The sequence below is a fragment of the Glycine max genome, chromosome 8, assembly GCF_000004515.6.
Source record: "Glycine max cultivar Williams 82 chromosome 8, Glycine_max_v4.0, whole genome shotgun sequence".
Classification (NCBI taxonomy): Eukaryota; Viridiplantae; Streptophyta; class Magnoliopsida; order Fabales; family Fabaceae; genus Glycine; species Glycine max.
In genome coordinates, this window is record NC_038244.2 from 18,215,204 (window position 1) to 18,354,031 (window position 138,828).

Genomic DNA, 138,828 nt, shown 5'->3' on the forward strand with positions numbered 1-138,828 from the left:
TTGGCAAAGACAAACAATCATTTCTTTAAAATAAATTGAATCATGGGACCATGCATGCATTTGGCAAATGCTTGCTAAATATACATATTCCTGCCACGAGTAACCATAATTTTTTTTTGTGCAAATACTTGACCATTTGTGTTTTTTATCATTACATTCTAAATTCTCATCATCTAATATCACATTTCGTGTTTTTTTCTGTAAATCTGAATTGGAGACTGCAAAACACCTCTGCCTTGAATGCGAATATACAAAGGCCTTTTGGGCTATAATTTTTTTTTGATGGGTTGGTTATTCTTTTGCACTGTCAGATGATTTGCTGCAGTTTTACAAGCTTTTTGGTACTGTGGTCAAAGGAAAAAAAATCAAGGAAATGGAAACATTTGCTGTGGCATTGTGCCTGCTGGAATTTATGGAAGATGAGAAACAACATTGCTTTTCAGAATCAGGCTTATGATGGGAGAAAATTACTTGAAGATTCTAAGATTATAGCATGACAGTGGTTCTTGTATAAGAAGAGAGGTCAAGACCAGATATTCATCGATCTCTTCATGGCTACAAGAACCAATCCTATGCTTGAATTCTTTTGCTTGGATATGTTATATATGTAACTAGGATCATTCATTCCATCATGTAAACAGACAACTGTACATTTTATACATGATTGTCCTTTTGATTATATATAATACAAATATTTGCCTTCCAAAAAAAATATCACATTTCTTCATAATACTTATGTATATAGGGAGGACTATTAATAATATTAAACTCACCGGCATCTGGAAGCCCATCTTTTCGTAGTACAAAAGTTCTCTTCCTTTCATGGTCTATGATAGCAATTTTTGTGGGGGTGCTTAAGTATACTTTATCCACCTTTAACATAAAAAAATGAAATAAAATAGTTATATAGTTGAACCAATAAAATATAATCAACACAAAAAAATTATTATACTTGTAATAAATATTAACTTCAGACTCAAATGTTATAGCATCCCCTTGTTCAGTAAATCGTTCTTTATTCTTCAAGTTGTCCAGATAATCTAGTGTCTCTAATCCTTCAATTCGCACTTCACTGGACATGAGAATTGTGATAATTAGCTTGCAAATAATACAACTAATAATTTCCAAAACAATGTAATTATGATATGATGTTAAACTAGACCACGGCCAAATGAAAATAACAATACATAGATATGAAAGTGTCCGAAATTTATATGCTGTTTATGAACTTTTTAAACTTAGAATCATTTTTAAGTATTGATAAAGTATCTTGTATTCGTGCTTAATCATAAATAAAGATTTGAAGTTTTCAAAACTTTATTTTCACCAATTATAAAAAATTCAATTATTAAGAAATGGATTCACCCAGACTACATTTATTTATCGTGCTACAATATTAACATGTAATAACAAAGTTTTGACTCCTCCAAATATTAATTAGAAAATCAATGACTGAGATTGTAATTAACTTTAAAATTTACTATATATTTTTTTTACTTTTATCACAATTTCAATTGTTGATTTTCTTACTTTTTTATTGAAGTTGATTTTAGTTAATGATTATAAGTGTATTTTGTTCTCTAATCTAAAGTATACATTTTGTTTTAAAGGAGTCAAAATATATACTTTAACAATGAGCAAAAATATTTAAAAAGATAATGAAACAAGAATATTATCATATTTGACTAAAAGTTGATTTAGAATATTAAGAATGGCTAGATGGAAAAATAAAGATATTGATGGATGCATATATCACTAAGTATCTGAAGACGATATAAAACCTGATGTCAGTAACATAGAAATATGTATTATAGGCAAATGTGAAGGTAAACGGTTTCCCATCCGTGTTTGTGTTTCGAATGCGAGATGTCAACATCAGATCTCCTGCAGGTCCCAAAGCTACCCTCAGGCGAAACTCGTATCTATAAGCAATCATTAAAAAATATTTTCTTAATCCAAATTATTAAATAAAAAATTAATACAAAAAAGGACTAAAAGGGTGTGAGAATATTAAGCTCATTTTTTATAATTACATTAGTAATTATATATGCTAACTTATATACCTATGAGGCCAACTTTTGTTATCATCTTCAGAGTGCTTAAGAATCAAATCAGTGAAAGCTTTGTTTGTGCTATTTGTTGGAAATGCTGGGGGATTGGGATCTAATGTCCAAAACTTGTTCCTTGCAAATCCATGATGCTCAAGAGAGCCATGATTTGAAAACTGCAAATAAATAAGAAGTACTTCAAAAAAGAAACTAACTAAATGGCATAAAAACATAGAAACCCAAAAAAAAAATACACACATACTTGAGGAAAACATATTGGAATACCTCCACGTATGGATTTTGGAGGCTTAAAACTAGCCTGCAACAATTCATATAAAAGAGGAAATATGAATATAAAATGATCAAATAGGGGAAGAGATCTATGCAAGATTTAGTGACTAGTTGTTGAGTTGGTTCATGCATAAGAAGTAGTTTTAAAGACATATTTGAAAGGAATAAAATTCAATTCACTGTTACGATTAGTGCTCGTGAACAATCTTGTTACAAACTTAATAACTTATTAGTTTTCTTCTTTCCTTTTCTCTCCCATATCTATTTATTTTTACATTTGCTTTTATGTCGATCTCTACAATAAAAAAAAAGTACAAATACTTTTAAATGGCAATGACGATGTTTTATAATCGTGTCAAACACTTTTTTTTTTTTTTACTTTTATACTAACTAATTAAAATATCATAATAAATGAACAAATTTTAACTTTTTTGTTATTATATATACAATATTTTATTCTCACTCTTAAAGCATGATTTTTTTATGATTGCTTAATATTTTTTAATGTTAATTTTATATTAGTATTATATATTGTATTATAGTTATGTTGTTTTCTATAATTTTTAAATTTTGTTGTACTTTTATGTTTATGTTTATACCATACCATACTTGTTTCCTAGGTTTCTACATATATTGTGAAAACAACAAATTTCTAGAAGAAAAAAAGTTACCAACTCATTTATCATTTTGTATTTGATATATATATATATATATATATATATATATATATATATATATATATATATATATGTATGTATGTATGTATCAAATTCATCCTGTTATATAACTTTGTTTTGTATGTAGTTGAGACTAGTTAAAATGCTATGTCCTTTAAAAAAAAAAGTGAAAATGTTATGTGAGACTTTTTCTAAACAAGGATAGTTGGCTACAATTAGTATATATGTGTTTTCGTATTAAGATATGAATGCACTATTTTTTTTCCAGAAAACTATTCATCAATTTCATCCACGCTCTACACAATAACATTTGTAAAAAGGAGGAATTATGATAATGATTTCAGAAAGTCACAAGCTCAAAAAGATTCATATATATGTATGCAAGTGAAACTTGAACCTTACTACTGAGAAAAAGCAATTCTTCCCCAAGGTCATTTTTCCATGATGTAACTTGAGCCCCGTATAAATAAACCTACACAAACATGAGGCGTACAATATAATGCAAGTGATAATTATGATCCCAAATCAGAACAATAAATAAATGATGGATCACAAGATAAAAATGAATTAAATTGTGAATTGTGGTAATGCAAGAAAAGATTGAGAATTGCAAATGTGATCGCAAATGAAAATGATGAAACCTCAGCAGAGAAACCGCGAACTTCTCTAAGAATGATTTTCTCGAGCCCATTGACACCCATACATTGTTGCACATACTTCATTTCTCGCGACATTCTTTGTTTCCTTCAGATTTACAATTCACAAACAACGTCCTCCTTCCCCAATCCTATATATACACTGCATCATCAACAATCAACACAAGATAGGAGAGAGAAAGAGAGAGTTAAGGGGTATGCGTGTTTTTTATATATAGATTCATACATGTATTAATATAGCTAATATAATATAATAAATTACATTGACTATGGATATATAACTCATTTAGTTTAAGTTCAACGCCAGCATTCTTCTTCTTTTTTTATGCTTTCTCCCCTTTTATTTATTTACTTCATTTTTCTTCTACTAAAAACATTATATTTGTTCATGCCCCTTCACAACACCATCAATTCTTTTATAGCTTAACCCGGTTTGGTGGTATATAATATTATAAAAATAAATTAACAATTTTATAAAGTCAGAAATAATAGGAGTTCCTCTTCATATAAGTTTATGAATATCTTTATATAATATAAAGATATATTCATATTAAAAATATTTAATTCAAATTACATATTACAAAATATTCTTTAATTTTTTAATTATATTTAGCATTTAAATTTATAAAGTTTATGTACATAAGAATAAAGTTTTTTTTATTAATTGAGTCATGACCATATTAAATTTAAATTTCCAAATATAATCCCACCAAAATGTCAAACTAATTTTTAGTAAAGAAAACACAGTTAATATATTAAAACATTATTTTAAGGCATATATATGTATATATATTAATTAGTTAGAGGGTTATTTTATACGAAAGTGGGAGGAACAAATTTGGATAGTACAAGCAATGTAAATTTGATAACGTAGAATGATATATAATATTATCGAATGGGCGTAATTAAGTTACCACCACACATTGAATTTGTGTAAAAAGACTTAAATTTGATTCTCATATAATATATTCATGAGAGAAAACCAATAATTCAAAGTATAACTAAATCATATCTCATAACCGATTAAAGAATCAAATTTTGTGAAAATATCTTGGATCTCATCAAGAAACTAGAGATCCTAATTATTATAGTAATATAATATTTGATATAGTAATGTGATTATTCACTCATATAACACTAAAACCTACAACGATTAATCCATTATTCTTTGTCATATTGTTTCCCATTCATTTAAATAAAACATGCCTCTAAATTCATCACAATTCTTATATTATATTTTTAAAAGAATGAAATAAATTATTTATATTTGTGACTATATATATATTCATATTATTCTATTTTCATAAACTTTTTTATCAAATCATTTTTTCTATAATTAGTTATCTAATTATAAAACATATTTATATTTTTAAATAATTTATTAATATTTAAATTTATTCAATTAACATTAATCATAATAAAATATTTATAAATCATTTTCAAAATAGTAAAATTAAAACATATCAATATATATATATATATATATATATATATATATATATATATATATATATATATATATATATTTAATTTATTGAACTGACATAGAGCTTACCACACATGATTCCTTCTTTATATTCACACTGCTTTCATTTCATTTACCGTTAAACATGTAGCATATTTTATAGATTTAAAATTTAAATAATTATTTTTTATAATCCACTCAAAAAAATTGTTTCTTAAAATAAACACGCATAAAGTTATCATCATTAGAAAAACGTTGTCTTATATATACGTTGTTAAATATTCTTATTTCTTTCATTTGTAAACAATCTTATTTTGGGATAAATGAATAAATGATCATTAAAGTATCGAATTCTGACCTATTTGAATGAAATGTATTTATATGTGAATATATTTATAATAATTAAAATTAATAATAAATTGGTCGGGTTGCCCGTGCATCGCACGGGCTGTTTTTTAATAGTTTATATTCAATAGCAATTAAATGTAAAATATAATTTTATATTCAACTCATAATCCAAACACACTAAAAAATAATTTTATTTGTATGTTTATTAATTTAAGAATTATAAAAGAAAATTGATGCAAACAAACTTTTAATGTTTTTAGTATAAACGTTTTTAACCTAAAATGAGAATGTGGCCACATAGTTTTCACTGAATTTGTATAAGAACTTTAAAGAATTCTATTAAGGACTTATTTGAATAAATTTCTTCATAAGTAGTTATACGAAATAAAATATAAAGGTAGTCCAACTAAAATTAATTTATGTATTTAGGTTTTATAAAATCACTTTCATTTCTCCAAAAATTACAAGGTATATAAGTTAATTTTAGTTTATGAGAAAATTTTAATATATTTTACCATTTTATTTATCTTTAGTGCTTAAGTTAACCCATACAAAGTCTAAAAATAATAACATCTAAAATTACTATAGATGAAAAATCTATTGTGCGTTGTAACCTAAATATTGTTCCAATTAGATTATTATTGCTTGATTGTGTGAACCTTGTTTCCCTGTAAAATTCATCAAATCTCTTATTATTAAAGTTTATCAATAAGAATTGTTTCCGGTATCAATATAGACTCATAATAGGAGATTACATGCAGCATGACATACAAAGCATTAAATTTCATAATTAAATGGGAGATTTTAAAAAAAGAAAATTGGTTTGCATGAATACTTAATTATTTACGTGATTCTATTAGAGATTATGGGAAAGTAAAATGTGATTTTTTTTAGAGAAATCATATCCTCCACAAATATATGAAATCGTATACATTTTTAAGGAATACAATAATGAGGATTAATGTAATTAATAAGAATATCATATCGATTGGTTAACAAATCGTGTCGTGCATAATTAATGCATTATTGACACAGATAGATCATGAATAAAATTTACGTAATTTACATGATAAATGGACGGGATTTGCATGCAAACAAGCGGGATAATTTCTTTGTTGAACTTATTAAGTTCAATAATACATAGTTGTTATATTCGCTCCCCTTCTTTATTTATACACTTCCCTTTTCAGAAAAATCACCCAAACACGACATTGTCACCTTGCTAGCTCTGACCTCGTCCACCTGCAGGAGATTGTTAAACCTTCGGTTCTCTGTAACATTTTTTTGTAGTCGGTATGCTTGAATTTTTATTTATTTTTATATAACTCATGTGCATTGCGGATTGATTATGTGAATTCGATTTATGTGGTAGCTGTTTTCTATGCATAGCTATGTTTCTTTAGAATAATTCGTTCCTTATTTTTCAACTGTTAATTTAATTTCTTTGATATTAACTTCTGAATTGAACAAGCTTGATGAATTATTCACATCCCCTGTCAGAGTCAATTGCTTGAGTGAAATTCCTCCTTTATTAGCGGCTAAACAGTAAACGCTAAATCAGAACTTTGGTGAAAGCATATACACAGGAACACGTTTACAAGCACCATTGGGAACATGTAACTTGTGCATCTTGGCAAAGTTTGCTGACCAAGAGAACAAATGTATATTATCCCATATTCTTGATGTTGACACATTGAACCACATGACCCTTCATCAGGGAAGCTGCTCCATGCAACTAACCTCACGGAATTGTTCTTGAAGAGGGCTACGAGGATTTCAATCCCCTGTTGGTGGACCTAAGGTCAGATTTGGCGATGCATTGTCCTAGTTGTGGATGGGTCATTTTTCTGGAACCATCAACAGGGAAGTGTATTTTTTGAAAAATAAATTGAAAAGGAGAGCATATATAACAAATCCCTATGAAATAATATTAGGCCCACTCATCAACACATATAAGCCCATTTTATTTTTTCTTCTTTTGTAATAATAAATAAAAACTACAAAATGAAACAAGGTAGCGCGGCACCCCTCACATCATCCTCAAGGTTCAGCTCTAAATAAAGAAAGGTAGTTTGTAGACTATCAACTTGCATGGCCCAAGTTAGCAATTATTTGCCTCTATAAACATGTCTTGTATTTGGTAGAGTGGATAAAAATAAAAAAACGTAAAAGTAGAAGCTAGACTTTTCAATTAAAAGAGTATAAAAAATGTGAGTCTGAAATAAATTTTTATGTATTTCTCACCTCATTCATCCTATTTTTTTCTACCAAACAAAACATAAGCAGGGATTTGAAGTGGAGGGAGCGACTGTAACTAGAGTTGACTCTGGTCATTTTAATTCATATCAATTTTTAAAAAGCTGATCATTCTACATTTCTGAACTGTGAAGAAAAGTAGAATGGTATTGGTGCCAAATGCTTGAAATCATATCTACTTCTACTATGAAAAACAGAAAAAAAAAAAAATCACGAAAACTTAACTGTGTAAGTGACACATAACACATTATTGGGGAAAGGCCGAAAAGATCCATATTTAAATTGATAATTGATATGCCTGGTAAAGAATTGTTTATTGACTGTTTATGGAAATATGCGACCGATTGCCTTTCTGAATATCAAATTGAGTTTTCAAAGAAATGTCCAATAATCGATCATTATCAACTTAGTATTTTTCTAACTGGAGCGACTATCGAAATAATATCAAAAGAATACTAAATGAACTCTAAAGACGAGGAATATAGGACACGCAGTACCATGTGCATTATAATTTACAACCAGGAAATAATGCTAAAATAATTTACAAAAACAATTATCAACACCGAAACTGCTCTAACGAGAAAACTATGAGTAAAGTTTATAGCTTCTAAATTATTAAAAAAAAAAAAAAACCTACAAGTAGCATTCTGCTTCATATCTAGTCTAGAGATTTTGTATGGCCCTTATTCTAGTTTCTTCCTGCACTTCAATTTTTTAAGTGTCCGTAAAGAACTTAAAATTGAGTAATCCAAGCATCCACTTAACCCAATCACTTCTGAAAACCAACAAGGCAATCACACCTAAGATTTACAAGTTAGAAATCCATAATCCAAAGTAAGATCTTAGAATATTGGGTGCAATATATCTTGATACAAACCTGGGCGTTTTCTGTTTTCAACTTTTGAAGCTCCTCCTGGGTACAGATAAGCCTACATGTCACAACGCAAGGATTAAGATACACAGATGTTTCACCATAAAATCCAACTATATTTTATTTTAATTTAATACAATACCTCCACTGCAAATCTGTTATCTCATGAAGTAACTCCTTTTCCCTCTCGTGAGCTGCTTCAAGCTGCATTAATGCATTTAAAGTAATACAAGGACAAGCAGATACAAAGTCTTCAAGTAATAAAAAACACGAGAAAGATAAATGTCTCTATAGGGGTAATAAACCAAACAAATTTGCTGAATTTGCAATTCAATTTATTTCCTTGTTTTTTAACCGTATTTGTTACTCCATTTTAAATCGATTATTACTTTAAAGCCAATTGACCTCTGACTTCTTCTAACATACCAAAATTTTCCAGCATCCAGGACGAGAAGTGGACCCTGAACTTTATCAAACATCTCTCTTGCAATTTTTCAGAGCTTTTGAGAAGTCCTTCATATTAAATATTTTTCACAACCTCCAAACTCTGTTGGCATTATTATTAATTTATTTATTATTTAACATTTCTTATACCAGAGTGTACATGGTTTTCCAATGGCACATTCTCAAATAAATTCAAATGAGTTACAATAAAAAAAAATAAACCCTACAAATGCATACCAAAGATTTCTCTGTTGCTGCTACCTGTGCTGGGTTGCATGTGCCATCAGCTGTACGGTTGACAAAAAACGGATTGAAAAGTATGCATATAGAAGAAAACAATGGAAAAAAAAAATTTTGAACAAAATATTTAAGTAGAAAGTGTTCTTGGTAGAACCTGAAGAGTCACCGACAGTAATTTGCTTCATTAAACTTAAAATGCCCTCCTGTTAAAAAGTCATGAACAAAAAACAGTTACTAGTGGAAATTAGCTAAGGAGATCAACCATAAATCATAAGGCTGAACATACCCTTTGAAGAATATTTGTCTGCAGTACAGAGTGTAACACAGGAAACAGAGAGTAGCCAGAAAGATTTGATGATGTGGCATCAGATGCCGGTAGTAATGGCAAAGTAGGATGTATAGAAGCAGTATTATGCTGGCTAAAAACCTACATAACCCATATCATTTCCATGAGATGTTCAGTATTATATCTAGGTATATGAATTAAAACCACTATCATTATTACTTTATAGACCCATTCTTCAAACCAAATAAACTCAACTCTAAACACATTGCTACACTTTCATTTTCTATTAAAGAAAACGGTAGTAGCACTTTCTGGAAAGATTAGTTGCAAATCAAACACCATTAATTCCCAAGCCAATGCAATAAGAATTACAATTACAAAAACAATAGCTACATCAACGATAATAATGTAATCATGGTAAATATTATTTTGTAATATATGGTCAACATATCTTTCAAGCATATGTACCAGTGGAAATTACAAATGAAGTATTAAAAGGATGGTTTAGACCGAAACATATATTTTTGGGGGTTTTCCCCTAACCAAGGGAAGAAAAGGAACAGTTATACAAACTTCAAAACCACAAACCTGCATGCTATGGCTCTTTTGCAATAGAGGAGAAGGGGCCACCTGAAAGAAAACTACATTTAGTATTTCAGTCTTCAGGAATAATCAATAATAGTTATCACTCACCTTTTCTGGGTCAACATTCTCAGATGTAACCTTAAAACGCCCTCTCTGCTGTACAACTGGCACCTTTGATTTCTCATCAGTGTCATCAGAATTAGCTGCCACAAGAATGATTTATTAGACGAAAATGCAGGAGTATTCCTTGCGGCCCTGCGGGCTTCAAGAACTCAGCAGCTGTGATATGCCTAGGGATAAAAAACAGCGGTGCTCCCTTGATGTTGACAACAAAGCATTTGAATGGACAAATGAATATGAGCAGTGACCTGATGATTTTGAGACTCTAGAAGGAAGTTCGGTAAGCACGTCCTCTCCTGTCTGTGGAACTGAAGTTGCATTGCAACTTGAAACGTTGTGGGGCAGATTTTGTGGTTTCTCACTGTCATTTGTATTGCTAAGTATTAATGCTGATGGCAGATAAATTATGGTACTCAAAGGGTCAAATGAACGAAATAACGGTATCATTGTAGAGAAAACGTTATACACAAAAGGATTGTTATAAGATTTTGATACAAACAAATTAATACTATTTAGTTATAACTTAACAGTTTAAAAATCATAAATAGTATATAGTTACTAAATAGTATAAAAATGTTATGACTTATATTAGTGTCAACATTCCTTCTCATAATCAAATAAGAGGGATCGGTGATATTAAATTATAACGTAAGTTAAAAATACTCTTATATATTCACTATTTATTATATAAATCATTTATATAAAATTTTATGTTAATCTAAAATTATTTAGTATTTCATTAATATATTAGAATTGTGAGTGGTGTACTACTTTAAAGACATTATATACTCTCCTTACCAGGGGTAACTGATTGGTCCTTTTTAACAGAAAACTTTGCACAAGACATTCCAGAGCAATTCTTGAATGCGCAGGGTCTACTTTTTCTAAACCATGCTATCACTTCTTGAAACTAATGAATGTGAGGATACATAAAAAATTGACTGAAATATAATATTCTTATTTTTATTCACTTTCACTAGATTTTACACAAACAATCAAAGTAATTGAAAGTTATGATTTAATAGTTAAAATTGATAAAAAAAAAAAATCACATTTAATATACAATTATTAAATGGGTAGAAATGTTAGGTGACGCTTGGTTTGAATTTTTTTGTTTTCATTTTTAAAAAAACAAAAAATAAGAATAAAATAACATTTGTTTAAAATTTAAGAAAATATTTTCTGAAAATATTATTAAAAACAGACCCAAAACTAAAACAATAAATTAACATTTTCAGTAATTATGAAGGAGTGAAAATAAAGTGACATTTTGGAATATTTTTTTCTCCATACATATTTTCTAAATCTTAAAACTTTAAAAATAAAAAATAAAAACAGAAAATAAACAACAAAAACAAACGTAACCTTAAGTGTTACACTAGTATATACTTTTCCCTCTGCTTATGATAAATGTACAATTACTAGCTTCCAGTTATGTTATTCGACCACTTCTATCTTTCTTTAGGAGTATTCGAACACCTCTTACCTTTATGCCTTTTCAATTCCTAATATTGATTTATGATCAAATTAAATCAATGATGTTGTCTAATGTCTATTTTATGGAGGAGAAAAGTTGTATGGTATATAAAACAAAAAAGCGGAAACCTACTTTATCCTCTATGAAAAGGAAGCAACTTGAGAACCTTAGGATATTCTTTTCAAAATTCAGACAGTTCTAAGATTCCTGAATACAAATAAAAGATTGACCGAAGATAATTAGGATTTGTACGCTTCCTGAGAACGTGAAATTTTAACTTTTGCTATACAGAGTATCCATCATGAGTCGGTAGCTGCAATTACCGACTACCTTTTTTATAATCATCATCAATAGCGTATTGATATCAGATCATTTGGTCAAGCAAGTTCTTTAAGAAAAATATTAGAAACACCATACACCCTACCTTCCATAATTAGTCAAAGCCCGGTAATTAAAAGACAGAAAGAACTGTCTTTCAACAAGCGGAAGCAGGGAAAGAAATTTTTCTACGTTTCTATGGAGGAAAAAAAAACTAAACGAAGTCAAAGAAAAAAATAGTCATATTTGATTAGTATTCATTCCATTGAATTGGATCAAGACATCTAAAACTTTAATAATACTGTATATAGCGACTGGTACGTATTTCACATCTAAAACACGCAAGTTATACCACCATTGATGATATAAACCAGCACATGCCACGGATTAATCTCATTAATTTAGCAATTTTTTATAAGCCAAACAGGGAGTGAGAGCTACAGAAAAATCGACCTGGGCAAGTGAAATTCACAAGTGATTTTCAATAAATTTAAGTTCTTATGTCCAATTTGATGTCTGTCAATAAAAATCGACCTGGGCAAGTGAAACTCACAAAATTGTGATTTTCAATAAATTTAAGTCAGCAATAGTGTGTTGCTAGTATTTTTCAACAAAACAAATGCAATTTGCAGTTTTCTAGAATAAACTCAATGAACTTTACCAGAAAAATATAAATTAAACTGACATGATGCATAATTGTAATACTCACCTTTCTGCCCGAATAGGAAGAAGAGTAGCTTCAGGTAAGATGCTGGATGAACATCCTCTTCTATGATAATAATGGGTAGCCATTCCCTCCACGGATCTTCCACCATTTTCCATATCAGATTTTTCACCCAAATGATTGTTCACATGATCATCTGGACAGGATGAAGAAGTTTGTGGTTCATGGCTTGAACTGGCGATGCTAGAGTCATCATCGGATTTTTCGAACCTAGTTCTGGAAATGGCAACACATGATAATTATTAATAATTGGATTAATTTGATCGTTCCTTTTCCAAACTGTAGAGACAAATATCATTTATAAGATCCCAAGCCAAACAGAAGCATTAGCCCATGATGTTGTAAACTTATAGTCATGAGTTTTCACAATTTGAGTATCACTAAAAGTATAATTTACTAGATCTGGCATCAGATGCATTTTAGGAGCATACTTGGCATCGTTTACTGCAGAATCAACTAGGAGAGCAGAAGCTAATTGACGTCGCATCTCATCATTCTCTTCCTGTGAAGTATAGCCATTAGAAATACAAAATAACCCAGTTAAAAAATTGTTGACAAGAAACAGAAGAAAAACGAAAGAAAGAAATATAGTGCATATAATCCTAACATGTAGAATCTGAGTTTATGAATACCATATCAGCAGATCGAGAAGGTTTGTGAATTGCACTTGGCAATTGCTTATCTAGTGAATCAAGTGTAGATAAAGAACTTGAACTTCCTGCATGGTTGATATCGGACATAGCATCGTCGAAATCGTGGATCTATAAGAAATAAAAGCTCTACTTAGAATCTATAACTGCAGGAGTCACATGTTGGTTGTAAGGGATAAAAGATTGGATATGGTGTGTACCAAGGAAGCCTGAGCCTTCATGTCGTCAAGATTGAAGTTCCAACCACTAATTCCTCGTTTGTATTCGTTCTATAGAGGATTAACAGAATGATGTGGTAAGCTTGGTATCAAAGAATAAGCGATTTTGAAAGTCAGTGGTGCTCGCCAACTGACAGCAGATACTCTAAACAATTAGACATAGCAATGGTTACCTGTGATAATTCCTCCATCTTTCCATCAGGCATTTTCTTTTGTGCGAGCATATCTTCTTCTTTTCTCTATGATATAAAAATCAGCTTATAAAAAATATCAAACATGATTACAGGGGCCGGGGCCGGGGCAGGAGGAAAATAATGGGAATAATATGGAACCTTTAGAGCTTCCATTCGGTCACCTAAAGCAGGCAACCCCTCCAAAAGTTTTTTGACTATAGTATCACTGGAGCGAGCCTGCTTAAAGAAGGAATGTTTTAACAACTTGCTTGCAGAGGGTCGTTTTGAAGGATCTTTTACCAAGCAACTAGCAATCATCTGCTTAAAAGACTGGAAAGAAGGAAGAGAGATGTAGAATTGTAGATTAGGAAAAAAAGGAGCAATCCAATGAGTGAATGGTTGAAATTTAAGTACAATATAGAGAGAGAGAGAGAGAGGGAAGGTTAAGTGAGGTGACCTTACTGAACTTCCTATCCCTTTCGTAGTCAAGGCCAGGGGGTGCATTTTGGAGAGTCATGAGCAGTACCTTCATTGGTGGAAACTTTGAGAAAGGGGCATGGCCATGTGCAAGCTCCAAGGCGGTTATACCAAACGACCAGATGTCAGCTCTGGGAATGAGATGAAGAATTGTTATTAGTATCATGAAGTTGATTAAAAATGATGAAATAAAGAGACAGCAGAGGCAGACTTGAAATTGTAGCCGTGAAGTTGCTCCATGACCTCAGGTGCCATCCAGCAAGGTGTTCCTACAAATGTATTCCTTGTGCGTTGGCGGTCACCGGAATCGAAGAGGCAGGCAGAGACACCAAAGTCGCCGAGCTTGACGGCCCCGCGTGAATCGATGAGAATGTTGCCGGCCTTGACGTCGCGGTGGATGTGGCCGTGATGGTGAAGGTACTCCAAACCCTTCAAGACCTCTTTGAGAACGGTAGCAATGACCACCTCCTCGAAACCGTCGGGGTGGGCGGCTTTGAGTATGTGGAGGCATGAACCGCCGGACATGAAGGGCATGACAACCCAGAGATTGTGATCGCTGACGAAGGAGCAGTGGGATTTGAGGACGTTGGGGTGGTCCACCAGGATCATTGTCTGGGCCTCGCGAGAAACGTTGTTCTGGCAGCATTGCGGTTTTGCAATTAAAAATTGAACTGAATAGAATTGAAGGAAAGAAGGAATGATAATACCAGATCGCAGTTGTCACGTTCGAAGTCGAGGATTTTGATGGCGACGACCTCGTTGAAGGGGAGGCAGAGAGCGCGGTGGACAGAGGCACTGACCCCCTGGCCAATCTCCTCGTAGAGAAGGTAATGCTCCTCCCCGATGGGGTACTTCTTCTTTTCCATCTCCTTCTGCTTCTGTGGATCGAATTGGAAGGAAATTGGATACTAGAAAGGGTGAGAGAGGTGATGTCACGTGAATGAATGAATTGTGGAAAGAAAGGGTAATTGGGTCCGTTTCCTTCCGCAGCTTTCTCGTGATTGTGTTGCCTTATGTATCGGATGGCCAGTGTTTTTTGTTTGTTAAGTCATTCCCCGCCACCTCTCTTCTCTTCTGCGCGCAACTAACTCCCCCGCCCCTACTGCTATTTCTAATTCTCACCACCCCCCAATATGCATATAATCAATATCTTTTTTATTCAATACGTCTCATTTACAAATTCATTTTTATATCATAACTAACAAGCTAAGTATCCCATATATATATATACTATCCAATCAAGTTAGCTATAAATTCAAGATTTAATTACTCATTTATTCTTTATAGTTTTACGATTCATATTTTTTAGTCTCCATGAAGATTTAAAAGTGATTTTTTTAATCTTTATGATTTATATTTTAATTTTCTTTTAACTCCTATAGTTTAAAAGTCATCTTTTTAGTTCTCATCATTTACACTCCTTCATATAAAAATAATTAGCTACAAATTAATTATAAATTATCAATAATTTTTTATTACAAATTATGTTATAATAAATTAGTTATGAATTACTTATTAATATTTTTGTAGTTAATTGTAATTGATAATATTACTCATATTTTGATGGTAAAGACTAAAGGGGAATTAAAATATAAAATATAAGGATTTAAAAAATCACTTTCAAATTATATGGACTAAAAGAGAATTAAAATATAAATTATAAGGACTAAAAATATCAATTTCAAACTACAAGAACTAAAAGAGAATTAAAATGTAAATTATAAGAACTAAAAAAATTATTTTAAAACTATATGAACTAAAAGGTACAAATATGAAACTATAAGAATCAAATGAGTAATTAAACCTAAATTCAATTTAATACAATTTAATGTAGTTAGACACAATTTAAATGATATTTTTGTTTGTTTATTTTTAACATGAGAATATTATGAATTAGGTTTGTTACAAGCTTTGAAAAACTATTCCGGATGTTATTGATTTTCAACTATAACTTTCAATTTTTAAATATTTTCCTATACGAGAGGAGGGATCAGAATAAGGAAAGTTATTTTCTAAAATATCAGTAACTTCCTTATTTATTAATTTATTTATTTTGTTTAATTTTTCAATTTTAAATAATATTTCCATGAATATTAAATGTATCCAAACATGTTTTTAAATTTACTTAGGAATAATATTCCTTTTTTTTTAACAAGTGTAATTAGGAATTTTGTCTCTTTAATGAGATTCCAATGTATCACACAAACTTTCCGTTCTTTTGATTGACTATGAGACTAATTTTTTGTTTGAAATTTAGTCATACTTAAATTTTTCATCATTCCCAAAGAGTGTATTTTATATGGAACAAATCCAAATTCTCTTTCACAAATTAAATGTGTATTGTCAATTAAATTATACTCATTGGATAAAAATAACATTCATATTCATAATATTGGTGGAAATGTGAGGGGTGGTAAAATAACATGAAACCTTGAAATAAACACCCCTAAGTAAAAATCTCAAAATACATAACAAGTATAATAAATAAATAAACGCTAAGAGCATCTCTAGTGGGAGTGCTTACATGAGTTGTTTAAGTTTTTTTTTATTGAAGTATATAACATAGAGTTGTTTATATAAGCATCGTTACTTAATAATATTATACCATAAATAAAATATTTTCAAATATCATAGGACCCATAAAATTAATTTAAGCACTTACTTTAACAATCTTAGTACTTATGTGAATTTTTGTTTAAAATACTTAAATCTATATAGAATTGTAACACCCACAAAATTGTGATAAGCAAATCATATAAACAACTATATATTTTAGATACTCTAAGTCATTAGTCTAAGTAAAATTATCTTTTGGTTCCCTTAATTACAAGTCTTATAATGAAAAATATAATTAGAAAAAAATATCTCACTAAAGTGGTCAACTAGGTATATTTCATTTATATATATATATATATATATATATATATCATATTAGACATGCAGATATTTAACTTGGTCATCAATGATTGCATGGTTCAATAAGTTTTAATAAAAAAATACGTGTGATTTAAATTTTAAAAAATATTTTAATATATTTATAAATATTTGTTGTTTTACTCTTTATATCTATTTGTTTGATTTATATTATTATTTTTACAAATTATAACTTATCCTTACTATTTAATTATTTTGTATTATTATTATTATTGACATTTTTTGTCTTAATCCTTTGATTTATAGGAAAAAAGGGATTTTAATTAATTCAGAGTTTGATTGGAAGGTGAGTAAAGTAAAGTATGACTAAAAATTATTTTCGTCAAGGATTGAACTCGAGTAATACCTAAATAATTTAACCTTAACTTCAATACATTAACCACTTATGTTCAATGAGTTGATTAAAATTAGTTCATTTAACAAATGATTGTTCAATGTTGTAAATATAAAATATGTCGGTTAAAAAATATAAATACCAAAGTTGAAAGTACTTATATATAGGGCGTGTATTGAATTTGGATTTTAAAAGACTTTGTAAGAATGTAATGACTTTTAAGATTTTTTTAAAAGACTTTTATGATTAGGATTTTGTAGTTCAAATTTTAATGAATTTACAAAATATAAATTCATAATATTAAAAAGGACATTATATATTTTTAAGATTTTAAAGGACTCCTTAAATTTTTAAAAAACATTCAAAATTATTGATAAAAGATTCATGAATTTTGTTCACCTAATACTTTAAATAAAATCCATCTTATATAAAGAATCCTAAATCTATCACATAACAAATTAATTTTTCCTAGCATATTTACAAGTATATAATGTTAATTGTATTAAAGCCATATATCATAATGCATGTTATTAGTATGAATACTTGTAGTCATTCCCACAATAACGATCTCACCAAACAAAAAATATGTCTAATAATTGTTTCAAACCTTATTTATATATTTATTTACTCATACATGAGTCACATTCTCACGTTTATTAAAACTATATATTTTTCATGTTCATAAAACATTTATGTTCATTTATATGTATAAGCAAGTAGTGAAGATACTCCTCAAATTCAAAGAATTGAAAAAATTTCTTATATCACATATTCCAAGGCATGTTGAAAGAGTAAAAAAAAAATATAAATGTCTACCATTTTCAACAAAGAGACAAGGGATTATGTACGATGGAAAAAGAAAAGCATATCAATTTGAAAGGAAAGAAAGAAAGAAGAAAAGTCCCATGAAATCTCAAAGGTTTTGTGTGAGATTGTTTAATGCATATTTTCTCATAAAAAATCTCATGAAATCCATTAAAATTCATCTTAAGAAGGAATCCATCCAAATTTGTATACTTTTAAATATGAAAAGACTTTTTTTTTAAGTTGTAAAAAATCTTAATTAAATACCAACAGAATTTATTGAATTTCTCAAAAACTCCTAATAGTCTTGATTGAATACTACAATACTTATTTTTATTATTTAAAATTCTTGATTGAATACTTCAAGACTTTTTTTACAAAAAAAAATCTTTTAAACTTAGAACTCCTTGAAATCCTAATTGAATACATCCTCCTTAGTGTAAAAACTTAATGGTAGAAAATTCTTTAGACCATAATTAGAGAAATTTGTAAAGAAAATCATGATTAATAATATAAATTTCTGTTAGTGTATATTAATTCTCCACATCCAATCTTTGTGTTTCACGTGAATAATCACAAAATAAATATATTATTACAAATATATATATATATATATATATATATATATATATACATATATATATACTAACAAGGTTCCACATAATTAATAGATAACCAAGTTTTTTTTAAGTATGTTGTTAAAAGTTCAAATTTATGATCATGTGTATGAAAAAATTGTTGGAAGAAAAAAAAAATTCACTTTAGTAATTTCTTTGTCTAAAAAATAATTAGTTTCCAACTATTGGTTGAAAGATATTCTTATTGAAAAAAAAAATAATACACATATAAGACATTGGAGGTCTTATTTTTCTTTTTGGTTACAATGACGACAATGAGAACCAAATCTAAGACCTCGTTCATACTACCCAAACCTCCGCACCAGATGAGTTTGACATTGGAGATCTTATGATGCATGTCACCAATAATTTAGCTATCATTGATTTGTAGACTGAAACCTATTTAAATAGGTCATTTCAATAACCATTGAATAATTAAGGTTCTTGTGCTATAAAAGAGGAAAGTGTTATGAAAGAAAATTAATGGACATTCATTAGATGGTTTAAATGTGTCAATGGACAAAGATAGTGGTTTCATATATGAGAAAATACATCATTTTGTCTTCTATCCCTCAATCGGTTTGAGTCATCTTAGCATTGAACCTCGAAAGCAAAGACAATCTCTTGGTAACTTTAGTTATTAGCCTTTGACTTAGGTCGGTTTAGGGTTGGTGTGAATTATAATCCTTTGAGTGTCGAGCCTAAAAGGAAAACAATGATTTATTAATAACTTCTACTTAGGTTGATTAAGGGATTGGTACAAATCACTACTATCCAAGTTAATATTAGGATTGACTCACATTCAATGCTTATTGGACTGAGGTGGTAGTTCCAGTAATTTATAAGTTTTGGCCTAGGACAAGTTGGTTGACTTATGTTTAGAGCTTTTAGTATTGACTTAAAGGTGACACATATGAAACTTTAGTATTAGTCTTAGGTGTCACATTGTTCTAATATTTTGTGCTCCATATAACAACTACAAACTAACACCATTTTTGGATGATTAGTTGCTGAAATTTGATCAATAAATTTGTTGATATGAATCATTTGACTGTACAACAATGACATGGAATGATATGAAAATACACCATATCAATAAAAAGTGGTAACTTATCATTTTTAAGTCTATTGAGTTTTTTAGTGAGTTCTATTTTAACACAACTTCAATGCTTATATATTAACCTTTTGAATAAAAGCTTATATCTTAATTCTATACACATATCACTTTGTGGTCTTATTTAGTGGATAACTTAAAACCTAGGTTTGTTTCATGTACAAGGATATAACCAAACTAATGTATGAAGCTATAGAAATGAATTTCCATCAATTATTACTATTTTATACAAAATAAAGTTGGAAACTAGCTTTTATAGAAAAAGATATCTATAGTATATATACTTCAAAACCATTTAATGGAAATTTGTTGGGTCAATTGTCGAGTTCTTTAAGCAAATAAAATCTTTTTGAGTTTGATAGAGAACTCCTCAAAATGTGTGATTTTGTGACCCTTAGACCTAATAACATCCAATAAATAGGTGTGTCCCCAATCATATCAGAGAGACTACAAGAGTCAATTTAGTGGTTAAATATGATAAATATCATATTATGCTATAATTTGTTGTTTGTTGTGTCAATGGATATGTTATTTATTAATATTCTTTTATGGTCAGACATGGGCTACAAGCTAAAGCAACAAAAATTAAGGTTAAAGAAAAAAGCTTGGTACATCAATATGCATGGGCATACAAATAAAATTAGGAGGATATTCTAAAACAACTAGAATACGATCTGGACCCATAGCTCCTTCAGTTATAGTATAAAATCATCTGTGACTTCCCCTCCTTGTAACGTAGTGCTAATTCCTCTTCAACATGTTGCACATCCTTGCTCAAGTCCAAATTAGGTGGTTTCAAGTTATTTAAAAAGTATAGCTTGGCCTATTTGGTGCAACCGCATTCATGAACACATATGTCATAATACCACGCACATTAACAACCCCTTATTATTTGAAGTATGGCTAAGGCAACATTTATTTCCACATGTGAAGCTCCTTAAACTTTTTCCTTACCGCAATTATACTTTGCAACATTAATGGGTTAGGAAATGGTAACACTCAATGATCCTTGAACTAAATTTTGGGTCTGGGTACATATTGACACTTTAAGAGCTAACTTTAAAGACGACGTCTAGCACAAATCATAAAAGTAAGTGATCTTTGGTGGACCACAACTTTTAACCATCAGATTAATCTAACTTTCACATCTTTGTAGTGCACCTTTCACAACATATATTTTCTTCCTCAGATCTGTATAGAGACTCCTTTCTCTAGATCACCATCGTTGTTGCTTCATCATCGTCATGCCTTTGTCACTGTCTGTGCTTCGTTGTTGTCATGCCTTTGTCGTTCTTCTTCCTCTTTCCTTTTTCCAGCATCATCGTTCGTTACAACTACAACTATGACGAACAATGCCAATTGTCATTTAAAGCTGCTAGTGACCATGACAAACGACATAAATGCCGAGATATAGTGGCAAGGAACATCTACTCCCAAAGATTGCCTTGACCACAATTGCAGTCACATTCCATTGCCCACGATGAAGATCTGTGATTCTAAACTCGAGGTTTAAATTAAGATCATCGTTCTTACAATCGTCATCAAACAAAATGCTACTATGAAATTATGTAGCAACACCACAACACCAACTCCAAAACTTACCGAAATCGATGTTTGGAGAAAGATTCATTTTCATCAATATTGCTGCTCTCTTGCTATTGTGAAATCACACTCACAAGAAGTGCTAGACACAACTTAGATTTGCTTGCTATGGTACACTGATTATGAACAATAATGACAATCATGCAAATCTGAAGGAGATGAGAAGAAAAAAAAGAAAGGAAACTAAATGTCACGGTAAAAAATTACCTCTAACGGTGGCATATAGTAGTTAGCGACAAAGGACGACAGGAAATACCTCAGATCTTATAAAGAAGAAAAATATATGATATGGAAGGTGCACTCTAAGGATGTGATGGTGAGATTAATCTAATGGTTAAAAGTTATGTTCCACCGTAGATCACTTATCTTTGTGGTCCATGTTAGATGTTGTCAATTTTAAATCATTATGTAATCTTTTTGTCTTTTTCCTCCCTTAACTTACTTCTATATTCTTTATTACAATTATTCTCAAAGAGAGTTACATAATTTAATCCGACCTCAATATCATTTAGTAAATTATAATTATTTCTTAGATAGTTTCATTTTATTTTTACCACCATCATTGTTCACGTTAACTTTGACATACTTTATTGTTTTGTCTTTTGTGTCCACTTTTTTTTTTTATAATAGTATTCCAATCACTATAGATCTTTCCTTCATTTAACACCACAAATTTCATTATTAACACCACTCACATGAGGGTTTGCATGAAAAAGCGTCCTTACGGGCTTGACCTAAGTTGTCTTCGTCTGCATAATGGGTAATCGTCTCCCTATGATATCTATTTGTAACCTCGAGCATGATCCAACTGTATGACCATACAATCCACAATGTTTACACCAAAAATGGAGGCCTTTGTATTCAACTTTAAACTAATGATTCAAAAACCAAATCCTCCCAACTATTGGCTGGTTCAAATCAATTTTGACATAATAAAAAACAAACTTTCAATAAAAGGCATCAATTGTCCTAATGTCAACCTTCACATTCACAGGCCTTGCCACTACGTTGACAAACACCAAGAAAACACTCTCGTCGTAAATATTCCATATCCAACTTTGCAAACTATATACGAATAAGGTACTATTGATTTTGACTTTCAAAGAAACAAAGTTTGGAACCCAAGGCCAAATCACAAGGTGTAGTGGTAAAATATCACCCGTGCCTAAGAATGACGCTTTATCAATTTTGAACTAGAACAAACTTGACCATATACAAAACCATGTCCCGCATCAACCACTTTAATCCTTTTATTGTTTTCCAAACTGCCTAAAGTCTATCTTGCATCACACAAAAACTGAATGTTTTCCCTAACAATTTCACCATTACAACATCCTTCCTTAACATCCATAATTCCTTAAGAATATTTTTATTAATAAAACACATTGCCTTCAAGCAATCACCAACCTCAAACTTGGTTTTAAACAAACTTTTCATCAACGAATCCATTTTTTCTCTTTGAGGAAGATCCTCTTGTTGTCCCGGTAGTTTATCCTGAAAATAAACTTTATTTTAAACTTGTCCCTTTTTTCAACTTGGAAGTTTTGGAGGGGAAAGAAAACCTTATTACACAATTTTCTCTCCAAAATCTTTACCTAAACATTATTGATATACATTTATAATTTGTTTCAAATCAAACACTGACAGAATTAGCTCATAAATATAAATAAAATAAAAAAACACGAGTATAAAATGAGATTAATATTTACACTAATCATGGTTAATACTTGAATAATTATGATTAGACATAAGAAATTATTTTAGAAAGAGGTAAAATAAGTATAATAATATTGGTATAATTTGTTTAAGCTTTTTTTTAAAATAGGTTATTTTCAATTTTGTAATGTATTTGTTTAAATTGTTTTTTCTAAAAAAAGGCAAGCTGTTATATATACACATATATATAATATTTAGTTTAAACAAACACTGTTTAGTGAGAGTTAATTTAGGGAGAAAGAAAAAACAAAGAGAATAGAAAAAGAGCAATATACATAATACATGTGTGGTTGACGTGTTCATCCTCTGCAACGGCAACAGACTAAGTTGTTTCTCTCTCTAGCCCTAGGGTTTCGTTCTCTACTACCGTTCTTTCATCAGATCGCTGCCGTTTCTGGCGTCATTCCGATAATTCGGCGGCATGAAGCTAACAGTGAAGACTTTGAAAGGGAGCCATTTCGAAATCAGGGTTCAACCCTCCGATACTGTCAGTAATCTCCTTCGCAATTCAGCGAGCTCTGTCTCTCTTTTCCCTTTTCGCTATCACTCGTTGCTTTCTCAGTTTTTAGTTTTTTTTCCTCCTTTCATATTCACCTGCTCAAATATCTGTTCGTTTGTTCGTTGATATATTTTATTTTCAATTTTTGGAAGCCAATTTTTTCTCCATTGTTTTTCGTATCATTCTTGCAATTGTTATTATTGAAACTCATCGCCATTGGTTTTGTTTGAATTTGTATCGCATACGTTCATTTTGATTTTATTTCCCACCAACATTTTATAAATTCATTTAGTATTTCGTGGATGCCAGTATTACTTTTTTTTTATTATTATTATTATTATTACTACACGGATTTTGTAGTGTTCCGGGCGTGATACTCAGTCCTCATGCTGATGCTGTTTTTGTTTTTTATTGAACATTGTTGGTACTGTACTGACTAAGTTTTAGGTATTTTGCTCCCTTGTATATGCATTGCACGTTTACACTGAACATAATCCCGATTTCATGTTGCCTATTTTACTTTAATGTGAATTCATAGTTAGAGTGGGAGGAATCTGTCACCAGGCTTTATGTGGTATTCGGATAATTTTGAAGTGCTATTTTTTGAAATCTATTGTTTATCAGCTGAAATTGTCAATTTGTTGTTTAATTAGCTGAAGTTTTCTGCTTTTTTGTCCCATCAGGTTATGGCTGTCAAGAAGAATATTGAAGATGTACAAGGAAAAGATAATTACCCATGTGGACAGCAATTGTTGATTCACAATGGCAAGGTTTTGAAAGATGAAACTACATTAGTAGAGAATAAAGTCTCTGAAGATGGCTTTCTTGTTGTTATGCTTAGTAAGGTATATTTCTTTCTTCAAGAATACTTTGTCAAACAATTGCTTAGGCAAGTCACCTTCATACTGACTGTCATTTGAGCTCTCATATTTTTATCCTGTATCAGTGATTATACATGGTCGTATCTTTCAATCTAAAGGCCTTGAATCCACAATCGTAAGCCAATCAGTGCTTTCAGTTTTTTGATTTAAAATGGAAACCAGATGTAGTGCTTTACTTGTTGATAGTGAATTTTTATTTGTATTTATTGCTGTGCTCTCTATCATTTAACAAATCAAAATGATAAGAATCTTTTGCTTGGATTCTCTCCCCCTGATATTTTATCTTGACATTATGAGATGCATTAGATCTTGTCATATAATATCTGCTATCCTGTTTTGATTAGATAAACTCAATTAAGACATTTTTCTTTCAGTATTTTCTTTTTGTTTGTATTGTAACTTGTAAGAGACACTGTTCAACTTCTTTAACCATAATCTTCCTTTTTACTTCTCTATTTACAGAGTAAAACATCAGGTTCTGCTGCAGCTTCATCTGTTCAGGTATATATTGCTTGCTCATTTTTGGAAGATTTCTTTTTTTTCCAGTTTCTTTATCCATATTAGCTATTGTGAATGTGTGTGTCAGCCTGCCAGTAATCCTCCTACGACTGTATCAACGTCAAATTCCACCCCTCCTTCTGATCCTCCAGTGCAAACTCAGTGAGTTTATCTTTTTTGAGGTTGATTTCTATATCAGCCGGGTTTTTTCCTTAATTATCTTATCTGGTTTTGCAGAGCTGCAAACAACAGTACATCTAGCACAGATGCCCCAACTACAAAGTATGGTTTTTGTCTCTACATTTCTCTTAAAGATACAGTTAATAAATTCTACTGAAGTTTTTATTCAGGATGCTACAATGTACTCCCATAAAATAGTTACTGAGCATGAAATGGTGAATTATCATTTGGATCTTTAGTGCTACAATCAAGAGAAAAATGTGTTTGTTGTAATTTAAATTTAATCTTTTCCATTATGGTTTTTCTTTAACTCATGAGTTTTGAGATACTCATAATTCTTTTAACCAAATTAATTATTATGATGTTGACATTTTAATACTAGAAGCAGTGTGGTTTTAAATCAAATATTTTTACTGAATGCTCTTTGAGGCTACATTGGTTATTACACTAGTCATTTAAATAAAATTTGATATTTGCTGATCGTAGTTATTATGCCATATAGTTTTTTTGTGGTTGCTTAACATAATCATCATGCCGTCATTCTTTTTCCTCGTAAACATGTTTGGGTTGAGTTGTTTGTCATTGACATTGTCTCCTTTCCTTTAATCAAGCTTTCTAAAATTGGCTATACATTTTTGCAGTGTGTCTGCAGATACCTATGGTCTGGCTGCTTCGAATTTAGTTGCTGGTAGTAATCTTGAGCAGACTATTCAACAAATTATGGACATGGGTGGTGGCAATTGGGACAGAGACACAGTTAGTCGTGCTCTTCGAGCAGCTTATAATAACCCAGAGCGTGCTATAGATTACTTGTATTCTGTACGTCTTAACTGCTTGTATTTTTTGACTGCTTAAAATTTTCTGTTGTACATGTTTTGATTTAACAATTTGTCATTTTTTTGTGCTTTTTTGCTTTTGGCAGGGAATCCCTGAAGCAGCAGAAGTTGCTGTGCCAGTTCCTCAAACAGCTGGGATTTCTTCTGGAGCAGTTCCTGTAGGACCTAATTCATCTCCCTTAAATATGTTTCCACAGGTAAAACTCATGATACTGAATGGATAATCAAAAGTAATTCCATCTTGCTATTTGCATCCTTTTATGTTACTTTCTGTGCTTTACTTCAAGCTGAAACTCTCTCCCAGGAGACGATTTCTAGCACTGGTGCTGGACTTGGATCGCTAGACTTCCTTAGAAATAACCCCCAGGTGAGTTTGCTGCTCCATCAATTGTTATTCTTCAGTATCCAAGTTGTAAGAGATTTTGGTTAAATTACTCTACACGTCCCTATAATTTTAACAAATTTTGAAATAGCTAGGTCCTTTTAGTTTAAAATGTTAAATGAGTGTGAAACGTGAATTTGAATGTTACCTTATTTCTGTTCAATAATATGTTAGGAAAGGACTACAGAAGGAAGGAGCATTGAAAAAAAATCAATAATTTAAAGTTATGTATTTCATATTACTTCAACCCTTTGTCTTGTAGAGCAACCAAAATCTCTTTTTCCACTATGTAGGATCGGCTACATAAATCCATAACATCATTGTATTTGTCAAAAACCAATCCTTAAGAGAGGCCATTTTGCATCTTCCATTTTTAATTATAGTGATATCCTCTATTTGATATACTCTTTTAAGTGAGGCTTTCTTTTCTCACATGCCCAAACCATCTTAGGCACGAATCTACTATCTATTCCTCAACAGGGGTTAGTTCCCTAATACAATCTTTGCTAATATATTATTTTCTTGTGTGACCACACCACTCATTCAATGTAAAGTTCTCATCCTGAGTCCTGACAGCATTCATGATATTCTTGGCCCATTATCACCTCATATTCAATGCCATTATAAAACATCATTAATATTATGATAGTGTATCAAACATAAACCCTGAAGTACTCATCCACCCAGAATGGATCTTTTGATTTACGTCTCCCTTTGTTTCACCTTTTCTTTGTATTATAGATCCAAGATACCTAAACTATGTGACATTGTATCATTGGTATGGATGGTATCTAATTTTCTCCTCCAAGCCTGTACAAGGGGGGGGGGGGGGGGTCTTGCTGAACTGAAATTTCATGTACTTTGTTACTCTGCTTAAAAGGAAGACTTGTGATTCTGAAGCTTCCTTCAAATCCTTTTATCTTATAGAAGTTCCATGAGTGAAGATTAGTTTGTGAAGCATGCTCTTGTCAGTTAATGCACTGTGATTTCAAATACTTTTTAATTGACCGCTGTGCCTAGTCAATAAACAGAAAATCATTTGTTATTCTTTCTAGTTTAATGCATAGTAGTCAATAGTGAATAGCAGGGCAGAGTGGCCGCCCCCAAAAATGCTACAATAGATAGCGTTCATCATGCTATTTTAAACCCTGAATCTGAAAAGGAACAGAGAAGAAAAAGATGGGTCTTCATAAACGCTGGAGATTGGCTGGAAAACTCACCAGGAAAAAGATGGGTCGCTGCTGGAAAATCGCGGACCAGGTTGTGGATGTCGGAGTTTGGCCAGAAAAGATCTCTGTCAGTACTGGGCTGCGGTAGGCAGTGCTGATTGGAGCTGCAACAGCGATGGGAGCTCAAAACAGAGTGCCATGAGAAGTGTGGAAGCTAAGCTAAGGCTGGGGCATCGAAGAAGATAGAGGTTCAGAATATAAAGGGATAGGATTTTCCAAGTTTACTCCCATTAAAAAGCATAAAACGATACTAATAAGGGGGTAAAAATGTTTTCTGGCCCATCACACTAGGAGCGGCTGCGAAGGGTGTGAGTCGTGCCATGATGGCTGCGACTTGAATTTGCGCCATGATGGCTTCACCTGGAGTAGGATCAGCCTGCAACACACTGTGCTAGTGACTACTCTGGTTTCAAGCCTTTACATGTAGCCAACCCCACCTATTGGGATAAGGCTTCTTGTTATTGTTGTTGTATCTAGCTTAAATCTTTGCTTTTATAGTTTTTAAGTGACCATTTCTCTGTCTGCATTTCCAGTTTCAAGCATTGCGTTCAATGGTGCAATCCAATCCACAAATTCTACAGGTATTCATTTTCTCCATTACCTTCCTGACTTTTGGTCATTTCTTGATGTTTAATGATTTTTACTTTCCCTTGCAGCCTGTGCTTCAGGAACTTGGTAAGCAGAATCCTGGTCTTTTAAGACTGATTCAAGAGCATCATGGGGAGTTTCTGCAGTTGATAAATGAACCTGTTGATGGTTCTGAAGGGTGAGTTTATTGCTTGCCATATATAGTATATCTAGTTATCCGTTTTACATTTCATAACCATTACTTAATGGATCCATTATCTTTCTTCATATACTGTATCAATTGTTGGTTGTCACTTTTTCCCCATGTATGCAGTATGAAAGGAACGTTTCTACTTGTTAGCTCGATATGCTATTCTTATAATATCATGTAATTTTGAATTAGAAGTTTACTTGCATCATTTGATATTTTATATTCACGAAAATTTGAAGTAGAAACGTATCCCTCTTTTTTCTGTCAGAGATATATTTGAGCAGCCCGAGCAAGACATGCCCCATGCCATCAATGTGACTCCAGCGGAGCAGGAGGCAATTGGAAGGGTATGTCACTCCTTCTTGTCGTCTAATATACGTGCCGTTGCCATTTTCATTTTCATTTCTGCTGATTGATTTTTACTTATTATTCGTAGCTCGAGGCTATGGGATTTGATAGAGCCTCGGTGATAGAGGCATTTTTGGCATGTGACCGTGATGAGCAATTGGCAGCCAACTATTTATTGGAGAATGCTGGAGACTTTGAGGATTAAATGACTCTCGGAAGGAAATAACTACTGATTTCCTGGCGAAGCTTGGAGTTAGGAGCTCTCTCTCTCTAAGTTATAGATCCACTCCTCCCCCTTATTTGCTTGCAGATGCCATTGGGGGTAACTCTGCTGCTGCGGCTTTAGTTCTTTTTCATTTTTATGTGCCAAAAAAAGAGTCTCTAACTTACATTACTTCCATTGATTCATAGTTTTGTTTGGCCCTTTTTTCCTTAATTTTTTTAAACTTTAATGTGACTTGTTGGATAATATATGGAGTAGAGTTTGGATTTAGCCTTGTGTCATCTAAAGAGTGTGTTATTGCGGCGTTCAATATGCACGTTCCACTTCGACGCTTCCATTTTCACGACAGTAACGTAGAAGTAACAATCTGTTAGGTTAAAAATATTTTGTAAATTAACGATGGATAGGTATTGCAATTGTCTATTCTCGGGATTAACAGACAATAAAAAGGTAAGGGTATGCATCAATCTAACATTTGTTGCAATTATGAAGTTTGTAGAAGTTAAATTTTAGAAGGAAAAACAGATGGATTTTTTTTATTTGTGATAAATGTTCTTTCATTAATTTTTTAAATTAAAGAATGAAGTGATGGATTAATACAGATTTAGTGTGATAATATTTTATTTATCTGAAAATATTATATGACTATCTTAGTTTTTTAAAATAAGTCATTTTTTTAAATTTTTCTTTACAGTTTTTTGTTTTATCAATGAATAATTTGTTCAATTTATAGATTGATTTAAAGCGGTTGATTTGAAAATCATTGGACTATTTTTACTTGCTGTTGAAACTTTTTTTAGTTCACTCGATTCATCTATTTTTTTAATTTATTGAATGAATTTTTTTAGAATTATTTTATTTTTCATCATGAATAAAATATTTTTGAAGATATTTGTAACAATACTTTCAAACATTAGAGATGACTGAGGGGTGTAATTCAGTTATTGCTAACTCTTTTAATAACCATTTTTTCTCAAAATAATAATAATTAATTAAAAAATCAATTCTTGATATTGTAGTTTGTTTTAAATTTTATTATATTTTGTATTTAATTTTATCACAATGGTTGATTTTCTAATAAACAATTATAAGCATGTTTAATTATTTAAAATACACCTTCTCATTCTAGATGATAGAGGAGGCAGATCCTTAAATAATAAACTATCATGTTATGCAAATATATTAATTTGAATTGAAAAATAATTATAGGCATTGATTGATTAAAAAAAAAAAGTATAGAAATTAAGATTTGAGAGTGGTGAATGTGGCGGAGCAGAGGGAGCATATTGAAGGTGAGTTTTGGAAATAATAAATTAATGTAGATATAAAAAGAAGGGTGTATTGAGGAGGAGGATAAACATTTGGGTCTGTCTCCGCCTTGGCCAAATCCCTAGCCTCTTGTTGTTTGATTGAGATGACGATGGCGTTGTTAGCGGGTCAGAGCTCCATTTCCGCGCTTCCCTTTGTTAACCCAACTTCCTTGAGCTTCAAACCTCTCGCCTTTACCAAATCCCTAGCTCTCCCTTCAGCACAGAGGCCAACTTCGCTGAGGCTGAAATGCAAGATGGAGAGCGACGGCGACATTCTGCGGGGGAGCACTCGCACGGTGACGACGCTGATGGGACTCGCCGTGTTGCTGATGAAGAAGGCGGCCATTCCAGTGTTGAACATCAACATCAACAGCAGCAGCAACAGCGTGTCCACGATGGGTGCTTTGTTCTTGGCATCTCTGCGGGACCGTCCGAGTGCGAGTGGGGCCCTAAACACGCCGCTGACGGTTGTGGCGGCGGGGCTTGGGAAGTGGCTTGACATATACAGCGGGGTTTTGATGGTTAGGGTTTTGCTGAGTTGGTTCCCCAACATCCCCTGGGAACGCCAGCCTCTCTCCGCCATCCGAGACCTCTGCGATCCTTATCTCAACCTCTTCCGCAACATCATCCCCCCTGTTTTTGACACCCTCGACGTCAGCCCTCTTCTCGCCTTCGCCGTCTTGGGCACTCTTGGCTCTATTCTTCAGACTGCTATGTGAATTCATCTCTTTTAGCTTCTCTTCTCGCTTTTCATTTTCGATTTCACTCTTTTGGCTTATACCAACTTAGTACTTTTTATCTTTATTCATATCATTTTCATGTTACCTTGCTTGCACCAATACCAATATTTCATTATCCCATCCCCATTTCTTCCTTCTCTTAATTTTGCACAGCACAACTAATCTGATAACACTTTCTAACTAACAACTAACCATATATGCTTCATGTATCACCATTCACGATTGATTGTTCAGTTCAGTCTAACTTGTCTATCAATAACTTTATTTGTGGACAAAAGAAAAATATATATAATCACCTCTCAAATCTTTTTCTTTTTTCTCATTTACTCATAATTTCTTTGGTCTGCAAATGCAATGAGGCAATCACCTGGTTTTGCTAATCGCTTCTACAACATTTTTGTCTTTCAAAAAATCTTAATTGAATACCATTTCGTTGCTCTCCTTAAAAAATCCTAATTTGAGTACCACAAGACTTATTTAAGCCATTTAAAAGTCTTGATTGAATACCTCAAGACTTTTTTATAAAGAAAAAAGTCTTCTAAAATCCTAATCCAATACACCCCCCTAAAACTGTCTTTAGCCATTACAACTAATCTATTTTACCAGAATTTCAAATGCAATATTTGGATTGGTCAAATTTAATGTTTAGAGTTATTAACATGTGTTTGGATCCAGAACAAGTTACAGAGAGTAACTTCTGTGTCTTTTGCTGTTTTGTTGGACATTAGGAAGAAGATATGTGCATTTCTATTTCTAACACAGATGCAAAAAACACACTAAATGTGTTATTTTATGATGTATGACACATCTTGTTCTGTATGTATTGTGTATATTTTAATTCTTGCTAAAGTTTCTCTTCTCCCCACCTGGTGTATTGTGCTTCTCTTCAAGTTTTTAGTAACTTCATCTCTTTCTTCACTTCATTATAGCACTTTTGCTTATATTGGTAACTTTATATTACTGGAAAAGAAATTTTTCTTCGTGTTCATTGTTATTAGGATTGTGAATGTGAAAACCTTACACCTTTCTCTGTGTATATCAAATATATAAGGTGCCTTACTCCCTTTTCAGATAGTATTTTTTATAAAAGGTTTAATTTGTGGCCGTTTTACCTAATGGAGTTAAGACACTTAAAATTTTTAAGTTTTGATATTTATGATGCTTTTTTTCCCCTATAATTTGGTTATATATTCGTAATTAGATGATACAATAGTGACAACAACTGAAGTCACTGAAGTCTTTTCTCATTAGGTAAGATTTGTTATATACATCAAATGAGGTCCTTGTGTTGTGTTATGTCAAAAGCCAATTAATTCTTTATAGGGGCCATTTAGATGTAACTCTGCCTTTGAATCGAACTTTGATGACTTTGAAATTACATGTGACAGCTGACAATCGACAAGCCAACAAGATTTCAAAATCTTTATTAAATGTTCAGTGCATAGTTATGTCTTTCGTGGGTTTCCTTCTAATATAAAGGCACCTTGAATATTGTTTCTTGTTAACATCAGTATTGTGGATTCATATGTGTTTGACACTTCTTAACAATCTTATTATATTATGTTTTATATGCTTTTCTACATGCTGGTATTTTTAACACCAGCAAAATCATTCTAATACTTTTCAATTGAAGTTTTTAATGCTTTTCATCAATTTGTAATCATTGAGTTATCCTCCATTGAGTTTCCTCTTTTAACTAGAGCTTTTATTGATTTTCTTGTCACATTTTGGGTGTGATTCTGCCCTCTTTTCTCTTATCGTCACTGTGCATTTCTAAGAGATATCAGTTGCATTATGTCTTTCTAATAATGAATGTTTTTTAACACTATTGATGAATGTGTTCTTCATATGATATCCCCCCCCCCCCCCCCCCCCCCCCCCCTTTTATAACAATTTTCATTGCCATCTATTACTAGTTTTTAACATCTTATTATTGATTTTGGTATTTAAGAGGATAGAATGAAGTTTTAAACATTTTATTACTGGCTTTCAATTTTTGTCTAATTTTTTTTTATTTCATCTTATAACTCGCAAAATTGATAGAAAATACTTAAAACTAACTGTAAGTTATGTCGAGGATCATTGTCAGATATTACAAAATTGAAAGAAAAAAAATCAGTTACAGGAAACCGGATTTAAATGTATTTCATACTTGTAGGCATATTTGAGGAGAGGGGAAGGTATTTTTTTTTTAAATAAATATCACCCTGTTTTCTCATTTTCTGCTAGTACATTCATTTTTTATTTTTTATATTTTTGGGCATTACCCCTTATTCGCTGAAGATTATAATATCCGCAGTATTTTTCTTATGTTCTTATGACATTTTTTAACTAAGTATTTTGTGTTCTTTTTTATTTGTCTTATTTTCTTTTTGGGTAGTGTCGCCGGTTTAATGAATGTGAAATAACATCTTCCTTTTTATTTGAAAAACACCTTTCTACCTAGAGCATTTCCAATGCAAGAAACTTATATAAGTTACTTAATATTTTTTTGGTCTTTGCATCACTTTTTGTGATTTTTGCGGTGTCGTGTCATTAAAAAAAAACTCATACAATTTTATTCCAATGCAATAAATCGTAAAAAATTCAAATGAGAGTTTTTTATATAAGAAATTATTTTTAACAATGAAAGAATTCATTTTGTCATGTCATTATGTTCCAATGCAGAAGAATTCACAAGAAACCATTTCTTAGCCTAAAAAATCATGGAAGCACAGTGTCTGAAATACTTCATTTTTTAATTAGTTAATATTTCTCCATTTTGCTTAACGATCGGGTAATATTGTAATATTATATGGAAATGAAACTCAATTACTCAATTTTTAGTGACAACTTGCACGTAAATTTAATTTTTAATTTAAACACCTAAAAGAATTTGCTCCGACAGTTAACAACAACAAACAGAAATGTTATGTCTTGAGAATCAAAGAACTAACTAATGTCTTTGGAGAAACGCAAACATGTTTGTAGGCCTTCTCCTACATCTAATGCCGACAATTTCAGCAAACCACTAGAGCTCAATTGGATTCGAAATATCTATCACTTTCCAACGCAAGATGATTATTATTAAGTAAGCTCCAAAATCACATTATTAGAAGAAATGTAAAGGGGGGAAGGGTCAAGATAATAGTGCCTTCGAAATTTGATCCTGGAACTGATAGTGACCTTGTGTTAACCCAAGTAGGCAATAATGTTGACCATTTGCGCGCATGTAATATTGGCATACAGTTCATATATACTTGCTTACAACGAACAAGTGGAAATAATATTAAATTGGTTTATTTAATTTATCCGATCAGAACTTATTCCCTTCTCACTATATTCGAAGTACAGCAAATGTTCATCAATTGGAAAATAGCTACACTTTTCATCAATAGAGAGAAGGAAAGAAAATAGCTAAGCTAGTGAAATTAAACTTTCTGTACAGCCAAAAATTGAAATTTAAGATTTAAGATGTTAAAGTGTGTGTTTGGAATTGGATATATGTTGAATAATTTAAAAATTGAGTTAAAATAACAACTAATATGATTTTAAGTAAATATTGAAGAATTGATTTAATTACTTTTTCACTTTTTTTTTCACTGCAAGTAGTTTTTTCACTTAACTTTCAGAATAAAAATATTTGGACATAAACTATTTCATTTTAAAATTAACTTTATCGAACGTTGATTCAAACATACACTAAATAAATTATGTATGCATATATGTGTGTTGGTTAGTGGAAAGCGGTTTTCTTATGGTTTAAGCAAAAAAATACATTCTTGCATGTGGTAAAATATATAAACATTTATGTGCCTCACCGTATATAATATTTTATTTGCATGTTGTACAATAGAAAAGGAGGGAAAATTTATCATTCTCAGCCTCTCAATATATTACTATGATTTAAATCTACAATTTCTATCTAAATTATGATTTAAGTTTAAGTATATTTTTAATCAAAATTTATTGTCTTGTTAAACCGTTAGGAAGTTATCCTCAAAACAACATATGCTTCACGGTAAAAAGTTGACGATGAAACAAAATCCTGCAATAGATTATTTTTAATCAAAATTACTTTCAAATTGAATTGTTTATGCCAGATAACCTTTATAGCTTAAAGCTTCCCTCCCCCTATGAAAGTAAAATTCTCGAATTTCTTTTCTTAATTTGGTACACACGTTTTACATCGTGTATAAGACAAAGAAACCAGAGTAATAAATAAACGATTTCGAGGCGCCAAAGACGCTAATAGTTGTTTTTGGGGTTAACAATTAGCACAGACTCTTCAATTTCCCCATTTAAAGGTACCTTTTTCTTTTAGACGAGATGGAGAGGATGGAATTTATTTGTCTCTATCCTTCTTAACTATTTATTATTTTACAAATTGAGTAGTTTATAAGTTTAATCAAAACAAAATAGTTTTGGAGAAATTAATTTTGATAAAGTAAGAGAAGTATTGAGTAGTTTGTAATGTATTAATGTATGAAAGGATTTGAATGACAAAAAAAGAAAAGAAGATGAGAGAGTAGAGTAGGTATGTTAATAATGATATGATATTTGGCAAATAAATTATACGTTGCTTGGTTTGGTGGCTTTTGGGGGACGAGACAACCTACCAGTTGTTGAGTTGAGGAGAGAGAGTTTTAACTTTTAATTTTAATAATAGTTAGTGTTAGTGAGTGGTTACTTGCCTTGCTTTGCTTAGGTGCGAGAGAGAGAGATGGATACTGGTATGCTATGAAGATGGGATCTCAGACTCAGCGTCATCACCACTCTCTTTGATTCTCTTCAATCTTGAGTCTCCAGGTGCATTTTCTACGGATCTTCTCCCTCCCATTACTTACCTCTCAGCTTGAGCTTCTGAATTAATATCTGATTCTCATCACATTGCTTGATCTCCCAACATGTTGTTTGTTTGCATTTTCAGGGAGATCCATCACTCCCCTATTCCTCTTTCCTCTAGATCCACTCACCCCTTTTTCACCAAACACACTCAACTCATACACACTAGTTTTATTCCGTTAAGAGGAACCAGATGCACCCACCCACTCTTCACTCACATGCTCAATTCTATCAGTCGTGTCTCTTTGTATTCGACAATACTCTTTCTCCATGGTTCTTTTGGCCGAATGCATTTCATTTTCTGTTGCCTTTATTTGAAGTTTCAGTCTGGTTTCTCAAACTGAGTATGATTATTCTCAATTATCAGCTAAGGAAAAATATGACTTTACTTCATGGTGCTTTCTTTCTAGATGAATATGGATATCTATCCATTAGAGTATTGAATTTTGCCTAAAATTCTATTTCAATTGAATTTCGGTTTTACTGTTTTGCAGTATTACTTTGAGTACCACTTCAACAAACTGGTGCTGCTTTGAAAAAGTCTGATGGGTTCAAGATTCCCATCTCATCAGCTCAGCAATGGCCTGTATGTATCAGGCCGGCCTGAACAGCCAAAAGAAAAGACTCCCACAATGAGCTCAGTTGCCATGCCCTATACTGGTGGTGACATCAAGAGGTCGGGAGAATTAGGCAAAATGTTTGATATCCCAATGGATGGCTCTAAATCTAGAAAATCCGGTCCCATAAGTAATGCTCCTTCAAGGACAGGATCATTTGCAGGTGCTGCTTCACACTCTGGACCTATCATGCAAAATGCTGCAGCTCGTTCTGCTTATATCACATCTGGTAATGTATCTACTGGAGGCATGTCTGCTTCAGCCTCAATGAAAAAGACCAACTCTGGTCCATTGAATAAGCATGGGGAACCAGTCAAGAAGTCATCTGGCCCTCAATCTGGTGGAGTTACACGCCAAAACTCTGGTCCAATTCCTCCAGTTCTTCCTACGACTGGTCTTATTACATCTGGCCCATTAAATTCATCTGGAGCTCCAAGGAAAGTGTCTGGTCAATTAGATTCTACAGGATCAATGAAATCACATAGTTCCTTTGTAGCCCACAATCCTGCTGTTACCACTCTTAGCCTTGATGATGAATATTCCTTCAGGAGGAACTTCCCGAAGCCAATATTGTGGTCTGTGATTCTGATTTTTGTAATGGGATTCATTGCTGGCGGTTTTATTCTTGGAGCTGTCCGCAATGCCATTCTCCTCATTGTTGTTGTAATTCTTTTTGGTGCGGTTGCTGCATTATTCACTTGGAATAGTTGTTTTGGAAGGAAAGCCATTGTTGGTTTCATTTCCCGTTATCCAGATGCAGAGCTTAGAACTGCCAAGAATGGACAATTTGTGAAGGTTTCTGGGGTATGTAACTTAATACTGACACACACATGTATAATACAATTAAGCAAATAACCATGGGAAAAGCACAGTACTGCAAACACACACGTGCACACCTAACCATCCATGCTTTGATCATTCATTTTTTCATCCATCCATTGCTTGGAGGATATTGCTTTTTATGCAGTAGATCAGTGAATTGAATGGTTGGCTCATGTCTCTTGTCTATGTTGTTATATTTTCCTAAATGAAGGAAATAGACCAATAATTTATTCTACCTTTTTAAGGTGGTTACCTGCGGTAATGTTCCACTAGAGTCCTCCTTTCAGAAAGTTCCTAGATGTGTATATACATCCACAAGCTTGTATGAATATCGAGGATGGGATTCAAAAGCAGCAAACCCAAAACATCGCCGTTTTACATGGGGACTTAGAGCAGCTGAGGTAATTGCATTAATCTGTTCAGTCTTTTCTTATCAGATTGCCAAATTTTCAAATTTGATCAAATATTCAGGATTTCTTGATATGCATTTGCCATGGAGGTGATTTAGATAGTGTGTTTTCTAATAGAATATGCTTTGCTTAAATGAACTGTTGAGAGAGAAACAAAAAAGAGGCATTTACTTAATAAAATCTTTTCCTTGATGTAGTGAGAGTTTAGCTCAATCACTAAAATTAGATTGGAAGGTGATACGAAAAACAGCTTAATTGTTACACACATTTGCATTTCGCAAAACCTTCCTAAATTGAAGTTCTCCCAAAAGTTGTTTCATTCAAATGAGCTAGCAAGTAGATGAAGCCATGACTTGGCAGTCTGCTTTTGCGCTTGATCTTGTGACCTCTTTTTGTTCCTTATTATTCCTGGCTATCATATTACCCCTAATGAGTACACAATTCCCCAAAAAAGGATTGTTTGTAAGTAGGAGAGCATGCCTGATTGCCATTTATGAATATCTTATTATCTATGCTCATCCATTATTGTCATACATAAGCCTTATTTAGGAGCTCCTTTAACATACTTTAGAATACAAATCACAACATCTTAATGACTTTCACATGCAGAATACAAGAGTTGACTAACCTACCTTCCCTACAAAAGGGATGTTTGTATGGGTAACCATGAAGTAGTTGTACTTAGTATTTGGGCTAGGGCATAACTCAGTCCCTCTAAACTGGTTGTAAGGCGAGAACTGTCCAAGCTTTATAAAAACTATTAAAGCTCTATCTCTAGGCAATGTGAGACAAATCATACCCCTTCAAGACCTGCAATTAAGGCAACCCAAAGAGGTTGCAACTAAGGTGGGCTAGTGGTGACTGCAATTGAGTTGTCTTTTTAACACACCTTCTCATGCCCAAGGCTATGGGCTTTGATGGAACCCTGATTTGTGGATTCAATTTTTAGCATCAACATACTGGGAACCTAATTGAGACTCTTTTCGGAAAATAAAAGGGAAAAAGCGGAATTAGAGAAAGAGATGGTAAGAACAGCCACAATCTTGGGAGATCCATAAGTGGAGGATGATTCATCACAAAGAATAGAATTCTTTGATAAGAACATAAGGTTTCACACAAGAATCAACCAAGAGAAGCACTCTCTTAACCATGTCTACTATGAAAATGTCATAAAAACTGCCAAGAAGTGTTTAGGAGTCTATTTATAACTCCTACTAATAATCCTAAACTAGGCCCAAGCCCAATAACTAATCTAATAATTAAAAGACATAAATAACAATAAATAAAAAAGGTAGCAGCCCATTACAAGTCCAAAAATAGGCCCAAAAATATAATTCTTCTCTTCCCTCCACGAGAGGATTTAATCTCTTGACAACCTCTTCTTGAAATCTCTTCCTCCTTGCTCAAGTGATTGGTTCATCCATGTTAGCCCACCCAAGCCAAACTCTTCCTCTTTGGATAGTCCTCTATCAGGCTTGGAGCGTGGCAATGCAGATGACCAATAATGGATCTAGAAAACATCTTAGAGTTTGGGCTCAGAACCTAATACAGCCCCACAAAATTGGCTTGTAATGTGAGAATTACCCAAGATTTATATGCTTTATTCAAGCCATATCTCTAGGCAATGTAAGAATAAATACACCCCTCAAGGCTGGAATTAAGGCGTGTTTCCCACACTTCTCGACCATTTTATTTTTTGGTATTTGCTACTATTAGAGATTGAGATGTAATATGAAATCAATCATAGAGTAATGCTTTCACTTACCAACTTAAGCTTTTGGTATAATTGGTTCATGTCTTGGTATCAAAGCTTCTATAATCAAATAGTTTAGAGTTCGATCCCTCTCACCTCCATTCTTTTAATAAAAAATTAAATTTTAGTACAAGGTGGGTGGGCCTGTCAATTATCCAAGCTTGAAGCCCAAAGAGTTCTTGCTTGAGCAGGTGTGTAGTAGATGTAATATAAAACCATTCATTTGTCTTCATCTAACAAATGTAGCTTTTGGAATAGCTAGTTCACAATATTATCTTCCTAGTTCTAATAGTGGATTCCCATGATCCAATGGAAGTTTGACGCTTGGATCCGTAGCAGTGTCAATGGGCTTGGCATCCAAAAATCCTATTCCCTCATGAATTTCAGTAACATACTTTGTGAAAGGACTATATCATCCTTGGATTGAACCACATCAATTCCCATAAAGTATCAAAGTTTTTCAAGGTTTTTTTCCCCCTCCAGAAAGTGATGATAGATGGTGTTTTTCTTGAAGTATGCCGCGGTGATCACTATCAGTAGTGATAATGTCTTCTACATAAAGAATCAAACAAATACAACCTTGGGTCTTATGGCAAAGAATACATAGTAGTGAAGTTTGATCTGAGGTATACCTAATTGTTGAATTACAACACTGAATCAACCAAACCAACCCCAAAAAGATTATTTAAGGTCATAGAAAGACTTGTGAAGATGATAGGGTAAGCTGATCCCCTTCAGCAGCAAACCCTAATGATTGCTCGATGTAAACCTTGTTTTTTAGATCTCCCAGGATATTCTTGTTGTTCTATTGATAAAGTGGTTTGGGGTGAGTAGCAGCCATTAGGAAAAAGAGCCAAACTGCCAAACAAATGTCTTTTCTGCCATTAGAAAGAAAATATCCCCATAGCCTAAGCAGCTAAGCCAAAGATTTGGGTGTACCCTTTTTCCACTAGACAAGCTTTAAGCCTTGAGGTGATCAATTTTATGGTTTTACCTTTAGAGCCATCCTTGGCTGGTTGATCCTTTGACACTTGACAGCTATTGTAAGTGACAGAAAAAAAAAGTTTTTCATTTGTTCCCTTCAAACACTAAATGTGCTGTTGATCGAGGAATTTGGTGGTGTGGGCTTTAGTTGATGGCATTTATATGCACTTTGACCACTAAGAATATTCTATTACTCTTGACAGGTATATCTTCATGTTGGTGTGATACTAGTATTGTGTGTTTGTGCCTATATGCATTGGATTCTAATCTAGTCAATTTAAGCTTCTAGCTATCATCTCATTTGAACTGTTTCATATGTTGGGGGAACAAGAAGTTCACATTGGGGGCCAAATACTAATTATAATATTGAGAGGACCAAACATTAAACTGATTTATTTTTCATAAACTAAAATGTTTCAAAGTATGTTCTATAAATGTTTTGATCCTTGCAACCCCATTTGTGCTCTCTATTCCTTAGTGTGGCTAGACTGTATCAGGATGCCACTCATGTATTTTGGATTTTGCAGGATAACATCCGAAACTTTAAGTTTTTATATTTATTTACCTTGCATTTTATTCAATGCAGAGACATGTGGTGGACTTCTACATATCTGATTTCCAATCTGGATTGAGAGCATTGGTTAAAACAGGCTATGGTGCAAGGGTGACTCCTTATGTTGATGATTCCGTTGTTATTGATGTTAATCCAGCCAATAAAGACATGTCCCCTGAGTTTCTTCGATGGTTGGGCGAGAGAAAACTTTCTAGCGATGACCGTATAATGCAATTAAAAGAAGGGTAAAGTACTTTATCTTGTTGACTGCAAAAATGCTTCTAGAAAATAAAGTTAAGATAACTTATGATGGGGAGGATGTTCTTATCAAACTGTCATTGATCTTTTTGCAGGTACATCAAAGAAGGTAGCACAGTTAGTGTAATGGGAGTTGTTCAAAGAAATGACAATGTGCTTATGATTGTCCCTCCACCTGAGCCTTTGACTACCGGATGCCAATGGGCCAAATGTATATTCCCTGCTAGCCTTGAGGGTATTGTTTTGAGATGTGAAGATACGTCAAAGATTGACGTCATTCCAGTGTAGTCATCCTTGATGTTGTTCCAGTGTAGTCATATCCTCTCTGGTAACCTCTTAGGTATTCTTCTTTAAAAGATATGTCTTCGCATATCCAAAATGATGGTGGTGGTGGTGGTTGTTGTTTGTATTTTGTAAGCATATACGTGTTGTTGGTAAGTGTGATGATTCTGCCATTGATATGGTGATTTCTTTTTTTCCCCCACACTCAACTCCTAGTTTGTTGTATAGCTAATGGAAATTCTTATTCGTTTATTTTTCCTGAGGATTTTATACTTTTTATTGGACGTGGTTTCATATAGTGAGAAGTTGTGTATTCAGAAGGACTTTTGTTGTTTGAATCTGTCAAGGGAATCTATCATACACGATTTGTCAATTAGGCGGTGCTGAACTACTGAAAAAAGATTGAATATAACCAATAACCAAACGGCTTTATTTGCTGGCATCATATGAACCAATCCCTTTCCTATCATGCTATATACTTGCCTATTGGTGAAACTTGACTTGACTGAGGGTGAAGTTCTATATTACATTTTTCTTTCATTATTCTCCATTCAAAGGTAAATGTTAAAACTGAAGGAGTTTCTTATCTCTCAATTTTATCGTTTCTTTCAAATGAACGTATCAGCAAAAAATACTTTAGTATATTGTACTTATGGGTTATATCTTTCGCACAATCGCACGGTATTGATAATTTTCATTACATATTTAGCCTGTCACATTTTTAGAAATTTGTATTTAATTTTGACATTCTTTTCCTTTATTTATTATATAAAAAATTATATTCGTCTGTCTTACATAATTTGTATCATTTAAATTATTAAATTATCACTGATTCATTTTTTAATCATATTTTATTATATGAAAATTTAAGAGACACTAGAGAATTTATAATAATACTCAATCAAGTTAGACTCTTTTAATAACAATATAAATTTTTGCTTAATTGTACATTTTATCGTCTAATTTTTATTATTTGATGAATTTTATTTGTCAAAATTTTGTATTTTTGTACATTTAAAAATACTAATGTGTCACCTAAAAATTACAACTTTTTTTAGAGTCGCGTCGTTTTGTTACTAACATAACGTAAAATGCATAAAAATTAAAAATTTAGGTGATAAAATTATAAAATTCAAGAAAAAAACTTAAAAGATAAAATTTGTAAAAATAAGATGATTGAGTGATAAGATGTACAATTAAATCATAAATTTAATATTATTTTATTTAATCATGAAAATAATTTTTTATAAAATCATGTGTTGCTATATATAAAACAAAAAATGTCAATATCATATATGCATTTAAGGAAATTTGCGGTAGTTAACAGTATCGTTTAAAATAAAAATATAGTTAAGAATTGAATAGATTCAAGGTCAGAAATAAATATAAAATATATACATATAAATTAAATGAATAGAAAGGTGTAGCCGAATTGGGTAAATAAGCAATTCTATTTGAATGAATAATACTAAAATATAATTTTAGTTCTTTATGTTTTTTTCATATTTTAGTTTTTTATTTTTAAAAAGTTTAATTTAATCTAAAAATTATTTTAAAATAATAATCATTTTAAATTTTGAGACATGATTTTCAACTATTTTTTTTTCTAATTTAAAAGGTAAAAACTGTTTCATTTGATTTATTTGCATGATCCAACTAAGTTTGAACTGAAAAAAAGGCATAAACAAGATAAAATTGCTTGAAATTGAATCTTATGAACAACTAAAAACTAATAAATCCAGTAGTGATTTTTTAAATTTTTTTTTATTGAATTCTCTTTTTATGATGGAATTCAATAAAAAAAAGTTTCATATCTCTCAAATCAAGTAAAAAAAATATTCAAAGTTATTTTCTAAAATCGAATACGACTTTTAGAATGATAGTTTTAATCCACTTAAAAAAAATATAAAGGATAAAATTAAACATATTAAAAGACAAGAGATTAGAATGAATATAGTCTAAATTAGAAGGGGGAAATGGGGTAAGCGAAACGTGTAGTGTATAGAAGACAGAGAAGAGGCACGTGTTGAGCAGTGGTAGCTTGTCCTGTGACGTGTACTATACATACTGATACATTAGAGAGTAAAAGGAGGCAAGGCACGTACTCAACTCAAGTTTCATGAATGATTGATATGTGGAAGAGTGTATTGGTGTTGGTGTTCTTGTGTCTTAGTCTTAGTAATGGTGATGATCAAGAGAAGAAGAAACCCTGTTTGTGGGAGTGGAAGAGACTGAGTAGCGCTTACTCTGCCTATCGGGCACTTTTTCCTTCAAGTATTGGTCTTGACATGCTTAAGAACCTTGTCACTCACACATATGCCCGTTTCTTTCCTCCAAATATAGAGTAAGTTATTTCTTCCTCAAATCAATATACTATTTACTAAACACTAATCACATGTTATGAATCAATTAATTATTTAGCTTGAAAAAGTTTTAGAAGAGAGGAGGAAGGGCAAGTCAAAGAGAATGGAGCTGGGGAAAAGGTTAGAGAAGCTTTTGCGAAAAGCCTAGGAAATAGCAAAGCTACGTTGGAGGATGCAGCAAAATCAGCAGCGGAAACCGTGAGGACCTTCTCTGAGTCTGATGAGAATAGGGAAACACAACATCAAAACGAGCTCTGAGTGATTATCCTCTTCTCATCTTTAACCAACCCACCCTCACACGACACAAATTTAAAGTTCTTCATTTCATTTCTTATTTGTTTTCTTTTGCTGCTAATAAATAGTAACGAGTCTTTTGCTTAATGCTGTGATTGTAAGTAAATAAATGAAGAAGCGCGCAGCGTTTGTTTGTGTGCAGCTGATATGGCATGGAAAGCTATAGATAGTTCTTTTTCCGGTAATAAATTCCTCGTTCTGAAATTCTTTTTAAGAAAAAGGAAAGGACAAAAACACTGTTTGATGATAAAATTTCGAAAATACTAGTTTTTAAGCTTGCTCTGTTTTATTGCTCTGAAATTATTATGGTTAGTCGGTCATTCGGGTGGGGGTGCGTACTTGCTCTGTTTTATTGTGACTCTACATCTATCGGTCGCAATAATTATGCAATACATAAATAAGATACTACATTTTAGAATTGAAAGTAAAAAAAATTCTATAAACCGTCATATTGGGTGGAGCAATTGAATAGTACTACCAAAAAGAAATCTAATTGATGAATTAAACATAGGTCATTGTAGTCTGGTCTCATCATGTTCCAATATGAACTTAACTCGCAAAAAGTTGATATCGACAATGCCTTCATTAGGTTTTGGTCTCATTTCAAAAGCCTGCATTGAAGCTAGGTCTTTTGGCCAATCCATTAGTAGCGTGTTTTGTAAGTCAATTTTAGTCAAATTCAAAATTTAATCTAATCAAATTTAATCGGTTTGGTTTGGTTTTTACAATTTTTTTTTTTTTTTAAATATGACTGAATCTATTTATTAATATTTGGTTTGCTTCAGGTTAACGGGTAACCTATTTAAATTTAATTTTTTAAAAATTATTATTTTATATCATAATTTATCTAAATGTACAATATTAACAAAGATCTGAAAGTAGTAAAATTGATTCATGTATTCTAAAATAGATTAATACAAATTAAAATAAAAATATTTTTCAATGAGATTTACTATAATAATCTGAATTACGATTATTTTTTACAAATTAATTTTTTATAATAAGATTTGTTGCAATCACGTTTACTAAAACAAATGAACAAAATAGGATTCATTAATATTATAAATATGAAAAGAAGGTGAAACAAATAACAATGTAGTTGAGAGTAATACCTTGCGAAGTTTCAGCACTAATAGTTTCAACACTTGTATTTTCAATACTCTGAGTTCCACTATTTGTAGTATTTAAAGACAAACCAAACAATTCTAAAAAAATTTATTAGTTTTGACTGGTTCGATTTGATTTTGATCGGATCTATAAATCTAAACCTGTAACCCAACCTGCATTTGAACGGTTTTGATTGGTTGGGTTCGATGTTGACCTAAATACATAAATGACCAAACCTAAGTTGTTTAGATCGGTTTGGATTAATTCAAATTCGCAAGTGATCCATGCCCATGAACACCCCTACCCATGAGAGTTATTATTGTACTGACTCAAATTTACTTGATGAAATGTAGAATTTAAATTTAAATTTTGAGTATAAAGTAAATAAGAGTTTTTTTAGCTATTTGATTGTTGAATCTAATCTATTTTGATATGACATTTTATAATTTCTTTTTGGTTTAATTAAGTTTTTCATACCTCAAATATAGGTCATTTTGAGATTATTATATAACATTCATTTTTTTCAATCAAGTACATGAAAAAAATATCAATTTCATTTTAATATTTGTCGTTAGTTGTCTTTCATTAAGTGATGATGTGATATTTCATGACGTGACAGATGGAATGTCATGTCATCACACCTAGTCACGAACATCTCATTATCACGTCATCACCTTCAATGATATGGCACTGACGTGTTCTTAACGAAAGGTGACTAACGACATGTAGTAAAATAAAATGGAATTTTTTTTCAAGGAGATATTTGACAAAAAATGAAATTTTAGGTAATAATATGAAAATGACCTATTTTTCCTGGTATGAAAAACTTATTTAAACCAATTTAAAAAATAATTTTTAGTTAACAAATAATAAGAAAGAGTTTTATCAAAATAAATAATCTAATTTAGATAAAATGATAAATGATAAATTTTATTATTTTATTAAAAATAAAAATGATAATTGTAAATTTAAGTTATGCTTAAAAGCAAATATTATATGTCAATAAGAAAAAATTATTTTTCAAACACTTTTATTTGATAAAATATTTGTAAACTTCTAAAAAAACTAAAAATTAATTAAAATAACTTGATGAACATATATGTAATTTATTTTTATATAGACTTAAGAAATTTTATCCTATTTATTTTTTAAGATAATTCTTCATTCATAATAAGAAATACATTAAATTAATAAGATAATTTTTATGGATCGGAATAAAAAAAATACTATTTAAAATTTACAATAATTCACCTATCAATTTATTATGTTTAATCAATTGAACAAATTAATAAGATAGTATTAATGATAAAATTAAAGAGTTAAGATACGTACATTTAATATTTAATATTTAATATTTAATATCTGGATAAAACTAAAAGAGAACCAACAAGATCAAATGTTGAAATATATATTTTGGGTCCAGAGATAGTGAAGGAAAAGTGAGTGTATATTGATTATAAATCGCAAAACATCAAATTATATATGGTTTAAATAAGTTTTTCATGTCATAAAATTTTTCATAACTAAAAAATATGTCATTTTTAGATTATTACCTAATTTTTTTTTTTGTCAAATACCTACCTGAAAATTTTTTAAGTTTCATTTTAATACATTTTGTTAATCGGCTTCCGTCAAGTGATGACGTGATAATGAGTTGTCATGATAAGGTATGATGAAGTAATACTTCGTCTATCATATCATTATTTAACGGAAAGTGATTAACAACATATAATAAAAAAAAATTAGGTATTTGATTAAAAAAAATATTAGAGAGAGTAAAAAAATTTAGGTATTTGATTGAAAAAAGCTTAATTAGATTTTTATTTTTTTAATATAGCCTGACATTTACAGTTGGTAACCACGTTGATACCACAATTAGTCGAACCCGAACCTGCTATGGTAATTAAAAAAATTGAACATGATTTAATTTGGGCTTAATCCACAAAAGTCTACTCTCACTCGAGATCCTCTCGTTATAGTCTTGAGAGAAGACTATATTTTTAAAACTAGAAATTAATCCAAACTATAAATTAGAACTTATTTAAGTTATTAAAAATTACTCCAAGTTATGGGTACAGGCAGATTTATTACAATGGGTACAAGTACAACCATATTTAATTTTACTATTAATTTATTATGATGATGATTCGGAAAATAATTAGATTACTGATTTTTTTTTAAAATACTCTAATAATATTATACTATTAATTGTCCTTATTTTTCGTCCTAGAATTTTTTAGATGTTAAATATTTTTATATAAATAATTTAAGAAAAAAGAGAAGATAATTGAGAAGAAAAAAAAGAGGGAAGTGGAAGTGTGGGGGAGGGGGCAGAGACTGATATATGGTATGGTCGTCTCTGAGTCTGAAGATCTGTGAGTTAATTGCATTTGCAGAGAGAGAGAGAGAGAGAGAGGGAAGACGGTTGTGGGGATTCGATGGGGGCCACCGTTCACTCGCCGCTAGTCACTTATGCTTCCGTCATATCTCTGCTTACACTCTGTCCTCCGTTTGTCATACTTCTGTAAGTAATAATCTCATTTACTCTCTCTCTGATCTGAAATCTGAATGATTGAATTGCGTTGCAGATGGTACACCATGACTCTTGCTGACGGATCTGTTTCCGAGACATTCCATTATTTAAGGCAGAATGGGTTGCAGGGTTTGCTACATATATGGCCCACCCCCACTCCCACCGCCTGCAAAATCATTGCAGTCTATGCTGCATTTGAGGCAGCACTTCAGCTTCTTCTTCCCGGGAAAACCGTTTACGGCCCTATTTCTCCAACCGGCCACCGACCTGTCTACAAGGTCACACCTCACAGACATGCCTTTCATTACTAATTACTAATTACTGATTACTGATTACTAATTACTAACCACTTCTTTCAGGCAAATGGTCTGCAAGCCTATTTTGTCACCTTGATTACTTATTTTGCTCTCTGGTGGTTTGGGATATTCAACCCTACGATTGTTTATCATCATTTGGGAGAAATTTATTCAGCTCTCATCTTCGGCAGCTTTCTCTTCTGTGTTTTCTTGTACATCAAGGTCACACTATTTTCTAACCTTTTTCTTTCCCTATCAATTACTTTTTCTTATTTTCTCTTGTTGTGTTCCATAGGGTCATTTGGCACCGTCTTCTACAGATTCTGGCTCATCTGGAAACTTAATCATTGATTTTTACTGGGTAACACTAATATTCTCTGCCTTTATTTGCTTTGTAAGCTCCCTATGTCTGTTGATGGTGTCATTCCTTTTGAGGCAATGATTCTACAATTTCCACTTTTATCAAATAAGACCGAGTTGCTTGAGAAATTTCACTCGGATCACTTGGACTGTGTTTTTATGTGAATAACATCCTGTCACATTTGGAGTTTAATTCGCTCTCTTTGTGAATAATGGCTTGTCATTCTTGCAGGGGATGGAACTTTATCCACGCATTGGAAAACATTTTGACATAAAAGTCTTCACAAACTGCAGATTTGGAATGATGTCATGGGCTGTTCTTGCACTGACCTACTGCATAAAGCAGGTGGAGCCTCAAAATATCTATTCTTTTGTATAAATATTGAAACCAATTAATACCAAATAGTTTCTGCTTATATCAGCTGCAGGTTTAGTGATTGTACTGTTCAGTTGGACCTTTTAGTTGCCTTTGTGGCACCAACTTATCACCACCATGAGTAGGATGTGATGGATCCAGTACTGGATGAATTGAGAACATAAGTTTGTTTCATCAATATATCTTGCGATGTTTCCTCCCTCGGCTAATTCTGTAATGTTTGTATTCTTGTCTTAACAGTATGAAGAAAATGGAAAAGTAGCGGACTCAATGCTTGTAAATACTGCATTAATGCTGGTATATGTTACCAAGTTTTTCTGGTGGGAAGCTGGATATTGGAGCACAATGGATATTGCACATGATCGAGGTTTACATATGCTCTATTCTTGTTTCTGTTGGACATACCTGTTCATTCCCTTTGTTCTACTATTTTGTAATTTTGAAGCCTGTTTATTAAATTAGAAATAACAGTATTTGGGGGGGGGGGGGGGGGGGGTATTGTAACTGAATCCATTTGAAGGTTTTTTCTGATTAGAAAATAATTGACTTAATTATATTTCACAGGTTATTAAGATTATATCTTTGATGGCACACATTATTGCTAAATTCACTATACATGTTGCTTTTTTAAGCTCCTTTATTGTCTCACTAAATCTTATTGCACTTAAATCTGGCAGCTGGATTTTATATTTGCTGGGGTTGCTTGGTGTGGGTTCCATCTGTTTATACGTCTCCTGGAATGTACCTTGTCAACCATCCTGTAAATCTTGGCATCAAGGTACATCCTGTTTGTGTTGCTGATCTGTTGTAGTCCAGGGGCAGTGGGGGAACGAGAAGTTAGGGCTGAGTTAACTGCTGGAGTTGCCTGCAGAGTTTTTCTTATTTATATTCTTTATCACGTTTTATTTTTTTCCTGAAAATTTTCATTCTTGTCTTCCAGCTAGCGCTCTCAATTTTAGTAGCTGGCATTCTTTGCATATACATCAACTATGATTGTGACAGGCAAAGGCAAGAATTTCGTAGGACAAATGGAAAAGGCACAGTCTGGGGAAAAGCTCCTTCAAAGGTGTAAATACCTAATATTAGCTGTGTATATTTCATTTGGACCCTATTTTCTATAGAATGTATGTCAGATTTGAATGCTCACACAAATATTTGCCAGTAGACTTACATAAGCTAGACATACTGAAAATACTGTTGCAGATAGAGGCCACATATACTACTACTTCTGGGGAAACTAAAAGAAGCCTTCTTTTAACCTCTGGATGGTAAGCTTTCACTTAAATTTCTGTTTGATTACAGACCATACCTGCCTCTTCTCCCGATTGAGGAGTTTAACTCGTCACTTGTTGGGCCTGATTCTGGACATTTGATTTAAAATAGATCATAATTCTATAAAAAGTTTATATTGATAGTTTACATTCAGATATGAATGTTATTTGGAGTAATGATACACAAACATCCTCTTCTTTTAAACACTCTATCAACACTTATCATTTTTCTCTTCTTATCACATCATAAATCTTATAATACCTATGTTATTTTTTCTCTTTTTCTTCTCTCTCTAGGTGTTCATGGCATAATGGGTGTTCATCAAATATATTTTCCAATAATTAATTCACTTTTACTGTGGTGCTTGCAGGTGGGGATTATCTCGTCACTTTCATTATGTCCCTGAAATACTGGCAGCTTTCTTCTGGACAGTCCCAGCTCTTTTCGAACATGTAAGGGTCCCTTTCTCTTTGTACAAGTTGAAGTTTGGAGAAGAATGTTAAACTCGGTTTTTTCCCTTGCAGTTTTTGCCTTACTTCTACGTGATATTTCTTACCATCCTTCTCTTTGATCGAGCAAAACGAGATGATGATCGTTGCAGATCCAAGTAAGCATTCAGTTCGATGATTCTATCTGTTGATGTTACTTCTTGTGCATTTTTCTTTTCCGCACGTCCTCTTAAGCCTCATCTATGTTTACAAACGGTTTGTTTTGTGAGTTATAACTTATTGGTTGGATACATAGGCACCATTTTTATTAGCTGTATTAAATCAACAACATACAGTATCCCAGTAGAATTAGACTGCTTCTGAAGTATGCAAATCACCATATATAAGCAAAAGAGATTTGAGCTCGTCTCAACTTCAAGTAGTAGTGCTGCTAAAAGAAACAGAAATTTATAAAAAAGGATATTGCCGCAATTATAAAGAATCAAAAGAATGGATCTTTTTATTTATCATGGATTCGAGTGAACTTTTCATTACCAAAGGTTTGGAAATTGGAATATTCTGTTTCTGGGTTGCAACATCGAAGTTGAAAATTTCTTTGCATGCAGGTATGGCAAGTACTGGAAACTATATTGCGACAAGGTACCTTACAGAATCATTCCAGGAATATACTGAAGAATGATTATCGAAAACGGCTTATCTGGAGTCCCCCAACTTAAAATTAAAAACCAAGGACGCCATCTGTAGCTTTATATTGTTTGGTGCCTCCTTAAGACACGTGGTAGATTAGACTTTCGCTGAGAGCTAATTATTGAATTATTGAACCGGATTTTTTAAGCTAATGTCGAGACTTGATTTCGGCTCCAGCTGTGTTAATCTCTTTATCTATGACTTGTGAGAAAGGTGCATGGTTTACGGGCTGGTGTTACAATTTGAAGTTTTATTCTGTTCCTGTTTTCTTCCCTCGCATATCATGATCCATAATCTAAAATCATCCGGTGCAAGCAGACACAATGCTTGCTAATGGAACTTACACGTCTTAACATTTAGACACTTGAGCAAAAATTCTAGTACAAGGCAAATTACAACATTGGTGAACCAAACTTCAGGCTGGAAGCTTGAAATTTAGTCCCATTCAATCACTACTGAAAACTGAGGTAGGTGCGCAACATCACAACGAAAATGAGTTCAAGAACTCAAACATCAAATAACAATTTAATAGAGAACACACTCGTGTAAAGGAATTTTATAAACAAAAAACGTATAAATTTCAAAATATATGTAAACTCATTGAACTTTGGTGCTTTTATTATTCATATCATAACTGCAATTGAATATTTGTTTTCCTCTTTCCTTGTGTTATTGAACAAAATAGAAATCACTATATTATAACTGCAATTCAAAAACCATTCATTCTCAAGTTGTTTTGCAGCAAAAAATATTATTTGCTATGTTCGTTAAGTATCTACGAACTAATAAGGTTTACTTCTAAATTAAATAAATAACTGATACTAAAAGTCATCTGTCTATTTACTATTAATATGATTTTTGAGATAATGATTATAAAAAGTTAATAAATTTATGATTAGAAGACACTGTAACATCTCTTTGTATTGTAGTTGTTGTTTGGGTCTTTTGCCTCTTCCAAGTATAAAAAAGAAAACAATGTAAAGGATCTTTATATTATTAATACATTATTTATTCATAAATAAATAAAAGACTAATAGAAGGAGTACATGAAATTTTTTTTTGGAAGAGTAACAGAATAAATCGTAATATTTTAAGGAAAAAAACATGATTTAACCTAAACTGGGAAAACAATATAATGGGTCATGGTCAGATCACTCAGATGTATAAAAACATTGATGCTTACCTATTTTTGCACAAATAATTCTTCTTAACAAAACAATTTCCATTATTGAAACACCATATATAAAATTGATTTTCTTTAAGTAAATCATTTTTTTAATAAAGATTAGTCATTAACAAAATTAATTAATATTGATTTTCTTTAAGTAAATTATTTTTTTAATAAAGATTAGTCATCAACAAAACAAAATTAATTAATAGATAGTTTACATGCTCATAATTCAAAATAAATTATTTAGATTTTTAATTTTAATTTATCTGATAAATAAATTTGATGCAGTATGGATTTTATACAAGATGTGGAATTCTATTTGCGAGATATGCATCCATTTAATAATAATACGGCATGTAAACCACGATAAGATAAATTGTTTCTCTTCTCTGCAAAAAGGCGTGTCCTATTGAAAACATATTTTGGGGAAAAAAAGTATAAGAAGATTGAAATCAAATTGAGCCCTAAAGATCTCTCGTCGGACGCGGAGAGTTTCACTTTCACCCTTCGGTTCTCGGTGCGTTTCTGATTCCTATCTTCTTCTCGTGCTTTCTGATTCAATGATTTGAATGCTTGTATCGCTATTCACTCTGTTTTTTTTAGGTTTTCTTCTTCAAATTTGCGAATTGGTATGTTGAATAGTTTGCTGGAACGATCTTATGTTTGTTTTTCCAATACTTTACTCAGATCGACGTTCTTAAACTGTTTTAGTTCTTTCGACGCACATTCACAAGTTAGGGTTTTGTTAGTACCATCTGCCCCCACCAGTCATTTCGTGCCTTACCAGTTATCTGGGAATAGCTGCTACGCCATTCTAGGATTAAGAATAATTTTTTTTTTTTTGTTGACATAGATGTCAGCGTTTGACAATGTTGTTGGTGGGAAATTGAAGTTGAAGGGAAAAGCACTGGATGTGGCTGGTGGAGTGAAGAAGAAGAAAAAGAAGAACAAGAGAAATCAGGAACAACTTCTGCAAGTCGCCGAAGATGAAGTTTCAGCAGGTTGGTTGGTATATTTGTTTGAGAGCAACAGATTGATTATCTTGTATGCATGTTCTATTGTTCTTTCATTAACTGAGGTCTGTTGTTAAATTACAATGTGTGCCTGGTCGTAACTCAACCTAATTAAACTTCTCACCGTGCTGAATCTTTCATCATTGTTAATCAAAACCTTTGCCTTGACTCTTCATGTATGGTCCAATCATCCTGTAAAATGGTAAGTGGTTCTATTTTATTTCACATGTAGTTCTGCTGCATATATTGTACTAAATAACGGTTCGTTGAATGTGAGGGCATAAACTTTAATGATTCTGCTACTTTAGTTATTTGATCTGTAAGATGGTTTGCCTGTAGCCAAGAAAAATCACGAAAAAAGTATGAATTTTGGAAGAACACCACTGTGGTCAAGGTGAGCAATAACAGCAAAAAAAACGAATGAATTGTTGAAGCCTCTCACGCTGACCATTGGATACCTGACCTTGATAAGTTTCAACACCTCCAAACACACCTAGTTCACTTTGCCACTGACAAGAAGAGAGATTTTTTTTGTTGTCAAAAATGACAAGGGGCAATGGTTTATGGCAAACTTCGAATATGAAAAATAGAACTTACTTATCATAACTTTTTCTTGAGTTTCACTTGTTAACTCTTGTGCAAATCTGATGAGTGATGATTGCTGAACTGCTCGGAGTCACAGTTCTGTTTTTGTTCATTTTCCTTGATGCTTTTATATATAATGCTATTTGATGTAGGTGGAAATACAGAACAGGCCAAAGATCCTAATGATGGAGATATAAATGATGTGAGTGAATTAAGCGGGAAAGGGAAGACAGCCCATTATGATGATCATCTTACACCGGCGGAGAGGCGATACATAGAGCAGAGGGAGCAACTTGATGTTCACAGATTGGCTAAGATTTCTAATAAATCTCACCGTGATAGAATTCAGGATTTCAACCAATATCTTGCAAACATGAGCGAGCATTATGATATTCCTAAAGTTGGTCCTGGATGATTCAATGAAGGCCAATCCTTATCATTTGTATTTGTTCGTTAATACTACTATTAATGCCGTGTGCCCGCACAATGGTTATTGTCACTGCTTATTGATACTCTGTTTTGGATTAAGCTATATTTCATATGATAGATATATTTGGTTTCTCCTCCTGTGGATGGATAAGTATGTTATTGCCTTCGACGAAATTTCGTCATTTATTATTATTATTATTGTGCAAGAAAGGAAAAATGCATATTCTACAAAAGCGATCAGGTTTCAATGAATTTTAACTTGAAAATCGATTACTTGTTTAACCTTGAACATATTTGAATTTAAATAGAATGATATAAAATCCTTGACCTTGTGTTTGGATGATGCAATCTAAGCGAGTAATGTAATTGTCGGCATTTCAATTTAAAACTATAAAACTAGAATTTAAATGCTTAGTTGGGATACTATAAAACTAGAATTTAAAGAATTCTCGGCATTTTAATTCTTTGTAAAATTCAGAATTTGAAATTCCACTAAAATAGGTGGAATTTGTGAAATTCCACATTCTTCATCTCTCCATCTTCACCTAAACAGAATCCTAATCCTCCATCGTTCATTAGTCACTTGCTTCTCTTTAGCGAAAATTTTCTCACCAGAGTTCTAATCCTTGACAAAGCATTTTAGTGAGTAATAATTAAAATACCTTAAAAATTACATTACCCACTTAGATTGCATCATCCAAACACAGGTGAAAGTAATTTTTGAAGCCATTAGACTTTAAATTAGTGTCTACACTGGTTCGGTTCAATTTCTAAAACCTTGATTATAACTATGTTACACTTGTATGTGTAATCATGCAAGAAAGTATAAAACCACGAATAAATGTATTAAAAACAGAATAAGAGTCACACTTATCGAACCAAAAGATGGTTAAATTATGCCCAAGATGGTTTGAACATGTGAGAAAATCAATGAGAATCTTAATAAAAAATAGTTTATAAGGTAAAAGATGACGAAATAATTTAAGGTTAAGAAAAGGCGAGAAAAGCATAATAAAATCGTTAAAATGATTCCCATAAATAACTTGACATTTGATAAAAAAAAAAGTGGAATACTAGCAATATACTATTAGTTAAAATCCATTGATAATTTCAAAAATTATAAGTGACACTCATTCAATAAAAAGTAGTACCCATGAAATTTTGTAATTTTTAGAAAATTTAAACTAATAGTGTGTTCAAATAAGTGGATTGATGAGTTTTAAATGTGATTAAATTCCAAATCGAGTGATTACCGTAGTTGTTAATAAAAAAATGAGTGGATTGAAGTGTGTTACTAACATGTCTTGATAAAAAATAATGGCTTCCAACTTTTATAGGAAATAATTTTTTTTAAAAAATGATTATATAAATATTTGGAAATTAATAAATGTTTTAGCATTATTATCTAATCACTAACTAATAAGTAAGGTATCGAATTCAAATTTTAAAGATAAAAAAATTGGCTCATTATGTGCTTAATTTCATGTTGTAAAATTGATTTTGAGTCCAAAATTGATTTTAGATAATTTTTTACACGTTTTATTACACATTGGAGAAGAGATTACAATTGATTCTCAATTTAAAATTGATTTTAAGATGAAACAACTTTATGTAGTTTTTGTATTGGATCAAAAAATTATATTTAATTTTACTTTAAAATCACTCAAACATAAATCACATGACTCTATTAAAAATGACTTACATGACTTTACTAAAAATGTCTTACATCACTGAAAGATAATTCTAATCATAATTAATTTTATTTTAGGAATTTTATTTTGTCTTTTCATATGTATAATGTAACCAATAAACGTTAAAAAGTATTTGAAAAATGAATAAGGATATATGTCCAAGGTTAATTTTGAAAAATATAATACTAATAATTAAATGAAATAATTGAGTGTAATTGTCATAATAATTTATAGGTACTAATTTGTTAAATTTAAGGGGAGGGGGGAAGACGTGGAAGGTGAAAATGGCTAATGGTAAGGAAGAAAGAGGAAGTAGAGACTAGAGAGGGACAAAGAAGTCCAATCCGTGAAGGTGAATTATTTAATGAATCAAATAATAATGTGTGAAAATGGACAGTGAGTATTGTGAGGACAAAAGCGACGTGGGAGGAAGGAAAGAGCATACGTGTTGCGTTAGTGTTTAGTGTTATATCTCCGCAGTGGATCAAATCAAACAAACACTTCCATCCATCACCCTTTCTCTCTGCTTAGGGTTTTGATCGCATCGGATCTTCACTCTCTTCTCCGATCTCAAAATGCCCGCCGTTTATGGAGCTCGCTTGACCACCTTCGAAGACTCCGAGAAGGAGAGTGAATACGGTTACGTTCGCAAGGTTTGTGTTTCTTCTCCTCTTCAATTCCCTTTCATTTCCACCATCGGATCCAAATCCATTCCCCTCCGCACTCGTGCGAGTTTCACGTCTTCGCTCTGTTACTTATTCGGATATGTGTTCAATCTCTTAAATTACTACCCGATCTAACTTTTTATTTACTCTTTCGTTCGTTTTTTGCTGTTACTGTAATTCGTTGAGGGTGTGATCTACTTAGTTCCATGTTTTAATAACTCTTCATTCTCCTCCTCACATATATTCCCAATTGAAACAGGTATCAGGACCAGTCGTCGTTGCAGATGGCATGGCTGGGGCTGCTATGTATGAACTCGTGCGTGTTGGTCATGATAATCTCATTGGTGAAATTATTCGTCTCGAAGGGAATTCTGCTACCATCCAAGGTGCATTTTCATACCGTGTGCAATATTACTACTTCAAACTAATTACTTATGAGAAACTCATTGGTTCTCTGCAATTTTAGTTTATGAGGAAACTGCTGGCTTGATGGTTAATGATCCGGTGTTACGGACTCACAAGGTTACATTCTATATACCTTTCTCTTTTGTTTAAGCTCTTATTCCGTGCTTCAGCTGATAAAGCATTATGTTTTATAACAGCCTTTATCCGTGGAGTTGGGACCTGGAATACTGGGGAATATTTTCGATGGAATTCAGGTGTGCCTTTTCCCTAAGCACAACATTCACTTCAATTCTTTTCCTTTCTTCCCCCCTTCTTTCTAACTTAAATATTTCTATATCCTGACAGAGGCCTTTGAAAACTATTGCTAAACGATCTGGTGATGTCTATATTCCTCGTGGTGTCTCTGTTCCAGCACTCGACAAAGATACACTTTGGGAATTTCAACCTAAGAAAATTGGTACCAGACAAATTATTTTTCTTTTTACTGTTAAAGTTTTATTTAGAAAATAAGTATTACGTGGACCATTTTTCCTGATATATGTGATTCACTGGTGACAGGTGAAGGCGACCTTTTAACTGGTGGAGATTTATATGCTGTATGTTCTGTAGCTTTTTAGGTTATCTTGTAAGCTGTTCCTTTTTTGTTTATCGGTTCTTTTCTAAATCTTTGTGTGAATTATTTACTATTGCAGACTGTTTTTGAGAACAGTCTAATGCAACACCATATTGCACTTCCTCCTGATAACATGGGAAAGATTACCTACATTGCACCACCTGGCCAATATTCCATAAAGGTTTGTGTTCTTGGACTTCTTTGCTATTGTATATCCAGTTCTATTTCTGTTGGAAGATCATTTTTAAGTCCATTATTTCTTTTATGATTTCAGTTTTCTTTTTTTAGAATGATATTTGTTGCTTCTCTTTCTCCTTGTTTCATATTTTTGTGATGATGGCAGGATTGCCAAGCTTACATATGTGTTCAACATCTTCTATTCTCACATTCAGTAGCTTGTCTATATTTTCTGCAATTTATGATTTTAATCTTTCTATTATTTTCAGGATACTGTATTGGAACTTGAGTTTCAAGGTGTCAAAAAGAAATTCACCATGCTTCAGGTTTCTAGCCATTTATTTCGTTCACCACTTAATTGTAGTTACTTCATTAAAGTATTGGTACTCCTTATGATTATCCTACATTACAACTTCCTTGTGTGTACTTTACCCATTTTCAGACTTGGCCCGTACGTACACCAAGGCCTGTTGCATCAAAACTTGCAGCTGATACTCCTCTTCTTACTGGTCAGGTAAACTCAGTTGTTATCAAGTGTCTCATCCATAATCTAATTGTGATAGCTTTCATGCGTAATGACTTCTGCTTTTTACAGCGTGTTCTTGATGCCCTTTTCCCCTCAGTTCTTGGCGGGACTTGTGCCATACCTGGAGCTTTTGGTTGTGGTAAAACTGTCATTAGTCAGGCTCTTTCTAAGGTGAACTTAATATACCCTATTAAAACAATAATTTTTTAATTGAAGATATTCTCCGTAATTCATCTTTTTCCTCCACCCACCCCCCTGTTTTGGCAGTATTCCAATTCTGATGCCGTTGTTTATGTCGGCTGTGGGGAACGTGGAAATGAAATGGCAGAGGTATGCTTTCCTTTCATTTGCAAATATTGTGTTTCTAATTTTAGAGTTGGTCAAACTAATTCAATGATTGTTCAGGTTCTAATGGACTTTCCCCAACTTACAATGACATTACCTGATGGTCGTGAAGAATCTGTCATGAAGCGTACAACACTAGTGGCTAACACTTCAAACATGCCAGTGGCTGCTCGTGAAGCTTCAATTTATACAGGTGACTTTGTATCTCTTGAATTCTAGGATATCTCTATTTATTGTTGAGAAATAATATTTACTAACTCTTTCCTATTGCCAATTGTAATTTAATTGGCTTGTGAAAGTCTTGTAGGATTTCAATCAGTAGTATTTCTCAGCACCTGCAATTGCTGTGCAGTAAATTTTGTTGTTGATCTGTGTTTAGTGTTACAAGTAGGGAAGACAACCCATATTCTGCATATTTGTGTGCTACTTTTCATTCCTATATTTTTCACTTGAGCTGAATGTTTGTTATATTTGCCCTTAAAATGATTAATGAATTGTTTGACCGTGTGCTGCTTGAGAGTTTTAACACTGATTTTGATAATATATTTCTTTTTTTTCAATTGCAGGAATCACATTAGCTGAGTATTTCAGAGATATGGGTTATAATGTCAGTATGATGGCAGATTCTACATCTAGATGGGCAGAAGCATTGCGTGAAATCTCTGGACGACTGGTGAGAATTTTATTTCAGTAATAGTTGTTCATCAGTCTTTTAGAAAGATTTCTTTTTTGTGCTTAAAATACAGATTTTATTTTGTAACTTTACAATATGATATTGAATTTTCTTTCTTGACTAGTGTAACTAGACAATTTATATACCATTAACCATGAGACACATGGGAATGGACATTGATCAATGTATTTTGATGATGCTGTTGTCTTCCACAGGCAGAAATGCCTGCAGATAGTGGATATCCTGCATACCTTGCTGCACGTTTAGCCTCGTTCTATGAACGTGCTGGGAAGGTAAAATGTCTTGGAGGCCCTGAACGTACAGGTAGCGTAACTATTGTTGGTGCTGTTTCGCCACCTGGAGGAGATTTCTCAGATCCTGTGACATCTGCAACCCTGAGCATAGTTCAGGTAAAACTATACTTTAAAATATGGTTAAAATGGGAAACTGCCTGCAAAGTAAGTCAGCCTTAGGTTGTCATGACCAATGCCCACAAATTGTTAAAAGCCTGTTTAGATTATCATTATGAAATACCCCTCTGGTTATTTCTTCTTTTATCTATCCTTCTATAACTTTCAATTCATTTTGTAAGTTTATTTTTGCTTAATTGGCAGGTTTTCTGGGGTTTGGACAAAAAGCTTGCTCAGAGGAAGCACTTTCCTTCTGTAAACTGGCTTATTTCTTATTCAAAATACTCAACGGTATGTCCTAAAGTTGGTTACTTTGTAACTCATCCTCCAGCTTTCTACATTTGTATGCATAGTGTTTTGGTTCCATGACTTTCCCCGAATTTTTAATATTTTCTTTTTGGTATCTTTAGGCACTTGAAACCTTTTATGAGCAATTTGATCCAGATTTTATCAACATTAGGACAAAGGCTCGTGAAGTTCTGCAAAGGGAAGATGACCTGAATGAAATTGTTCAGGTGTGTGTTCTTTTATTGGTAATGATTGTTTGCTAATGAAATGTCCCCATGCTTTCTCCTAGTACGGGATTAAGATTTGTTCAGCTTCTTCTGCAAATAGAGGTGGTATCATAAATAACCTGTGGACAGACTGTTATGTAGTCTAAACCTGGGTATTAACATATAATCAATGTGTTTGATAATGATAAGTGGAGCTCTAAATGCTACTAAATTATGGTGTTGTTTTGTAGTTTGGACAAAATTTGTTAGGATGTATATGCATTTGTTCTATTAGTAAACTTAACTGGATCATTTATTGACCTTGTTTAATCCAGCTTGTGGGCAAGGATGCTTTAGCTGAAGGAGATAAGATCACCTTAGAAACTGCAAAGCTTTTGAGAGAGGATTATCTTGCTCAAAATGCCTTTACACCGTAAGGGACCTTGTAATTGGTTAACTTCTTTAATATGTATTATATTATTGTTTTTATTTGTTCTTATGTTGGTACCTTTTTGTGTGGCTGTGATAGATATGACAAATTCTGCCCCTTCTACAAGTCTGTTTGGATGATGCGCAACATTATCCATTTCTACAATTTGGCAAATCAGGTATGGTGGTGTAAGGAATCAGGCAGTTTTTGGTGTTTTATTTATATTAGAAAAAAGAAGAAAAGTCCATGTAATCATTGGCATCTAGGTTCAAGTTACTAGTTCATTTCATCGCTTCTGCTGTCCCTCACATTCTGAGACCAGACATTGTTTCTTTCTTTTGTGTCGTGCATTCTTGATCATGGCTTGGCCAAAGTGTTATTACTTTGGCCTGAAAAGAAATTTTAGTTAAGATGGCTAAATTGCATTCGAAGTGTAGGAATTTAATGTGGGGTTGGATACATGTGCAGGCAGTAGAGAGGGGAGCTGGTTCAGATGGTCAGAAGATATCTTACACCCTTATCAAGCATCGTATGGGAGATCTGTTCTACCGATTAGTGTGAGTAATTGTAGTGCTACACTAGATACTTATTTTGACATGTAAAGTGGGTCTTATTCTGTTGATCTGTTGCCATTGCAGGTCTCAGAAATTTGAGGATCCAGCAGAAGGGGAAGCTGCTTTGGTTGCGAAATTTCAGAAGTTACATGAGGACCTGACTAATGGTTTCCGCAACCTTGAGGACGAAACCCGATGATTGATGATTGAAGATTTGGTAGTTTGCTCAAATATTGTGTTATTTCCAATTGTAAGACGCAGTCTAGCATCGCAGGGTTGCAACGTCCCGAGTGTTCTCATATTTGACTGTTCGATTCATTCATATCACATTTATTTCCTTTCTTGGTGCTGGTTTGGCTTTTGATCTAGTCTCATGTGTAGCTATAATCATGTGTTTCAGTCATCCTCAGTTTGTTTATTGAGAATAAGAAACGAGACTTGCTCTTTCAATATGTATTTAGGAGAATAAAATTATCTTAGGACATGAAGTGCCTACAGCAAGCGGATTCTGGATTCATATAGGTGGAATTTTTGGTGGAAGTGGATTATCTTGAATCCTGTATTTCATAGATGGACTTCTTGTAGCAATGAGTATTTAATTATTTATTCGAAATATGTTGCATGTCTAGTTTTATCAAATTTAATGTTGTGTTTGGTTTTGAGGATAAAAACATAATATAAATATTTGAATTTAAGTAAAGTATAAAAGTCATGAGACTTATATTTCCAGGCATTATTTTATTTCTCTCCCCCTCTCCTACTACAAACTCAACCTAAATGTGCCTCTTTTCTTTCCTCCCACTCCCTTTCCTCCTTGCCATTTGTGCAACATAACTGTGTGTTTTTATTTTGGTCATGTATGTCGTGCAAAAGTAATTCATGTGTTCGTGACATCTTGGCCTTGGGTCACCACCAGGACGGGTGGTGGGCGTACCAGTCCAGCATATTTTTTCGGGTTGCTTTGCTAAGATTTTATATTTTAATTTATTGCTTGCAATCACTTACACCCCTACCTAATTTTTTGTACTTTTTATTAATTATACACAGTAAATAAAGCGTTAACTCTGACGATTTTTTATTTAAAAATTTATGTATACCAATAAATTTAAAATTAAATAATTTTTAGGTTTTTTAATAAAAGAATTACATATTCGATTGAGTCTTATCTTATCCCCAACTTCTAGTTAAGCTATTTATTACGGATGACTTTAAACAAAATATTTGATAAAAACAATGTATTATATTAATTAATAGTGTAAGCACTTCAAACAATAACAGTAGAATGAACCCCAAAATGTAAATTAGAATTGGCGTTAATTTGATACTTGATACTAATCTTTCAGAAATTTAATTGTTGAATTAATCCCTCGAAATCGTTAAACATCAATATATTAGTGTTTCAAATATTTTATCATCGAATTAATCCATTAAATATAATTTGAAGAATGTGCAGGACATTTTAGACTGTTGAAGGACTTTTTTTTTATGACGATATTGGTTGAATGAAGGACCCTTTTAGAATGCAAATAGTTTAATTTACTAATATGAATTCAAGAGATTAACGAGCTTTTTGCTGCGTGTGATTGGGCTATTTTTTCTCACACTTACCGGGAGGAAAATTAAGTACCTGCTTTGACCAAGCATGGTTTATCAAGTAGTGTACTTAATCACGTGTATTTACTTTTCTGCCAGATTTTATAACTTTGTTGTTATTGGCTGACACCTCAGGTGTAACGTTTTATAGAGCTTTTTGAGTTCGGGGCTTTGGCTCCTCCTGACCATCAAAAGAAAAAAAATGGTGACATGAATAAATTAAAATGACCAATAAAAAAGTTTGCTCTGTAAATTAGAATGCCTAAGAATATAAAAGTAACACAAGAAAGTTATTGATTTCAGACAAAAAGGAGAACCAAGCAAAGAACAAAGATTTAATAAAAATTAACCATAAATAAAATTAATATATTAAACTCAACGAAGTGATAGTAAAAACATAGAACGAGAGAAAATGAAGAGAAGAAAAATATAAAAAAAAATAGTTTTATTCACTATTATTTTAATGAAGAAAAAGTAAACATTATCTTCCTTTTATCTTTGTTTTTTTAAAGGGGCCTTTCCTCTTATTTAATTGGAAAGATACATAATAAAAAAAAAGTTAGAAAGATAAGTAGGGAAAAATGTTTAATATTTAATATGATAACGAGAAATGGGAGTAAACAAAAGAGTGTTGTTGGGCTAGAACTAGAAGCACGAGGGCCCAATAAACGAATGGAAGTAAGATGTAGTGTTAAGCAAGGCAAGTACTATTCGCATTATAAGTTACAAGTACTATTTTGTTTGTTCTCCTTTCTACCGACCTAACACGAGAGGAGAGGAGAGAAGAGAGGAAGTTTTGGGGTTTGAATCTATAGAATAGAATCAAACCAAATTGAAAGAAGATCGATCGATCGATCGATGGCTCTGGTCGGAGTTGAAGTGAAGCATGCGGCGGAGGGCGCACCGGAGGAGAATTGCTCCGCCAAGCCCACCAAGCAGGGCGAGGGCCTCCGCCACTACTATTCTCACAACATCCACGAGCATCAGCTCCTTCTCCGTCAAAAGACGCATAACCTCAACCGTCTTGAGGCTCAGAGAAACGAGCTCAATTCCAGGGGTAGGCTCGCTCCCCTAACCCTAACCCTAACCCTATTCTATTCTATTCTATTCCATTCTCATCCGTCATACTCTTGAATTTCTTCTACAGTGAGGATGCTGCGCGAAGAATTACAGCTTTTGCAGGAACCAGGCTCTTATGTTGGTGAAGTTGTCAAAGTCATGGGCAAGAACAAAGTCCTTGTCAAGGTCACCTCATCCTCCATTCCTTTTTCTTTCATTTCGCTACCCATCCTTCATCAATACACTCCATCTATACTTGGTTTTGTTATATTCTTTCATTTACTTTAGGACAGTCAAATACTGCATAGAGAGCATCATTGGATCTGATCATTTCAGTTTTATAGATCTATATTTGCTTATGATTACCTGTTTTTCTGTCCTCAAGGACTTTTGAGTGTTGGATGATTTATGCAATGTTTAGTTCTGAAAACACACGTCATCCTAATTAATAAAACAGGATCAAAACCAAGATCAATTGTGCTGATTTTTCCTTTACTCTTCTTCAGGTCCACCCAGAAGGAAAATATGTCGTTGATATTGACAAAAGTATTGACATTACAAAGATTACTCCATCCACTAGAGTTGCACTTCGCAACGACAGTTATGTTCTTCACTTAGTTCTGCCAAGTAAAGTTGATCCATTGGTCAATCTGATGAAAGTTGAGAAGGTTCCCGATTCTACTTACGACATGATTGGTGGTTTAGACCAGCAAATTAAAGAAATAAAAGAGGTATGTTGCTTGACATTCTTTCGGTTTTGGCATTTAAAATTCGTTCTGTCAGGAGTTAGATATTCTTACCTATCCATGCATCACTCGTGTGTTACCTTCCTGTATGCATGTATCTATCATGTATATTTTAGTGTAGCATCATGCATTACAAAAATCCGTTTAGTTTTTGGGCCTAATGTATGTGATTAAATGTACAGGTCATTGAGTTACCAATCAAACATCCTGAGCTGTTTGAAAGTCTTGGAATTGCACAACCAAAGGTAGTGTCTGATTTTGGGGTTGTTGCTAAATTTTGTCATTCCATCAGCACACTTGGTTGTTGATTTTTCTGTTTGCTGAATCTCTTGATCACATCACAGGGTGTCCTGCTCTATGGGCCACCTGGTACAGGAAAAACATTGTTGGCTAGGGCAGTGGCTCATCATACTGACTGTACATTCATCAGGGTGTCTGGTTCTGAATTAGTTCAGAAATACATTGGAGAAGGTTCTAGAATGGTCAGGGAACTTTTTGTTATGGCCAGGTTTATTCTCTTCACTCAGCTTCCTCTATCCATTATCTGTTGATTCTGTTTGCCCTAAACCAAAACAGAAGGGATAAAAACATTGTCTTCTTGGCTTCATGATTTTGTGTGTTGGAGATATTTTTAAGAGGGCATAAGTTAGCTCAACTTACGGCAAAGATATATCTGTAGTAGCTGAGATTTTTTTTGTCAGGTTTGGTGTTAGATTAATACAATCTATCTTGTGTGACTGGAATTTGGTGTAAATATTGAGTTGCTTAACTTTTTGATTCATTAATTTTCATGTTATTTGGAGACTTGCCTAACCATTATTATATATGAATATTATTATGGAACACTTGTCTTCTTCCCAGGGAACATGCTCCATCAATTATCTTCATGGACGAAATTGACAGTATTGGATCTGCTCGGATGGAATCTGGAAGTGGCAATGGTGATAGTGAGGTACAGCGTACTATGCTGGAACTTCTCAATCAGTTGGATGGATTTGAAGCTTCAAACAAGATCAAGGTAAAGGAGCTATACTGTTATGTGTATTAAGGGGAATTTTAAAGCTAGTCTTATGTCCACTGTTCTGAAAAGAAATCTGTAACAGTTGAACTTAACAGATATTATTTACTCTGTCTGACTCATTTGAGATGAGTTCTCAATTCTTTGTGGAGGTTCTGAAGATAAATTTTCAATTGTAGGTTTTGATGGCCACAAATCGGATTGATATCCTGGATCAAGCCCTCCTTAGACCTGGACGGATTGACCGGAAGATTGAATTTCCAAACCCTAATGAAGAGGTTTGCATTTTTGCTTTCATGCTACTTATTAATATATTTGTACTGGGAGAAAAAGATGCACCTGGTGCATTCCTAAAAAAGTATTCCTGAAAATGGCTATTTATTTATGCAGTCTCGGCTGGATATTTTGAAAATCCATTCAAGAAGAATGAATTTAATGCGTGGCATTGATCTGAAGAAGATTGCCGAGAAGATGAATGGAGCATCTGGTGCTGAACTTAAGGTATATTTCATTTGCATCCATATTTTTGGTTTTAACACCTGATTTAAAATTGTATTCCATGTTGAAACAATGTGGTGAGATTGCTGAACTCCTTTGCTTTTATGAATTATTACCCTCTGGTTATTATTATTATAATGATGGGTGCCTTCATTTTCATATAATGTTTGCTTTTCTTCATGCAAACATATGCATGTGTGTGTCACATTATTTATGGAAAAGGCCTTAGAGAATTTCTACAATGTAATGAATGGGGGTAACTATCAAGTTTTAACTAGCATTAAAATGCTGGATTATTGTTCAAGATATTATATCTGGGCATGAGGCAAATAAAGTGTTTTGTTACTAAAAATGTTAAAGAACTAGCTCCGAAGCTGGGTGATGTATGTAAGATACTTTGGGAGTTGGGAGTAAATAAAACTTAAGTTCCAAGAGAGCACTAGCAATGAAGGCAAAAGATGCAGAAGAAATAAGCAGTACAGACTCCCCTTGAGAACTAGTCTGCACTGAATTCTGTATTATCAGGAGACACCATTAAAAAATAGTGTTGCACCAACTACATTCAACAAGTGATGTATGTCTCATGAAAGTGTATACGCCGAATCTTGAGGCACCAAAACAAACAATACAGAATTAGTTTAGTGTGCACAGATGGATGTATCAACACAAGGAGTCATAGTGGCAAAAATAAACTACTATTGAGATTGGGAGTTTTTTTATGAATGGGTTAATAACTAGTTGAGATGTTTGACCCAAGAGAATCCATTATAATATGAGCTTATTCTGTGACGCTAGTATAATTGATGACTTAATAAAAGAAGTAAGGCAAAATTATTTTTTTCAGAATGTTGTATGAAGTAATTTAAGTAGGAAGTAGGCAGTGATGAATTTAAGTATTCATACTAATGCAAATGCAGAGCAATTTGTTTGTCAATGTTAACTTAATGTGTTATTAAGTATTTTATAGCCTGACCAACGCTCAAATTTTGTGCCTTTGCAGGCTGTTTGCACCGAAGCTGGAATGTTTGCATTGAGGGAGCGGAGGGTACACGTGACTCAGGAGGATTTTGAGATGGCTGTGGCCAAGGTGATGAAAAAGGAGACTGAAAAAAACATGTCATTGCGGAAGTTGTGGAAGTGATTTTTATTTCATGTTTGTGGTGCACATTATTATCCTGCGAAGATGGGCAGCGAACACACCTTAGGGTTATTTCAATTTACAGTGGCATTGGATTTCATTTTGCTTAAGTTTACCAAGTTATGTACCGAATCATATGATTCTTTCTTTGAGTTTTTCCTTGTCTGTGTCTTCGGACGGCACACTACATTTATAGAGTATTTTTAAAAGATTTATATTCAAGACCACTAAGTACGTAGTCTCTACTCTAAAACTACTGAAAATCATTGGCGCACCCACATGTCAAAAACAATACTTTTTCAAACATCGGACAAATGGTAGTAAGAGCTTACCTACCTGTAGACTGTCTTTGGACTTTGATGGTCTTTTTTTTTGGTGAATGGACTTTGATGGTCTGTTGACTGTTGTTTTAACGAGATAACACAGGGCGTCCGTCCTATTGGAAAAATTATCCGAGCTACCATACTTAACTTACCCTTTGAAGCAATTATTCCATAGTTAACTTACCCTTTTTCTCTGCAGCGAATTGACAAGTTAGGATTCAGCTTAAATAGAAAATAAGTCAATAGATTAATTATTTCTTCGGATAATGGCAATCGTGAATAATTATCGTTATCAATAATGTGCCCGTTCCCATGTGTAGAAAAATAAAAGATGGGTAATAAGGAATTTTTTTAAGCAATATCCAAGGTAATTAAAAAAGATTCAGTTGATTTTTTTTTTTTAAATTGTCCCTATAATATCTTTATTATTTAATGTTTTGTTAGGGATTTTTTGACTTACAAAACATTTTATATTAAAATTATTTTTTTCAGTTGTTCACTATACTATTTTTTATATGCTTTTTAATCATGTTTGGCCTTTTTTTTTATTGGTACACAAGAGTATAATTTTTATGGAAGTGGATCTAATGAACTAATTTTCAAGTCTCGTGAGTTAGTCCCAAAAAAAAATAAAATTGTGTACTAAAATTAAAAAAAAAATTATTATTTTGTGATGATAATTTTGACTCACTTTAAAAACATAATCACTAAATTAAAGTTTTTAAATGTAAGAAACTAAACCGAAACATAAAAGAAGAAACATATAATTTAGCCTAGTAAAAAAGAATAATAAGAAAAAAAATAATAGAGAGCAAGTGTTTTTGTTTTGTAAGAAAAATAAAAGAGAGAAAAGGATAAAAGAAAATTGGTTTTGTTCCTTGTATTCCCTATCTATCATGAATGGGGGTGTAAGTTCTGGAGTACAGTGGCGTGTGTGTAGAAGACGAAGCAGCCACTGGCACTGAACAATTATCCTTGTTTGTTTCATTCGTTCGGCTATGAATTTCTGGATAGGATTTACGTAATGTTATGTTGTGTTGTATGAAACATAATGAATTGAATTGTGCAGTGATGGAGTTGGCTTTTCATTCAGCCCTGTACCCAGCATCTCTGTCTTGTCGAGCGAGGAGGTTGTCCTTGGTGCCTTGTGCATTGAAGACACGCTCTTGTATCGAGGAGGCTCTGGTGAGTGTGGAAGCATGCAACATGGCATCTCACCCTATCAATTTCTCCAAGTTGGATGGAACATGGCGCCTCCAGTACACTTCTTCCTCTGATGTTCTCGTTCTTCTCCAAGCTGCTGCTACACTTCCTTTCTTTCAAGTACTCTATTCTATGCTTCCTTTACTTTTTCTTTTTCTTTTCATATTCACCACCTCATTTGCTTTCTTGTTGAGATAGGTTGGACAGATCTTTCAAAAATTTGAATGTGGTGATCAATCCCATGGAGGTGTTATCCGCAATGTTGTTCGATGGAGTATTCCAAATTTGTTAGAGGTAAACCAACGCCTTCTTTTACTTTAGGACCCTGCAATTTCATATTATGTGACTTTTCTTTTCACTGAATTATGCTTACTTAGTTGATTCTTTATTATGCTATGTTCTCTTAGAATTCAGGGTGGAAAAACAATTTGTATTTTTGTATCTCTGTTACTAGTGATATTTTCTTTTATGTAATTGAAAATTTCACTTGGTATTCCAAGAATATGCATTGCAGAAAGAATTATTTTTAATGGTTTTACGGTGTTTGTTCAAATGCAATGCTCTCTTGCTAACACCTAGTCCAACCATAATTGGTTGGGGAAATGAAATACTTAAGCTTGAGCTTTGGTGCTCTCTCCGTGGACCCAAAAATAAAAATTCTTGACCTTCTTCATATAGGAACAAGAAGGTGCTACACTGCTTGTATCCGCCAAGTTTAATGTTGTATCTGTCCGTAATATCTACCTTCAGTTTCAAGAGGTAATCATTTTCACTTAAGCATCATTTCTACTATAGTTGAGGTGCAATATCTATCTAAACATATGCTGGGTTTTTTTTAGGACCTAATGCATAATTTCTCTTTTCTTGTTAATAAAAAATGGTCCAAACACCAAAGGTTGGGGTGATCGTCCACATTTAAATTCATTTTTGGTATTCCTTATAAGTTGTAACATTTTTTCCATGGCAGAAGTAGCCTAGCATAATTTATACTGAACTAAGACTTAATACTTCTGCACTATCTTAGATTGAGAAAAAGATCACATTTGCTATTGGTATATGGGTTCGAATACAACGTTTTCTTCTTTATTTGCCGTAATGCTGTTATAACATCAGTTGAAACATCCAATTTATATCTGGCAGATCACAGTCCAAGATATATATATTAGTGAAGAGCTGCGGGCTCTGATAGCTCCAGCAATACTACCGAGATCTTTTATAAGTCTTCAGGTAATTCAACCTTCATTTTTATGGCTGTATTTTGGATGTTAATTTGAATGCACTCTATTTAACAACTTTGGATATGGGATACTATTGACACCAGTAACTTATGTCATGAAGCTGTTTCTGCTCCAAACTTTTGTGACATACTATGTGAATGATCTAATATGGTTGTGTATCTGCACGAGAACTTGTGCAGATCAGCTATTTATGTCATAATGGTTAGCTTACATATTTTGTTTATATAGAGACAGACACATTGTTTATAAGTTGCATACAATTGTGCTTTTTTCACCTGCAGATTTTGCAATTTCTCCACACTTTCAAAGCTTAGATCCCTGTGAGGGAACCAGGAAGGTATGTCATGGGCTACGTTGTTGAAATAGTTAAGTGTGTTTTTTGGACAAAAACGTGTGCGATGATCTTTTTTTAATTGTAGGCAATCAGTCGGAGGACCAGTGGCGGATCTAAGACCCTGAGTTAATGCGGGCAATTTTAAAATATATAGGACAGTGGTTTCAAATATATAGGATTAGGGGGAGCAAAATAAAAAATTTAAAATACTTAATAATTTTACCAAAGTCCTGCACACCCTCGCATATATGCAGGTCCGCCACTGCGGAGGACTATATTACCTTAGTTATTTGGATGATAATATGCTTTTGGGTCGTGCTGTTGGCGGGGGAGGGATGTTTGTGTTTTCAAGAGCCCAATCTCCCTACTGATGAGCACTGAGCAGGAGTTAAAAATTGTACTGTTTGCCAGCAATAACACTCAATGAGCCTTTGTTTATGGAAGTGGCCCCATGGAGAGAGCAAGAAATTGATCAGAGGCATATAGCGCATAAGGAATTCTGCAAAGCTTTATTGAAGAAGGCTATCCTGTGCAGTTGTCTGTGTTGACTTGATTTGAACTGCTTTTTTTGTTGATGTGTGTATATCTGCATTGCTTGTATCAATTTCGTTATATATTGGCAAAGTACGAAGATGGTGAGTGTTCAATGTAGATGTTAATGTAACTGATACAACTTGTGGGAAAATGATAAGGAGCCCAATCCTCTCGCTATGTGCAGTGTAGGCATCTTATAATTATTTTATGTTGCATTGCATAAGATAGATATCTCTAGTTAGTTTTCTTATTTAATTAGTTTTATCTGTTATTTTTAAATTATCAATAATAGATCATGGTTGGGATGTTATGGGAGGCAGAAAGTGAATAAAAACTTGTTTTGAGTGTGTATAAATGAGATCCGTAGCAGATAGTTTTTCACGTTCAAAGTACGCATTTGAAATAGTAAATAAGCCAATGAAAGAGCATCATCATTTAAACAAAACTAAAAAGAGAGGGAGAAACAATTTCATCAAGATTCCCGGCAATTAGTTCATTGCAGTTGTGGTTGGCGTCCTATAAAATGCCACTGATTAAGCTGACACCTAAATGGAAAATGGAAATTAGGAGAAGGATCGATTCGAGACACAAAGTTCTAGAAAGATGAAAAGGACCCGTGATGGGCACAAATATGGGAACCCATTCCATTCACAGAAATAAGAGTTGGAGAGAGATAGAAAGAGGAAAGAGATGGAGAAGAATAAGAACTCAAGGGATGAAGGGATTGGTAAGGTTCCTGAAGATGTTGTGATAGAGATATTGGTGAGAGGGGGAATAAGGGAGTGGGAGCAGATATCATGCGTGAAGAAGCAGTGGGCATCTCTTTTCCGCTGCGATTGCGAATGCTTCTGGCAAGCTGCACTTTCCTTCTATTATCCACACCAACTCCCACTCCCTCCCCCTCCAACATGGCCTGTTCCTTTACCCAACAACTCCAAGAGGAGATTCATTGCTTTATATATTAGTCAACACATCTTTGCCTCCGATCCTCCACACGAGATCCTTGGCCACACCTATCTCTTCTTGAAAGATCAGCTTCAACCTTCTATTATGCCTCCTCATAGTGGAATACTTCACGGAACCATCATTGGTATGTATTCATTGTTTGTTCCATCCACTTTATTAAGATTTTCGATGTTAATTTTATTTGAGCAGATCAGTTCATTGCTTGCGGCAAGTCCAGGGACGTTGCTCACGAACTTGCTTCTCGGATTTGGCTTGCTGTCGTCGACAATTTGGACCAAAACCATCACTCCTTCTCCTTACTTAAACGCCTTGCCCATGAAGGGGATGTAAGTCTCTCCTTTCAAAATTAACACCAACCATATATCCTCTTTCTGTATGACTAAGCTTCCATACTAATGTTTTCATTTGTATCAATCCTTAATTATGTTATGTCCCTTTTTTATATTTTGAGCAGGTTTTTCTTCCATACCCTTACACCAGATCAGTCAAAGTACAATGGAGACTGTTTGAGAAGCTTTTTACTGATTTCCGTGATTGCTTCAACCATGTAGATTATTATGATATGTTGGGATGTGCCAAGAGCAGGTTTCACCCAATACCATCTGCTTGGTTAGGTTACTAGTTAGCAAATTCTAATGAAGCCTGCCTTATCAATTCTCTTGTTTAGGAAAATTGTTTACCTTCCTTCATGTGTAACTGAAGTCAATCAATTCTCATTGTGAAAAATCTCTTATTTTTCACATGTAAAGAAACATCTATCCAATAAGAGAATTTGTATTTAATTTTTTTTATTTACAAAATTCTCTTGGCCAATAAAAATCACATGCTATAAGTAAGATTAATCTTTAATTTAATATATTGAAAGTCATTCGTACTCTCTTATCAAGAAAAAAAAAATAAGTTATGATAAAAAAAAATAGTTAACTTAATGATCATATTTTCTTATCTTCCCATCATACTCAAATATATGGGTCTCTTTTTCATTGAAACATTTTGATTATAATAATAGTATTTTTTAACATTGATATTAAAAAATATATTATCATCACCTTGTTCACCTTTGTAATTAGGATAAATATAAGTTTTTATAAAAAAATTTATTATGTATCATTAATATAAAATATTTATTAATTTTATTAATGATTAATTTTTATTAAAAAAATCTAGTTGATTATCTTTGATGAAATGTTTTCTTAATCACATTTTTTTCTATTAATAAAACTTGAAGATCAAACATTATTTGAGGAATCCAAATCCAATTTCACTTGGATCAATGATATATTGATTTGTGAATTCTCTTTAATTCTTGATTTGTGGTAACCTAAATAATAAATTCATTCTAAAAAATGTGAATTTTTAATCGGTAAAGTGTTGTCGTTTTAGTAACGCTTGAACACAATAATACAAAATGTCCACATGTGCAGACAACACTTAAGTTAGTGTCTATTTCAACAAAATAACAATTTTAAGTATAAAAAAAAATTGACTACCCGATAAACTTTAGTTAAGTTTGGCATAAGAAAAGTTTAGTTTCTCATAAATAAATCTTTGTTTATTTATCATTTAAAAAATGGCATTGTAGAAAACAGTGTTTGTTAGTAAAAAAAAAAAAAAGAAGAAGAAAAAGAAAACATGATTTCTTGATGATCTGTTCACGTTTTTTAATGAGTCGTTTGTTTCAAAAAATGATATTATATTCTCAAAAATCATATTTTCAGAAGAAAAAAAAAGTTAGATCATCATAACATCATTAATGTAAAATATCTATTAATTTTATTATTGGTGACTAATTTGATATGTTGAAAATTGATCAAAACCGAATCAGAAACATCCCAATTACCCAACACCTTATTGTATTGCTGTTGCTGCTAACTATTTTGTCATTGCTGCCCAACAACCACACCTCGTTTAAGGACCAAATAATGGAGGTTAACAACTTTAAAATCAAAGACAATGTAATAATTTTCATATATACTTTAATAGGGACACATGAATGTATAAAGGGACAAAAATGCAAAATCCTAATTCATAACCAACAGTTAATTCTGTAGTGTTTGTGGAATTATGGGTATCATCTCTTTTTTTTTTTTTTGGTGAAGTAGGGAGAAACTCCCCGCGAGATATATTAAAAGCCTCTATATCTAAAAAGGACCGTCGTAGCTACATCAATAATAACTTTTAAACTGATAAAGGACATATTAACATCAAAGATACGAGTATTGTCTATAGAAAGATTATACTTAGCAAGGGCATTAGCAACTTGATTAGCTTCGCGAAAAATGTACGCTATGATGTAATAGCAAGATAATGAGCCATGTGTTGGATCTGACCAATCAGGTGGTGACATGGATGCTCTAGGGGATCACCCCAACTTTTTTGGGAAAAATATAAATTATATTAAACCCAAAATTATACAACAATAAACGGGGCATACCCCGCAGCTAGAGAAAATCAAAAGTCTCCCTAATACAAGAAGACATATATCAAGATGTTAAAACAAATACAATAGGTGCGTTTATCTATACATAAGAAATTTAATCTTGCTAATAACCTCTATTACAGAAAATTGATAATCTTCAAAAATCAGCTTGTTCCTAGACAGCCAGATGCAGTAGACTGTAATTGCTATAGTCAGACAACGAAATTTTCCTTGAACACCTGATGTGGATCTGCCCCTAATTAAAGAGTTAGTAATACGCTGCAAAGAAGTGAAACATCTGCGGAAAGGAGCCAAATCACGAATGTGAGCCCAAACTTGGAGAGATTTCCTGCAAGAAAAGAACAAATGAACATTTGACTCAGCCTCATTTGAACATAAAGGGCAGAGGGAACCCTTGTTCAAAAAAGCAGCTTTGTCAAGAGTAAGCAGTCGGTTCCTTTTAGCAAGCCATAGAATGAAAGACATCTTAGGGGAGATTGTTGGGTTCCATATAACAGAACACCAACTAACAGTAGGCTTGACACCTCTAATGTATTCATAGACTTTTCCAACAAGCAATTGTTCATTGGTGCTCCAAGATTGAATCCTCTTTTTGGCCTCTTTCGTACTTAGCTCTTTGGAGATAATAAAGTCCCTTATTTGAATGATTTTCTTTATCAAAACTAAATCTGATGAAGAAGTATTGTAATTCCACACATCGCTCCCTTTGAAATAGTAATTGTGAACCCACCAAACCCATAAAGAATCTTTCTTACAATGAAAGTCCCACAGGATACGGGAAAGAAGCACAAGATTCCAGTCCATGAGATTTAAAAGGCCTAAACCCCCTGCTTTTTTCGGAGAACAAACTACTGACCAAGCAACCAAGGACTTGTTTTTGCCAATATCTGCTTTGCCCCACAGAAAATTACGGCACGAAGCGTTGATCCGGTCCAGAACAAATTGAGGCAAAGGAAAAATCCCCATTCAGAAATTCACAATTCCTTGAATAACTGCTCTGATCAACTCTAGCTTACCTGTATAAGATAAAGACTTCCTGCTCCATCCCTGAATCAGACCAATAATCTTGGAAAGCAAGGGAGCATAGTGGCATACATTTAATCTAGATGATAAAAGGGGAACACCCAAGTGTCTAAAAGGGAAGCCACCCAAGCTAAATCCAGTAAGCTGCTGAATATGAGAAAGCTCATGAGGCCTAATACCGACTGAGTATATGACAGATTTATCAGAGCTGATGGAAAGCCCTAAAACCCTACAGAAGTGCTGAAACTTGGCAAACATAGTTGACACAGAAGAGATATCTCCTCTAGATAGAAGCATAATATCATCTGCAAAAGCCAAATGAGATAGCTGAATACCTGCACAGTTGGGATGAAATTTAAAATTGGCATCATCCTTGAGGCTGCTCATATCTCTGGAAAAGTACTCCAAACAAAGTACAAACAGATAAAGGGAGAGAGGATCACCTTGTCTAAGACCCCGCTACCCTTTGAAGTGGCCATAAATGGATCCATTGACTGCCACACTAAAGGAAGTGGAAGAAACACATTCCATGATCCAAGTACAGAACTGGGCTGGGAAGCCAATGGACTTAAACATCCAATCCAAGAATTTCCAGGAAATGGAATCCTAAGCTTTATGCAAGTCAATTTTCAGGAGGCATCTCGGAGAGGATCTTTTCCGTGCATATTTGCGCAAAATCTCTTGAACTAGGAAGATGTTGGCCATCATCTTTCTGTTCTTAATGAAGGTAGTTTGAGTTTCCCCAATAATAGTCTCAAACACTGGGGCTATGCGGTTGGCCAGAATTTTAGACACAATTTTGTATAACAAATTACAACAATATATAGGTCTAAAATGGTTAACCAGGGAGGCCTGATCATGCTTAGGAATAAGCGCAATAATAGCATGGTTGATCTGCTTTTAAATTTTTCCCGTTGTAATAAATTCATTAATCGCCTCATATCATCACCAATGATATTCCAAGCCTTCTTGAAGAATAAAACATTGAAACCATCTGGCTCTGGAGCTTTATTGTTATTCATCATAGAAATAACGTTCCAAACCTCTTGCTTAGAAGTAGGACAAAGTAAGGCCGCAAAGCAATCGATGGGAACCTTAGGACCCCTGTTGCAGATCGAAATGGAAGGAGTTTGGGTCAGCTCATGAGCACTAAACAAATTCCTAAAGTGATTCACAAAAGCAAGGGCAATTTCATCTTGGGAGGAAGTGTTATGCCTATCCTCTAGCCTTATGGCAGCAATAAATCGGCTATGTCTGTTGCGCTTGATTAAAGCATCAAAAAATTTGGAGCATTTATTAGCCTGCAGGAGATATCTGTTTTTGATGAGCTGAGCAAACTTCATAGACTTCGCTTTTCTAAGCATAATGGTTTGCCCTCTAGTGTGGTTTGCCAGAGCAAGAAGGGAATGGTCCTGAGGATTTTGCTTTAGAGAATTAAGCACACTGTTATATTCAATCTCAACTAACTCTACTCGGTTGGAGATGTTGTTGAACTCCTGCTTAAAAAGATTCTTCAAGAGAGCTTTAAGAGCTTTCAATTTCTTACAGACCTTGAACATGCTACAACCATGAATATTTTTCTTCCAGCCATCTGCAACAATTCTTAAGAAATTTGGATGATCCACAATAGCATTGTTGAATTTAAATGGAGAATTACCTCTAGGCACTAGCAACTTAGTGGTGACAACTAGAGGAGTATGGTCTGAAATAGAAATAAACTCCATAACTTCACAAGCAGAATTTCCAAAGGAATTGAACTAGGCCTGATTACATAAAGCTCTGTCTAGTTGCTCCACACCCTGCCATTAGTCCACGTGTACAAAGGGTCATGAGAGTTGATGGTCCCCAGCCCCAAGTCAGAACAACAATCAACAAAATTTTGCAACTCATAAGCATTGGGCTCAGCTCCATTGAAACGGTCGATGGGAGACAAAATGGAGTTGAAGTCATCAATGAGGAGCCAGGGGCAGTTCATATTAGCATTGATACTATTCAGATTTATCCAAAGAGATCTTCTTGCCACAATGGAGTGAAGACCGTAGATGAATGAAACCTGAAAGCGCTTGGCAGTGGTTTTACAATCAATAACACAGTCAATCAATTGGGCATTTGACTCTAAAACAGAAAGATGAATCTTATCCTGCTTCTAGAGGATAAGAATTCTGCCAGCATTATGAGAAGCGAAGTTATGCGTGAAGTGTCAGTCACCAAACTTTCTTCTCATGATTTCCTCAACTGAAACCTTATTCAACTTAGTTTCCAACACAACCATGACGTTAACTTCCTTGCAGCAAAGGAAGCTCTGCATCGCATGATGTTTCAGAGGCAAATTAAAGCCTCCCCGACCCTAGTTACATCTTTATGATTTCTTCCTCTTTGGACATCAGCGTGCATATCCTCAGTACGGGTTGTCTTTATGAGTTGCACTTTTTTACCTTTTTTTTGGTGTTTTATTTTCACCTGAACAAACCCCTCTTCTATAGGATCACCAAACTTAGTGTTTCCTGTTTTTTTGAGGTTAGAAGAATTATGAAGGACAGAAACATGATTTGCAACCAGGACATGTTTTCTGTGAGGAGGGACAGACAAATTAGTCTGAACAATCTTTGGATTATCAAAGGGGTCTACTGTATTGGTATGTGGGGGCATTGCTGAATCACCCACTTGTGGCTGATCCAAGGTGGGAGAGGCTGCGATGAGAGCAAACTTATTCGCAGTGACAGTTTTACAATTAGTGAGGCAGTGCCCAATCATCTTGCAGTGAGTGCAAAAAGAATGTCTATTTTCATACTCAATCTTTTGCACAAAAGTCTTCCCTGTAGGAAGTCTAAATCGCACTTCATCGATGAGCTCCAAAGAAGCATCAACCTCAACTAAAGCTCTAGCAAAAGAAATAGACCCCTTAGAAGCAGTAAGATGGTCAGATCGAATGGGCGAACCAATCTTGGACAGGATTTTCCATAAGGCTTGAGGATTCCAAAGCTCCAGAGGAAGATTTCTGAGTTTAACCCAAACAGAGATCTTGTTGAGCTCCTCATTACCAAAGTCAAAGAATGCTGACATAACCTTCAGCAGTAGGGGTCTTTGAAATATGAAGTAAGGGCCTGTAGAGAGGACTTGGTTAAGATCGTCCTCAGACTCAAATTTAAACACCAGCCAACCACTTTCATGAGCTGAGTATGAAAACTTGACTCCCTATTTTTGGCAACAATCCAACAGAGCTTTCTTTCCTGGGAAGCGGCCAGCCACATAGCCAATAAGGCTATGTCCCCAAGCCTCTTCCAGGGATTGCAAATCAGTTTCTTCCAACAACACTTCAGCATCAGAGGGTGGAGGGGAGAACTTTATTCCAAAACCTTTGGAAGAGTTTCTGTTATCTTTGAACAAATTGACCCAAGGAGTAGGAGCCTTATTGTCATCTAACTGCGGTGATGACTTAGAGCCACAGGAGTGAGATGTATCATCATCAGTAGTTGAATCATTGTCCCCTAAGGTGCAAGAAACTTCTGGGGAAGATTAAGATTCAACACTGCATTCTGACAAATTATCAAACACTTGGTGTGCGACATCATCAGTTTTTGCAGAACTTGTCCCTGCCTTTTTTACGAGCACCTTGCCTACAAAATTATCCTGTGAAACAGTATAAGCATTCTAATTTGCTTGGACAACATCCAAGCAACCAGCCAGACCAGAAGTAGCAGATGTTTGGGATTTACCTGAACCTGAGGTAGTACCCTTCACCATAATTTGCTTTGCAACTGAGTGCGATCGACGACCCTTGTTCTTCCCCATCAGGAGCAGTTCAAGCTGGCTATTGCAGGTAGTAACGAACTACTTCATAGCCCAAGATGAGAAAAAGTGATAGGGCATGCGATTGGAAAAAACAATGAAAAGCTTTGGAGACCGAGGCAGTCAGAACTCCCAAGGATCGAAGAAGGAACCCTAGCATTTGTAGAGAGCAAAGATCCACTCCGTCGGTGGCTAAGCCACTAGGCAGCACCCAAGGACGGAAGAAACCTAGGTTAATTCAGTGGTTTCTTTTTTGGGGGATCACCCCAACTTGATGAGATTAATAAATGTCATCAAATTGGATTCAACATCCAAATTAGTGAAAGCTCTCTCCGCTCCAATATTGAGATCAACTTTGATGGCACATAGCTCCGCTTGAGTAACAGAGCAAAATCCCAAGTTATAACAAAAAAAGAAAAGATCATCGCTCCAATTTATGAGCGCTCCACCACAAGCAGCATTAAAACTTGTTTCTCTCATGAATGCACCATAAGTGTCTCGTTTCTATCTTTGCAAAATTGTTCTTATCGCCTCTACCAAACACAAGGCAACTGTTTGTTTTTTATATATAAAAATCGAAAACAGATATAAGAAAATATGCAACACAGCAACCAACTAAATTAAATATCTTTGAAAGGTCTAAGTGTAGTTTGTGTAGTGTGGTTACAAGGGAAATAATGAGAAATAATAATATGAATGCATTTTTTTTCTTCATTCTTAAAACAAGGAAGTAAAGATATATAATTTTAATTAAAAGTAAAAATAAAAATATTTTTTTAAATCATCTTTTTATTTAAGGGGAGTTTAGTACCAGAAATTCAGAAGAAAAAAAAGTTTAGTACGAGAAATTTTTTTCATGATCGGAAATTCTGATAATCATGGTTTTTAGAAATAAAATTTGACTGATTGATATCATATAAGTTTCATGAAAATAAAAGATTACTCCGTAATATGGACTATGGAGTAGTATTTTTAGCATTCAAATATTTGATTGGAAAGAACTTTTTGGTGAACATTAATGGGTAGATAATGATGATTTAATTTAAAACAGAAAATGAGTAACTTTACGAAAACAAATCAAAACAACTATTGCGCGGCTTTCTGACAATATTCTGCGTACGACCACTCTGTCTTCTTCCACTGTTTCCCTTTTCTTTATAGGCTTTCGAGCTCATCCCATGCCATTAGCATTAACATTAATGCAAAACAAAACTCACATTTATTATTTCTATATATTTTATGCTTATTCTGTCAATTCTGAGTTTAATTTTATTGGGAAATGAGTGAGATGAGAGAGAGATCAAAATCAAATCGAAACAAAACAAAACACAGTGCTCAGTACCCTCTCTCACATTTACTACTATTTTGCTCTTCTCTCTAGGCCTGCCCTCTCTCCCTAGGGTTTGTTTCACTTATGCCTTCCCAACTCCTCAGCCTCAGGTTTGTGTAAAATATTGCTGGATCAATTTTCTCCATTTTCAAAGCTGCATTGCATTGCATGTGCATTTATGTTTTAATTTTTATTTCTTGAATTGGTAATTTTCTCTCTCACTTTGTGTGTTTCTAACAATATGACTTTTTAGTCTTTCAGAAGTTGAATGTAGATGATACGGAAGGAGAGAAGTTGCCCTGTCCTGTCGGTGGCTCTGATCTCTGTAAATGCTCAATGCTCTCCATCTTGCATTTTTGTTTGGTAGGTGGGTTCATAATCACACTACTTTACTTTTGGGGGGTTTCAACTTTTGCTTATTTTCTTTTCTTTTTCTCCGTTTTCTACTACTTATTCATTCATTCCCGTGATCTACATGAATTGAAAGGTAGGACATTTCCACGATGCTATATGCTTACTTCGCCATTTCATCACCCTCTCTTGGAAGTTGCTACGGAATCTAGGGGTTCAACAACCTAAATAAAAGATTATTTTCTTCCGTATAAATTTTCCTGCGCTTTGTTGCTGATTGTCAACATAACAAACTACTACTAGTACTTGGGTCTGTTATTTAGTAGTAGTATTCTCATTCTCTTTTGATGTGATTATTATGGTTTTTGACCAAAACATTTAAAATATATGGCTGAGTGTATAATAGTTTGTTTCTGAAAGTAAGGTGATAAAGCATGGAGTTTTTGAAAATCAAAAAGTTCAGAAAATCTCAGAAAGCAAATGGAGAAAAGGATTTGGCAGACAAGGCAGTGCCTGAGCCTGAGGAACCAAAGCTGAACACCGATGGTCCTGATCAGTGTAAATCAGAAAACGCAGACTCTGCAGGTGAAGCAGAGGATGACGATGATTTTATTACCAATGAGGTTAAGAGGAGGCTAAAAGAATTGAGAAGAAACAGTTTTATGGTGTTGATTCCTGAAGAAGATTCCTGCCCTGAGGAAGGGGAGGATGAAGAGGAAGAGGAAGCCGGAGAGACATGCTCAAATGAATGGAGGGATGTGGAGGCAGAAGGTCAGCAATGGTGGCGTGGTTTTGATGCTGTATTTGAAAAGTACTGTGAAAGAATGCTGTTCTTTGATCGGATGAGCACTCAACAGCTTAGTGAAGTTGGCAAAGGTAGATTTCAATTGTTGCTTTGATTTTTTATGGGGTAGGTGGGGGTTAAAAAAAAAAACATTACAGATAACATCTGGGAGGGGGATTTAGTGTTGGTTGTTGACAATGATAAAATCAATTCTAATTTTAGTCTTCCTATGATGCCAACTCTATGCTTCAATGCAGATACTAGTAATGATTGGGAATGTCAATTTCAGTTTCTGCTCTGGGTTCATTTATGTGTTTTTGTCTATGGACTTGCCACACATGATGTGTGATTAGTACGATAATGGACACCCGATGAAAATTTACTCTTAATATCGAATCAAAGTTGAGGGAATTGTGTTCAACAGTTCGAGTTGCTTGATCCAATCTTATAATGAAAAGTTCTCTGGTAAAAAATGATCACCTGATTATATTGAATTTATCAAAGACATTATTTGGAGATAGTAACCATGATATTGTCTCCCTTTTACCACCTGCAAACTCTAATTATTGATAAAATATATTATTTCTGTTAACTTCATGTTTGTCTTGTCTTGTGATATGCTGCACCCTCACTATGTCAGGTTCACAGTATACTTCAACTCCATCTCCAAGATCTGCTTCAAAGAAGCTGGCTTCTCCCCTTCGTTGTCTTTCCTTGAAAAAATTTGAAGAACCTGATGATGAGACTGAACATCTTCAACAGCCTGAGCATGACCCCTACCAGGATATTGAAACAGCATATGTAGGTCAAATTTGCTTGACTTGGGAGGCGCTTCATTGTCAGTACTCTCATATGAGTCAGAAGATATCTTGGCAACATGATAATCCTACCTGTTACAACCATAGTGCACAAGAGTTTCAACAGTTCCAGGTTCTATTACAAAGGTTTATTGAAAATGAACCTTTTGAGCAGGGCCGTCGAGCTGAAATTTATGCTCGCACTAGGAACAATTTGCCTAAACTGCTTCAGGTTCCTAATATACGAGGTGAATTTCTTGTAAATTGTTGGAGTGTCATGGATACCACTGAAGTTAATAATTAAGATTATGGGTGTCACTGAATGTAATTATGCTTTTTTGGCTCTCGTGTGCTTATGCTTGTAATTGAATGACTAAGTGCTCAACTTTATGAATCTATTCAGGTTCAGATCATGAATTGACTGATGATTCAGAGATGAGAGTTCTTGCTCCTGATCTTATCGGGATAATTGAAAGTTCTATCCTTACATTCCACCTTTTCATGAAAAGGGACAAGAAAAAGTCAAGTGGTGCTACCAATCAGAACCAGCTTGATACTCCTCTACAACAGATTCAGTCGACTCTTGAAAAGGTAAATTTAAAGCCTTTTTCTTGTGTAAGATTGCAATTTTATGATATTCCTTGATTAAGGTAAATTTATAATATATTCCTAAGGCTAACCAATCATCTAATGTTGTATGAGCTATTGTCTACAGAATTTTTTGCTGATCAGAGTTTCTTTTTAGTTAGAAGCTGATCAGTGATTACTATTCTGCATCTAAATATGATGCCAGCAGCTGAGCTAATTTACTATTATGGATATTAACTATACGACTAAGATAATGTATGCGTTTTCTTCCTAATGCAGAAAGTGGTGAAGCTGAAGGAACTGCGCAGAAAGAAAAAAAATTGGAAGAAGAATTCTTGGCCCCAAAAGCACGAGGACATTCAGGTTTTGCTTGGCCTTATTGACGTGAAGATCCTGTCAAGGGTTCTGAGGATGACGAGGATGACTAGAGAACAACTGTTTTGGTGTGAAGAAAAGATGAAAAAACTGGATTTATCAAATAGTAGGTTAGAAAGGGATCCATGTCCCATCCTCTTCCCTTGCTAGGATCAGTTGTATATCTGATAAATAGCAGCTAATTATATAGTAGCATCAGCTTTAGTTCTTTCTCCTTTGGATCGATAACTGTTGCTGGTTTTGAAGACGTCATCAAATCGGCCCTACAGCTGTTTAGGATTTCTTGGGAAGAATTCGGGATACTGTATGACAATGAGGGCAAGAATGTTTTCTGTTACCTAATATGTATTCTTGTTCTGTCAAAATTGTGAGTTTCCAAGTTGCTTTGTGAAACCTCCAATATAACATTGTTGTCACGAATTATTCTTGTTGGCTCCCAGAGTCGTCGATTTAATGTTTACAACAATGCATCTTTTTTGTCTGAAAATGCTTTGCAACTAAGGTAAATAACTAAGAATATTATAAGATTTGCTGTGGCACCATCAACTATTGCTTTATTTTTTTCAGATTCGTACATGTTTGATTGAAAATTACATACGCATTCCTCTTCAATTTTTGTCAAATTCTGTTTGATACCTTTCTTTTTTCAATTTTCGCACTAATCTTAATTGTTTAAAAATATTACACAAACGTTTTTTAATTGTTTGAAATATATCATACCCTATTTTTTTTCTAAGAAAAGTTGATGGAAATGTTAAAAAAAATGAGATTATAAAATTATCTATAATCTCAAAAACTAACAAAATGTTAGTGTAATTTACTTTCAGCCTTTGTATAAAAAAATCACTGGTAATTATTTGATATAATGATATTGAAGAGAGAAGATCTACTCTTAAACAAATATTTAACTTCTTAGGTCCTAGAAGGTACAACTAATTATAATATATTTTATTTGATCAAAATTATATATTTTTTTCTCTTGAGCACAAATACAATCATATCACGTTAGTCATTAAAGTAAAAGGATTTAAATATCATTTTTATATAACTGTTTAGGGTATTTGTCATAATATTTAACCAGTAGAATATTAAATAGAATAACTCTATTAAGAGTTACTGATAGAGTTATTCATAGAATAATATAGTTAAGGGTCAGAGAGTAATTTGATGAAGTATTGAAATTTATTTAAAAAACTTACGGGTCTTGAAATAAATATTATTCAATATACTTGTAGAATAGTTTGGTTAAATGATGCAAATTGTTGAATGGATGTGTACAGTTTTGTTTGATATAAATTTCAAAGTTGACGGGAAAATATCGTTTACCAATAGTCTTTTGATGGTATAATTAAGCCATAAAGTCTTTGTTTATTTGGTTGTACTAAAATGGAAATGAAAGAGAAAGACGGAAAAAATAGAAATATAAAAGTCAAAGAGTGGTACTAGTTTGATTGAGAATTGGGAATTGCGATGGATGGGAGAGGCGGAAGCAGAAGGAGGAAAGGCGATAATCGCGTTGGTAATTGGGAGTATAGTCTACTATCAATGTGCCTACCGCAATTCTACTCTTCTCTCTCTTTTCTCCGATGTCGTCTTCATCGTCCTTCTCTGCTCCCTCGCCATTCAGACAAATGAGCATTTATGCATTTCAATTTCATTTTCCCCACTCAATTAATTAGGGTATGTTCTGACTTGCTTAGGGTTCCTCTTGATCCCCTTGAGTGGCAAATATCTCAGGAGAGTGCGAACGCGATAGTGGCATGGTTGGCTAATACGATTGGTGCCACGACAAGAGGCTGTTTCTCAAGGTCATTCTCTTACCGTTGCCTATGCCGGTAGGTACAACTTTCATTTTCTTAATTAAATACTTACAAATCTGCATTTTACATTGAAATGCCCTTGCACAGGACATGTTTGCCGAGTGCTCTCAATCTATGAAGCACGGACATCCCAGTCTCTTGTCTTGTCCGATGTCCGACACACATCTGTGTCAGTGTTCGACATTGATAAGACACCCGTACTACGTTCTATATTTTGAACATTAGATATATTCACGTGTCCGTGTGTCTGGTGTCAGTATTGGTGTTAGTGTTTCATAATTCTCAATCAATTAGCTCGCTGTAGCCGGAAGAACACATGACACTACTCAAACTCAACAACAAGTTACAAGACACCATCATCTAATTGTAACATACACTCTTCATTTTCTACTTCAATACTTTTGTTATTTCTTGTATGCCGGATTTAGCCCTTTCTTTCTTTTTGAGGTCCTTTTGATTGCCGATTTATAAATACATTTTTTTTAATTCTTGTCGCATGTAAATCATATTTACGCCTTTACTTTTGGAAGTGCCAAATCTTTTTACTATATTAATATCATAGGCGCCAGTAATTTTAACTTGTAATGTTACGGAATCTTCATTTTTTATTTTATTCTTTAAAATGAATGATAACGATCAAATTAAGCATTTTATGATATATAATAAAACGACTAAATTAGTTTGTATAGGTCCCAGAGGTAGATCCTTTCCTATCTATTTTACCCATTTTGATTCTTCAATTTCGATCAAATTGCTAAAATGCTTAATTAAACGCGTTCTATTTCATGGCAACTATAGCCGCAAACTGTATGTAGAGTCCTATTCAAGGATGGTTCATAAGTTAAAACGCCCAAAGGTCTTAGAAACTAGAATTTCTTTTATATTCAGACTATAATTACGATAAACTAAATATAATTAAACAAGATTGAACAGTCCCACAATATTCGTCGAAAAAACAAACCTTAGTAGCTCACAAATTAGAATTGAAGCCGAATGCTTATTAATACAAACAGAAAACTAAAGTTAAATCACCATTGTTTGATAGTAATAGACTACAGTTAAGACGAGAGGCAACAAGTTACATATAGCATATTGACAGACTTTATACATTTAGAAATTTGATAAAATTATTACTTTTGGGGTCATCATATGTAAAAAGAAATCCTTAATGATTACTTTTAATGAAATTTTCTTTTCAATTATGTTTTTTCATATACAGTTTACATAAAACATCTAAAAAAATCTAAGTTCAGTTTCACTTAAATTAACATGTTGATAAAAATTAAATTTAGTTGGAACGAGTAATTTCGTGGGTGACAATTGTGCGAGAAATTTTGTTAGGAATGATGGATATGTGAAAGGTAATCTGCAAAACTTGGCCACAAGAAAGAGCATAAGGGTCCGCGAACGTGCATTTAAGGGGTTATGCTCATTGAGGAAGAGCATGATGTTGGTATGATTCTCTCTCTTCTGAATCCATTTTCTTTTCGAGCTCATCTTCATTCTCTGACCCCTTCTGTTAATTCTGATTATTCATCTTCTCTCTGAACCAGGTTGACTCGAGTGAGTTATCAGTGACGTTGCTTCAGAATTCTAGTTTTCCATATTTTTATTTCTGTCTCAGTATCATAAAAATCCAAACAAACAATTGTTACATTGTACTGTTCCTTAATTCATATAATACATATTATATCGTTTCATTGGTGCTTTCATTGTCATCAATGGCGGACAACAACAATGATCGTACAAGGCTTCAACATATGCAGACTTAGATCAATGCCTTAAATTCGTGGATGGAAGAGCAACGCAAGTGCGACATAGAAAATCGGGATCGTTTTGAGAAGCTGCAGAAATCTATGGATATGTTACTTCAACACCGATCTTTGTCCATTGGTGGTTCAAACTCAAGCAGTTCTTCTTCGGGTGGTCTTCCGGTAACTCCAATTTCTTCATCTGCACCTGTTAAAGACATTTCTCTGGGATTTCCCTATTTTGATGGCCATACACCTGTTTTGGAATGGATTTTCAAAGTTGAAAAGTTCTTCAATTATCATCATACTCCTGACTCTGATAGAGTGGAGATTGCTGCGATTCATTTTGAGAAAGATGTCATACTGTGGTTTCAAATGCTTTAGCGCATGGAGTCGGTGAATTCCTGGTCTGATCTAACTCGTACTTTGGAGTCTTAGTTTGGACCGTCTCCTTTTGATTGTCCTATGGGTGAATTGTTCAAACTTCACTGGTACAATTTTTTACTACAATTTGAAATTCATGGCTCTAGCAAATAGATCTGAAGGGTTGTCTAATGAAGTTGTTTTAAATTGTTTTTTGAATGGGTTGAATGCTGATATTCGTAGAGATGTGATTGCTCGGAGGCCTACAACATTAATTTGAGCTGTGTCCTTAGCCAAATTATTTGAGGAAAAGTATCAACCAGTAAACTCTAATCGGACCCACAATTATTCTCATAGATATTCCCCTATTTTTGCTCACACTGCTAATTTCAATTTTGGCCTTTCTAATGCTGCTAAAAATACTATCAAAACATCTTTGCCCCTATTGTTGCCTACTCCTAATACTCATCCTCTTAGAAATAATTCTGTTAAGAAAATTTCTCATGCTGAGATGCAATTAAGGCGTGAAAAAGGGTGTGCTACTTTTATGATGATAAGTTCACATTTAATCATAAGTGCCCCAACAGGCAGATGTTAATGTTACAACTTGAGGATGATGAAGGTGAAGCTGAGATGAGTTTTGATGTTGTGTCTGAAGATAATAATAGTACTGCTGAAACTGTGATTGATAACCTTCACCATCTTTCCTTGAATGCATTGAAAGGAGGTCTTGGTGTTGGCACTATTAGATTTGTAGCTCATATCAATACCTTACCTGTTAAGGTACTTGTTGATGGTGGTAGTTTAGACAATTTTATCCAGCCAAGAGTGGCCAAATTTTTGAAACTACCTATAGAACCAGCACCCTTGTTTAAAGTTATGGTTGGTAATGGTAATTACATGACTACTATAGGCATGATTAGAGAACTTAGCATTTAAGCTCAAGGCAACAGGTTTCAATTACCTGTATTCTTGCGACCAATTTCTGGTGCTCATTTACATCATATTAGGAGAATGATTTCTACTGATTCTATTGTTTAAGTCTTCAGTATGCAACTTATTGAACCTTCCAATTTTCAGTTTCCTTTATCCGAATTACTTGCTGATGTAGAGCCGGAGTTGGCACTTCTCTTGCATACATATGAATCTGTTTTTGAGACTCCCACATCCTTACCACCTCCCAGGTCTCATGATCATGCTATACCCTTGTTGGAGGGATCAAAACCAATTAAAGTTAAGCCTTACCGCTATTTACATAGTCAAAATGATGAAATTGAGAAATTGGTGCAAGGAATGCTTGAGGAAGGCATCATCCAGCCGAGTAAGAGCCTATTTTCTTCTCCAATTATTTTTCTCAAGAAGAGGGATGGTTCTTGGAGAGTGTGCACTGACTATAGAGCATTGAATGCTATTACGATTAAAGATACATTTCCTATTCCAATAGTTGATGAATTGAGTGATGAGCTGTTTGGAGCTGAATTTTTCTCCAAGTTGGACTTATGGTCTGGTTATCACCAGATTTTGTTAAAAACTGAAGATAAGTATAAAATAGCTTTCAGGACTCACCATGGACATTATGAATCGCTAGTTATGCCATTTGGGCTCACTAATGCCCCTGCTACATTCCAAAGTCTTATGAATGACATATTTATGGGAGTCTTGAGGAAGTTTGTATTGGTTTTTTTATGACATTCTGGTATATAGTCCTACATGGAATGATCACCTCTCTCATTTGAAATTTGAGCTAAAAACCTTACAACAACATCAGCTTTATGCTAGACTTTCTAAGTGCTCTTTTGGTGTTAGACAAATTGATTACTTGTGCCATGTTTTGTCAGGTGCAAGAGTGACTATGGAAACCACTAAGCTGGAAGCTATTACTAATTGGCCACAACCAACTACTATAAAACAACTAAGAGGAATTCAAGGAATCACTGGTTATTATAGAAGATTTGTCAAAAATTATGCTTCTATTGTTGGGCCATTCATTGATTTATTGAAGAATAATTCCTTTCAGTGGTCTGATTTTGCTTCTCAAGCATTTGTGCAGCTCAAGAAAGCTATGACTTCAGCTTTAGTGTTAGCAATTCCTAATTTTAGAGAACCATTTGTACTTGAGACTGATGCTTCTGGTTCAGGTATTGGAGCAGTACTGAGTCAATCTCAACATCCTATTGCTTATTTCTCTAAGAAGTTGTCCCCTAGAATGCAGAAGCAATCTACTTATACTAGGGAATTCTATGCTATCACTGAAGCCATGGCCAAATTCAGACATTATTTGTTAGACCATAAGTTCATTATTAGAACTGATCAGAAAAGCCTTAAGAAGTTGTTGGAGCAAACATTGTAGACTCCGGAACAACAACAATGGTTACCAAAATTCCTTGGTTATGATTTCACCATACAATATAAACCAGGTAGGGAAAATATCCCTGCTGATGCATTGTCTAGAAGCTTGTTTATAGCTTGGTTAGAGCCTACTAATCATTGGTTAGCCAAAGTTGCAACAGTTACTAAGGAGGATAAGTTACTAAGTGAGCTGATCAGTCGCTATGCTCATGGGGGAACCATTGATCCTAAGTATGATGTAAATGATGAATTAATATTTAGAAAAGGGAAATTGATGATTCCTGAAGATTCAGCTTTGAGAAACTAGATTTTACAAGAGTTTCATGACACTAAAATGGGAAGGGGGGGGGGCATGCTGGAAGGACTAAGACCATTGCTAGAATTTGCAGTCAATTTTATTGGCCTAAAATGCAAGAAGATATTAAGTCATATATCAGATGTTGCAGTATCTATCAACAAGCTAAGGTGGATCAAGTAGTACCTCCTGCAGGATTGCTGTAGCCAATTCCCATTCCACAACAAATCTGGGAGGACATTACTATGGACTTCATCACTAATTTACCATCTTCTCATGGCTATTTTACTATCATGGTCATAGTTGACAAGCTTTCTAAATTTGGCCATTTATTGCTTTAAAAGCTGAGTTTAATAGCAAGTTGGTGGTAGCTGCATTTATCAATAATGTGGCAAAGATACATGGATTTCCTAAGTCTATTGTGTCTAATCGTGATAGAGTCTTCATCAATTCTTTTTGGCAGTAGTTGTTTAAAGCTCAAGGAACCACTTTAGCTATAAGTTCATCTTACCATCCTCAAAGTGATGGCCAAACGGAGATCCTTAATAAGACTCTTGAAATGTACTTAAGGTGCTTTGTGTTTGATAATCCTAAGTTGTGGTACCCTATGCTAGCTTGGGCACAATATTGGTACAACTCTTCTTATCATCACAATTTGGGTATGAGTCCATTTAAAGCTGTATTTGGCAGAGAACCGCCTGTAGTTGTTCCTTATCAAGTCCATCTTAAGGATCCTGTATCTCTCCAGGAACCTCTTGTTAATAGAAACAAACTTTTATAGAAGCTTAAGGGGAACTTGGCTAGAGCACAAAATTACATGAAAATGCAAGCAGACAAGAAGAGACGAGACTTTCAGTTGGAGGTGGGAGATTTGGCTTTGGTGAAATTACAACCATATAGGCAACACTCTATTGCTCTTAGAAAGAATCAGAAGTTGAGAATGTGTTTTTTTGGACCCTTTGAAGTGGTGGAACATGTGAGACAAGTTGCTTATAAGTTGAAATTACTTGAGGCTGCACGCATACATCTAATTTTTCACATTTCATTACTTAAGAAGTTTCAAGGAAGTCAATCACAGCAGAACTTACCAATGCCACTTACAACAATAGAATTTGGCCCAATCATTCAACCTGAACATGTTTTGGATACAAGAATTATTAAGAGGAATGGTATTGAAATTCAACAGGTATTAATTAAGTGAGAGTCATTTGATGCTAGTGAGGCTTTGTGGGAGGATTTGACAGCTATTAAACAATCATATCCTCGATTCAACCTTAAGGACAAGGTTGATTTCAAAGGGAAGGGTATTATAACGAGTAATTCCGTGGGTGACAATTGTGTGGAAAATTCTGTTAGGAATGATGGACACATGGAAGACGATTCGCAAAACTTGACCATGAGAAGGAGCACAAGGGCCTGCGGGGAGAATGTGCATTGAAGGGGTTATGCTCATTGAGGAAGGACATGCTATTGGTATGATTCTCTCTCTTTTGAACTCATCTTCTTTCTGAGCTCATCTTCATTCTCTAACCCCTTCTGATAATTCTGATTATTCATCTTCTCTCTAAATCAGGTTGACTAAAGTGAGCTATCAGTGACGTTGTTTCAAAATTCCAGTTTTCCATATTTTTATTTCTGTCTCAATATCATAAAAGTCCAAACAAACAATTGCTACATTGTACTGTTCCTTAGTTCATATAATGCATATTATATCATTTCACTGTTTCATTAGCATCCTTAATCCTTAATTTTAAACCGTCTAATAATAATATCGATCATACATTTTATATTTAAACATATGTATATATCACAGTTAAAAGAATTAATTCAATGTTAACACCAAATGAGCACTCAAAGCTGTATTGAGATTCAACATAGCTTTGTGATCTTCATAAAGTTGTATATTAATGTATTATGCAAAAGAGGCATTAAATCTGTTACTGATTACTTGTATCTATCTATCTATGTGTGATACGTATCTAATAAGTGCGTGAGAATAGTTGATTTTATCCATACAGGTATTGGTTAACTCGACCGAAACAATTTGATAACATATAAACGTTGTGATGGAATGGAAAGAAACAATGAATGAACATAGGAAACTTCTCCTCATTCTTTAACCTTTTTCTTCGATGAGAATCTTCCCAAATCAATATCAAAATCTGGAAACTTACAAGCTAGGTACCTAACTCGTTAGTAAATGTGACTATTCCAACGAGCTAGCCAGCTGGCTGCCATGGCAAAACAACTTTAATTTCCGAATAATTATTTTTCCTTACCCGGCATTGTGTTTTACCATTCCTTCTTATAGAGTACAAGTTATCCGCATAACCTTCTTATTAGCCTAAAGGGGATTACCATTCTGGACAAGCAATATGTCTTTCCAAGCTTCATAAAACATCCAGGTGATACCAGAGGATGGCATGACCTTCAAACAGCTTGCACCCCATCCTCTGTAGAGACCCTTCAGACCTTCTTCTCTAATAACTTCTGAAAGTGCCGCTGCCATGTTTGGCGGGCACTTACCTTGCAAAGCACCCACCATCAGGCGCTTCCTTGCTACCTCCAAGGGGAAGCTAATTGTACTGGCAGTAAAACCTGCGCGAGCATAAAGAAGTCAGATAGCACAAATCATTTATATTACCAAGTATAAAATGTGATTAAAAAGTGACACGCTGCTGGGAAAACCATGTCCGCCCATCAAATAGTGAATGGCTATTTTTCCAAAAAATATTTCATGCTATCATTTGCTTCATGCAGCATGGGTGTGTGACTGTGAAACAGGGCAACACCAAGGACAACAAGAAAGGAGAAACATAAATAATTAAGTCTTTCAACAAGTACTAGAGAATCTCTAACCTGCAAGAGCTCCAATCAAAAGCATCTCTGGACGGCTTAGAGATTTCTTACTTTTGGTCCGGCAGTAAGATTCCTTTATTGTATCATACATGAAATAAAAACATGTACTGTATGGAAGCATGCCAACCAGAGTTGGTGAGATACCAGCATAAAAAGCGCCAACACCTCCGTCTTTATAAATATTTCTAATCGCAATGCCTAAACTAGGGTAAGTTTCAGGACTTACAGTTAACCGGTCCTGTTTTATAAAATCAGAAGACAATTACAATTTTAAACAAGAGTAAGAGACAAGAAAAAAAGCTTCAGTATTTCCAAGACATGGTAAAGAGTACAACAGCATAAATCATTTAGAATGCAGCATCAATCCTAGGACAAAAAATTCAATATATTTCCATTAAGATACCTTCAAAACTTCAAGGGGATGGCATACAAGAGTGCTAGCAATTCCAGCAGCTGCACCGGCGATGGCAACTGGTGAAATCCAAGATAAAGATAAGTTGAAATTGATGGGACCTATCTGCAACTTGGGGTATTCATTGCTTTCCCATTTCTCATGCAGGGATGTCATAGCCCGTTTGACACACTCAAATGTGCCTAGCTCAATGGCCTGTGTTGGAACTATACGAAGCATATTGATCATGTTTCCAGCCCACAGTCCTTGCCATCCCTGCTGCTCTATAACCTCTATGAAACTACCAGCAATATTTTTTGACCCAACACCAACTACCATTCTTGTCCTGCACAGTTCACAGATTATGATTTTTGAATGTATCCACACACACACACACACACACACTAGCTAGCAAGCAAGCAAATTGATGCATTTGAAAAAAGGTGAACCTACCTGATGGTCTCAAGAGGAGCAAGTATAGCCTTTGTCATTGCCCCTGAAAGGGCCCCGCTAATAAACTCCCGAACCTCTCTAGAGCCAAGAAAATTCTGAAATTGGGAACATACAAAGAGGGTATAAATAACATTTGAACAGAAGGAACATAAGCAATAACTAAGCATAAATGAAAAGATGAAGAAAGCGGTGGCTAACTGTAATTGGGGGAAATTGAAAATCAAAGGTAGAGTTGTTATGATGATCAATCTCCATCTCTTTGATGATGCTGTAGACGTCTCCAAACACCCCGTGTCCATACTTGTTCTTCTGCGGTTGGGATTCCAATGCCATGTTACCTTCCTAAACAGATACAAAGGTCAAGCAAAGATATTTAGCCAATTCTATAGAAAGATATTAGTATAAACAAAATGACAAAAAAGTACTGATTGAAATTGAATTGACATGCCTGAGGCTGAGGCTTAGAGTTGCAGAGTGAGAGTGAAGAAGGGGTTTTGGTTTTGGAGTTGGAAGACGACATTTTGTTTTTTATTTGGGGCCGAGTGGGTTCTGTAAAATTGTTTTTCACTTCTCTACTCTGCTCTTTATTATTGTTGCTTCGAAGATCACAATATGTTTATTAGGGTTCCTTTCAAGTTTCAACCTTGTCCACTCCTGAAACGGAAGAGAAGAGATTAGTAAAGTTAAGTTATTATTTTAACTTCGAATTTCTTTGAGATTCACTTCAAGCCGGCTTATTGCTCTTCTCTTCTTTTTGGACTCATTTTTTCTCTCTCCTTTCCCCCACAGATAAAGTTCCATTCTTAAAGATATTTTCCCTCACCAAAATGTCCCTATCCATTCATTCACCAAATTGCAAATAAACTATTCAAATGGAATCATTTTAATACATTTTATTAATGTAAGGTCATTTTTTCCATGAAATTTGAAGTCACTAAGTATGTGACGTTTTCTTTTCTTTTCTTTTCTTTTATTATAAAAAATACTTAAATTACACCCCAATTGTTATTGTAAACCCTTTTGCTATCTGTCTCTAATTTATACGGATAATAAAAAAATACGTCTTACGTGACATGAGACAAGATATTTTTTTAAAAAAAAAATGTCACTAAATAATATTAAAGCATGTGGTGACTTCTTTAAAAGTTGGAAAATTAACTTCAATAAATCAAAATAAATATATTTAAATAAAATATCAATTCAAACAAATCAATAAATAAAAATAACTTTGTATTAAATATTAATTTCACAAACATATTAGTTATATATTATATTAATTATATAAAATGTTATATAAATATTATTTACAAAATAAATTAATAAACTTTTAAAAAAACTTTTGTAAAATATTAATGAAACAATATACGTATAATTTTACATTATCATTCAATTATAAATGGTCATATGTAATAAATTTATCGATTTTTATAACAATCATTTTTAAATTCATACTAATAATTTTTTATTAGTTAATGATATAAAAGTATTTTACACTCAGAAAATCATAATTTATGACTATTAAATCTAATATTAATTATATAAACATTTTAATTATATGAAATATTAATTATATACTAAATTAATATATAAAAATATTAATTATACAATACATTAATTATAATACAATGAATAAAAAATATAAATACAAAGTTCAAAATAAAAATAAATAAAGTCAAAGTCATGTTTGTGGTTTTTATATTTCATTGTTAGGGACCAATTTCAATATTAAGAATTGAAGTTAGTAACCGTTTTCAATACAAGAATGAATTCTGGATGTCATTTGCCTCCTTCGACAAAATTTGAGTGGTATAGAATGTTATATTAAAGGCTTGTAAAAATCTGACGATGTTTCGACCTTAGATTAAAGGGAGAGGATGCTTTAAGAATAGTCTTTCATTTCGATTTTTAAATAATGTTAAGACTTTTTTAGTACATCTTAGCAAATGATATGGATAATTGCACTAACAATATTTTAATTACTTTTTATTCATGGCTGGTATTTAGTGGATGGAATGACATGAGAAAGAGAAAATTTTGGTAAGCTTGTGTTCAAAAGAATGTTATTTGAATAAATGATGTATCAAATGGAAAATAAAAGTTTCCCATTAGATAGTGACATTAATGATTTGTGTTCAAATATGTTAATAAAAATTTATATAAATAATTTTTATATAATTGTATATAAAATTATAGATTATGGTTATACATTTTATCATGCATTTTTTTTATGAATGCAACAATAATAAATTTATTTATTTATGGTTACATATTTTATTATTTGCATAAATATATTTATTTTATAATTTATTTATCATATCATATATGTTTTCTTATGTAGATTTTTTTATTATATAGTGCATAAATTTATTTATTATATTATTTATTTTATATTTAATATGATTATATAATTAATATTTTATATAATTATTTATTTAAATTTATTTATTTATTGGTGAGATTGGTCATGAGTACCTTCCAACGCTTCCCCTGCACACTCGATCAACTTATTTTTCATCATTTTAGAATTTAGAATATAGTTGGTGAACTATACACAAATACAATAAACTTTAAAAATATAATAATTATTTCTCTAAAAAAATTATAGTAATTATAAATTACATGTATTGATACAATACAGTGATATATTAGGATATATTCTATCATATTTCTTTTTTCGCATGCTCCTCTGCACGGTTTAACTCATTCTCGAAGAAGTTCGGCTTACTTCGTCTTAAAAGAAAAAAAAAAAAAAAAAACTCTGGAATTTTTTACGATTTGACCCTAATGGTCTTCCATCTTGATCAAATAGAATTTTTGTCTTTAAGAGCAAATTTGTCCTCACCATTACCACGGTTGAGGATCAACTTCTTCAAGTATGTATCACGTATACTTTTCTTGCAAGTAAATTGAGTGTTTGATCCAAATTTAGAGGGTTAAAGTTTTTTCAATTAGTAACGTTACCAATTTTGGAAGGGTTTGCCAGTGGAGCATTAGCAAGCAATGCAATGGACATTGAGGAAACAAACCTAAACTATTATGGAAAGACAATCACAAAGGAAAGTAGAAAATATATCAAACAAGTACTAACAAAATGTCAAAAACTGCAATTCAGAAGATAACTAAGCCAACAAAGATTTTATAATTTTCAGGATGCTACATTCATTCATGTGACTTAAATGTATCTATAAGATGTGACACAATAAGTAATTTTGACCCTTTAATCATATAATAGAAGTTTAATTCTTGATTATCTAAATAGAGCAACACATATGAGAGAGAAATTTCTCCTTAATAAGTTACTTACTCTAGAAATTAATCTCATGACTTTTAGTTATAAAGATGTTTTGTTTTCAATTTTTTTTAATAAATACATATTTTATGTGTGTAAATACATGGAACACATTACTAAGAAAATGACTAATATTGTAGTAATATTAGTCACTTGACATAATCTACATTTATTTGTTTTGAGTGTTTGTTCATAATCACTTAGCTTCAGTGTCTTAAAATCAATTTAAAAAAAAAATTATACATTAATTGTATTAATATATAAATATATTGATTTGTGTTATTAACCGAGGTTGAATGATAACAATAATTGAGAACAACAAACAACACAAGTACAAGAACAACAATGATGACAATATTGTTTAACAATTTGAGGGTTTTCGGTAAAAAAAAAATACGAGGGATTCTAGACATATTGATAGGTATAAGAAAAGATTCTAAATTGGTTAACGACCAATTAAAAAAATCTAGCAATTTTTTTTCAAAGAAAACATTAATACTGTAATTTAGTTGCTAAAAGTTGATATAAAATTCTTTCTTAATATTACAAAAATGTCATTACTTTACATACTTTACATATTACGTTGATTGTTTAGGAATCAATGTAAATTATTGATGTAATTTTTTTTTAGTATTAGTAAATTTACACAATTAAGAAATTAGTTAGGATAGAATAAGAGTTTAATTAATTATTTGATTATAAATTTTAAAGTAGTTATATAAACTTTTCTTGATTATTATTGTTGTTGAAATAGAATTGAGAAGTAGCAGTGTGTTTTAAGGAATGACGCGCGTATTAATATAATTTTTGTGATAAGATTACAAGTTTCATGCATGCTAAAATGTAGATTGAGAATTAAGATTAGAAGTTTCTTAAATAAGATATAGGTTTAAATTTTGTTAACGAAAAAAAGTTAATTGAGAAAGAAAATTTTACTAAAAGTGATTAATCAGATTTTTTTAAAAATTATTATTATCAAAGTTACTTTATACCATTAACAAGATTATCCTCTAAAAAAAACTTAGTAATTCACCACTAAAATTTTAATTGTTATCCAGCTTAAATTGCTAACGTGGGAGCAAGGATGTCAAAAGGATCGATCTTCCCAACACAACCAGGCAATTATAAAATTGTTTTATTTGAGTTGGGTAAAGTCCGCTTGAAGTTTTGGGTAAAAATTTCAATTCAACCTAACCCGTAGTTGTTATGAATTAAGTTTAAATGACCTACCATTTTTTTTTATAAAAAAGTATAAAAAAAACTCATAAATTGACTTATCAAATACATAAATATATGTTCCTAAAAAAAATCTTAACATATATAATGTCACCGTCATAAAAGTATTATCTTATGAAATTATATCAGTACAAATTCTGTTTAAAAAGCTATCATGCGTTAAATAAATATAGGATAGAATAACAGAATAGCATGAAATCTATAATACTTTATAAAATATTGTTCCAATAAAACAATATTTAATTAAATATTCTATAAAATTCTAACAAAAAAAAAAACAGCCCGCTGATTAATCCAACCTTAAGACATCCCTTGACTCATTAAATCTACAAGTTATGCCAATTGAATGGTTAAATGAGTCGAATCCCCAAAATTAATCCACTTTGACATGCTGCTTAAAAGCCGAGGCCCTTTGGTGGAAGCTGATGATGATGTTGATTTGTTGTTCGTGATTCAAATCTATCATTTTTTATATTTATTTAGTGATTTTTTTTTTAAAATATAGTGATAATTTTTTACTATTACTATACTAATTTAACTATTTTAAATTTTAAAACACTAATAGATACTAACAAAAAATAAAAAATGACCAAAACCATATATTTAAAAACATACAAAATCAGAGTAAAATTTTTAAATATAATATATTAAAGTGAAATAACTGTGAAATATAATAAATTAAAAATGACATTAAATCTTTTTAAATTTTAAAAGTTAATAGAATACTAATATTTTTAACAAAAAATAATAATTAAAATGATACATTTTAAAAAGCTTAAAGGATGAAGATCAAATTTTTAAAACTTAATATATCAAAGTAAAACAAATGTGAAAGATAATGAACCCAAGTTAAGAAAATCCTTAATGATACACCTCAAGATAACTTTAACTACTCTCTTTATTTATAAATAAATAAATTTTTATAATTTTTTCCTTTGACATCTTAGAGTCATGTTTAATTTTTAAATTTTGTAATCGGCTAATTTCATTTTGAACTTCCCTCTTTTTTATTTTAAAGTTTTGGCCTTTAGGGTAGTCAATAAAACCTTTTTAGCATAAAATTCATATTGATTTAAAATTCCCCTTAGAAAATATTCATAGTAATATATTTTTAATATTTTTTTTAAATTTAATTATTATTAATTAAAATTTATTGTGGGTTATAAAATTAAGTGATTTCTATTCATTATTTATGACCTGTTTGTTTGTGTTGTTTTTTTTAAAAGAGATTTTTGTATAATAGAAGAAAATTTGTATTTAATTATAATCATAATACACATTTTTAAAATAAAAAGTATTTTTTAATTTATTAAGAAATGACAGTCTGCAAGTAAATTTTTGTTGTTACAAAATTCTAGTAAAACAACCTTAAAAACACTTCTAAAATAACATGCTTGTTTAAAAAATAAACATTTTTTGTACGTATTAATTCTTAAAAAAGGTAGAAGATTGCTTTTTCTATTATTCTGATATTTGAAAGAAATAAAAAACTGACCCAAACATCTTACACTTTTTTATAAGTTATCTTTTTTCCGTAAAAAGTAATCCATTTAAGAAATGATTCTAAATAACTTCACTGTTAATTAGTTATAGGGGTGTTTGTGGTGTGATATGATTCAATTTTTGGACAAAGTCATCTAAAGCATACATAAAAATAAAAGGTGTTTTAGTTTGAATTTCAAACAAAATTAAGCTAGTCTTTTATCATGTTGTTTGAATTGATTTAATGTGTTTTGTTTTTCTTTTTAAATTTGTTTATATGATTTTAAAAAGAAAATAGTTTGACAACTAACGTCATATATAATTGGTTAAAAATAAAATTATGGTCCATTAAAGTTTATCTATCACGCCAATTTGATCTTTCTACTACTATTAATTTAGGTTTCAATTTGATTTCTTATATTTAAATTTGTTTACTTTGGTCCATTAAAGTTTATCTATCACACCAAATTGGTCTTTCTATTCATTTATCACGTTAATGTCTTTGAACATATAAATAATTGACAATTTAGTTTCTAAAATAATAAAAATTTTAATTTATTTTTTAATGTATAAAATATATGATAATTATGTTCTACAGTTAAGTTTCATAAGATTATTATAAGATTATTATGTCATTAATATGTAATGTTGAAACTTCGTTCAAAGATCAATTTAACATAAAGAGTATTTATATATAAAAAAAACTTACATTACCATGCAAGAACTTATTTTGTTCAATTTCATCAACCTCTAAAAATTATTTTGTGTGTTTCATTAAATAAATTATCATTATGTTTTAGTTTTAATTCACCTCAGACCATTAATTTTTTAAACTTTTTATGTGAAAGTATTTTTTCACCTCAAAATTATTATTATCTTAGACTTTTTATTTCAAATTTTTTGTTGTTTTAGAAATTTGATAATTAATATCGTCATTAATAAAACTTTTGTTATATGCACATCTTTTCTTTTAATATCTTAAATTTCAATAATAGCTTACTTAAAGAAATCTAACTATTTAATAATTTTCTCTTATATCATAAATTAGAATATATAGTTTGAAAAGTAAAATTTTCACTTTTTTCATTCTCTTATTTATATATTATACATATTTTATCTTTATCCATGTACTTAACTTAATATTATCTATCTCTTTTCATCCTCCACTTTTATCATTATTTTTAAAATTGAATTTTAATATATTTTTAAAATTGTTAACAATTAAAAATGATCTTATACAATAATTTTAATTATTTTTTTTATAGATTTTAAATATAGTTTATAGTATGTTCAAAATATTTATTCAATATAGATTTTAATTATTATATAAAATACTGTCTGTATTGGAATTTGTGATGAAATTTCCAAACAAAAACATTTTGACGGTTTGACCAAAGAAAATATTTTTAACTTTGCGCAGAAAACAAAGACTACCTACATTTCATTCTTCCACAACCAATTGGATTAAGATTTACTAAGAAATTATTACTTTCTTAATGTCTTTTAGAATATTATAATTAAAGAACTATAATGAATTTCTTTTTATTAAGATATATTAAATTATAATATTTACGAATTTTTTACACTTTCTTATGATGTATAAAATAAATATTTTTTATTTATTTATTTTAGTTCCTTAATTAATGTCTTAAAGATAGTAGTTAGTAAGAGTAATGTAAAAATTAAAAAATACAATAAATTAATTTTTTTTATTCTAATAAAATAATTTTAAAGTTTTTTTTCATTGAATAATAAATATATGTGTAAATTAATTAAAAATTATGAGAGAGTAAGATTATATAATTGATAAAAAAAATAAATAATATGACGTTGAATTTTACAAATGATAAATAAATAAAAACAAAAATTCTAAAAAAAAAACCGACAATTAAAAAAACGGAGGGAGTATTAATTATATTTCCCGTCGGCAACTAATCGTCAACTGAGATTATTGATCAAGTACTAAATTATTTAATCTAGACACTTCAATTTTTATTTTTTTTTTGTAGATTTTCCATATTGGTATAAGGTTCCCGTTCTCCCCTCATAGATGACAATTAAAAATTATTGATATATCACTGACTGACAAAAGTTGTTATCATGATATTGCTAAATTAGTAAACTTTCAGATGAGTGGTGATACTTGTTGTCTTCCATGCATAGGGTTCAAGTGTTCTTTTTAGTTTTCCAGAAAGACAATCTTAATTTGAAGAGCTTAATTAGAAAGCGCGCAGAGTCTCAAGTTTCTAATTAATGTATCAACAGTATCATGAATGATCATATGCTCCATCATTGTTTGGAACTTTGCCTATGGGTTAATTTCCACCATGTCCATGTGCATGCGTAGAAGTTATCACGTGCCTCCTGCAAGTTATATACATATATAAGCTGGCTCTTATCATATGTGAATTTAGTTCATGGTGTTTGAATTTAGCACTAGTTTCAAGAACTTTTGAACAAACAAAATATATTTTCCATTGTGCAAACAGCACAGACGATCTACCAAAAAAAAAATAAAAATCACTAGACTTAAAATAAAACTTGAAAGCCATCTGAGCCCATATATTATGAAAACCAACCTGCACAAATTACAAATTAAAAAATGAAATAGATCGAGAAGATAGAAATACCTCAACTTTGCCAAAAGCAATATTCAATTGCAAGTCTTAAAAGAGAAATGTTTGTAGTATACTTTATATAAATTATATGTTGACTTCGTTAATAGAAAGTAAACTGATCAATTTATTTGGTAGATTAAAATAAAGTTTTAACTAATAATAAAAATATTTTTATTTCATTTTCTGTCTGTTCACTTTAAAAATAACATTAAAAAAATAATGCATAAATAACCTTTTAGTTCCCACAAAATATGTTTTTAATTTTAGTCTTTTAGTTGTTTTTAGTCCAATAAAATTTAAAATTATTATTTTTATCTCTGTTGCAAATAATAATATTAAAAAATGACATGATAACAACATTGCTAGTCATTAACTTATCAAATTATCGAAAAATTCAATAAAGTAGTCACATAATTTTTTAAAACAAAAAAGAAACTTAAAAGGACTAAAATCCAAAAGATTATTTAAGACCATATGTAATTAATATCATCATTTTAGTCATTTGTATTATTTTGTTTAATTTGATATTTACTACTAATTTTTTCATTTATGATAAGTGTATAAAATATTAAAAATAAGTAAAGATAAAAACATACACAAAAAATAATTAATGTTATTAATAAGTAAAGACAAGAGTATAAATGCAAAAATAACAATTACGTACGTATTTTTTTTATCATGTTATACGTACGTATAAATTGTTTACTAACTTTGTGATAACTAATTTTTATTGAAAAAATTGAGTAAATTTAGTATTGAAATGTGAGAAAGGTTACTTAAATTATTTAGCGTTAAAATGGCAAACACTTCTTCCAATAAACAAATATCGGTATCAGTACGTAATTTTATCAGGCTTAGATCTGAAGAAGCATTAAACAATCTAAGCTTAATACTTATGCGTCCTGTTCTTCAGGTTTGACCAAATAATTATAATTCATAATTAGCACTTCTGACTATAATCTCGAATCTTCCTCTCTATGCAATTCTAAATTAGTCTCGTAATTTACATTTTATTTCCTTATATTACTACTTGCATTAAACATGTGCCAATGTTCCATTCTTAGTTGTGACAGTATCAACAAGTAGATATGCGTATCGATCTTTATATGTATATGCTATATCTAGGATACTAAAAAAATTAGCAAGTTTTAGCACCATTTTTGTAAATTTATATATATATATATATATATACCACAAAATGAAACAATACATGTATCATCAGTTGGTGATAATTGACTATACGACCAAAATCATTAACGAGACAAAAAGTTCAATAAATTGATCAAAATTTAGTTCATGAACTAAAAATATAATTAAATTTTATTATAATAACCTTAAATTTAACTTACTAAATCAGAGAGTGTAACTAGTGTAAGTATACTAGCAGTTCCATATATATATATATATATATATATATATCATTTTCTCATTTCAACCTGCTGGTGGTTCAAGTAAGTCACATGCAAATCAGAGTACATCTTCCACGATCTTCTAAGCATCCAACAAAGCAAAGCAGCAATAATATGTTCAAGTTGGCAATAAATAATTAATCATCTACATACAGATAACTGACAAATAAATGAGTAATAACCTGACTACGAGAAAGCTGAATTACTAAACTTTTATTTTAACAGGCACAGCAAAGGCAGCTGTTTGCTTCATCTTTTCTACGCCAGATAAAAGTAAGTGAAATTAAAGTATTAAAAATTCTGTGCACAAATTAATAATTAGTTATTGATGATCTGAGAATTTTTTATTTTTATTTTTATAATTGATGGATATATTATCACGTTATTCATTGATAATTTAATCATGATAACTCTCAATTTAGGATCTCCATTCTAGTTGCCTCCAAAACTCCACGAACAAAACCTTAAAGTGTAAAATTCAGGATTTTTTCTTCTTCTAGAATCATGATTATAAAAACATAGAATCAAAAGCGTTAAATTTTTAATTAATTAAGCTAGACTCCCAGTAGACTTCGCTAGATAACTATTTATATACTTGAAATAAATCTAGAAGTTAATACATCTTTATATATATATATATATATATATATATATATATATATATATTAAAATAACATTTTTGACAATTTAATAGTATCCGTCATTCATTACCGACCTAATTACAATTCGTACACTATAGTAGCGAGAGTAGCCTAGTACATATATGTGTGATTGTGTCTATATAATTTAGAGATTTATAATTACAATTCGTACACTAATAGAAGCTAATTTATGTTTGTTTACAATCATAAAAAATACTCATCTTTTAAGAGAAGTAATTGAGTTTATAATAAGAAGCTATTTAAAATAGTTTTATTTTTAATCATGTTTTAGGTTTTTTTTCAACTTTCGATTATTTTGAAAAACTGATGCAAACGAACTACTCCATAATACACAATTTTTTTTGCTTAAATTAAATTGTTTTCTTTCTCTTGAAATAAATAATTTATTTTTTATGACCTTAGAGGTACATGTCACATGTGTGAAGTTTAAACATGATAGCAAAATAAATTGGTTCTTGCATAAAATATTTTTGTACAAAGCTTCACAATCAAAAAGCAACTTGAGCTATTGATTAAAGGAAAAGAAGAGACATAATTAAGGAGGTGCATTTGAAGTCGATCTGTAAATTAATAGTGAGAAATATATTTTAACGGTAAGTAACAAATATGGATCTGATTCTTACACCTGCAACTTTCAATGATTATCTGTACAGAAATAAATATATTGTAGGAATAAAATATAGAGCACTTGGCAAGCTATGCATTTCAGCTTAATTATAAATGAGTTACCGACCATCCTCTTGAGATACACAGTACTAACTAACTCCATCCGGCGCATGCATCATCAATCTCAACATACAAGGCTAAGCAGCTGATGGATTCAAAGAAGTGTAACAAGATCAGAGAAGTTGTTAGGCTTCAACAAATCCTCAAGAAATGGAAGAAAGTTGCAACTGCTTCCAACAACAACAACAACAGCTCCAGCAGTAAAGGCATCAAGTTTTTGAAGCGAACCCTTTCATTCACAGATGTTTCTTCCACCAACACCAATCAAGACATCGTTCCAAAAGGGTTCCTTGCTGTTTGTGTAGGGAAAGAGCTCAAGAGATTCATTATTCCCACGGATTACTTGAGACACCAAGCTTTTGAGATGTTGCTCCAAGAAGCAGAAGAGGAATTTGGTTTCCAGCAAGAGGGTGTCCTCAAAATCCCATGCCAAGTATCAGTCTTCGAGAAAATATTGAATGCCGTGGAAGACAACAAACAACCCTTGGATGAGTTTGGCTTCAATGCGTCTGATTGTGAAGTCACTTCCCCTCATCATGCTCAACCGTGTACATAGATATATATTATATATATAATTCTTGATTCTCTCATCAATCTTAACAGAACACTTGCTTTTCAAATTTTCTTTTTCTTCTGATCAACATGCTTATATCAATATATGAATATTGCATTAGTGCAAGTGTTAATTAATTTTAATTGTAGGCATCGATTGATATTTTGAATTTACAAGTTATATTTCCCTATTAATTATTTTGATAACATTTTTTTTGAAGACATTTTTGATAACATATATAGGAACATAAGTATCCGCATTTGATGTCTTCCCAAAGTATCTACCGGCCCGGTTCCATTTTTATTTTTTTAATGTTACAAGTATTAATAAGGGCCCCATGAAATTGTCGAGCTAGGTAGCTATGTTATATATATAGATGCGTGATCGATGTTAATATGCAAATTTAATTCCTCTTGCCATAATTATGAAATGTGCAAAACATATATATTCTCTGATGTTGATCCAGTGGCTAATATTAGAAGGTGGATCAACCGTAGTTACATACAATGATTGGCACTTGTCATCGGAGATTTACATTCATTGAGCATGAATAATCACTTAAGGGAAGACATCATATTTTAACCTAATATCGGTTTAGGTTTATGGATCTTTTGGTCTATGTTATTTAATTTTTTTTTATTTTTAGACTTCAGGTCACACTTGTTCTTGATGATTCTTTATATGATTCCGAAATTATATATGAGCAAATTAGGCTCATGATCCAACATTGGCGCTGCCCTCTTCTCTTCTTGTGATTAAAGATAGAGATTGGAATGAAATGAACATATACATGAATAAATTAATGAGTAGTACATATGAGTGGGATGTTAGGAATTAGTTTCTTAGGGGATATGATCCGTTGTCTTTGGGAACAAGACATCAAGATTTGCTGAAAATAGTCTTCATCGCAGGGGATTTGAATAGCGCCATCGTGATCGCAGCCATATTCCTCTGCCACCGACTCCATCAAAACCTTGAAGTCTGGCATGGCCAAGAAGCTTACTGGAATGACAAACCTTCGAAGGTCGGGACCCACGTAAACAGCCAGGGACCCTTTGGGAACCACCTGTTGCTTGCTACTTCCATCCGACGACGACGACGGTTGTCCTGATCCTGACACCAATAGTGGCTTCTTTGCTGCTGAACTTGAGCTTCTGGATACCAACTTCAGAGGGCTTGGGATCTTTCTAATTATTTTAGGGGTAGCCAGTTTCATTTTTAATATAATGCTAGCTAGCTATTGCTCACCCAATATATACATGCATACATAACTACCAACATATATACATATCAATATGCCATGGAGAGGAGGACTGGTTTCTTTGCTCAAGAACCTTTTCCTCCTTATCTACTCCCAAAAGGAATTAATTAATCTATTTTTGTTTTGTTTTTAGAGACAAGACACAGATTTGAATGCTTCTTCAATGCATCTACGCACCCACCTTAATTTAATTATTGGTAATGCTTTTGCGTAAAGCTCAACCATTCCCTATCAGCCTATATATATATATACTTTCACACCGCCTTCTCTGCATCCCCATTTACCTCCATGTCAATGCTTTCGTTTCGCCATCGAGATAACTATATAACTTTTTATTTTGGGATTTGTAATTTTCTCATGCAATGCACGTCTTTACGTTGGAGAAAATAAAATTAAAAAAGGATCTATATTAAGATAACTAATATTTCAAATTTTATAAATTTAGATTTACTATTGTTAAAGAAAAAAACTAAAAAGTGTTATTTACTATCTTTGTTTAAAAGTAGAATAAGTAAATGAACTAATTTTCTAAAATTACAATCCAATTCAAATTTGAATTGTGGAAAAAAAAATAGCCAATGTAATTTGGTTTGAATGAATTTGAATATAATATTAAATTCGATTTGTTCTTTTATAATTAATTTGAATTCGATGGGTTTATTCAATCTTTGTTTTTATAAAATTGTTCTTAAACAAAGCATAATTAATTACTAAAAGAAATTCAAAACTTGACAACAACAGTAAAATGATTAAAATCTTATATCACTAAGTGAGGTGGATTACCACCTAATTATAATTGATATGAATTAAATTTAAAGTAAAAAAGAATCAATTAACTGAATAAATCTAAATCAGTTTATTTACTTATTTTAGTTTTTAGGGTTCATAGGATCAATTTATCTAATAATGGAAAATTAAATAAATTAAAAGGTCTTGGTTCATAGAATAGCTCAACCGATTCAGCAGAATTTGTAAGGATTATACATTTTTTGATAATGTTTTTAATTCTTAATTTCTTATGGATAAAATAAAAATCTTTGGAAAAATCAACCACCATCTTGGTAGTACTCCAACAGTCAGTAAGATCTTTGCATGGCTACTATGTACTACCGTTTGGCATTTCGAGATGCAATTAATGGCATAGCTGTTTCGTTTAATTCCTTAAACGTTTGGCAAAGAATTACTAAGCCATGCAAGTGAAGAGCTTTCGGCTTCACTACTAAGTGAGCGACCATGGCTCTTCTGCAGCCAAGGAAGATGCAGATGGTGAGAACAAATGACAAAAAGGAAGAGGTTCCAGGTAGAGGATTACTAGACCAGGTCTTCTCTTGGTCCTTCTCCGATATTCTTAATCAAAATCTCTATCAAAATCAGGTTCGATCAAAGTTTCTAAGTTATATTCAATCCTTGTTCATTTAGTAAGTAGGATTAATGTATCTCGTTATAACCTTTGAGTGTGTTTACTAATTAACAGGTGAAGAAAATCCCTGAGACATTTTCGTCGACGTCTATTTATTTGAGATCATTCATTTTACCACTTGTTGAGGAAACGCATGCTGATTTGCTATCATGCGTAAGGACAGTGTCAAAGGCACCGATACGTCAAATAACCAGTGTCAGAAAAACTAAGAATCATCAATTTCCCAGTGATCTTTTCTACCAAATTACTGTGTTGGAAAAGCAAGGAGGGCGTGCATATGTGCCTGCAGTTGGAGACCTCATCGCTGTAACCAATCTACGACCAAAATACACCGATGATTTGAACAGTCCTTGTGTTTTTGCCTTCGTTCACCGTGCTTCTAATAACTCTATCACCGTCTTATCATCTAAACTTATAGCGGCTCAAGGTGTGCATGACCAAAACAAAGATATTCTATTCGCGGTTTATCTTACTAACCTGACCACAAATATAAGAATCTGGAGATCACTCAGCAGTGAGCTGGAAGCAAGGAACCTGAATATGATAGATGAAGTTCTTCAACTCCGTTCTTCTGTAAGAAATATTTTAAAGAGAAAAGCAAAACAAGTGTTTTTGGTCACTGTTTGATTTTATTTACTACTTTGCTTGCTCAGTTACAATGTTTTCATCCGTATGTATATAATTGGCAGGAATGTGGTACCTGTGCTGAGTGGCTTGACAATGGTTTAAACTCTGAAATAAGAGGCAAAATATGCAACTCTGATTTGAATGACTCACAAAGAGATGCAGTTCTAAGTTGCATTAGCCTAAGGGAAGAATGGCGTCATCAAAACTCTGTGAAGCTAATATGGGGACCTCCAGGCACTGGAAAGACCAAAACCGTTGGTTTGATGCTATTCTGTCTTTTGAAATTGAAGTGCAGAACTCTGACATGTGCTCCGACTAATGTTGCTGTGCTCGAGGTTGCAAAGCGTGTTTTAGTTCAAGTGAGGAAAAATGAGTCTCATGAATATGGTGGTTACGGCCTCGGAGATATTGTGTTATTCGGGAATGGAAAGCGAATGAACATTGATGACCATATTGAACTTCATGATGTCTTTCTTGACTATCGTGTTAATGCACTCAGAAAATTTTTGGGAGTGTGGAAGCATAGCTTAGCTTCAATCATATCTTTGCTTGAGAACCCACAAAGACTGTTTCTAGAGTACGTGAATAAAACAGAGGAAGATGTGATTGTGAATGACCATTCTCAAAGCAAGAAAAATGAACAGGACACTGCAGAACCTTGGACATTTGAGGAGTTTATAAATAAGAGACTTGATAGTTTGCGAGAACTGCTAACCTTTAGTTTTATGAATCTTTGTAAGCATCTACCAACTTCTTTTATTTCACTAACAGATGCGACAAACACGTTTCGAGCCCGCGATCTCCTTCACTCTATTTCAACACTTGTCGGCAAACAGCATGAGGGGATAAAACAAGAGTTATATGGTTCAAAACACAATGAAAGTGAGAGATTGACCATAAAAGAATGTCTTGATATACTAAAGTTGCTTCCTAAGAAGTTTCGTATTAGAGGATCATTGAGAGATTTCTGCTTGTCTAACGCATGCTTGGTGTTTTGTACCGTGTCAAGTAGTGCCAAGTTGCACGAAAAGGGAATGACTCCAATCGAGTTATTGGTTATTGATGAAGCGGCGCAGCTCAAAGAATGTGAAGCAACCATTCCCTTGCAGCTTTATGGCATACGCCATTCAATTCTCATAGGAGATGAAAGGCAACTTCCAGCAATGGTTCAAAGCAAGGTTTTAAGTGTTGTGAAATTAATTACTTCTTCGTTGTTACTTCATTTAAATGTTTCTTTTTTATCATCGTTTTTAATCAGGAGTAGCTTTTACTTGTATAGATTTCTGAAAAGGCTGAATTTGGGAGAAGTCTGTTCGAAAGATTGGTGCAGTTGGGGCACAAGAAGCACCTTCTTAATGTGCAACACAGAATGCATCCATCTATCAGTTTGTTCCCTAATACGGAGTTCTATAGAAGTCAAATTTTGGATGCTTTGAACGTGAAACAGATAGGCTACGGCACAAGTTTCATTCCTCAGATGATGTATGGTTCATATTCTTTCATAAATGTGCCGTTCGGGAAGGAGGAATTAGATGGCAATCATAGTCAAAGAAACATGACTGAGGCTTCCGTTGTGTCGGAAATAGTCAAGATTCTTCATGAAGGTACGTTTCGATTAGTTTAGCATAAATGTGAATAATTTAGCACAAGACTGACTCGGATACCACCATTTCTCCTTTAAAGAATATGTTAGGACAAATAAAAAGGTGAGTGTGGATATTATATCACCATACAAGGCCCAAGTTTATGCCATTGAAGAAAAAGTAAAGAGACATTCTAGTAGAGTTTCAGATAGTGGTGGCTTTGAAGTGAGGGTTGGTTCAGTTGATGGGTTCCAAGGGGGTGAGGCAGATGTGATAATCATATCAACAGTTAGATGCAATAACAAGGGCTCTATTGGTTTTCTTTCCGACCAGCGGAGGGTGAATGTGGCATTGACACGTGCTAGGTACCTCCATCAACCAGTTTATTATCCCTATGTCTAACATTAACAAAACTGCTTCACCTTTGTCTCTGTACTGTAGGCATTGCCTTTGGATATTGGGGAACGCAACAACGTTACTGAACAGCGAATCTGTTTTGAAGAAATTGGTCATAGATGCCAAAAACCGGGGCTGTTTTTATAACGCTCTAGAAGACAAATGCTTGGCAAAGACTCTTTTATATTCCCTGATTGAGTTGAATGCAGTAAATGATTTGGACAACGTGCTTTCTTCATTGTTCAACGATGCAAGATGGAAGGTGTGCTTGGATTTCTATCTCCCTTATATTTTCATTCATCCCTTCATGCTATGCCAAATAAGTTAATAATGTCATTAGCCACGGATGACTTTTTATGTTGTTCCCTGATCAAACGCATGATTGATGTACATGTTAAAGTAAAACTAGACGTGATTTACTGATTTTCATTAGAGGGAGCTTTATAAAAAAGAAAATATTTAAATCGATTTGGACGCTGACTTTAAAACACCAGGAAAATTACAGATCTAGGATTCCAAATTCTTAAAGAAAATTCCCTGTTAAAGAAAGTTCCACAATCTCATTCCTTGTACGTTTTTTAGACGTATAGAGAGAATGTTAACATGTGTTTTGGTAACAAGACCTGTATTGTTGTGATGATGATATTAATAAAATGGCCTTGTTGTTGATTGAATTACCGTGCTTTTCATTGTAGGTTCGTTTCAGTGATGAATTTTGGGACTCCTTGAGAAGAATTGGAAAAAGGGAGACATTCGAACAAGTGTTCTATATATTACAAAAGCTCTCGAATGGTGGGCGTGAGAATCACAAGTTAATGAGTCACTTAGTCTTGTGTGGACTGTGGACATTCTTCAGGAGAACTTACACTGCATTCAGGTTATGATAGTCTGGGATATCTTGCCGCATTCTCATATCTACAATATAGCAAAACGTCTTGACATAGTGTATAGTAATTATACAACTCTTACGATAGACCAGTGCAAATACCAATGTGTTCAGGGGTAAGAATCCATTTCATTTTGGTGTAACTTGTTCTAGTAGTCAATTATATGTCGCGTAAGGAAAAGTTAATTCAATAGCCTGGTCACCACAAGGGTTCTGAGCTTTGTGGCAACAATCTAACAAACCAAATACCGTTTTTCATATGGATTCTACCTACTTAGCCTAACCTCGTTGGTTCAATTCTATGCCAGATAGAGTCTAATTCTTGTCTTTCAAATTGTTTATAGGAATGTTGTCATTCCAATGTGGTGGCCAGACGAGGACTCTAGCAAGTATTCCATAGTTAATGTTGGGCTGTTGTCCAAATCATTTGCTTGTCTACTGTTGTGGAAGCAACGACTGCATCGGTGGTTCCAGAAACTGTGGTGAGACAGCAATTACGGTTAATTTTTGAAGAATCAGGCAACACGGACAGAAGAAAGGGACAACAGGGTCAACAAGACGGACTTATTGCATATAACATAGCTAAACATTAAGCTGTGAAATATTCTATATGCTATTTTGTGTATTTTTGTGATGGTCATAACTCAGAATTACAAAGAAATCATTGGACTTTTTTTTTTTTGAATTTGCAATATGGGTATATAAGTTTTTTATGTCACCTAGTTAATTGGTTTATTATAGAGCATACCTTCATAATTAATGTCAATACAAATGTTCATCTTGAATAACGGTCCACAAGTGCTTTGGCTCTATCTGGTGCAAAGAACCTAGCCTGTACAAAAAGGTTATAACAATGTTAAATTTTTTTACAAAAACAGGATAAATCAATCATGCATATATGCAGAAAAAGAAAATTTTGGTTTATGAAAATATTATTTTAACATTTTTTTTTCACCTACTCAATTATGCAAGTTCAATTCATAAACTTACTTGTATGAACATCCTTTCTGCATCACCAATATTTTTGTTTTCTTTTAGGATGATTCCCTGTAAAGATACATGGCATAATTTGAGTGAATAGCTTCTTTCACTACATGTCTTTTGGACCAAAATAGCATAATTGATGACAGGAATCTAATATCAGATAATCTGGGTGAAAAAATGAGCATTTAGTAATTAAGAGAAATTAGAGACCTTAGCTAAGTATCCACGAAAATCATTAGGGTGAGTAGATATGAGCTGATCATAAACAGTTACAGCATCACTGACATGGCCCCAATCTGAGTAGGCTTTCCCTAGAAGTAATTCAACCTGAGAATTGCAGGAATATAAGAAAAGCTAAATATATAGGGAAAAAACAAGCAAAAATAAGTACGAGGTATGTATGTACATTGAGAATGCTACATCTCAGAAAAATCCTAAAACCGAAAAAGATTCAGATGAAGCTAACTAAATTTTTCCTTATTGCCACAGATACTCCATTTCATTACTTTTAAATGGCATTAGGTTATTAGTCCTATTCTTCATGAGATTGGTGAAGGTGCTGTGTTTGCCAATGGCAGATGGTGATTGATGGCAAATCTGTAAACAGGAACAAGGGGCTGCAATAAAGGCAGCCTATTGTCACAGCAATAAAGATGGCTTAGGGTTTGCAGAAGCAGTCACCCGGGTGGGGGAGCACTGATATGTGTAATACCAACTTGTAATAAGTAAACAACTGAATATTATTTCTCAGATCACTTCTGTACAGGGAGATTGCGAGAATACAGCAGACTAATTAATTCTAACCTAGTAATTACAGGCAAAAAAATACGCTGATTTGCTGTCCTAATTATAGAAATAAAGGAAACTAAGTACAGGAAATAATTCTGATATATCTCATGCTAGAATGGTAGGAATTTACTTGGACTGGATCCAGCTTTTGTGAGTCTGTTGGGTTGCTATCAGAATTTTTGCTCAAGTTTTCTGAACTCAGATGCTCACGATAGGCCAAAAGTAATTGAACAGCCTGTTAAAGAAAGAATGCAAAAATAAAATGTTACTTAATTCAACATCCACTAGAACCACAGTGTGTCCAAATGAAAACCCCCATATTTTTGTACAATAATGTTTGGTTTAAGGAACTATTATTTGTTTCCATTTTATGTTTTCTTTAATAATTAAAAAATTGCTATGTTTTCTGTTTTCAAAGGTATTACAGAAAATGGTAAAAACAACATTCATGAACAAATCTTTAAAGAGAAGAAACAAAATGAAGTAGGTTTGTCAAACTAATGGATTGGGTAAATTTTGAATTTAATTATAATGGATGAATTAAAAATAAACCATTAATCCATTTATGATCCCTTAAAATTGTTTTAAAAAATTCAATCCATCCATGACTCATTTAATAAAAAAACCATTCAACCCATCCATTAACTATTTTTTTATGGATAGAGATATCCAACCCATTCATTTAAAGTACATTATATTTTATTTTAAAAAAATATTTTGACCATTTTGTGTACAAATCTTTGAAAAGAAACAAAATGAAAATAGTGGCATATTTGTAATTATTAGTGGAAAAAAAATGAATAAAAAAAACATTTACACAAACCCAAGGAACCATAAGCCTTTGAACCAGAATGGTCACATCATGAAATGGGAGCATTATACACTAAAGCCTTAAGGTCAGATAAGCAACTAATTACACATTTTTTCTCTCTGTTATTTTCCTTGGGAAGGGATGTTCCACCTAGGGAAAAAAACTATCCTCTCTTCATAAAAACAAGCAAAACTCTCTGCCTTTAAAAAAATATCAGTTACAGAAAATGTGTAATGGTCATCTAGCACATAAAAGGAATTCTTGTATGTTTTTTCAAACTATAATGAATGTCATTGACAAATAAGGCCTAAGGACTTAACTTTCCTTACATATTAAACAAATCAATGTTTATATGTAAATCATTGATCTAAAGAATCGGGAACAAAAAATTAACGAGTAAGCAATCAACCTATGTTTTTATCCAGTACTCCAGTAAGTTTCAAGTGTAAAATTAGTTATCCTCTATGGACAGAGTAACCATCCTGAACATAAGCATGAAAAAATGTACTTGTTTGTACTTTGTAGAAAAAAAGTACTAATTAATCACCATCAAGCAAAATAATAGATTTAATTCATGCAGAACATTCATCTAAGAATCCATTATCATGACAACAAACCTCCTCTTGCTTTTTGGCAGCAAGTAATGAATTGGAAAGGCCACGGAGAACTTCAAATTGGATATCTTTGGACACCTGTCAGATATCAACAAAATTTTTATGGATAATGCGGATGCCAAATGAAATCACTAAGCCTGCTATATTTGATCACTAAGAATTAGTAGGTGTAGCCTCTTCTACCCTAAATATCAAATTCTACTTAAGTGGGTTTGGATGTACACTGTACATGTATTTACTGGTGTAACTAATATAAGTGGACACAATAGATATATTACATTCATTAATATATATATATATATATATATATAACATAAGCATATATTGTGGGAGGAAAAGACCAAAAAATACTTTACAAAAACAGAAAAAAAGCAAGCAAATAAATTAGATCATAATCTATCTCAAGTCCTAAGATAATCATCTATTTAATGAATGGACTAGATTCTTGGGATTCCTACAAGACATAAGCTGCAAGCACATAGTTTTGATGGTGGTTTATTACAATTCTCCAAGAAAAATGTTGAAAATACTGACCCTTGCTGAGCTTTTATATGCGGCAACACTCCCTTCATAATCTTTGAGTTCGTACTTAACTTCTCCAAGCAAACGAAAAACATCAGCATCATTTGGTTTTTCCTTGGAATAACACCAAAAAAATGTTCAACAGTTATTCAAAGATCAAATAGCTTGATTTGCACAACGTACTTTTGAAAGAGAGGATTCTGTGACCAATAAATATATAGCTATGATTTCCCTGGGTAGGAGTTACTTTCCAACACAAATAACTCGGAAAATTCCAGGGGATATCCATGGTCAAAACACTACCTTTGTCAAATCATCAAGTAGAGAAGAAGCTCTTGCATATTCCCCTAGTTCAGCCAAAGTTACTGCAGCTCCCTGAAAATCATTTAAAATGTATCTAGAAACACAGAAATCAGAAGAACAGCACTAGCAACCCAAACTTACTTCAAGAGCAATTTGATCTCTTGGGGAATTACTTAATGTTGCTTCAAACTCCTTGAGCCTACTCTGCCATATATCAGAAAGCATATTATAAATGATTCTCTGGTTTTGTCAGAATGTATAGAGATGAAATTTAAAGGATTACATAATATGGGAAAGGAGAAAGGTGATAACTTTGATGGAAATTTTACACAAAATGAATGTTAATATTCCCTAATGGAAGGAGTACATACTCCAGGAGGACTGAAATTTTATCTCAGAATCAGATAGAACCAGACCAAAACGAAGCTAATTAATGACAACCCTAGCTGATTCTCTGCTTTTGGAAGGTGGCACCTAGTGCCTTGTAATTGCTATCTTCAGTACCCCTGGTACTGTTTAGTTTATTAATAATATTACTAATTTTGTCTTCCAAAAAAAAAGGTGTCAGAAATAATAGAACTTGTATACTGTATTAATGAAAATCCCACACCTATATCAAGGTGATAACAGGTGCTGGATGTTAAAGAAAATGAAACAACAAAGTGGTCTAGGCACTTGAGAGTGTGAATTTCTCCCAAAACTCCCAATCCACCTACCTCCCAACCCTTCTTGCTAGCTCAGCAGTTAGTTACATAGGAATTGATATTGCATCCCCTTTCAATAGCTATGGTTTCCTATGTCATTCCCCTTTTTCATCCTTTCATACATACACCTTAGTTACTCTTGGCATCCTATCTCTAGCTAATTAAGGAAAAATTAGGATCCTAAAATATTGTCTTATGCAGTAATTTTTAAACAGAATAAAGCACAATAAGTACAATTAACTTGATTGCATAATCAGAAATGTTCATAATCTTCAAAAACAGTTTATAATTTCTTTGCTCTGGGTGGGTATGTGTGCATGTGTTTATAGCAGAAGCAGTTCAATGGGAACAAGACCTGAAATACAGCTCTATCATATCTATACTATAAGCATTAAGCATACTTAAATTCCTGGTAGACTATTGTTCTAAAATCTCCTTTTCTACACATTACTTTATATTTTATAAGTGTGTGTCTGTGCTTGTGGAAAGCTTTACATAAGTTTCTCTGATACAAAAAATACAGCTCTATCATATCCAAGCTATTTATATTTACTTTTCATCTTGCCTGATGTTTTATCCTAATATCGATGAATAATGTTGAAAATAAAAAACACAACCAACAAAAGACCAGATTCTTATCTACCAAACATCCCACCTTTCCACCAGTCCATGAAAAGAAACAATCACAATTCAGTGAACTTTTGCTTCATAAGGGAACAGAACAAGAGTTTAAGACTAAAATAATTAGGAAGAACATTAGTACCTTACTGATTGCCAGAAGATAACCATAATTGGGTGAAAATCATACCTGAAGAGTAGCTTTATCCTCCTCAGACAACTTACTATTGACCACAGCACTGTCTTCAGTGGGACTAACACTGCAAGATATCCCATTTTTTGGGATACAGAAAGATATCCCAATTTAAACTGTAATCAAGACTAAAGGGCAATTAAATGAACATGATGAGAAAAGATATGAATAACATTCATAATCACAAGCAGCACAGAGCAAAAGATAATTTACAATTCATTATGTTGAATATCTTGAACTATATATGTCTGATGGAGGATTGAATGGGAGTTGATAAGTCTGTTTAGTAAAAGGCTTTTCCAAGTTTATCTGTAACAGCAAGCTAACTAAACTTATGAATGATTGAGATGTTAACAATGATGTGCCTTTGCAGGAAACTAGCACACCAACCCATACAATGTAAAGGAAAAGTAACAATAACATTAAGTGATGGTATCAGGACTTGAGATATATTATCTGGTTTAAATGTGCAAGCATACCTTCCTGATGGAAGAAAATCACCAAAAGCAAAAACCAGACCGAAGACTGCAACAGCTACCCCTACTCCAATCTGCACCATGATGGTTACAATACATGCATACAGTTTTTTTTATATAAAACAGAACAGGCATTTATGTGGAAGAATTGTACCTTAGTACCAAGGCCAATTGTCTTATTGTCGGAAGGAATTGGTGCACCATAGTCAATTGCTCCAAATTCTTTTTCCTCCTCTGCCTTCTTCTGCTCAAGTGCTGACCTGAGTAGTGTCATAAAGAACAAATTAAGATTTATTGGTTTAATTTAATTAAGTGTAAGTAAGGTGTACCTTCTAACTGCTTTTAGCCGTTCCTCAAAGTCAACATCCAAAAAGTCGTTCCTAGATTTGCCGTCAAGTTGTGAACTTAAACGGGGTGCCTCTGCTCATATCATATTAAATCAAATCGAATCTATTGGACATATGAATATGGGTTTGCAATTCCACTTACGAGAAGATAGAGGGCGAGACTGTTTAGTTGTTGATCCCTTGTCAGATTTGTTGGTCTGGAAAAGAATAATGAATCGAAATGAAAATCAATTTCGAGCAGAACAAGAATAACAAGAAACGGAAAGAGCAACCTTAATCCTGTTACTGTTACTGTTACTGTTAGTGTTTTCTCCAAAACCACGACCTTGCTTTGAATCGGAGCAATTTATTTGAAAGCAAAAGAAAGCGCTGCTTCTGATCGACATTGCATGCATAATAGACATCATACTCATATCACTCACGAATCACAATAGTTTGTTATTTAGCTTTTCTCTTCTCTTATTATTTTCCAGCGCGGCAACAATAACAATAGTGATAAGGTTGCGAGATTTCAGTTACCATAATTTAGAAGAAGAAGAAGAAGAAACAAAACAGTGAGTAGATACATAAAGACAGTAGGATATAAAATGATTTTTCACTTTGTCACTATTTTTTAAAATTATAAATTATTATTACTACTATTAATTACCCATATAATAATGATTTAGAGCAAATAAGCAGAAAAGTAGGCCAAAATAATATGAAATAATGAAAATGAACAGACAAATTAGTAGGAAAAAAAATTATTCGAATGAGCATGGAAAAAATATGCAAATGAATGACAAAAAATGAAGAAGCTACAAATGAGTAGAAAAACAGATAGAAAAAACTATGCAAATGGATTGGGGAGAAATCATGAAGATGAGTGGGAAAACTATGTAAATGGGCGAAAAAAACAACTTCAGGGGGGAAAATGCAAATAGACAAGAAAAATGGGCGAAAATGAATTGTAAAATGAACCATCAATTTATGTGTGTACGTGTGTGTATCAAGTGTTCATCATTGTTATTTGTTTATATTTTTGTAAAAGATGCAAAACAAAAAGTAGAACCAATATCAAAGAGAGTAATAATAATTATGATTATGAGAAATGTTGGCATCATAATCTTTTCAACATAATTTTGGTTATTAAATAAAATTCATATAATTTTTTTTTGTCAGTAGGAAATATAACACAAAGATATGGTTAGTACCCTTATTCAAATAATCACTTTTATTTAATAAAATTTATATGAATTTGTACTTTTTTTTTAACTATGATTTAGATATAAAATTATTTTCACTTAATTAAAAAACACAAACACAAGTCAATATTATTTGTGTTTATTTCACAAACTCTGGTATAATATTAGATTAGATGACACCTGCCTCTTACTAATTTTTTAAGTAATTTAGGGCTCTCTTTTTCGAAGAAATTTATTTTTAACTACAAAGATATGTTTAAAACAATTTATAACAATTATTTAAGTTTCATAAAAACAACAAAAATTTACTGTAATATTGTCTTTAAAATAAAAATTATAAAGTTACATACTTATTATTTATTAAGAATATAAAAATGGGCCCAAACTAACTTAAAAATTAACTTGAAATATGTAAATCACATTTTAATTTATAATCTATACTAACTAAAATGGATTAATGGGACATCTCATTGTAATTTAATTTAGTCGCTCAGGATTTGGAGGTTGGTCTTAGGTACCAACCAGCTCGTAGGACATGAAATTTAAAGACCAAAAAATATGGGGGAATTTTTCTAATCTCTATTTTTTCCATATGTTCCAGTCAACTAATATCTCTTATTCTGATCAAGGGCAATAAAATTCATTGTGACTCTTAATCAAGCTCGTCCATTTACATCATAGATTCATACAACCTATCCCTATACTTCCAAAATTAGCAAAATCAAAATGGCGCGAGTATGCTTTTTCTGAGGCGGCCGCAATAGAGATATCAACACAACCCTCACTCACAGGAAGACTGGAGCCATTACTAGTGTAATCGTTGCAAGCATCTTTATAAGGACATGGATTGAAGGCCCAGCTGTGTCTTTGAATGGGTCTCCCACTCTGCCAAATTAGTCAAAAATGTAAAAAGAGTAAAGTAAACCAACACAACGTAGATGAAATCATTAACCCAGCATAGAAAATTCAAGAAAAAGGAAAACACTATTACCAAATTAGGCTAGGTGAAGACTTATTAAAAGGATACATCCAAAAACAAATGAAACTATACAGTGTGCCAGTTTACATAAGCAATCAGCCAATCATAAAGCTCAAATTGCATGCTCTGACAATTTTAGCAAAAAGCATTCATGCTATTTCCCACACTGTTTATCCAATGGGAATGAGGTATAGAGTTACGTTCGGGTGGTTGAGGAGGACGACTTCGAGTGGCCGGATGAGGTACCAACCAGCCAAACACAAAGTAAAGATAGTACCAAGTAAGGATAGTGCAAGCACGCAATGACATTAAGGAGCTTGACGGAACAGTGACAGTTGATTAGCAGCAACAGATGGCTTGGCATGGTTGCAAGTAGGAGAGCATTAGCATGTGCAATAAGCCTGAGCTTGTGCAATATAATGATTGGGTGAAGGAGAAGATAGGATGCAGTGTTAACGAAAGGGGATGCATAATGAAGATTATGAAACTGTTCTGAGGATTGACGACATATTGAGGCACAGGTCAGAGTCACAATGGCAGTCATGGCATTGCATCAGATCAGACACATTATAAACACACTAATCATTGCAGGTAGACAAAACGGAAAAATGCTGAGTATATAAGTATATTATAATAAACACCAACCATAGTCAATACTCAATAGCTGAATAGTGAAAAAGTAGTGATGAAACTTCAAAGCAACTAAAAACCACATTCCAGATATAAGGAAACAAAACCTATTTTTATAATAAGGGACACAAAGAACACAAAGAACCACATGTCCTCCCTATAATAATGGCTGCTGATATGCTAATGGCATTATTGCGCAACAAAAGTAACATAAGCAGTAACTTACGTATCTCCAGTTATGGCTGCTTTGTGAGCCTCACTTCCCTTGCCTCCAAGAGCTCCAGTCTCAATGTACTTCTTTGCATTATCCCAGGCACCACCAGCTGTGTTCAGAAAAAGTGCCATAAGAATACCAGTCACTGTTGCAAACATGAGCAAAGCAGCCACAACTTTAGCCCCAAGTAAAGGTTGCCCTGTATAGTAGCCCAAAATACGGAACACAATACCTGCAAGTGATATAAGAATATGGTAAAGTCTGCATGGCATAAAAAATATTTCATAACATATAGATATAAGAATAACAAACCACCAATCACATCATCACCAAAAAAAATTGAACAAACAGACAGTTGATTCCCATGCACGAGCCCAAGAATTTTTTGCAAAGACAATGAGAGATGATTTGTAGGGCTTACGGAATAATTATTTATTACCAAAAAACTAATGGAACAATTAAAGGTATTAAAGGGGGGGGGGGGGGGGGGAGAAGAATTCATAGTTGAAAAAACAAAATATTCAAATATAAAGGATTTCAAAATATGTGCTAAACATACCCCACTAGTATCTTATGAATACGAGATGATATATTTTAAAAGGTTTTGTTGCCAGTGGAAGTTAACAAGATACATAAATTTGTTCCTCAAATGATTAGAAACATTCATTTGCTTGGCATATGATCTAACCAATCAAGAAATTATGTTGGTCACATGGTTACAGTACATAAAAAATTTGCTTAACTGTTGCCGTTCTCCCCAGGTTTCATTAATGATAATATATGTGCAAACATGTAATTAAAAGTTAACCCACCCACTAAAATAGGTGAAATGATTGCCAAAGCACCAGGTTTTATCATCTCTCTTAACGAAGCAGATGCTACAATAGCAACACAGCGACCATAATCTGGTTTCTCCTTGTAATCCTGTCAAAAGTATAAACAGGAAAAAAAGCGGTCATCAAAATCGAAACTGTCATACATAATATTACTTTACAAACCCAAACTCACCATTATACCAGGCCTCTCAATGAACTGCCTTCTCACTTCGTTAACAACTTCTTGTGCAGTTCTGCCAACAGCAGAACAGGCCCAAGCACTAAAAACAAATATAAGCATGGAACCTAGCAACCCACCAACGAAAACTTCGGGAATTGCAATATCAACCTGCAATTCAATCATAAGTTGCAACTTAGAAGAACCAGTGAAATCTGATGAGACACAATAATAGTACTGGTTAGAGTGGTGACTTAAATATGTTTAGTCCCTAAAAAATGCATACATTTTGGCTTTGGTACTTACATTTTTAATCTTTTATTTAAACCAGTCTTTATAAAGGCTATTTCTTCCCAATTCAGTCAATTCATTAAAACTCCATTAAACCAGGGATTCCAGAGGTCTTTTCCACACATGCTCAAACCACCTAAGGCAAGACCTCCATTTTTTCTAAAATAGCTGTTATCCCAACTTTCTCTCTAATGCATTTATTTATAATCTTGTATTGCCCAGTATATGTCCAATTATCCAACACGATGCTTTCATCAATGATACATTATGTTTATTCTCTCGTTGACTTTTTACCAGCCAATATATGCAGTAAAATTTTCCCTTACACTTTAGCAATACCTTTTTTAATTTTTATCACAAATAACACTCAAAACACTCCTCCATTCCAACGCTCTTGAATCCTACAGTTTATGCCACCCTCTATTTCTCTGATGTTTAGTATGATGGACCTAGGATACTTAAACCATGTGAGTTGTGGAAGGGTATCCAATTTTCACCTCTAAGCTAGGCCCCCCCTCCTATTCAACAAAACAGAACATCAACAAACGAGCATGTATTATATAGGGACCTAAACAAATTTAAGCCTAATTAGGCTGTAGCTAGTTCTGCGCACCTGTTTAAAAGGTTCATGAGCAAATGAAGAAACCTCATCCATATAAGCACTAAACAAAAGGAAAGATGCAAGAGCAGCAGAACCAATAGCAAACCCTTTGGTGGTAGCTTTGGTTGTGTTTCCTACGGCATCAAGGACATCAGTTATCTCTCGGACACTTTCAGGCTGAAAAAGGTTAATAGTCAGTACACATGGCATGAGGAATCACAGAAAGAACTCTATGGACCAAATTATTCTAGCAAGAACTACCTGCTGACTCATCTCTACAATTCCTCCAGCATTATCAGCTATTGGGCCAAACATATCCATGGTAAGAATATAGGCAGCAGTACTAAGCATTCCCATTGTTGCCACAGCAGTGCCAAACAGGCCACCAGTTGGGTTTCCTGTTTCATCTACTAGTCCACAGGTGTGGCCCAGCCAGAAAGCTGAGATAATTGACACACTGATGACAAGGACAGGAAGAGCAGTAGATTCCAGACCCAAACTGACTCCTGCAATTATATTAGTCCCATGGCCAGTAGAACTGGAAAGAGCTAATATGCGCACAGGCTCATGCTTGTAGTCAGTATAATACTTGGCAATCCAGACAAATATGTAAGCAGTGATAATACCAATCAACCCACACAAAGCAAAATTGAACCATGCTGAAGGTGCTTGCTCAGTGTAAAGTAACCACCGGGTAGACTGCAAAGTAATTCAATTTAAAAATTACAGCAATTGGAACGGTGAATGGTTGACCAATCCAGAGAGTATAGAAAAGCAAAATTAAAATATCACAAAAGAAGATTAAATATTACCAAACCGAATGCCAGAACAGCTAAAACAATCGTAAAAGAATATCCTTTCTGAAGAATTGTCATTGGATCCTCCACAGGAACTATAACTCCAGTTTCACGTGTACCCCTGATAGAAAATATTCCAGCTGATGAAACTATCAGATCGAATGAGTGAACAACAAGAGGAAACAAGATGAAGCCAGATGGATCTGAAACAAAAGAGAAAACATCATATTAGATGAGCATGAATACAAGTCTGATAACCAAAAGTAAGCAAGAAAGGGACAAAATGGTGTAACTCAAGTACTTGCCTGCAATTTTACAGCGTTGTGCCATTGTTCCACCAAGTATCATGGCACTAATTATTTCAGCTGCAATACTTTCAAAAAGATCAGCACCTCGAGCAGCACAATCTCCCACATTGTCACCAACCTTAAAATTAAATCAAAACCAGTAAGGTACCAACGGAAGTATAACTGTATAAGAGCAGAAAAAGTATAAACAAAGAAACAAAAGCACAAGTCAAGGAAATTATAAACATTAAGCTGGTGTAATTTTGCATGTATCAATCAATTTTCCAAAAAAAAAAAACTGCATTTTTTATCAATCAGTTAATAATGTAATTCATAACAATATTTTTCATTATTCTCTTGCAGTCTTAGCTTGAAGCTAAATATTGAAGTTCTTAAAAGAAATTGAAATAGACACTTCACTGCACTTTGTTCTCTATTTCATTGAATATTTTGGCAAAACCAAAAATGATAATAAGAGTTTAGAGAAAATGTCATAAGTCTCGGACAAATAAAAAACAAATGAAAATATTCAGGTCTTAGGAACTTAAATTCAGAGAACACCATCAGTAGGATTTTGTTGCTGTGTTTCCACCTTTAAATAGCACCGTGAAAAACATAGATGTAATTTAAACATGAACAACAGAGAGCAGAATACTCTTCAAGGTAATTATAAAGATAAAAACTTATTTTGAAATCATTTCCACAAACTATCCAGTAGCCCAAAGAACATTAAGTAGTAATCTACTGAAACCCAGATGAAAATGAAATAATCATCAATTCTAATGTGTGGACGCATCCAAAAAAGTAAACAAAAATCAAACAATTACCAGATCAGCAATAACAGCAGGATTCCTAGGGTCGTCTTCAGGTATTCCCTGTTCTACTTTTCCGACAAGGTCTGCTCCAACATCAGCGGCCTTTGTGTATATTCCACCACCCAACTGGGCAAATAGTGCAACAAAGGAGGCACCAAATCCATATCCAACTAGAAGAAGAGGCACTGAAGGAAAACAAGAATGCTCAAAAATCGATCGCCAATTTGAGAGAGAGAGAGAATAGGTGAGAGAATGAACAAAAATTAAAATCATGTCACGGTCAAATAGACAATCAATATACGTTAATAATTGTGAACATATCATCTAAAACTTATCACAGACAATTTAACTATTCCCTCTTCAGCTCAATATGATACAAAAGGGAAATAGACTAACAGGATTTTTTTTTTAATTTTTTATGAGGAAAAAGAAAGGGACATAAATTTCTATTTTTTGTACATTAAGGAACCACTTATGACCACAATCAAATCCTCACCCAAGTTTACCACCTTAGCTCTCTTTTTTCAGCTTACAAATGGACAAATAAAATTCACCAAATTATAAACATTTATCAAACAGAAAAGATTTTCAAAAGATAATGATGAAACATAAAGAGCACCCACCCATGCAGGTTCAATAATAACAATATTCAAATTTTAAACATTAAAAAAAATCAATTTATGATAATAAGTTAGGGGGAGAAGTCAACACATACAATCAGTAACCTTCATTGAACCTGGCGAGTCCACTTCCAACCAAACATAAAATGTGGCATAAAGGACTGCTATACCAATTACAGCCATACCAACAACAATGATAGCAGATAAACCACCTGCACGAGTAGCTATCTGCACAAATTCCTTCCAGTTAATACACAAATAGTGAACTGTTCATTGTTTTCACAGAAACTGATGATGAATTAATGATGGTTTAACCTGCAATGCCTCTCTTGCAGACCGTCTTGCAGCACTAGAGACTCTGACATTGGCACGAACTGACACCCACATCCCTACATATCCAGCAACACCCGAACAAAGGGCACCTAAAAGGAAAGAAGCTACAGTGATGTATGCAGAAGTTGTCCTGAAACAAGATGTAAATGACAGATCAGAACAAGTAAAAGGTAGAAGAAAAGATTCACAGCATATATATATATATATATATATATATAATTTTTGAAGTCACCTTCCCAGGCCAGAAGATTCCTGTTGAGGATTTGTACTGCGAAACAAATATATGCAAAGAATGACAAGTGCAAGCAACATGGCCATCTTAGATATACTCCCATACTGGGTCCTGAAAAATCCTTCAGCTCCGTCTCGTATAGCGTCTGATATCTAGAAAGCAATATGATAAGCTCAGGACGAGATAACAAGGATTCATGTGAGATAAAAGAGTTGAGATTACAGGAAAGAGATTTACCTGAACCATTTCAGGAGGGCCCTCATCTTTTGCGAGGACCCACTTTGTAAGATATATGGCCACAAGGAAGCTGAGAATACAAACAGAGATGACAAAGACGATGATTGGAGAAGTAGAAGCTCCGACGTAAAAGATAGCTCCCAAGCCGAAGAGCAAAAGAATGAAGAGGACACGAACATTGATACCCAATAGAATACGAAATATCTGCAGAAATATGGAAGAAGGCAAGCATGAGATATATATATATATATATATATATATATATATATATATATATATATATATATATATATATAATGAAGAAGTGAGTTATGAATGAGGTGGGGTTTGGGAACGAAAAACGAACCAGTGGGGTGTAAGGTTTAGTGCGCATGTTGGGGAAGGTTCTTAGCTTGTCCTGGTAAGCCCCCAAAGTACCGGTCTCCATGTCATCCTCCATCATTATAGAATGGGAGGAATTCACTCTCCGTGCCACAGGAAAAGAAGAAGAAGGGTTGTACTCACCTCCTTGGGGCAAGTCACCCCCTGAACCCGGTCGCTGAATTTTGAATTGCCTTTACAAACACCCAATCCAAATCAATCAATGTTTTACAAAGCAAGACACTTCACCTATTCATTCTCTTTGCAGCATTGCATGCAACTCCTTCTTTCTTCTCCGGAATTCAGTATTACAGACAGACAGAGTAGTGTTAGCGTAGATACTAGCCAAGAATAAAAATAGATAGATAAATTAAGCACAAATGGAAGCGTAAGATGTAGATCCCCAATCATATTCATTCGATTTAATTAGAGAATCAGCGGAATCGTATGTAATGTAATAGATCCGGCTGGGATCTGAATGAGAACGTAAATTGAAATGAAATCGCAGATCTAATGCTTACGGTTGTTAGCGGTGCCGGCGAAGAATCGCAATTCGTCGTCGTTTTTCTCAGTCCACAGTCACAGCCAGAAAGCGGAACCTCTTCCTTATTACAAACAGAACAGACTACGTTTTCTGATTTCTAATTTCTACTTTCTATTTTCTATTTTCTAGTAATTAATTAATTTTCCTCTTCTTATCACAACACAACACACAACCATCCTTCCTTCCTTCCTTCTTCCACTTCTAATTTTTAATTAATTAATTTACACTTCTTTATTTTTTCCTCTTAAACTTGCATCCAATTCTCTCATGTCACTGTTAACCTGTCAGAGGTATCCAATGATCTTACGACATCTCATCCTAACTGCATTCTAATTGGTCACTCATATCATAAAAAGTATAATTGGAATAGTATACAAATTTAGGATTAATTATAAACTAAATTAATTTTTTTAATATTAATAAATTAGATAATTCAATCTTATAATTAGAAATGAAATGAAAATAACTATTATTACGTTCTACATATCTTTCTAACAATGGTTACGGTTTTATTAATTACTAGTATTAACTCAGAATTATTTTTTTAGAAGTAAGAGTAATTATTACTAATAAACATAAAAAAACTAAGACATATAAATATATTACACTACTACTTTCTATCCTTATTATTATAAGCTCCAAACTAAAAATATAATTCAGTACTTTTATAAGATTTAATTCAAAATATCTTTTACATTAATTATTTTTTATTAAAATTAATTCTTGAATGATAATTACAAAAGTATAAACTAGTTAGTTTAGTTCACAGAGGGATATTGTGTTAACAAAAAAATATTTAAAATAAATTTAATATTTTGAACTAAATTGATCAAATCTTTTAAAGACAGAAAGCAATAATAAAATTTAATATTAGTTTATTGAATTTTATATAAAAAAAAGACAGAGGATAGGAATAAAATTAAATGTTACTATATTTTTAATAAAAAAATATTTAATCATTATGTTCGGGATAATGATTAACAATGATATTTATTATTTGTGACAAACAAAAGTTCCTAAAAATAATTAAAAGACGATACTATTTTTATTTAATTTTTAGAAATTAAATTCGTTCAAATTTGATATATAATTAAATTTAAACAAATAAATCAGATTATCCCATATCTTGTAACTTTTTAAAAAGAATATTCCATTTCAAAATAAAATATATAACAATGAAACGTTTTTATTTTCAGCCAAAGTAATTAGAAGGAATTAGAGAAGGTGAACTATATATACCTGTCAAAATGAAATAATAATATCCTTGTTAAGTTAAAAGTTAAATTTTTTTAATTAGATACAAATAAATATAAATGGTAAAAGCAACATCTAATGCATCATTTGATCATATCTTGCTATTGTGCGTATGATACATCACATCAGATAATAGAAAACATAAATCATGATCCAAATAAGGCATTTAAAGAGAAGCATTTAAGAAGATTATTTATTTCTCTATATTTAATATTTTATTTGCATAGACATTCTCTTAGAATGTGACAGAATTTTATAAAAAATAAATGAAATCCAAGATCTGAAAGTGTTGATCATCAAAAGACATGTTTTGTTGTGTAAATCTACTTTAACAAATGTGAATTAAAGTATTTAACATGATAACCTACAAAAATAACTCTTTGCATGAAGAAGGGGCATGCATTTAATGCAAATGTTAAATTCTCCCAACAATCATTTTCATCAAACGAAGATCAAGTGAAGGATCCAATTGTTAAGAGACAACTAACACTTAAAGATGAATGATATATATACCAAAAGCTTTGAAGAAGAAGAAACAACACAACACACATTCATTCTTTCCTTATTTATGTAAAAAAAACTTCTTGCCTATTATTGTAAAGTTTTAAAAGCTCTCAATACTCCTTGAACACATGCATCAAGAGAAAAGACTAAAGAGTTAAATGTATATTTTTCTGTAAGATGATCATAGCTTAATCAGTGAGCAAACTTCTATTAACAAATCATTTGATCTGTTTAGAGCCAACACTGACTTAGTAGGACAAATAATACTGAGTTTTTGTCAAATTTGGTGTAGAGCTTGATTGTTCAAGAGCCAAAAATGGCAACGAACAATACTTGTAACTTGTGTAAAGTTAGTGGAACTTGATATTTTTACCAAGAACTAGACGTAGTCTCAATGGTAGAGACAAATCAGTGTAAAATTTCTTGTGTTTGATCTTTCTTGCTTTTCTTTAAAGTTTTATAATGACCAAAGGGTGTGAATTTGTTTTTAGATTTTGTGTTTTCTAAAAACATGTTTACATCTTCTAACAAGTTTTTAGAAAAATCCTTTATTTGCTTTCCACGAAGTGTTATTAGACGAGTTTTGTGTTTTTGCTTAAAAAAATTTAAAATTTTTCTAAAATCACAATTCAACCTCTCTTCTTACGATATTTGTTTTTACAATTGTTATAAGCTTTTACATGAATAAGCTAATTTTGTTTCTATAACTTATAACCTAATAATTATAATTATAATTCATATATATGGGAAATGCTAATATCCACCCTAGTTGGTGTACATTAGCATTTAATACAAAAAAAATTGGACTAAAAAATCATTGAATCTTTTATTTTTCAAAATTTAAAGATATACAAAATCTTATTTTTGTAATTTGTGCAATTTTTTAATTGAACTTGACATTTTAATAAAATTGTAATATATTATTTAAATTTACCATGATAATACTTTAAAATGGTATATAATATTTTTCAAATGTTAACCATGCCCTAAGAACACCAATTAAGAAACTAAAAGTAAAAATATTTTTATTAGGATACATAAAATTAAGGTACTTATTTGTTTTTTATTTTTTATAATAAATATTTTTTTAATTATTTAATCAGTGCTTTAGTAAGATCTATTTTTTTTTTAAATGATAAATCAGGGCCAAGTTAAGGCCCAAAGAAAGTACACAATAAGCCTAGGGGTAAAGAACCCCATGGCCTTGGCATCTCTAATGAGCAACTGACTCGACTAAGTAGTTGTTGCTCAAACATCAAAATATCAACGTCCAGATCCTACAAGCCATGTTAGCTAACAGGTCTACCCTGCGAAGTAGTTGGCCTCCCTATATATAAATGTGCTCCAATTTAATATTACCATTTGGCTCCAACATGTGATGGATGGTTTGGATAAGCTTCCAACCCGATGCACTACCTGTTCACCCTCCACGAATATCCTTGACAACATAAGAAGAATCAACTTAATTAAAGCACAATATTATGAAAACCTTTACTGTGAGCCACTTGAATCCCCTAAATCATACCCCATAATTCAGGCCCCCACATCCAGTCCTATATCTGATCATACGACACACCATGCAGGTGGTGGATCTCCTACCTAGCCCGAATCATCATCATAGGATTAATTAGTAGAGTTCATAAAACTATATACTCTCTCCATCTTTTGACAGTAATACAGTCCAAAGGGAGAATAGGCCCAAGAGGGTGCAGAAGACACCAACATAACCCTTGCTCGATAGCACTATCACAATTATAACAAACTAGCATGTTTCCACTATTATGCTATTTGCAATTCTGTTATCATTGTTATCTTTTTCTGTTATGGGTCATGAATGCCAAGCCTTATCCGTTGTATGATCACTATAAATATACCCTAGGAAGGAAATAAGAATCAGAGAAGAATGATCAAATATAGGTTAGTGTCGTTAGCTAGTCCTCTATTCCTAACAACTTGGTTCGACCTGCTGTCCATGGCTGCCTCTACCTGCCAAAACCCCTACCTTCAACCATACCCATTCACTATAGCTACCAAGCCATCCTAAACCGCCCTGAAGAGGTTGTATACCACCTCACCCTGAACCTATCCACCATGACCACCCAAACTTTGGAGATGACCACCAAGACTCTAGAGATGACCGCCAAGCTTGACATCATCCTTGACCGGCTATCCGCTCTCACACTCACTCCCTTTTCTCTCAACTCATCCCCAACAGACGCACCACCATCTGTGGAGACCTTAACAATATAGCCACAAAATACAAAAATTGACCTCCCGAGTCTTCGCTCCGCTTTCATCACCACCGTGGACACCAAGAAGCGCATCAGCCTCAGCCTCGCAATGAAGTTACGCATGCTCGAGCATGCCGCTTCCACCTCCTTCCGTCGCCGATAACCTTGTCTCTCCTCTCTCAGTTTCTCTCCCTCTCATTCCTGTGACGGCCAAAGGATCGTTCGCAGTCACGGTCTCCCTCTTTGTCTCTGTCAGACTCCTTCTTGGACCCGCCGTTTGCGTTGTCGCCCTTCAACCTCTTGCTCTATCCGTCATCGGCGCCGACGTCCGCCGCCACACCCGCCACCACCACCACCGAAGCCATCGCCTCCACCATCATCTCTGTCACCCGTTTTTAATGCTTTCCTTGGTTGCTCCACGGCACGGGTCACAAACCCAATCCTCTCCTTGGTAGTTTCATGGCGTGGGTCACACACACCACCTGTTCATTCAGACATTATCATTGTTAGGTCCAAACCAGCCCACAAACAAAGTATCTTCACTAACGTACCATTTTTTTTCTAAACTCAACTTGTTTTAGCTTGTTTTTATTGCCCAACCTTGAGGACAAGGTTGATTTTCCAGTGGTGGGTAATGATAGCAATACAGTCCAAAGAGAGAGTAGGCCCAAGAGGGTGCAGAAGATACTAGCATATCTCCCTTACCTGACAGCACTATCACAATTATAACAAACTAGTATGTTTACACTATTCTGTTATTTACAATTTTGTTATCATTGTTATCTTTTTTTGTTATAGGTCATAAGTGTCAAGCCTTATCCGTTGTATGATCACTATAAATATACCATGGAAAGGAAATAAGAATCAGAGAAAAATTATCAAATATAGGTTAGTGTAGTTAGTTAGTCCTATGTTCCTAACATCTTTCCTTAAGAACACTCTATGTATGGCCTATAGTTTGTTTTCTTCATTAGTCTACAAGTTTATTAGTTCATGTACCTTTAAATAAAAGTTTTAGTATGAAATAAACCTTTAAATAAATTAATATGCCAAGTCAACTTTTAAACAAAAAAGGTTAATTAGGCCAAAAATTAAAGTATGTTATAAGCAACAAATATTTAAGCTCAAGCTTAGATTTTTTTTTTAAATAAGTTAAACCTATTTAAATAAAACATTCTTCAATCTAACTTATTTTCATCACCACGTACAAAGGAATTATATGGAGATTATAATTCGAAATGTTAGGAATAAAAATAATCTAGTATAATTTGTAGTATGATATGTTAAAAGACACATAAAAATCCACTAAAGAAGAAAGCAGAAATAATGTGATTATCAAAACTTTTTTTTTACAAACTATTTGATTTAAAGGAGGGGAGGGGAGGAATTTTAATGGAGAGACTTTTTATTAGACATTATATATTTAGTTGAGAGGAGGGGAGAGATTTTAATGAAGGGAAAGGAATATAGTAATTTTTTATTGTTTGGTTCACAGATCATAAGGAGATGCGAGGTTTTTTAAAAATAAATTTATTTGTAATATTCTTGTAGTTTTAAATTTCAAAACACAAATAGAGATATTTCAATTATTTCAACTAAAATAAATAAATCATCTTTCCCTTCCCTCTAAATTCTAATAATACTGGAGGAACACAAATTAGATTTGAGGCGATTTTACCCACATGCCTTTTTCTATTAAAAATTGAATAACAAAACCCAAGTTAAAAAAAATTCCCCCTCTCTCCTTTCCTTTTCTGTATGTGTTTTTTTTCCAACCAAATAATATTTTATGTTATGATTAAGAAGATTCAACCATGTGTTTAATGATAAAAAAATAAGAAAAAAATGTTTCTTTGAAGCTAACAATTTCATTATTATACTTTTTTTTTGTCAATGTTGATCTTTTTTTAGCTTAGTTTCAGTGATATTGTTTAAAGATGACATGATAAATATGTAGTGGAGAATAAGTATAATGTTTACTTAATAATAAAAACTAAAATGAACATATTTAAATATAAGAGAGACGATCCATATTAAAAGTTTATAATTTTATAAAGTTTAAAAATTATAATTAGAGACTAAAAAAATAGATTTTATATAGGAACAACTAAAGTTAAAAGAAAATTATAAGAGCTAAAATCTTAAAAATGAATATATAAAGAACTAGAAATATATTTAAACATTAAATTTAAATATAAACTTATTTAAAAATAATTTTTTTTCACTTGTTCTTGTCTATCTGAAAATGGGTTGTGAACGTGAGAGACAATACTGATCAGTTTTCAAAACGTTCAGATAAGTTAACACAAAGCTGTGTTTATATTATTTCGAAATTTATTCAAAGTCACTGTATCTTTGTACATTTGTTTATAAGCCATGATGCAAATGTCAGATTGGGTAAATGTCTTGTTCGTGATGTGAAGGTTCCACCGGACTCCGGATTAGTATCCAACTTTTTAACTTTTAAGACTTGCACGCACTAGTAGTAGTACGTATACTAATAGCCTAGATTTATTTATTACATATCACTCGCACTAGTACAGTAGTAAACAAACATTACAATTTCATCAATACAGATACACTAGTATTTATTTAAGCCGGCGCCTCGATCTTAGGTTTCCCATGACCCCTATTAATTATAATTACTGCTCTTCAATCTTTTTCTATTGTAGTAGTAATTACTGCTCTTCAATCTTTATATGCAGAATCACCTTAATTTAACCATAATCTGCTATTTTTCTTGACAGGGATCTCATGCATTCTCACAATCTGGTCTGTATTCCAATCACCAAGACATCGGACCACATGCTATGCTGTGAGTCATTGCTTTCCTGATTTAAATTACCAAATGCTGAACTTAAAAGTGTTGAATACTAGTAAACTATCAAATGCCCAACCTGACCTTGTTGGTATTAATTGTGGCCTGTAGATTTGCCTTTTAGTTTCAAAAATGTTTTTATTTAATTTGTTCCTAACAACCTTTATAAACAAATGAATTTATCAATATTCTTTTTATTGTTTTTTGCAGGCTACAACCATGCATAAGCCTGAAAAGTTTGCCACCATTTTAGATATTGGCGCTCACCCTAGCCAAATTGTTCAGTTAGTAACATGTTCTGTACATCCTCTGGAATATCATTGTACACAAAGGACATGTTATTTATGTCTGTTACAGCCAACTGATAAAATAATTTCAGATTTTGGATATACACCCTTTAATCTATCAGAATGTGGGGTTGAACCATTGAATATCATATGAAAAGTGGATATATAAGATGCATGGTTTTCTATAAGTTATTGATGTACATAATCTAATTAACCCAAATGCATTACAGTATGTAATACAACATTGTGTTTTATAATAACAACAAGAAAATTATATATTTGGCTATGAAAACAAGGCAGGTCACAAAAAAAAATTAACCTTTCTACGACGGTTCTAGAAACACTCATCGTAGAATGTTTCACATTCTAAGACGATTGTGTTTACAGACCCGTCTTAGAATGTGACACATTCTCGACGGTCGCGTTCACAGACCCGTCTTAGAATGTGACACTTTTTACGACGATCGCGAGAACAGACCTATCGTAGAAAGTGAATAATTCAACGACGGGTCTATGAACATGATCATCGTAGAATCATTCACGTATGGTCGTGTTCACAGACCCGTCTTAGAATGTGGCACATCCTACGACGAATCCTCTATCGCAACCGTCGTAGTAGATGACACTATTAGAAAAGTATTTTTTCACGTCGTCATATCTACATCGGTTATTTTTGAAAATAAAGTAAACTTTTTTAATCCAGTTATGACGGTTTTTATACAACCGCCTTCGATGTGAACATTACAAAAGCGGTTTTATAAAAACCGTCTTTATTAGTCGACCTAACTACTACGATTTTTAAAAACCGTCCTTGATTGAAGTTATAAAATTTTTAATTATTTTATTTATTTCAGTTTTTCCTTTGAAATAAATATATAAATATATCATACAAAACGCAGCCCAACAACCCTAATGTGAAGGGATTCGTCGCTCCCAAGGCCTCCGCCGTCTCCATTATGCCAGAGAGAGAGGCGGTAATGTCTTCAATCAGATTCCTATGGATCTTAATGGTGAAGCTTCTCCACTTCAGAAGTCAACAAAATCCCTTGAACCATAGACTTCAAAGTGAAAAAGAGGTTCACTGTTGCTCGCCACGACGATACCGAACACCACCGGCAACAGCGCGAGGTAAACCTCCTCAGTCTCTTTCTTGCATGTGATCAAAAACGCAAAAATTATGGTGAAGAATGACGTCGTTGCGCCGATGGCCTAGTTGAAGGAGACGAGGAGGTAGCAGAGGGAGGTGTTGCCGCAGACGATGGAGAAGTAGAAGATTGCGCTGAGAGCGAAGATCTTGAGGAACTGCTTCTTGGAGTGGATGTGCTGGAGCAGAACGAGTTCAAGGAAGTTGATGGAGGCGTAGGAATAAGCGGTGCATGATAGCATGTGGAGCATTGTAAGGAAGATAGGGAAGCGGTAGCCGTAGAAGCTGAGGAGGTACTTTAGTGGAAGTTGTTGTGGCTTCTTTGTGCCTTTCACTCAAATTTTTAACTAGTGTTTATTTTGAGTTGTTGCAGGTATCAGAGAGAAGAACCAAAAATCCAAGCTTGGGTAAACCTCGAAAATGCTAAAGCAGAGGCCAGGTCAAGAAAGCTTAAGGTATTTCATTGTCTAACTTTAGCAGAACCTGCTATGGCTTCTTTGTGCCTTTCACTCAAATTTTTAACTAGTGCTTCTTTGTGCTTTTCACTCAACTGTGGAAGCTGCTGTGGCTTCTAATATGTATGACTGGAACTGAATTGTGATTTTGAGTTGTTGCAGGTATCAGAGAGAAGAAGCAAAAATCCAAGCTTGGGTAAACCTCGAAAATGCTAAAGCAGAGGTCAGGTAAAAAAAGCTTGAGGTATTTCATTGTCTAACTTTAGTGGAAGCTGATGTGGCTTCTTTGTAGCTACTTTATCATATATACATTCATACCCGTGATGCAATAGTGAATTTGCAACTGTTAGCGGTTTGGTTCTACAGTTCAAAAGAGATTGCATGCTATATTGCTATCTACAATACACACATGTTAGTTTAATTTTATTAATGCTCTCTCATTTTATTTAATAAAACTTTAAATTTGCTAAAAGATCAAATAAATCTTAAAAACAGTGACGCGTTCTTAAATTTTTAAGAAAGAAACTATTATTGTACTCATTTCCTGTATAAATAACAATCACCACAATAATAATAATTTACTAAGAACAACTTTGATTAGCTTTTTGTTTTTTTCACTTTTATTAATATTGTAGTTGTTATTTATACTTATCAGTTTCATTTCAATTTTCAAGTTTGATTATCTCCCCCGCCAATTATCCTCTCTTTGGCATCAACTAATGAATTTGTAAATAATGGTAGGGGTCCGTTCTTTTGATTTCTTAGGACTAGGTTACCATATGCAGTGGCCATTCAGTATTGTTTTAACACCCGCTGCATTGAAAGTATATGGTGATATATTCAACTTTTTGATACAAGTGAAGCTTTCCATTTTTTCATTGACAGATGTATGGTGCTCGTTGAAGTTGTGATTTCTTGGGGAATTTTTTTTCTTTTTTTCCTTTGTGTTCATTGTTACAAATATGCATTTATTATCTTATATCTCCTAAATATATTTATGATTTTCTGTCTATATAATAAATGGAGTAACATGTCTAAGTAGAAGTAAGAAATAACATTTGCCAAGGTTCTACCTTTGAAAAGTCCACCTATTTGCCTCCTCTCTTACCCTTGTGCAGTTTTTTTACCAAGTGCCATGTCATCTTGCTCAAGTTGCCCTTTTTCATTGAGCTTTCCCTTTCCTCTCACTTGACATGTGGCTGAAAATAACTCCTCCAATGGTTCTAATGACTCTCCAAATATTGACCATACTTCTATATAAATATTTCAATTTAAGAACAATTGGTCATTTATGTCCAAAGTGTTGCTGACGAGTAACTAATTGTAGCCTTAATTTTTCTAAACAGGAAATATTTGAATCAAGAAGTATATTTTTGTAAATTACCCCCTAAAATATATTATCATATTTTCTTTTACCTGCATAATGTGTTGCATATTTTTTTGTATTTTATCACTGTTAAGTTTTATTAAAATGATTAAGAGCTTGCAATTTAGAAAGTCTGTACTTACATTCTAGTATGATATTCCAATTTGCTTCTGTTGCTCATAAATGCTTACAGTCAGGATTTCCAAAAGAATCTGAGGGCTTTTGGTTGTGTAAATTGTAATGGAACTTTTCTTTGAATTTTGGTGGACAGGATTTGGTGCATACAACCAATAAAAATCGAAATTATGAAATACACCAACTTGAGACAGGGCATCTTAATATGTTGATGAGGTACTGAAAGTCGTTTCTTTTCTAAATTCATGGGCACATCGTTAATACTACTATTTGATATCATGAGTGTTTCTCAGATTCTGTTACTATTCTCATCTCTAAGAGATGCAACAGTTACCCATTTTTTCCCCATTAACTTATGAAGGGATACTTAATGAGCACTAGTTCAAATAGTTCCTCGTATAAATTTTATATTCATCTTTGTACTTTTAAGCATCCTTGTTCCCCTTTCAATGACAAGCACCAGATAAGCCATTTTTTCATCATTTTTGCAAATGTGCTATTTTTCCTATTTAATTGAATCCTTTCATCCTTATTTGTGAGATGCAATTTTTTTTTATTTCTTTTATTTTAAAGCCCATAAATCAAAATCATACTATTTTTCATTATTTCTAGGTGCTCTGACCTTGTGATGTAATTCTTTGATATTTTGTGTTTGTTGTATATGCTTGTACACTGATATTAATACAAGAGTTATACTGCTCACGGATGTCAAAGTGTTGGAAAGTCACCTTAATTGTGGCCCCCCGATGGAGCAACTATTTTTTGAGAGTTTCAAATTTCATATGAATCCTAAGATCTACTGTTAATTTGTTAAGGGAAGACTATAAATT

At 32.9% G+C, this 138,828-nt stretch overlaps 19 protein-coding genes and 1 long non-coding RNA gene across 52 annotated transcripts in view; 14 read left to right on the forward strand and 6 right to left on the reverse strand.

Annotated features, from left to right (window-relative positions):
- The window catches only part of LOC121175224 (putative glucose-6-phosphate 1-epimerase), a 4,777-nt gene extending 934 nt beyond the window's left edge, over positions 1–3,843 (reverse strand). The window contains exons 1-7 of the mRNA XM_041017743.1: positions 3,658–3,843; positions 3,414–3,488; positions 2,311–2,367; positions 2,064–2,224; positions 1,782–1,922; positions 970–1,072; positions 774–873 (exon numbers count right to left, since the gene is read on the reverse strand). Coding sequence (XP_040873677.1) covers positions 774–873; positions 970–1,072; positions 1,782–1,922; positions 2,064–2,224; positions 2,311–2,367; positions 3,414–3,488; positions 3,658–3,750 — 730 coding nt within the window. The 5' untranslated portion in view covers positions 3,751–3,843. The remainder of the gene's footprint in view (positions 1–773; positions 874–969; positions 1,073–1,781; positions 1,923–2,063; positions 2,225–2,310; positions 2,368–3,413; positions 3,489–3,657) is intronic.
- A 4,451-nt stretch (positions 3,844–8,294) lies between these two features.
- On the reverse strand, positions 8,295–15,450 carry LOC100780339 (serine/threonine-protein kinase OSR1). Of its 3 annotated transcripts, none has more exons than XM_006585606.4 (18): positions 15,032–15,450; positions 14,536–14,960; positions 14,305–14,455; positions 14,007–14,177; positions 13,848–13,913; positions 13,657–13,725; positions 13,439–13,567; positions 13,238–13,308; positions 12,792–13,022; positions 10,536–10,648; positions 10,276–10,370; positions 10,171–10,212; positions 9,583–9,723; positions 9,451–9,499; positions 9,294–9,343; positions 8,755–8,816; positions 8,619–8,670; positions 8,295–8,516 (listed from the first exon to the last, which is right to left on the reverse strand). In XM_006585606.4, exons 1-18 carry the CDS (start codon positions 15,188–15,190, stop codon positions 8,511–8,513), a joined length of 2,082 nt encoding a protein of 693 aa, XP_006585669.1. In that variant the 5' UTR covers positions 15,191–15,450; the 3' UTR covers positions 8,295–8,510. The 3 variants fall into 3 exon arrangements, with proteins under 3 accessions (XP_006585669.1, XP_006585668.1, XP_014634659.1); XM_006585605.3 differs by having other exon boundaries at positions 8,295–8,541; XM_014779173.2 differs by lacking the exon at positions 10,171–10,212.
- An 8,224-nt stretch (positions 15,451–23,674) lies between these two features.
- Positions 23,675–29,586, forward strand: LOC100819019 (putative DNA repair protein RAD23-1-like). Its single transcript, NM_001253109.3, has 12 exons — positions 23,675–23,932; positions 24,628–24,789; positions 25,288–25,326; positions 25,412–25,485; positions 25,561–25,605; positions 26,145–26,322; positions 26,426–26,536; positions 26,644–26,706; positions 28,484–28,531; positions 28,607–28,716; positions 28,997–29,075; positions 29,165–29,586. The coding sequence occupies exons 1-12, from the start codon at positions 23,867–23,869 to the stop codon at positions 29,279–29,281; spliced, it is 1,092 nt and encodes a 363-aa protein (NP_001240038.1). The 5' UTR covers positions 23,675–23,866; the 3' UTR covers positions 29,282–29,586.
- Positions 29,587–30,511: 925 nt separating this feature from the next.
- On the forward strand, positions 30,512–31,433 carry LOC100819562 (ylmG homolog protein 1-2, chloroplastic). The gene has a single exon (XM_003531725.3). It carries the CDS (start codon positions 30,714–30,716, stop codon positions 31,326–31,328), a length of 615 nt encoding a protein of 204 aa, XP_003531773.1. The 5' UTR covers positions 30,512–30,713; the 3' UTR covers positions 31,329–31,433.
- A 4,042-nt stretch (positions 31,434–35,475) lies between these two features.
- On the forward strand, positions 35,476–42,146 carry LOC100820095 (uncharacterized membrane protein At1g16860). 2 transcript variants are annotated; one of them, XM_006585608.4, is made up of 6 exons: positions 35,476–35,635; positions 36,037–36,137; positions 36,668–37,594; positions 37,858–38,013; positions 41,346–41,557; positions 41,666–42,146. In XM_006585608.4, the coding sequence occupies exons 3-6, from the start codon at positions 36,719–36,721 to the stop codon at positions 41,856–41,858; spliced, it is 1,437 nt and encodes a 478-aa protein (XP_006585671.1). In that variant the 5' UTR covers positions 35,476–35,635; positions 36,037–36,137; positions 36,668–36,718; the 3' UTR covers positions 41,859–42,146. The 2 variants fall into 2 exon arrangements, with proteins under 2 accessions (XP_006585671.1, XP_025985471.1); XM_026129686.2 differs by lacking the exon at positions 35,476–35,635 and having other exon boundaries at positions 35,789–36,137.
- A 1,684-nt stretch (positions 42,147–43,830) lies between these two features.
- Positions 43,831–44,650, forward strand: LOC100820626 (uncharacterized). Of its 3 annotated transcripts, none has more exons than XR_005892623.1 (2): positions 43,831–44,196; positions 44,274–44,650. XR_005892623.1 is itself a non-coding variant. In XM_003531727.5 (2 exons), exons 1-2 carry the CDS (start codon positions 43,976–43,978, stop codon positions 44,471–44,473), a joined length of 411 nt encoding a protein of 136 aa, XP_003531775.1. In that variant the 5' UTR covers positions 43,844–43,975; the 3' UTR covers positions 44,474–44,650. The 3 variants fall into 3 exon arrangements, 2 of the variants coding, with proteins under 2 accessions (XP_003531775.1, XP_006585673.1); XM_003531727.5 differs by having other exon boundaries at positions 43,844–44,196; positions 44,284–44,650; XM_006585610.3 differs by having other exon boundaries at positions 43,844–44,196; positions 44,290–44,650.
- A 3,335-nt stretch (positions 44,651–47,985) lies between these two features.
- Positions 47,986–51,862, forward strand: LOC102659420 (7-dehydrocholesterol reductase-like). The gene is made up of 12 exons (NM_001289263.2): positions 47,986–48,140; positions 48,205–48,427; positions 48,509–48,667; positions 48,741–48,806; positions 49,038–49,151; positions 49,422–49,548; positions 49,859–49,959; positions 50,122–50,247; positions 50,385–50,449; positions 50,824–50,905; positions 50,978–51,060; positions 51,508–51,862. The coding sequence occupies exons 1-12, from the start codon at positions 48,055–48,057 to the stop codon at positions 51,572–51,574; spliced, it is 1,299 nt and encodes a 432-aa protein (NP_001276192.1). The 5' UTR covers positions 47,986–48,054; the 3' UTR covers positions 51,575–51,862.
- A 1,271-nt stretch (positions 51,863–53,133) lies between these two features.
- On the forward strand, positions 53,134–54,919 carry LOC100500638 (uncharacterized). Of its 2 annotated transcripts, none has more exons than XM_014778334.2 (3): positions 53,134–53,389; positions 53,614–53,761; positions 54,511–54,919. In XM_014778334.2, exons 1-3 carry the CDS (start codon positions 53,330–53,332, stop codon positions 54,771–54,773), a joined length of 471 nt encoding a protein of 156 aa, XP_014633820.2. In that variant the 5' UTR covers positions 53,134–53,329; the 3' UTR covers positions 54,774–54,919.
- Positions 54,920–57,015: 2,096 nt separating this feature from the next.
- LOC100775727 (V-type proton ATPase catalytic subunit A-like) lies at positions 57,016–62,383 on the forward strand. Its single transcript, NM_001255132.2, is given in 20 exon segments — positions 57,016–57,131; positions 57,403–57,529; positions 57,610–57,665; positions 57,746–57,802; positions 57,894–58,005; positions 58,107–58,144; positions 58,241–58,342; positions 58,608–58,664; positions 58,781–58,852; positions 58,934–59,035; positions 59,132–59,194; positions 59,270–59,402; positions 59,776–59,882; positions 60,098–60,292; positions 60,497–60,583; positions 60,703–60,807; positions 61,122–61,219; positions 61,316–61,394; positions 61,685–61,773; positions 61,855–62,383. Coding segments are annotated over 20 exon segments (1,872 nt in total). The 5' UTR covers positions 57,016–57,053; the 3' UTR covers positions 61,970–62,383.
- A 1,700-nt stretch (positions 62,384–64,083) lies between these two features.
- LOC100776268 (26S protease regulatory subunit 8 homolog A-like) lies at positions 64,084–68,049 on the forward strand. The gene is made up of 9 exons (NM_001255261.2): positions 64,084–64,420; positions 64,511–64,608; positions 64,929–65,153; positions 65,351–65,413; positions 65,513–65,676; positions 66,030–66,186; positions 66,366–66,464; positions 66,577–66,687; positions 67,685–68,049. The coding sequence occupies exons 1-9, from the start codon at positions 64,222–64,224 to the stop codon at positions 67,823–67,825; spliced, it is 1,257 nt and encodes a 418-aa protein (NP_001242190.2). The 5' UTR covers positions 64,084–64,221; the 3' UTR covers positions 67,826–68,049.
- Positions 68,050–68,712: 663 nt separating this feature from the next.
- LOC100780876 (probable plastid-lipid-associated protein 10, chloroplastic) lies at positions 68,713–73,211 on the forward strand. Of its 4 annotated transcripts, XM_041018342.1 has the most exons (7): positions 68,716–69,122; positions 69,215–69,468; positions 69,547–69,642; positions 70,027–70,107; positions 70,489–70,575; positions 70,868–70,923; positions 71,006–71,631. In XM_041018342.1, the coding sequence occupies exons 2-6, from the start codon at positions 69,217–69,219 to the stop codon at positions 70,898–70,900; spliced, it is 549 nt and encodes a 182-aa protein (XP_040874276.1). In that variant the 5' UTR covers positions 68,716–69,122; positions 69,215–69,216; the 3' UTR covers positions 70,901–70,923; positions 71,006–71,631. The 4 variants fall into 4 exon arrangements, with proteins under 4 accessions (XP_040874278.1, XP_040874276.1, XP_025985472.1 ...); XM_041018344.1 differs by having other exon boundaries at positions 68,713–69,468; XM_026129687.2 differs by lacking the exons at positions 68,716–69,122; positions 69,215–69,468; positions 69,547–69,642 and adding exons at positions 72,638–72,746; positions 72,875–73,211 and having other exon boundaries at positions 70,022–70,107; positions 71,006–72,544.
- Positions 73,212–80,862: 7,651 nt separating this feature from the next.
- LOC100776804 (uncharacterized) lies at positions 80,863–84,384 on the forward strand. 16 transcript variants are annotated; one of them, XM_041018347.1, is made up of 6 exons: positions 80,863–81,112; positions 81,256–81,327; positions 81,774–82,229; positions 82,778–83,182; positions 83,338–83,525; positions 83,802–84,384. In XM_041018347.1, the coding sequence occupies exons 3-6, from the start codon at positions 81,788–81,790 to the stop codon at positions 84,045–84,047; spliced, it is 1,281 nt and encodes a 426-aa protein (XP_040874281.1). In that variant the 5' UTR covers positions 80,863–81,112; positions 81,256–81,327; positions 81,774–81,787; the 3' UTR covers positions 84,048–84,384. The 16 variants fall into 16 exon arrangements, with proteins under 16 accessions (XP_040874281.1, XP_040874282.1, XP_014634663.1 ...); XM_041018348.1 differs by having other exon boundaries at positions 81,264–81,327; XM_014779177.3 differs by having other exon boundaries at positions 80,864–81,112; positions 81,256–81,369; positions 81,760–82,229.
- Positions 84,385–85,215: 831 nt separating this feature from the next.
- On the forward strand, positions 85,216–86,203 carry LOC106799759 (uncharacterized). The gene is made up of 2 exons (XR_001389517.3): positions 85,216–85,732; positions 85,805–86,203. It is a non-coding gene; the product is annotated as an uncharacterized lncRNA (long non-coding RNA).
- A 6,361-nt stretch (positions 86,204–92,564) lies between these two features.
- On the reverse strand, positions 92,565–94,959 carry LOC100777341 (probable mitochondrial adenine nucleotide transporter BTL1). Its single transcript, XM_006585617.3, has 6 exons — positions 94,627–94,959; positions 94,377–94,520; positions 94,179–94,273; positions 93,738–94,071; positions 93,335–93,572; positions 92,565–93,073 (listed from the first exon to the last, which is right to left on the reverse strand). The coding sequence occupies exons 1-6, from the start codon at positions 94,696–94,698 to the stop codon at positions 92,820–92,822; spliced, it is 1,137 nt and encodes a 378-aa protein (XP_006585680.1). The 5' UTR covers positions 94,699–94,959; the 3' UTR covers positions 92,565–92,819.
- A 10,678-nt stretch (positions 94,960–105,637) lies between these two features.
- Positions 105,638–106,398, forward strand: LOC100782489 (indole-3-acetic acid-induced protein ARG7). Its single transcript, XM_003530313.4, has one exon. The coding sequence runs from the start codon at positions 105,689–105,691 to the stop codon at positions 106,154–106,156; it is 468 nt and encodes a 155-aa protein (XP_003530361.1). The 5' UTR covers positions 105,638–105,688; the 3' UTR covers positions 106,157–106,398.
- A 554-nt stretch (positions 106,399–106,952) lies between these two features.
- On the reverse strand, positions 106,953–107,369 carry LOC102663803 (auxin-induced protein 6B). The gene has a single exon (XM_006586365.1). The coding sequence runs from the start codon at positions 107,367–107,369 to the stop codon at positions 106,953–106,955; it is 417 nt and encodes a 138-aa protein (XP_006586428.1).
- Positions 107,370–108,647: 1,278 nt separating this feature from the next.
- Positions 108,648–112,324, forward strand: LOC100783937 (uncharacterized ATP-dependent helicase C29A10.10c). Its single transcript, XM_041017744.1, has 7 exons — positions 108,648–108,788; positions 108,889–109,407; positions 109,524–110,639; positions 110,741–111,065; positions 111,145–111,409; positions 111,486–111,702; positions 112,136–112,324. The coding sequence occupies exons 1-7, from the start codon at positions 108,648–108,650 to the stop codon at positions 112,322–112,324; spliced, it is 2,772 nt and encodes a 923-aa protein (XP_040873678.1).
- On the reverse strand, positions 112,141–119,465 carry LOC100777868 (uncharacterized). Of its 2 annotated transcripts, none has more exons than XM_041018349.1 (15): positions 118,960–119,465; positions 118,830–118,884; positions 118,670–118,760; positions 118,495–118,600; positions 118,344–118,414; positions 117,862–117,931; positions 116,491–116,553; positions 116,350–116,421; positions 116,059–116,160; positions 115,528–115,602; positions 114,230–114,334; positions 113,521–113,637; positions 113,317–113,373; positions 113,075–113,158; positions 112,141–112,355 (listed from the first exon to the last, which is right to left on the reverse strand). In XM_041018349.1, the coding sequence occupies exons 1-14, from the start codon at positions 119,098–119,100 to the stop codon at positions 113,102–113,104; spliced, it is 1,182 nt and encodes a 393-aa protein (XP_040874283.1). In that variant the 5' UTR covers positions 119,101–119,465; the 3' UTR covers positions 112,141–112,355; positions 113,075–113,101. The 2 variants fall into 2 exon arrangements, with proteins under 2 accessions (XP_040874283.1, XP_003531780.1); XM_003531732.5 differs by having other exon boundaries at positions 112,141–112,803.
- A 965-nt stretch (positions 119,466–120,430) lies between these two features.
- LOC100784465 (pyrophosphate-energized membrane proton pump 2) lies at positions 120,431–128,043 on the reverse strand. Of its 3 annotated transcripts, none has more exons than XM_041018350.1 (15): positions 127,782–128,043; positions 127,247–127,546; positions 126,901–127,104; positions 126,664–126,815; positions 126,414–126,561; positions 126,194–126,326; positions 125,491–125,663; positions 124,682–124,802; positions 124,392–124,579; positions 123,841–124,278; positions 123,592–123,756; positions 122,703–122,858; positions 122,507–122,618; positions 121,707–121,926; positions 120,431–120,756 (listed from the first exon to the last, which is right to left on the reverse strand). In XM_041018350.1, the coding sequence occupies exons 2-15, from the start codon at positions 127,340–127,342 to the stop codon at positions 120,657–120,659; spliced, it is 2,406 nt and encodes an 801-aa protein (XP_040874284.1). In that variant the 5' UTR covers positions 127,343–127,546; positions 127,782–128,043; the 3' UTR covers positions 120,431–120,656. The 3 variants fall into 3 exon arrangements, with proteins under 3 accessions (XP_040874284.1, XP_006585681.1, XP_006585682.1); XM_006585618.3 differs by having other exon boundaries at positions 127,247–127,550; positions 127,782–128,022; XM_006585619.3 differs by having other exon boundaries at positions 127,247–127,553; positions 127,782–127,970.
- Positions 128,044–135,811: 7,768 nt separating this feature from the next.
- LOC113002346 (beta-fructofuranosidase, insoluble isoenzyme 1) overlaps positions 135,812–138,828 on the forward strand; it is a 4,798-nt gene continuing 1,781 nt past the window's right edge. For 2 of the 6 annotated variants that reach the window (XR_005892624.1, XR_003267824.2), the window contains exons 1-5: positions 135,812–136,026; positions 136,112–136,335; positions 136,416–136,497; positions 136,660–136,741; positions 138,135–138,214. Coding sequence is in view for 1 of the 6 variants with exons in the window: in XM_026129456.2 (XP_025985241.2) it covers positions 136,463–136,497; positions 136,660–136,720; positions 138,135–138,214 (176 nt within the window). In the remaining 5 variants the exon portion in view is untranslated. Of the gene's footprint in view, positions 136,336–136,415; positions 136,498–136,659; positions 136,742–138,134 lie in introns of all 6 variants that reach the window. The other 4 variants (XR_005892625.1, XR_005892626.1, XR_005892627.1 and 1 more) reach the window with 3 other exon arrangements.

Excerpts from the sequence above, each read along its gene's own strand:
- LOC100780339 (XM_006585606.4), bottom strand. The coding sequence starts at position 15,190 with ATGGAAAAGAAGAAGTACCCCATCGGGGAGGAGCATTACCTTCTCTAC. Across the intron at positions 10,213-10,275 it reads AGAATGTTGACCCAGAAAAG|GTGGCCCCTTCTCCTCTATT; the intron begins GTGAGTGATAAC and ends GTTTTCTTTCAG. Across the intron at positions 8,671-8,754 it reads ATAACAGATTTGCAGTGGAG|GCTTATCTGTACCCAGGAGG; the intron begins GTATTGTATTAA and ends TGTGACATGTAG.
- LOC100819019 (NM_001253109.3), top strand. The coding sequence starts at position 23,867 with ATGAAGCTAACAGTGAAGACTTTGAAAGGGAGCCATTTCGAAATCAGG. Across the intron at positions 26,537-26,643 it reads CCTTAAATATGTTTCCACAG|GAGACGATTTCTAGCACTGG; the intron begins GTAAAACTCATG and ends ACTCTCTCCCAG. Across the intron at positions 28,717-28,996 it reads CCTGTTGATGGTTCTGAAGG|AGATATATTTGAGCAGCCCG; the intron begins GTGAGTTTATTG and ends TTTTTCTGTCAG.
- LOC100819562 (XM_003531725.3), top strand. The coding sequence starts at position 30,714 with ATGACGATGGCGTTGTTAGCGGGTCAGAGCTCCATTTCCGCGCTTCCC.
- LOC100820095 (XM_006585608.4), top strand. The coding sequence starts at position 36,719 with ATGGGTTCAAGATTCCCATCTCATCAGCTCAGCAATGGCCTGTATGTA. Across the intron at positions 37,595-37,857 it reads AATTTGTGAAGGTTTCTGGG|GTGGTTACCTGCGGTAATGT; the intron begins GTATGTAACTTA and ends TACCTTTTTAAG. Across the intron at positions 41,558-41,665 it reads ATAATGCAATTAAAAGAAGG|GTACATCAAAGAAGGTAGCA; the intron begins GTAAAGTACTTT and ends ATCTTTTTGCAG.
- LOC100820626 (XM_003531727.5), top strand. The coding sequence starts at position 43,976 with ATGATTGATATGTGGAAGAGTGTATTGGTGTTGGTGTTCTTGTGTCTT. Across the intron at positions 44,197-44,283 it reads TTCTTTCCTCCAAATATAGA|TTTTAGAAGAGAGGAGGAAG; the intron begins GTAAGTTATTTC and ends AGCTTGAAAAAG.
- LOC102659420 (NM_001289263.2), top strand. The coding sequence starts at position 48,055 with ATGGGGGCCACCGTTCACTCGCCGCTAGTCACTTATGCTTCCGTCATA. Across the intron at positions 48,668-48,740 it reads GTGTTTTCTTGTACATCAAG|GGTCATTTGGCACCGTCTTC; the intron begins GTCACACTATTT and ends TGTGTTCCATAG. Across the intron at positions 50,248-50,384 it reads GGGGAAAAGCTCCTTCAAAG|ATAGAGGCCACATATACTAC; the intron begins GTGTAAATACCT and ends ATACTGTTGCAG.
- LOC100500638 (XM_014778334.2), top strand. The coding sequence starts at position 53,330 with ATGCTTGTATCGCTATTCACTCTGTTTTTTTTAGGTTTTCTTCTTCAA. Across the intron at positions 53,390-53,613 it reads TTCTTCAAATTTGCGAATTG|ATGTCAGCGTTTGACAATGT; the intron begins GTATGTTGAATA and ends TTGTTGACATAG. Across the intron at positions 53,762-54,510 it reads CGAAGATGAAGTTTCAGCAG|GTGGAAATACAGAACAGGCC; the intron begins GTTGGTTGGTAT and ends TATTTGATGTAG.
- LOC100776268 (NM_001255261.2), top strand. The coding sequence starts at position 64,222 with ATGGCTCTGGTCGGAGTTGAAGTGAAGCATGCGGCGGAGGGCGCACCG. Across the intron at positions 65,154-65,350 it reads AAATTAAAGAAATAAAAGAG|GTCATTGAGTTACCAATCAA; the intron begins GTATGTTGCTTG and ends TTAAATGTACAG. Across the intron at positions 66,465-66,576 it reads TTCCAAACCCTAATGAAGAG|TCTCGGCTGGATATTTTGAA; the intron begins GTTTGCATTTTT and ends TTATTTATGCAG.
- LOC100780876 (XM_014779174.2), top strand. The coding sequence starts at position 72,145 with ATGGAGAAGAATAAGAACTCAAGGGATGAAGGGATTGGTAAGGTTCCT. Across the intron at positions 72,545-72,609 it reads ACTTCACGGAACCATCATTG|ATCAGTTCATTGCTTGCGGC; the intron begins GTATGTATTCAT and ends TTATTTGAGCAG. Across the intron at positions 72,747-72,874 it reads GCCTTGCCCATGAAGGGGAT|GTTTTTCTTCCATACCCTTA; the intron begins GTAAGTCTCTCC and ends TATTTTGAGCAG.
- LOC100776804 (XM_041018347.1), top strand. The coding sequence starts at position 81,788 with ATGGAGTTTTTGAAAATCAAAAAGTTCAGAAAATCTCAGAAAGCAAAT. Across the intron at positions 83,183-83,337 it reads TCAGGTTCCTAATATACGAG|GTTCAGATCATGAATTGACT; the intron begins GTGAATTTCTTG and ends GAATCTATTCAG. Across the intron at positions 83,526-83,801 it reads TTCAGTCGACTCTTGAAAAG|AAAGTGGTGAAGCTGAAGGA; the intron begins GTAAATTTAAAG and ends TTCCTAATGCAG.
- LOC100777341 (XM_006585617.3), bottom strand. The coding sequence starts at position 94,698 with ATGTCGTCTTCCAACTCCAAAACCAAAACCCCTTCTTCACTCTCACTC. Across the intron at positions 94,521-94,626 it reads ACTCTAAGCCTCAGCCTCAG|GAAGGTAACATGGCATTGGA; the intron begins GCATGTCAATTC and ends GTATCTGTTTAG. Across the intron at positions 93,074-93,334 it reads TTTGATTGGAGCTCTTGCAG|GTTTTACTGCCAGTACAATT; the intron begins GTTAGAGATTCT and ends ATGCTCGCGCAG.
- LOC100782489 (XM_003530313.4), top strand. The coding sequence starts at position 105,689 with ATGGATTCAAAGAAGTGTAACAAGATCAGAGAAGTTGTTAGGCTTCAA.
- LOC102663803 (XM_006586365.1), bottom strand. The coding sequence starts at position 107,369 with ATGAAACTGGCTACCCCTAAAATAATTAGAAAGATCCCAAGCCCTCTG.
- LOC100783937 (XM_041017744.1), top strand. The coding sequence starts at position 108,648 with ATGGCTCTTCTGCAGCCAAGGAAGATGCAGATGGTGAGAACAAATGAC. Across the intron at positions 108,789-108,888 it reads AAAATCTCTATCAAAATCAG|GTGAAGAAAATCCCTGAGAC; the intron begins GTTCGATCAAAG and ends ACTAATTAACAG. Across the intron at positions 109,408-109,523 it reads TTCTTCAACTCCGTTCTTCT|GAATGTGGTACCTGTGCTGA; the intron begins GTAAGAAATATT and ends TATAATTGGCAG.
- LOC100777868 (XM_041018349.1), bottom strand. The coding sequence starts at position 119,100 with ATGAGTATGATGTCTATTATGCATGCAATGTCGATCAGAAGCAGCGCT. Across the intron at positions 117,932-118,343 it reads GATTTTCTTCCATCAGGAAG|TGTTAGTCCCACTGAAGACA; the intron begins GTATGCTTGCAC and ends GATATCTTGCAG. Across the intron at positions 113,374-113,520 it reads TTCGTGGATACTTAGCTAAG|GGAATCATCCTAAAAGAAAA; the intron begins GTCTCTAATTTC and ends GTATCTTTACAG.
- LOC100784465 (XM_041018350.1), bottom strand. The coding sequence starts at position 127,342 with ATGATGGAGGATGACATGGAGACCGGTACTTTGGGGGCTTACCAGGAC. Across the intron at positions 122,859-123,591 it reads CTCATGAACCTTTTAAACAG|GTTGATATTGCAATTCCCGA; the intron begins GTGCGCAGAACT and ends ATTGAATTGCAG. Across the intron at positions 120,757-121,706 it reads GCAGCCATAACTGGAGATAC|AGTGGGAGACCCATTCAAAG; the intron begins GTAAGTTACTGC and ends CTAATTTGGCAG.